Genomic DNA, 133,867 nt, shown 5'->3' on the forward strand with positions numbered 1-133,867 from the left:
CTCTGGTTTGTGTTTGGACTGCTTTAATGAGTGAAGGAATGGAGCCGGTTGTGAACATCCCCAACAATAATTCAACAGCGCCTCCCTGTGGTTATTATGTGATATTGCAATAATGGAAAAGTAGAAGGAGAAAAAAGGAGCTTGGTGCAGACTGGGTGCGTTCCAAATCACATACTTTTTCTTTTTACTTTTAATATATAGCCTACTTCAGCTGCCCTTACAAGGTATATACTGTTGCATTCAGTATGCATACAATTTGATCAAGCTACTTCATTATGCTCCTTGAACTTTGACCCTCTTGCTCATATAAAGTGCTACAGGAATGAGTCTTAAAACCCTGAAATGAGGTAGCATTTTGGTTACCTCATCTGGAAGTCAATGGGTTTTTTGAATAGGTTCTTAGTTAGATGCCTGAAATAAGGTCTGTGCATAACACAAGCTGAAGAGATTTTAACGTTTTGTTCTACGACATAAAATATGTCAATAAATACCCCTCTCGTTAATTTTGAAGCCATTATGTGTCTTAAAAAAAGTAGCTAAATGAGACTAGTAAACGTCATCACGCTGACTTGTCCTCCTTTACAGTCTTGTTGTGTATACTCACGCTCATGTGACCGTGGTGCAGTTTGTTTATAACCTAACTTTAGCTTTTTACTTCTGACGATTGCATTCACACTTCAAAAATCATAATAACGGTGTTTATCTGTTAAGATTATCTTGCTGAACAAAACTTGGAAGTATCATAAACGTTTGTTTGCCACACAATTATTTTTGTGCAATAATCCAAAATCCAATGGAAAAATCACATTGGCTTTTAGGGGAAGGAACCCAGGGCGATGCTCACTTCCTGGTTGGCCTACCAAAATACGTCATCCCTGGAGCACTCTATATCTGCTGCACAGAGGATTGTGGGTCAGAATAGCCAGAAAAGCATGCTGGCTTGCATATTGCAAAATGCGGCGGATGCAGAAGGACATCCTGCTACAGTATTTTTGGCATACTGTAGTTGACATACTATGTATTGGGACATACTAAATCTGTTTCTGGCATACTAAGTAGTATGGTAGTATGGGTATTGGAATGCACAGAGAGGTGATCTATCAATATATCTAACAGGGTGACAACATTTCTATATGACATGTGCTTTTACCTGATTGTCTCTAGTTTAACGGAAACTAGGGCTGTCAATCGATTAAAATAGTTAATCGCAATTAATCGCAAATTAATCACATATTTGTCATCTGTTGAAAATGTACCTTGAAGGGAGACTTGTCGAGTATTTAATACTCTTATCAACATGGGAGTGGGCAAAAATACTTGCTTTATGCAAATGTATGTATATATTTATTATTGGAAATGACAAATATTGTCCAGAAACCCTCACAGGTACTGCATTTAGTATAAAAAATATGCTCAAATCATAACATGGCAAACTCAAGCCCAACAGGCAACAACAGCTGTCAGTGTGTCAGTGTGCTGACTTGACTATGATTTGCCCCAAACTGCATATGATTATCATAAAGTGGGCATGTCTGTAAAGAGGAGACTTGTGGGTACCCATAGAACCCATTTTCATTCACATATCTTGAGGTCAGAGGTCAAGGGACCCCTTTGAAAATGGCCATGCCAGTTTATGTTCGCCAAAATTTAGCATATGTGTGGAGCGTTATTTAACCTCCTTTGCAACAAGCTAGTATGACATGGTTGGTACCAATAGATTCCTTAGCTTTTCTAGTTTCATCTGATCTCATATCTCATTTCATATATCTTTAAAATTGAGCCCGACCTGAAAAATCGTAAGTTGCATTAATGTCCTAAAGAAATTAGCGACAGCACTTGTTTCTAGTTTTTCAGAAACATAACGATGGACGATAAAAAAAAATGACATGTTGGGTTAGAAAGCATTCGATCACATTTGACTCTCACTGAATGTTGCATCATTTTGTTGAGGTTTCAGTGCTGAGTAAAAGTAATTACACCTAGCACGAAGGACAAGAAGAACCAGGTACTTTCCCTCTGGGTGTGTTCATCCATCATGAGCTCAGTTTATATAAGACACTCCTTAATGTTGTTGTAACCAAAAATAATTACTCAAACTCCCCTTAAACCCACAGGATTGCTCCACACCCTAATGCAAGGCACTATGATTTATAGACGTGTGTCCTGGTAATTGTACCTTTCATGTTCTTGGTAAAAACTGGGAGGGTTAAACCGTACACTGGTAAGAGGTGGTGCCAGTTATGCAACCTGAACAGGTAGATCATAAACCTTCACTGTCCTGATGCCATAACTGGTGGACAAATGTTCATTAGCATCTTCTTTTTTTCGGTTTGACTATTCAAAATGAACTTTACTCTAATCAAAAATTGAATCAATCAGCTTTATTTATACAGCCTACAAATAGACTACCTGTATATTTAATGATTTAATTCCTTTCTACCTCAAGGTCAATCACACAATTACAAAATAAATATGCAGCAGTATCACATGTTCTGTTGTTTTAATGCAAATCCAACTACTTTTGATGTGGTGAAAGTTGCTATTGATAGTTCAGTTCTGCATTTCTCATCTCCAGGGTCTTTCACACATTATAAAAACCAGCAGAAGTGATAGGATAATGAAATTTAAGCTAAGGAACTACGTGTACTGTACATCTTACTGATAGATAAAACATGTAAAACATATATAGGGATATATTATGTAGGAATGCAATTTCACACTATAGTATAGTCACTACTGCAGGGGTCTCCACCTCTCAGATGCTAATTTGACAAAATGAAAGTGTCCGAGAGTTACTCATAGCACTAACTCGCCTAATGTTATTGCGTCACTGATGGAATCAAACTTGAAAGCAGCGTTACTCGTTTAATTGATTGGAAAATAATCATTTTGTGCCAGAAGGGGGCGGGATGTCTGTGAATTTGAATGAATAGAAATTCTATTTTTTTTTTATTTTGGAAAGAAATTTACACAGTTTTACAAAGTGACTTTGTGTTAACAAATGTATTCTTTGAACCTTTAGCGAGCCACTAAGAAACGGGTAACAAGCTACTGGTATACTTGTTGGAGACCCCTGCGCTACTGTATTGATATTGTAATGAGTATGAATTATTAGGCTTAAATCAGTGTGATATCAACTCAGTACATCCAATACGAGTACTGTTAACAGAGACCACACAAGCTACACCACAGCAGGAATGCAATAATATGAAATAACAGTAAACCACATATGAAGAGCATGAAATGGAGTGCATCCAGGTGGTTGGGACTGATCTATGTTTTGTGCAGAAAAACAAAATCTCAAAGTGCCATTCAAACACTAGTTGATATCACACATGGAGTGCAGTAGCAATAGCTATTTCTAGCTTAAAAATACAGATTCCCATAAACTAAGGAGTTACGGGTTTGCTGGTGCTGTCGAAATACACTCTTCCTGCTCCCTGCTCAGCACCTAAAGGACAGAAAGAACGGGTGAATGTATTGTAATGAAGTAAAATACGTGCAGGATGTGACCGTGAGGTGTAACCCCACCTACCTGACTGGCAGATGAAGTTTAGGGACTCCTCACAAGGCTGGTCCTCCCACAGGGAGAGCCCTCCTTTGGCCATGCCGCCACAGGGGTTGGAGTAATGGTGGGGGGCGAAGTCTCGTGGCCATTTGGTGAATTCCATGGAATCGCCGGACATCCAGAACCAACTTTCGCCCATTAAGGATCTGCCAAATAGAGTTATTATCTGTAATCCTCCCTACAGTAGCACAGCAGAAATATATATTTAAAACATTTAATTATACAGTTATATCTTCATGATGTTAAGTAGGGCTACAATTATTCAAATTATTATTAGCCGTGACAGCTGGTATTGTTCATCATGGCGAAATTTCCTGAAGACGCCTACTGTTGCGGGAACTACCACAGGAGTGCTTTTGAATACTTTGCCAGGTGTTTCTATTTCTGTCTGTGGACGTATTGTACCACTCCGATAGCGTGACAACTGCACCAGACGCAGTCACGAAACTTTCCAGGTAGTTGAGATCAGAATGAAGGCAGAGTTTGAAAATAGTCGTGGTCTGAGCAAGGGTGGCAGAAGTAGGGCCCGTTGGTGTCTCCGCTGATGTGATCCCATCCCAAGATGGTCTCTAGTTCAGAATTCTTTTGATTAATCGTTTTGTCAATGCAACGTACAGTGATGAAAGCCCTTCACAAGTTCCTGAAAGCTCAAGGTGACAGCTCCAAATGCTTTGTTTTGTCCGACCAACTGTCTAAAACCCTAAGATATTCAATTGATTGCTGCACAGTGGAGCAGTGGTTAGCAGCTAGAGGGTCGCAGGTTCAAATCTGGCTTGGGGCCCTTCTGTGTGGAGTTTGCAAGTTCTCCTTGTGTTAGCATGGGTTTTCCCTCCACAGTCCAAAGCAAAGGTTAATTGATGACTCTAAATTGCCCGTAGGTGTGAATGTGAGTGTGAATGTTTGTCTGTCTCTATGTGTCAGTCCTGTGATAGTCTGGCAACCTGTCCAGATAATGGATGGATAAGCAGCAAATCCTCACACTTGAGAGGACAGAACCAGAAAATGCTTTCACTCGATTGCACAACTGAAACAATTAATCATGCAATTAAGTTCCTGTCAATCAACAAATAGATTAATTGACTGCCTCTTTCAGCTCTAATGTTGCGTTACGTTTGTCACAGGGTGCGGCTGCAGTGAAAGCTGTTAGCAAAGCACTGTCTGCTTTGGAATGGCTGCAATTCAAATGAGCATAAGGGCACACCATATTTGACTAAAAGATGTGTCTTTTGAGTATGTATAAATTTGCAATAATCAAATCCTTAAGAATTTGGAATGCATGGAAAGAGAACAGGGCAGGGCACCTGCTTGGACCTTCATCACAAGGCCAACTTGTCACCTTCTTGGAACATTATAATCTTTTAAAGGGACTGTAATTTAAAAAAAGTGTCAGAAAAGAAATGTCAATAAAAACACCTCTAGGAAACATACTAGACATAGATAATGACATCACACTGTACAATATAAAAAAAGTGTAACTTTTTACTCATAGGCAGCTCCTCCCGGCAGCTGAGTGAAGTGACAGGGGTTAACTCAGGAGCCAGTAACGTTATCGACCCCGACCAAAACTACGGTTTCTCCCCTGTGCCCTCTGACCACGGTCGGAAGGCTGAAGCAGGAAAAATTAACACTAGGATCAAAATCGGCCTACGATTCATGGAGACACCTTTGTTTTGTTTACTTACTGCCAAGCATGCGAAATATACAGTATAGTGATATTGTGGTTTTAGCTGTCAATCACGTTCAGTCTCGTGTGTGTCGCCTCATTGTGTGACCGATGCTCTCTCGCGTCTTCGTAGTGCGAGCACAAGCGCGAGCAACAGGACGCTGACTGTAGTTGACTTAATGGCCACAGGTGTCGCTGTTAACAAGCCATTTCTGATTCTTCCATAGAGTCCCTTTTTAAATTTTGAGCTTTAGAACTTTTAAGGTGATTATCAGAGAGGTCATAATGTAAATAAAAAATCACACCAGCTAATTTATAATGTTATGTTGAGTTGTGCTTGAGTGGGACACTGAACATACTGTATACCCGTCCATGCATACAGCTTGCCCTGAATCAGAGCATTAACTAAATCTCTAAAGCGTCAGTGTCATGGTGGAGTACCTGCGTAACCCCAGCCAGACGTAGTCTGTGAGGGGGAAAGGACTGCCGCTCAGCAGCTGCTCCACCTCGCTCTGCTCTTCCTGGCTGCGGAGGCTGAGCAGGTCCCAGTAGTGACGTCTACAGAAGAACAAAGCGTCGGACCAGCAAAGCCTCTCTCCCACCACCGTCACATTCCTGCCACCCAGCAGCACGCTCACGGCAGGAGGAAGAGGAGCAGGAGGAGGAGGAGGAGCGGTAGGTGGAGAAAAAGGAGTGAGAGCTTCTGGGTCTGGAGAAAAAGAATGTCGTTAGCTTTCAGTTGGCCCAATTCATGTTGGATACAGATACAGATTCCAAAATGAATGAACCAGCACCCAGCCTTGTAGCCAAAGAGTCACTGGAATCAATCCACATCTTATCAAGCTATTGTATCATCATTTTGTCTGATGTAATGACTATATAAAAAGATGGACGACAGGTCTCCACTTCCTCCCACTGCGCAGAAGTGAAGCCAAAATATCCCGGATATGAGAGCTGCTATTTTGAGATTTAGAAACCATCTTTGGGAAAATGTATTTGAAGTGTACTTTGACTTTATTTATTTTGGCCCATGTCCCATCCGCTAACATTGAGCGGGCGTGATTTATGACCTATACTGCAGCCAGCCACCAGGGAGCGATCCAGATGTTTTGGCTTCACTTTTGGGGAGCTGCCATGTCATCCATCTTTGTAGAGTGCTCCAGGGATGACGTATTTTTGTAGGCCAACCAGGAAGTTAGCATCATCCTGGTTTCCTCAACAAAAAGCCAATGGGATTTTTCCATCGGGTTTTGGATTATTGCAGACAATAAGCTCTGTGGCAAAGAAATGTGTATGACACGTTTTGTTCAGCAAGATAATCTTCACAACTGAACACCACTTTTTGATTTTTGAAGTACGAATGCAGTCGCCAGCAGTAAAAAGCTAACGTTAGGCTCTAAACGAACTACACCACGGTATTAACGCGAGTATACACAACGAGGCTGTAAAGTGGGACGAGTCGGCGTGATTACGTTTAGTAGTCTCATTGAGCCACTTGTTAGCAACCACCTTTTTTAAGGCACATAAAGGCTTCAAAATTCACTAGTGGGATATTTAGTGGCGTATTTTATAGCGTAGAACAAAACGTTAAAATCTTTTAAGCTTGCGTTAACCACAGACCTTATTTCAGGCATTTAAATAAAAACCCAGTCAAAAACCCATTGACTTCCAGGCGAGGGAACCGGCTAACTCATGTTCATGTTTTAGGACTCATTCCTGTAGTACTCTATACACAGTCTATGGTCTAATGGAGTAAAGTTGAAGTGAAAGAAAAAAATATATATTAGTTGCTCATCAGCTGAACAATAACGTGCATATACTGTATAACACTTAGCTTCAGAAACGTAAAACGGTGTTTCTCTGTTTTTTGTTTGATTTCCATTTACTGCTCAAGGACCATGCTGTACCTGCCAGAGAAGCAAATACTTCCACCCCACACAGAACCACATTTGAATATCTTGGGATGATCACTTTGACGTAGCGACCTTCCATGCCTGCACAGTCAAAGGTGTGCGCTGATGGACCCACTGGTGGTGAGATCACACCACATCTGATGGCGAAAGAGAAACATAATGAATGGCCAGTGGTGGCAATTTCTCCAAAATGTAAATGGCTTAATTTTGTTGTGCAGCTAAATCAAAAGATATTTTGTAATTATTTACTGACACATATTCTAAGTGTAGATACTGTAGTATGCCTCACTTAGGGTTTTTGAAGTCATATTCCGTTCGTAAGTTCCCAATCCGGATCTGTGCGTCCGTAAGCGTTGTAGCACAACAGTCTCGTCTGCCCGTGATGGAGACAGCACTAACCTTGTACACAGCTAACAAGTCTACTCTCCACCAGGGATTGTACCATAGGTCAGTTTGGCTACAGCATCCTTCAAGAAAGTCTCCACTTTTACACCCACTGACAGCATTAGAGGCCACCCCATTGGAATAAAATGAAAATGACTGTTGTGCTGGTTTCTTAAAGGCCACGTCTACTAGAGGTTCCACTAAAGTGAAAGAAAAAAGAAATGAATCAATATCAGAGTGCTGTGTTTCAACAAATCAAAGCCAGTCAGTCACAGTTGTACCTGCATACACCTCCACTTCGCACAGGGTGAGAATCTTGTCCTTTCCGGGGATAATCACGTTCACAAAGCGACCCTCCATGCTGCCTCCATCACAGTGGTATGTGTTAGTTTTACCTGCTCTGATGTTGGAGATGGTAGCACACCTAATAGTGGAGGCAGTGGGGGGAATAGTTATCTTGGTTATCTTGTGGGCTTCTTGTTAAAAGAGAACAACAGAAAGTCTTGAATTCTGGAAATGAGTCCACTTTTTTAAGCCTTCTCTCATTAGATTCAAAATGCTTTTTTTATAAAGAGCTTGGCAGCATCTAGTGGTGTGGTTGCAGATTGCAACCAACTGAGTTACCCTCCGCTCACTCCTCCCTTTCCAAGGCTGTGGTAACGCGAGCCACCAAGTGCAAAACCGTGGTAATGCCGTTCGCCTCGCTCAGAGGCCATCCTTACCATAATAACACTACTTTAGGAGCAATGGAGGTCAGACGGCTGGCTGTATCATGGTTTTGCGCTCACGTTACTGCAGTTTCAGAAGCGTCTCTACGGTGGCCTTCGGGTAACGTAAAAGCGCAAAAGGTCCTCTGGAGCCAGTGTATGGTTTGTCGGTTCTGGGCAAGCTCCCTGGAAGAGTGCCGAGCTTTGAAGCAAATTTTTGTCGTGGCCAAACAGAGGTAATGTAACTTCCGTGTTGTTCACCTGATGCCATTGGGGCCAAAAATACTTTTCCCCATAGTCTTACATTGGGAATTGGAATCATTTTTTTTTTTTAGATAGATCAAGTTCACAGTACGAACAATAACCCTTATTTAAATCATTAGGTCCTAAAAGTTGTAAAATGCACTAATAGCCGAATACAGAGTTGTTTCCCTTCCTCCAATCATGTGAATGAGACCCAGACCGAGGGCTGGGAGGCGGAGTTAAAGGAAACGGTACTGCAACTGCTCAATGGGCCCAATGGAAGTTTGCCGGATGATCCAGCTATTTTATCAATCTACAGTCGAGCCATTTTGGCTTCATGTGCCACTGAGCAACTCTCATAGTAATGAACCGGCGCTCGCCTACAACGCTGTATCCAGTTCTCTTTATGCATCCATGGTTCTGAGCTACTGTAGAAACATGGTGGACTCCATGAAGAGGACTCGCTCCCTATGTCAATATGAAGGACTCATTAAGCTAAGCTAAAAACAAAACAATTCTTAGTTTCAGGTAATTATACACTATTGAAAACAGAATATTATATTCCATTTCAGCTAATACAGTAGATCCCCCGAAATGTTACACACTGGTCCTTTAACAGAAGTCAGCAAGAAGAGTGTTTCACTTTTTTTTGCTGACATTAAGTAAATTGTTAAGAAGTTGCTACAGAAATTAGAATAATTATGCGCCATGCCAGGCTGTTTTGTTGTTTAGCAATATGTGGATTGTCACGTTTTATAATGTCTTTGTATAAAGGGAATATATAACTTTTTTACTTTTAATAAATGCTCGAATGATGCAATTTACTGTCATGCAAAACCCAATAAACACAATTTGAAAAAAATGGAGTAATTGCTAAGTACGGACTTTTTTTGGCCTCTTTATTCAAATGCCAATGCATTTTGCAATTGTCAATTCAATGTGCAATAGTAATGCAATTTGAAAATGGATATTGCAATTGTTAATTCAATATGCAAAGTGGCAATGCAATCCTCAATACAGTTTGAATTATTTTGATGAAAAATTAAAATGAAAGCTCAATCAATTGCATTTCTAATTGCTATGTTTGTTTGTTTTTATTCAAATGGCAATGCATTGGCAATTAAATGTGCCCATGAAACAGCGCCCCCTGTCTATTGCATTTACATTTACATGTCACCATGATCTTTTGGTGTCAAAATTCAAATGGAAATGCAATCTGTCAGTCCTCTCATCAAGGCAGGTCTTCAGTTAGACGTCACTCCTCGCTCATTGACAGCCCAGCCAGAGTACTAGCCAATCAGCGGCTGAAGTAACGGCAGGTGATCATGACCAGTTAGATTAGAAAATATGTTTTTGGGGAACTCATATTTTTACGAAATGGTTTTATTGAATTCTCTAGTGGCAGCTAATAGGCTGGCTGATGTCCCTGTTTATGGGTAGCTATTATGTTGTATCAGGATAAGTTGCATCATGTCAATACTGAAATATTACTGCTCTAATAATTGTAATATAAAATGTATATTGGATGCTGCATGTTCTGAAATTACCTGGAGTTGTCATTTCCGTTGTTCTCCAGAGAGTTCCCGATTCGGATCTCAGCTCCATTCAGCCTCTCGGCACAGCAGTCTCCTCGATTGGTGACTTTGACGGATGAGACTATATGTGTTCGTCGCAGGTCCACCCTCCACCAGGGGTTGGCCTCAGTAACTGAGTGGGTACAAGACCCATCACGGTAGAATGAGTTCTGTCTCCCGTCGATGGCTCTGGAGGCAGCAACGAAAGAGTGATGTGTGCTGGACTGGGTGGCAATTCCTTTCAGTGCCACGTTGGGTAAAGCATGTACTTGAAACAAAAATAGACGGATGGTTAGATTTATAGTTCCTTGTGGCTGGACTGTCATGTCATAACAACGATGCATCGCGAGGTACCTAGAAAAACACAATATACTCCTGGGAACACATCCCAAAAGCCTACAAAAGGAGGAATTACATATTTTTTGGATGCTGAGAATTACAGCACTCAAACAAATAAGACATTGGAAAAAATTGGATTTCAACGTAGATGACATACAGTATATAGAATGGAAAAGGAAATTTATAAAATTAATAAGAGTGAAAAGTTGTTGGAAACAAAGATGGGCTAATTGACTAGAAACATATTATATTAAATATTAAATGGATCATGTTTTGTGAAGGTGGTAGGGCTGTCAATCGATTAAAATATTTAATCGCGATTAATCACATGATTGTCCGTAGTTAATCGTGATTAATTGCAAACTAAACAATTTATTATCTGTTCAAATTGTACCTTAAAGGGAGATTTGTCAAGTATTTAATTCTCTTATCAACATGGGAGTGGGCAAATATGCTTGTTTTGTGCAAATGTATGTATATATTTATTATTGGAAATCCATTAACTACACAAAACAATGACAAAGCATACAAAATATGCTCAAATCATAACATGGCAAACTCAAGTCCAACAGGCAACAACAGCTGTCAGTGTGCTGACATGACTATTTCTTGCCCCAAACTGCATGTGATTATCATAAAGTGGGGATGTCTGTAAAGGGGAGACTCGTGGGTACCCATAGAACCCATTTTCATTCACATATCTTGAGGTCAGAGGTCAAGGGACCCCTTTGAAAATGCCCATGCCAGTTTTTCCTCGCCAAAATTTAGCATAAGTTTTGGGCGTTATTTAGCCTATTTCTTGACAAGCTATTATGAAAATGGATTCCTAGTTTTTCTAGTTTCATATGATACCAGTACCTTCACTCTAGCTTTAAAACTGAGCCCGCTACAACCTAAAAATCACAAGTTGCGTTAAGGCATTAGAGAAATAACAATGATGCATCAAGTGCATGGAAATTGATCAGCCGTTTTGTTCCTGGTTGGAGAGACAGTTGACCAATCATTAAAAATTGGGATGTTATGTTCCTGTGCCAGAGCTAGAGACATAACTACATCCATAAAAAATAGCAGCATAAAAATGGGCATAAAAATGTATACTAGACTTATCTACATTACATGTCATGTATCATTACCATGGCTTGTGGGGAACACCTCAACTTCGCAGACACTTAGAATCTTCTTGCTTCCCGGGAGAAGCACAGTGACGTAGCGTCCCTCTGCACCGCTGCATGGGAAGTAGAATGTGCGTCCAGCCGGGATGTGAGAGATGACTGCACACCTGTGTATGGAGAAGAAAAGTGAGAAAAGTGAGAAGAGCATTTCATATCCAAATGGGAGATGTATTATACGGGTCTGTACAGTATCAAGTTGGTTCACCTGATGTTTTTGGTGTCATTGGTCTTTACTGAGTTTCCAATCCAGATTTCGGCACCATTCAGCCTGTTTTCCTGGATATTTGTGTTGGTTATCGTCACAGCATTGATGTTGTACACATTTGCCAAGTCGACCCTCCACCAGGGATCGGACTCTTCACTGGTGACGATACAGGATCCCTTTTCAATTCTCAGGTCTTTGTTCCCATCAACTGCTACGCCAGCAGCACCCGAGACGGAGCTTTGTGAAGACTGGAAAGCTTTTTTATACATTGCCACATTTTGGAGAACAGTACCTTATTGGCAAACAAAATAATTATTAGACAAGAAAACAGCAGAATGTATTGAGGGAAAAAAAAACTGTTTACCTGCCAGCACTCGAAATGTCAGCATGAGGGAAATGCCTGTTAAATAATTAGACAACATGGTTAGAGATGTGCTTGATTTTCTGTCAGTTATAAAATGATGTAAACAATAATGATGTGTACATTTTCATATACAGTATATGTTAGTTATATTTTGAACTAATCAGCTTAAACAGAAACAGTCAAATGAAAGAAGGGGCGTCCTGATTTCAGAGGATCAACATCACAGCTGATATGTCAGTGAAATACTGATATTCAAATGTAAGCAAAATATATCAAAAGGAAACATGACACCAAGAACGAGTTGTGTCAACCTGTTTGCTCTAAAAGCTTCTCATATTCGACCATATGTTTGATTAACGCTAATTCAAATTGCTCTATAATGGATGGCAAAAATGAACTCTCTCTGCAGCTCTATGGAGCTTTTTAGCTAATTGTTTTGGTTTTAAGACTCACAAAGGTGCTGTCTGGTTAGGTCTTATCCACTTACATCATAAAAAGCTCTGATAAACCCATAATATGCATGCTGATATGCGTTTCTCAGGGGTGGAGACGAAAATATAGCTATAAAGAGTGAATATTCAACTTTTTGAGTGGACAGACACAATTCTCAATTTAAATGATAATGTTGCTTTGTCCGTTGGGTGACAAAGTGGGCAATTAAATGCTAACACACAAGCAATTTTAATTTTAAGAGCTGCGGATTTGGGGGGATTTGGGAGTGGCTGTGTATCTGTCACCTTGTTTTTATGTATTTCCACCCCCATTGGCAAAAACATGTATAAATATTGCAGTTTTAAATCATCTGGCATTGGAAACTATCTTTATAAAGTATTTAGGTTAAATTTAAAAAAAATTAAATTGCAAATAAAAATAATAAAATATAAAACCAAATTAAATAATACATAATCATACACAAATACATGCATAAATATATAAACATAAATATATAGTTTACAATACTGTGACTTACCATTGAGGATCCAGATGTACTGACTTCCACTCATGGCTTTGGAGGTAATCCCTTAACGATCTAAATGAAAATACAATTAAGACTGATACACTCCAACCAGTACACAGACTTACAGTACTTAATGTCTTTGTAGTTTTCTTCTGAGCGTTACCAGTCACATACTGCACGGGATCATTTGTTCTGGCACTTGAGAACATGTAAATTTGCATTCAGTGAAGTTTGCATGAAGGACAACACACCCAGATTGACATCTGCTTACTGCAAACAACTCTTGAAAATACTGTTTATTTAGTAACCTCCCATCATTTTGTAATGGCACAAAAATATGCTTTGAAAGTTTAATGATTCCAAGAGTGTATCTAATCTCCCATTATTCCCATGTAAAGTATAGCGTTTATCAGATTAACATTATTAATTTTGGGTATGAAGGGAAAGGCTGAAAATGTCAGAAAACTATTATATGTAAGTCTGACTGACAGAAGTTAATACAACACATATCAACTCTCGTACTGATCCGTGTAAAATATTATGATAACATAGCCTCTTTGGCAGCTGTCTCATTTGACACTGGTTTACAGACACTACTCCTGAATTTTTCTTTCTTTTGTAGCGGTGGTTGTAAAAAAAAATCAGCTTTTGCAAATGTTTTTCTGCCCTAAAAGCACTTACTGCTCACCAGGTCTGTAACGCCACTATTTGTTTTAGCAAGGTCAGTGGTGCATATGATGACGTTAAGGAACCAAGAACTGGTATGACTGCCGGTTTGAAGGGTTTTACTTTGTTTACCCTCATGAACCATCAAAACTTGCTAGGAAATCCATTTTGAACTCCGAATCTAACAAGCAGTCTTATTAAAATAGATATATGGGTTTGATTTATGCTACTGTAATTTCCCAGTATGTTTTTGTCCAAGAGTAATTTGAAAGACACAATATATTTTTGACAATTAGTATCCAAAATCCACAACAAAATAATTGCCACCTTTTGAAAGGAATCATCCAAAAATAACTAATAAAAATGAAAATAGATTAGTTGCTAACCTACACACTTTTTCCCTAGTACTGCCTTTTGCTGTACAGTATGAAGATACCCTAATATAAATGCCTCTACATTGTATGTAAAGAACATTTTCTAAATGAAAAATATATGTGAAAATGTAAAATTTATATAAAAAGGATTGATCTAAAGATGAACCTGAAAACTAAAACTTAGCAAGATGATATCATATTATAAATATCATATTTGTAAGTGCAGTAGCCTATTCTCTCTTTCACTATGCTCATGTATGATTTTGCCAACTAATTTAAGTCGCTCAAATTGATGTAAAAAATAATCAGAAAGGCTAAAAAGACTATACATCTTTATTTCAATCCTTGCTTTTTTCATGTCTCTTACCTTGCTCTTTTGTGCTTCTTTTCTGTTGACCGTTTCTCTCTTTTTTTGTGGCTTAATTTTATTTTTTTTTACTCTCTTGATTTTCAGTATAATGGTACTTCTATTATTTGCATCTGGTTATGTTGCATATCATCTTTGTAAACTAATTTCCTTTCTTGTTTTGTATATTTTTACTTTTGCTAATAAAAAAAAAAAAGGAAGAAGAAAAAAAAAAAAGATACCGGTATGTCACTTCCGGCGTCCATCTTTGTTTGGCTGTAATAGTAGTAGCAGCTTCGGAAACGGTCTGAAAACGTGTGCAGCAAAAAAAATACGTTTTCTTCCAGTTGCATAGTCTTTGGGGTATCCCGAAAATACTTTTAAAACGGCGGTAAGTGTTGTCAGATGTTTGGTTTGTTAGAAAAATAGCTGTTTAACACGTTTTAAAAACGGTGAAAGGCACGCACATATGCTAACGTTCGTAACTTCCGTTCACGTTACTATGGTTACCTAGCTGGAATGTATGGCCTTGACTTGTAAACACTTTTATTTTTCAACCAAACTCAGCCCAGTTTTACACGAGAAGTCTTTGAGACACCTTCAAATGACCAAACGTGATTACTTGGTTTTGTTTACTTGCCTGCCCTGTAGCTGCTTGAGCAACTGAGTTAGCTAAAGTAGCTTTTATACATGTACAACATGTAATCTCTTAATTAATGTATCTCTGTAAGATATTTGTGTTACTAAGATAAGATAAGATAAGATAAGATGAACCTTTATTTAACCCCGGAGGGAAATTCAGGTGTCAAAGCAGCAACATCAACAAACAGAGTGAAACACAGGAGAGGTAAAGGTATACAAAAAATATAAAAACAATAATAGAGATATAAAAGATACAGAGTGAATGGGTGAACATAGTGTGTGCAGTCCGTCAATAAATAAATGTAGTATGTGCAATAAATAAATGTAATATGTGCAGTCTATAAAGTTGTATATAGGATGTATAGTGTAAGTAAGTGTAAAGTGCGTCAGTGGTTAGAGTCCAAGATGGTTGCAGATAGTGCATGTTTAAAGGTAGATAGTGCATGTTTAAAGGTACTGTAGATAGTGCATGTTTAAACTTCTTAAAGTCCTAATACTACCATCACTAATGCTTTCATTACACTATTGCATCTCTTGTATGATTAAAGGGACTATTTGTAACTTTCAGAAATGCTTGTTAACAGCGACACCCTTGGCCGTTAAGTCAACAAAAGTCAGCGTACTGTTGCTCGCGCTTGTGCTCGCTCTACAAAGACATGAACGATCATCGCTCAAAACAGTGAGGCGACACACGTCAGCTAAAACCATAATATCATATATATTTCACCTGCTTGGCAGTAATGTTAGCTGACCAGACGGAGGTCTTTTCTCAAAAAACTATTGGTCCAAAAGACATCAATCGAAATGTAGACTGTCTAATGGGTATTGCCCCAGATAATGAGAACACAAACATGCTTGTCAGGCTCTTAACAACAGAAAAATGCTCCCTGGCGTGGCGCTGAAGGGCGAAAGGTCTACAGAACACCGTTACGTACCGTTACAGTCTACGTTATTACTATTTGCATCTCCTCATTGCACTTCTGTATTAATGTCAGTAGATTTTATATACAATATGTAATCTCTTAATTAATCTATCTCTGCAAGATATTTGTGTTATTACCACCATTAATGCTTTCATTACACTATTGCATCTCTTGTATGATACTTGTATCTCTGCCTGTTAATAGTCTAAATTCTCCCTGATTATTGATCATACAGTACGTTGGCATCTTGTTGGTATATTACAATGAATGAACTGTGCTGATGCTGAAAACTAATTTCAGGGGGATGCCTTCAAATGGGGTCGTGTTTACCGTGTTCACGAGAAGAGTCTATATCAACGCTCCCCTCTTGTGGTATTCATGACCTCGTAAGTGGAACGTTTCTGAAAGCTCAGAGTTCACGAGTTGTGACATGTTTGTTGACGTCAGAAATGGCAGAGGCCATGGAAACATGGTGCATAATAAGTGAATATATATTGTAATTTTAGTTGTATTTTGTTTTCTTCGTAATTTTATAATAGGTCTAAGGAAAATGTTGATATTCCCAACGACCTCATCTTTTTCCTCTGTCATTATGCCTTTGCATTTACTGCACTATGTTACCCACTTGTTAGCTTGCTAAATTGTTAGTCTCTGTGGCTTCTAGATGCCGACAGTAATGTTGATATTGTCGTTGCTTAGCAGCGGTGTTCTCACGACTTAACCACTTTAACGACAAGCATATTGTGTACACGACTTCCCATGTTGTTAATAAGAGCTCACGAGATTCATTTAAAGGCACTATAATCCACAAAGTTGCACAACACAAAACATTTTGATAATGCTAAAGGTTCAGATTTAGATCTTCGGATCTGCTTGTTGGTGATACAGTCTAGCTTTTTGTCAACAATACCTGACAGTGTATTAATGCCACCAAGATAATCAGTTTTCATAAAATATTTATTTCAAAAATATATAATAGTCACTCAAGTTACATAATGCAATGTGCAAAATCTGTTTCACCAATATTTGGTATCATATATAGCATTCTGAGCCAATGCTTGTTTGCATGTGTACTTGCACATACACTCTAACATACACACACACACACACACACACACACATATATCAGCCAATGAAGGCTTCATTTTAAAATTGTTGTTGAATCAACAACAATATGTACATTCACGCAAAAGAGAGTAGCATTATAATAATAATAATAATAATAATGATAATAATAACAGTGCAAACACACATTTCTGCATTTTGCTGAAAAGAAAAAACACAAAGCAAAAATAATTATGGTTCTTCATAAGCGCACATCTGCCTATTCTGAGGGTAAACAAAATAATATCATGGTTAACAAACAGTTCGTCATTAGCTTTTTGACAACGTTTTGACACTTATGCACTGTTGAAATTTACCAACAGATGTTTTCCTGGCATCACAGTTTCATAATTTGATGGCTCTAGACGTTGCTGTGTCACGAGTCATGAGCTTTTTGCCACACTATAGCAATGTAGGCTTAAAAAGTAACCAGACCCCAAACCCCAAATTTGTGTAAAGCATGCCATCTACTGGTGAAAGCCAGGTAGTGGTTCAATTGATTATGATTTGATGTTTGATTAATTGTAATAGTGCTTCTCATTTTTACCCCATTCTAACCATTTAAAGATTGATTTTCACCTTGGGAAGAGAGTGTTTGCCTGCAATTAAGTAACTTGCAGGACAGAAATCCAGCAGTCCTGTGGTTACAAAACTAAACAAAAATGGACTCTTAAAATTAATTCACTTCTTTGTTTCAGAGCCTTCGCAGATGTGAAAGCAGTCAGAAGGCTGCAGAAGAGTGACCACCCTCCACCACTCCTACTTTCACCTGCTGTAAATTGATTTAATAATGATCTTAATAATCTGAGATGCACTGTGGATAGTAAACCTCCTGTGAGATGTTTATATTCAGTAGCACACTAGGGAAGTTTTTTTTTTTTTGTCTTGACTCATGGGGGTTTCCTCATAGCCTGGTCAGACTTAGCACACCCACAGCGATCAGCAGAGCTATAAGGGAAAAAAAACATTTATTAGGCATTGTTCAAACACACATTTTGGACAACTTTGCTCCCTTAATGAAAACAACCCTGTCTCTTATGCTTACCTTGCGTCAGAGATTGCTGGAGTGTAATACCGTGGCTAGGGGTCACCAGGTTCGTGAAGTTGCTGCTAGGATTCGCCAGGTCTATAACGCCGGTCTGTATTTGGGACACGGCTCGTCCTAAAGCACCTGTAGCTGAGAGTGCAAGCAAAAGACAAAAAGTTCATTGATATTTTTTTTTTAAACACTAGGGAATATATTAATATGTTATCTGTGATAGCCTCTAGAGATGTTTTCCTTAACAATACCGATTTCGATACCTTAACTTGCAGTATTGCCCGATACCAAGAACCGATCTGATACCAGCATGATAAAAAAATATAGTTATTATTATTATTATTATTATTATTATTATTATTATTATTTAACAGTTTGTTGGATCTTCCACTATAAATTATGGTATCGGATTGGTGCATAGACTGGCATACTCACCGATACCCCGAATTTTGGGCAGTATCGGACGCATTTCCTTTACTGGTATCGGTATCGTCAAAACTCTAAATGTTCTTAGTTGACTGTTGAAAGTGCATATGATGTAAATGTGCATATATATATAGAAATATGTTGGCTTACTGCTGTTGAAAGTTCCGCTGACGACTGCCGCAGAGAGACTTGCTGCTCTGTTACTGCTGTCTGGTAGAGTGACGGCAAATATACACTGGATATTTCTTCCATTGACTCTGCCCCTCACAGAGTTCACGTTCAGCTGCAGAGCAAAGACAATTAGTTTTCAGTGGTGTATTAATATAAAACAATATTTTTATACCATGCAGATGGTGATGTTTCAATTAACGTTTGCCTTGAAATTGCTTAAGCTGCAGGTTAAATTGTAAGTATCTGTTCAGTATTTGACACGTAGAACAAAAAGAAATTAAATGGAGGTATAGACATACAAATTAGGAGTGCTGGGACGATACACCTATGTCCCGATTCGATACTATCACGATACTTAGGTGCATATTCGATATGTATTGCGATTTTTTTAGTAATGTATTGCGATTCGATATTATGATTTATTGTGATTTTTGTTAACTTTTTTAACACTAGACCGTGGAAAAGGATAATCCTACACTTTTAGGGACTTTTACTTTGGAAAATATTAAAATTAATACAGTAAAAATGTTTGATTTTCAGCGTGTATGTAGTGAGAGATGTCCTGAAGACAAATATATTAGTCATTGTCAGGCATTATTTATTAAATTTTTTCCAGCAACCCAAAAATCAAAGAATAAAAACATTTCCCAATTCATATCAATTATTTACACAGATTTGTGTATTGTAGTACATTGTTAGATGGCCGGCCGTTCATGAGTGTGTCATGCAGCTGCTATGAAGTCTAATTCATACTCATTGAGTTTAATCAAACAAAAGAATCAAACATGGGCTCCAACAGACTAATAACCATATCCTCACCCAGCTCTTTTCCCACCACTACTCACCACTGTCTCAGTCAGCACGCCGTTGTTGAGGAAAGTGCTAAAGAATCTAACAACACCGTTGCCGTTTGCGCAGACGTAGGTTTGGGCATTTCCTCCCTGTGGTGCAAAACCAGAAACGTTAAATAACCTGTTTACACAGATGACTTCAAACTAACTATATGATTGGCTGTGCGTTAGACTTCATGGTACTTTCATCTGTGATTGAGTGACAGATCTTGACATACCTGTGTGGCGCCGAATGACACGGAGAGAGCAATGTAGCCTGACTCTCCTGAGAGCTCAACTACAAAGTTTTGACCGCTCGTCTGTCTTAGAGAACAAAAGCTACATCCTGCTGCTGCGCCGGGTGTGCACCCCAAGGGCTGATCCAAACATAACTTGGTGTTCCCACACCCTGCCCTAGTAATGAATTCCTGCAAGGGAAATGAGAAACTTTTAAGTTAATAGGAAATGTGCATTTTGATGGTTTTCAACACCATCAATAAATGTGAATTCTGTTCTATTCTCTTCCACTATGCTGTAGTTTTTTGGCATCACTCACCACAAGATTGTCCACTGTGGTGTTAGGTATCAGTGGAGGAGCCAGTGTGGTTATTGTTGCTACTGTTGTGGCCGGTGTGGTTGTTGCTGCTGTTGTGGCCGGTGTGGTTGTTGGTACTGTTGTGGCTGTTGTCATGTTTGGTGCTGCTGTTGTCATGTTTGGTGCTGCTGTTGTCATGTTTGGTGCTGCTGTTGTCATGTTTGATGCTGCTGTTGTCATGGTTGGTGCTGCTGTTGTCATGTTTGATGCTGCTGTTGTCATGTTTGGTGCTGCTGTTGTCATGGTTGGTGCTGCTGTTGTCATGTTTCCTGCTGCTGTTGTCATGTTTCCTGCTGCTGTTGTCATGGTTGGTGCTGCTGTTGTCATGTTTCCTGCTGCTGTTGTCATGTTTCCTGCTGCTGTTGTCATGTTTCCTGCTGCTGTTGTCATGGTTGGTGCTGCTGTTGTCATGGTTGGTGCTGCTGTTGTCATGTTTCCTGCTGCTGTTGTCATGTTTCCTGCTGCTGTTGTCATGTTTCCTGCTGCTGTTGTCATGTTTCCTGCTACTGTTGTCACGTTTGGTGCTGCTGTAGCGTTTTGGGCGTAGGTGCCCACAGAAATCCAAGACAGCATCACAAAGAGGACAGTGAGGACCAGTCTGTTGTCCATGCCTAGAGTAGGTGGGATAAGATTATTCAGTTAATGATATGATGAAACACTTTATCTACAGTTAGTTGTGTCGTTACAGAGATTGTATCAGGTGAGCTCAGAGAATATAATTAAAGGCGAAATGTTTTATTAAACATAAGACTAGGGCTGCAGCTATCGATTATTTTAGTAATCAAGTATTCTACCAAGTAGTCCATTGATTAATCAAATAATCAGATTAAAAATACATTTGCATTATTAAGGAGCAATAGTAAATATACATAAGAGAAAATAAGACAGGTCTCTTAAATGAACAACTAATTGGTTTCCTTTTTAGAAACAATATTATCTTTCAAAACTAAACCCATTTAGTGCATTTAAGTGCCATGTTACATTCTGCGTGCTGTCCAGTGAAAATACGCAATTACAACTAGGCAAACCAATAATTATTTTGTGATTGCTTGTGACAGCCCTAGTGTCCACCTTCAGTCGCACTCGCAAAATCAATCTGCGCACTGTTGATAGCGCCACTGCAAACCTGCGCCCCGGTGTGTTTGTGGATGGGGACGGAAAGGGGGAGGGCGGATTAAACAAAGCTTCAATGCAAAGAATTTGCAGTGATGATTTTTAGTAATCAAATTTCTTAAGGAATCATTTCAGCCCTACATAAAACCCAATAGACATAATCTATAAGTGACGGTCTGTCACAGCACTGCATTCACAAACATTTTCCAAACATACAGTGGTAAGCTACGCTCTTTTGGGTTTGTGGAGGAGAACATATAGTAGATGATATACTAAAGAAGAACCATATTTAATGATAACACCCTTAAAAACAAAATCCAGGTTTATAAAATTAGGAACTAAAAATATTAGGTATGCACCGATCCAGCTTTTTCAGTCTTGATACCGATAGCGATACCTGGGCTTTGGATATCGGTATAATTAATAAGCTGTATGCCTCATTGTATGGAAGTGACAGGGACCATTCTTTTATGTGTAAGGCAACATCAGGCTTGACTTAAACATTGCTTTCTCAACTTTGTAAAACAAAATGCAACAAATAAATACATTGATAACGTAACATAAATGTAGTGAATTGTTATTATTAAAATAATAAATCGTACACCAACAACTTGGCAAAAAAATCTTCAAAATTAACAGGAATTAGAATTCAGGTGTAAACTGTTTTAATGCAGCAACAAATTGGTCAAAACTTAAACAGGAATTGAGATTTCAGTATATAATGAACATAGTATATAAACATAGAATTGAATTGAATAGATCGGCCCCATTTCCGCCGATATCCTATCCAGCTATTTGAGTCAATATTGGCCCGACAGCCGATCTGGTATCGGTATCGGTGCATCCCTAATGACTGTATCATTACGGTGAAGATTTACTGGAATAGAAATGTCAATAAATATGTTAACCAATGATTTAACGATATTTAATGTGAATGTATTTCCAATAACACAGGAAAGAACACCTTGAACCTGTCATTTAGCTTACTTGTGAATTATTTTAACTGAAATCAATTCAAATTATAATTTAGGATATAAAATATAAATGTAACATTAGATTTATAATACATTTCACTTGATATTACTAAAATGCTCATAAGAATTAGCAATTACGTATAATATTCTAGGTATTGATTGCTCTTAATCACTTAATTGCTCATAATTTCTCTTGATAATTCAAAAAACGGAAACTGTCATCAACATTTTATATATATTTTTGATTATTGACTTTGCAAAAGAAACCTCCAGAAGTAATACATATCAATGTGTTGCATCGTTTGAACCTACCTGTAGCTCTTGTCTCCAGTTCCAGTGATGGGTGAAATTGGGATAAGAAGCAAAAAGATGCGCAGTTCCTTGAAATGAAGATCTTGTGTAAATTTAGTTTCAGGTGTGGCTGACAGATAGACTGCTTGCACCTCCGATGTCCTTAGCGGGATGCCAGGTAAAGATGTGACACCTGTGCTCACTGTGTCACTATTTAAACTAAAGGGGTTGGGAAGAGTTTAGAGATCAGAGCCCAAAAAAAATAAACCTTCTCTGACATCATGGATTTCTAGAGGGTGGGGCTGGGATAAGGGCTTATGGGCGTGCGTGATGGAAGCCACACATGAATGCACTTTGCCATGTCATTGTACCTTTAACGCTCTTTGTGTTTGTCTTTGTTAGAGTTTAGTTTGGCAATGAATTACTTCCTTGACTCACAATGCTTGTAAACTGCATGATTGACATGATGAAGACAAGGAAACAAACACTATTGTTAAGGTATACTGTGTCTTCCGGGATGGTTCTTTTATCAAGCTGTAACACTAGTGTCATGTTAAACAACATTTAATTTTTTTATAATGAAATTTAAAATATTACACATAATACTGAGGCAGAGCTCTAGACTAACTTTATATCTCAGCATTTCATTCATTGCTGTGACGAAAACTAAAAGAAATTTATTTTTAAATTTGGAATTATTATTTAACATATGAATTTAAAAATTAGAAAAGTACGCAGTTAAAACAACCGAAGAGCTAGAACACTGGCCAAGCGTCAGGGAGAAGAAAACACAGAATTTTTCAAAAAAGAAGCCTATTAAGTATTTATGATTGTTTACAATTAAAAGTATATATAATACAGACAAAGAATTGTATTAAACGTTACTAAAAATAACAGGAAAACTCATCTCTGATGCAATATTCACAAGAAATAATCTGCTCAAAATTCATCCAAATTGCTCGTTTTGCCCAAACTTCCTGCAGTTATTGCGCTCACTATTTGGGTTAATTGTACAGTTTATCAGTTGTTCTGTACTGTTATTGTCATGCATTGAATATAATGTGAAATATCCATAAAATATGTCACTTATTCAGGGGTCGTCAGTTTACTTAATGATAGAAAAGGGGTCCCTTCAGAAAAAACACTGGAATAGACAGTGGCTGATATCTCCATCTCATGCACTTGCATGAAAGAGAGAACCACCTTTTAGAGATTTGACTGCAAAACACCTGTTATTGTGCCGACCACTACCGCCACTCACATCCCTTTAATGAGCTCTCCACACAAACCTCCAATAGTGTCTTTCAGACAACAAACGATTGTATGTCAGTGGGTGCATGTGTAAAGGGACACGGATTGGTATATAAAACCAGTCATAAGACTGATGACACATTGCCAAGAACTGGTTTGTCAGTGGCAGCGCAACCTCTCGTGTTTGCTTCAATATGGCCATTGTATTCTGTTGTTTCTTATGAACATTCACCCTCCTTATCTATTGAGCAGGCAAGTACCGGCAAGTCTGAACTGTCAGTCTAAAACAATGGGATCACAGGACTAGGCTTTTTAAAAGCAAATGGGCATGATAAGAATGTGACAAAGGATTACCATGAAAGTGGGATGTAATAGGAAATTATCCTCTCTACACTGATCAATCTTTAGTAGGCTAGCTCAAGTAGCTGTTGGGCATGTATTGTACCGGCAGTTAAAGAATCGGAGAGTTTATAAATCAATATGTGCAGGTATAGGACCTATTACAATCCAGTAATGTTGAAAAAAGAGCCCCTAGTGTCACAAACTAATTAATAGCAAAAATCATTAATAAATAACATATTATTTGACTTTTTAAAGTTGAATAGATGAGATAACTTATTGATTTTCAAAATAACTCATTTACGGTCCGGATCCAAAGTTGAGTAATGTTTTGTTTCCCCAGAAAATATTCACTTCAAATATGCATACATGTATCAATGTTACTGTATGTCTTCATACAGGCTATTTATGTAATTTCTATAATTAATATAATTGCTCAGTGCTAGTTAAATTCCCAGCAAAAGTCATGATGCTGTTAATTGTGTAGTCCTGCCCATGGAAAAGGGACCTTTTAATTACCAGCCGCTACAGTGACGTTGGTCTTATTTTTAACTTGTGTGTGCGTGTGTGTGTGTCATCATGGCAAAAATGTTGTCCGCTTCCTGTAGCGGGAACTACCACAGAAGCGGTTCTGATTAAAGTTTCGTGACTGCAAGGTGCAGTCATGAAACTTTACTGATGTTTAGTCGAGATCAAAATGAAGGTTTAGTTTGAGTAGATGGCCGTGGTCCGAGTAGGGATGTCACGGTGAAGAGAATTTTCCCACTGCGTTTATTAACCGGTGACACCGGTGTCAAATCTTTACAGGTGTGTCAATGTGACCCACCAAAATAGTGGTGTATGCAATCATTTTTTGTGAGTGTGTGTGCGAGTAAAAATTTCAAAATTCATACGAGTGCATAATGATCATTGTGATCCATCGCAAGATGATGAAGAGAGCATGTGTGAGACAATGAGTATGAAGTTATCAGTGATGTTATAGCTGTGAACGTAGCAGTGCAATGTGTGTACAGTTTATTTGTTGGTGAAAAAATGCCGAAATGCTCCTGAACCCCCCTAGAGGGTCTGAGGCCCCCCCCCCTCCGTCTCACAAAATCCTGTGGGAAACACTGCTTAAGGTGGGCTGACCTTTAAGGTGGACAAGCCGCTCCTCTGCGTTTTGCTAAGCTTTTCTTTTTTTTTATATTTCTTTTAACTGCTGAACTGAGCGTTAATCGGTCAACATTCTTATTGTCGGTTAAGGTTAAATGGTTGATTATTAACATCCCTAATAGACAGTGATTGTAGTCAAATTACATGGCTTACTGGTTATGAATATATAGTTTGTGCTTCATTGCAGAATCTTACAGACAAACAATTCAAAGAGAATAGAGTCATGTCATGCAGTGAAAGTCTTAGTCACGCCCTCGATGTGTTAAACCTGTTTGGTTGGCATGGTAGAGAAAGATTCCCGTTCTTATGAAACCGGTCATTTGTTTCAGCGTATAATCACGCGGTCAATCACGCACACATTTGTGGATGTCGATGTTAGATTTAAGTAACAATAGAAAACTTCAGCAGTGTGTCACATCACACACAGTACAACCTTGAGGCATGCAGTGTGTCATAAAAAGTGGTGTAAATGCTGCAAGGTAATAATGCAGTTATCACACATGTTATGTTACGCCGGGCTGAGAGAGTAGCCAGGCAGACACACAGCTGACAACCTCGCAGCTCCACTAAATGATGCAGGAGACTAAGTGGCTGCATGTGTCCACGACAATGCACTCCAGCATCATGGCTGACAACTCTCCCAGACAAGTGAACTGGGGACTGTTGTCTTTTCAGCTGGTGATAAATGATGAACAATCAGTGTCACTCGCATTTCTCCACCTGCAATTAATGAATTTCCAGAAAAGCTTGTTCAAGTTTCAAGTTAGAGATCCTTTTATGATCACACTGCTATGCCGTGTCAGATTTAATAGGTATTAGGGCTGGCCTTAATAGACTTCTCAAGGTATATCGATTAGGGATTCTAATTTTGTATTTTTTAACTGACAGATAGCGGACACTCATGAACCGATCATTAAGCGTTAACCGACAAGATAAGTGCTTTGCATTCAGGGCTGCTTTGATTGAAGTGCCTAACAAGTCTAGCAGCTGCAACGATAAGCCGATGCACAAACAAGTTAAAACCACCATTTATCACCAGCTGCAGTATATGAGCAAAGCAGACAACTGAGTCCCCAGTTTACCCGACCGGGAGAGTTAGCAGCCACGATGCTGCGTGTATTGTCGTGGACGCATGCAGCCACTTTCCCAGTAAAAGTCTCCACTGGATCATTTGCCTTTGTGCCTGCCTGATGTACTCTGTCAGGGTGTCCGCCAGTGTATTGCAAGCCCGGCGTAATGTTAGCGATTGTCCGGTGGAGAGACAGAGCGTGTGGGTGACGACGATGAGTATGAAGTTATCAGTAACATAGCTGGGAACGTAGCAGTGCACTGTTTGTAGGACTAGGGGTGTCCCAAATACCATTTTTCGCTGTTTCGGTGTACACACGGACCTGTACACACAACGAACAGCGATATCCTTCTGAGAATAACTAATAATAATAATTAATGTTGAATGTGAATAATGTCCGTGTGGCTGACCCTGCGCTATGACCCCTCTGAAATGCATGTGTGCGGTGTGTGTAGGAGGGATTTCCGAAGAATACATTTCAACTTCCTTGGGTGAGTAACCTCGTGCAAATCTCCTAGTGATGACAAATATAGCTTCTTATCTTAATTATTTTTATCCCATCTACTGACTGATTGCAATCAATCAGTCTAGTTTGGCAAATCTTTATTTTGTGTTGTTGAGAGTTCTTGTAAATTGTCTTCGCTGCCATCTTGATGTTCTTCAATGTTAACACTTCTGCTAAAAACATAAAACACGTCATGCTGTGTACCAAAGATTAGTAAATGAAAGCTTTCATGATCTACATTGGCAGAATGGCTGAGGAGTTATATAAACCAGTGAAAAAACATTGTTATACTCTGACTTTAACTTTGCTTGTTCATTTGAGCCTTAAAAATTGAAATGTGCTTATCTTATAGCCCAACCTTGCATGTAACCAACCACTGGTAGAAGGTTCTGCAACCATTAAAATGTCAGTGTATTGATGAAATTGTGTTAGGGCCTGTTGGATTTGTATTACTCCAGCCTCTGTGTACGGGTAGGTTAATACTCGGCGTGGGATTTGTGTCTGTGATATGTAACAGATCGCTTTTCAACAGAATACTTCTTGACCTTGCAGAAATGTGAGATCTGAGGTTAGTATTGCCTTGTTTGCTCAGGGTTGGCTTGTAAGCCACAAAAATCCAGCTCTGCCAGTTGATCTGCGTCCCTGCCACCTTGTTTTCAGTTTCCCCGTTGAGATATTATAGCATCTTCTTGCATCTTGGCCACCTGTCAACATCCACTAATCGCCCTAATTCATCAGGCGTTCACGAAACCAGGCAGACACGTTGGACAGGAATTCATACATTGTCACAAACAAAAACAAGTCTGTTTCTGTTTAGAGTATACTGCCAAGCATTAGTTCATCGTTGCAGAAAAAAAAATCATGCGTCCATAAATCTGCATATTTGCGCACACGTTGTAGACAAATGGCCTAGAAAAAACAATATTCTAAAACCCACATCACTGAACACTTATTTACTTTTGTGGAGAGTAAATAACTTACTTTACCACATCCGTGTTGCCAAGGACAAAAGAGGCGTTTACTTATGCACAGCGTGGCTCAACAAAGGTTTTGCAGCTGTCACCATCAAATTTGGACCTTGGAAAGAGAATAAAGTGCAGGCTGATAGTCCGTTTAGTTAACATACTTGACTAAAATGCATTTACTGAGCTTTTTAAAGTTTTCTAAAAAAAGTTTTTTTTAAATTATTGTATGAAAGCATAATACTCAAAGAATAAGACCATTTGTTTAACCCTATCGGGGTTGTATGTTAACTTTTTTTGCACATAGCACTGGTGCTACAGAGGTTGAAAGTAGTAGTTGCTATGATGAATATGGCTGCCACTATAATGGTTACCATTGGCACCACTGTGGATGCTGTTTGTAGAATTGTTGCTAAAGACTAATACTTCCACCGTCACTAATATACTTTACTGCCTCTGTAATGTGATGTAATGTTTATTTGTAGAACAGTTTTCATAAATTAACATAGAAAAACAGATAAAAAAAAACAGTACAACAGATCGAAAACCACAAAAAAACAGATTGAAAACCACAATAACAAAAACAAATTGGGTAAGAAGTAAATGAAAGAATCAAAATATGCTGTCTTAAAGTGTGTTTTTAAGAAGACTTCTTTGTTTACTTCATGAAGAAAGGCTAATCAAATGGAAAAAAAAGTCAGGTGATAAGTAAATACTTTTTTGTCAGCGCCATAAACAGGCTGGGCCAGATTCTTTCTGCATCACACAAGAAGTATCAAGGAAATCTTTTTATGATCGGAAAACGCAGACGTGACCCACTATCATGATGCTAAGTTTCCAGAAAACTCTCTTGTGTTTCCTTCGAGTACATAGCCTACGTTAGTGGTGACTAATTGTATCAGTCAAATGAGAGTTTTCAGTATGTCACCACTGAAGATCAAAGTTTCCTCATAGCTGCATTCTTAGTGCTACCGTTACTGTAAACACTTTATGCATGTTCTTCTGCCCTGGAGTTTAGTTGTAAAAGGAATAGGGCTGTCAAAGTTAACACGATAATGCGTTGACGCCAATTCGTTTTAACGCCACTAATTTCTTCAATGCATTAACGAAACTTGCGATTTTTGGGTTGTGGCGGGCTCAGTTTTAAAACTACTGTCAAAGATACTGGCATCATATGAAACTAAAAAACCTAAAGAATCCATTGGTACCAACCATATCATACTACCTAGTCATGCTAAATGCAGTACCTGAGAGGGTTTCTGGACAATATTTGTCATTGTTTTGTGCTGTTAATTGATATCAATAATAGATATATACGTACATTTGCATAAAGCAGCATATTTGGCCACTCCCATATTAATAAGAGTATTAAATCCTTGACAATTCTCCCTTTAAGGTAAAAAAAATTTGCGATTAGTTTGATTAGATTGACAGCCCTAACACCTTCACAAAACATGATCCATTTAATATTTAATATAAAATGTTACTAGTCAATTAGCCCATCTTTCTTTCCAACAACTTTTCATTCTTATTCATTTTTATAAATTACCTTTTCCATTCTATATATGTCATCTACGTTGGAATCCAATTTTTTTCCAATGTCTTATTTGTTTGAGTGCTGTAATTCTCAGGATCCAAAAAAGATGTAATTCCTCCTTTTGTAGGCTTTTGGGACGTGTTCCCAGGAGTATATTGTGTTTTTCTAGGTACCTCGCAATGCATCATTGGAACTATAAATCTAACAATCTGTCTATTTTTGTTTCAAGTACATCCTTCAACCAACGTATTGAACAGATAAAAAAAATTGTGTTTTATTTGCGATTAATCACGATTAAATATGGACAATTATGTGATTAAATATTTTAATCGATTGACAGCCCTAAAAAGGAAACGCCAGGGGTACAAACATAAAGAGCTGGACCCCAGATATTACATACACATGGATGGCGCATATATGCTGCGTCACATTAAAATAAACTTTTAGAAATACTACAACTGATATGGGTACTTTGAATTTGACCTATTTTAGCGATTGTGCAGATTATATAGTTATGGGTTGAAAGCCAGTACAAGTACACGGTGTAGAACTCTCATGTTATTTTTAATTAATACGTTTTTCATTAAGATGAATAGCAGAAGCCAAATAATGGAACTTCTATGACATCAACCCCATGGTCATTAGCAGGCATATGGACAAAATGTCTTATTCAGAGATGGATTTACATGATGATGAATATTTAGCTCTAATATGTCAAGACATTCAGAATGAATTAGTTTGCTCAGTGATTCCATGGTCTCATATTAATTAATTGAACCAACTCCAAATGACAGTGGTGCCCAAACTAGGGGAATAATCTGAGGGGTTACTATAATTATAGGGATAAGAAAGAAAAACTTTTTTCAGATTTTTGTCAAAATGTACTCTTACCTCCTCAACATCCCAAAACTCCTTCAAATGAAACAAAAGGGTTGAACAAAACATAACATATTTGATCAGCGCTGCCTAGTTTGATCAGAGTTCGCGAGTTTGGCGAACAGTGATTGACGGCCGCTGCAGAGATTTGCTCGGCTCTGATTGGTTGTTTTACTTTGTGTGCGGTGAAATCTTGCAAATGCCATTAGGAGCATTAGGAGGACACCAATAATTCATTTGTTGACCCACATATTCTTGTTCAGGTTGTTATTTGTAAGGTTTAGGTCAGAAACTAGCTTGACGAGCCAGACCCATTCCATCTTTTGTTCTTTTGTTGAGTTGTTCAACTTTTTTCCTTTTAACCCTTGTTGAAAGGAAAGTACGCATGCTTGACGTGGAATGAGTTCATCGAGTTCTTATCAGATTCTTCCTCATTCAAAAGAAAGTATTTTGGTTGTTTTTCCATTATCCTTTCATAAAGGTACCGGATGCCTTTTACTTTTAGCTCCCTGCCGCGGGCCTTCATGCTGTGTAGCCCATACATTGTGTAAATGATTTACCTGACAGAAGTTGTAAACAACATCTGAAATGGTGGATGGCCAAGATGCGATTAACACGGAAGAAGTGATGAAAAGGCGCATTGTAAGCCAGACTGGCCGGGTTGCATTTTTCTGTCCTTCATGCACGTACAAGTGCGTCACTCTCTGAGCACGAGGTGATCACGTCTCATCCAGCCCGGAATCCGGTTAAAAAAAAACAACAACTAAATAATCCTCTCTCACCGGTCTGTTTGGTTTTGACCTCCTACCTTTCACAACCGAGTCAAGTAAGGTGATAAAAAAAAGAGCTAGACAAATAAGCAGGAAACAACTTTTAATGCAAAGAAAGTGACATTAGTTCGATACGGCACAAACATATAATTAAAATTACAAGTTTCTTCATCCTCTTCCTCCTCCTCCTACCTCAGACATTGTTTCACTGTGACAGTTTACAAGTTGTAACGAGTGATGAAGAATCGATGTATTTGTGTGATGCTAAACATGCCTTAAACACTGAATCAAAAGAGTCAGTGTGTCAGAATAGCTGTTATCTCACGTTTTTCCTTTTTTCCAGCCTGTATATCGACTGTATAATGAAGTCAAACCACTCTTATTATTCCTTAGATGGCCGGAGATACAACTCCAAATGGTAGCTGACGTTGCTGTGGTTCTGCTGAAAGTGTAAGTAGACGACTGCTTATTTCATTTACACAATATGGAAACTTTATTCCAACTTTATTGAAGGTAACACATTATTCACGACATACTAATACTTAAAAAAAAGTCCAATCAAGTCGATTCACATTTCCCTTTTTTGTGTTGCGTTTAGTGAAGCGGAATCTGCATAGACGGCACACAGTTTAAATCACACAAATATCCCACCCTATACGTGTTTTGAACTTATTAACCGTATTGATCAAGGCTCCCAGTCTTGTCTGTGAGCTCGCCTGTTTCACTACAGACCAGCCATGAGGTCACCAAGGTGCATCTGAATGAGGCGAAACCGCTTGAAGTGGCGATGTCAATAAGACAGGTAGTGTCTCTGTGTGACAGCCCCGGTGTCTGCAGTGAGTTATGTGCATCTGACTGCACGGTCATGTTCACGGCAGCGATTTTACACACAAACTGTATGAAAACTACAATCGTACTTTGTGATTATATACACAGTATTAGAAGACAAAGTTTAGGGACGTGTCTGCAGGCTAGATCCACTTCATCATTAACATTCATACCAGTGTTATTTGTGATTGTGCCAGTGAGCCATAAGCACCGCTCAGTTGTAAAAGAAAATTCTGCTCGATAAGCTATTTCATCAGTGCCGTCACACCATCAAATTCCGGCACCCCCGGAGCACAGAGGAGGACCGGACTGTATGCTACCTACACTCGCGGCTGTGGAAATTATCATCTGATGTAGAAATCCACAACATCGAATAGCATTAAAGAATTGCAGAACAGAGCGTCAATAGTTTTGAATAATGTCTTCTGATATTTCACACAGGCTTAGTTTCTGTGTCTGAAATCGCGCAGTGAACATGACTGAGCAGTCAAACTCATAATTGAGACACCGTGGCTGCCACAAAACATTCTGTTCCAAACAGTTTCACATCATTCAGATGCCGAGAGACAAAGGGCTTTTAAGGAAAAAACTTACCAGACAGACAGGGTTATCTACATTTTTGTCCTTCATGCACAAATCATTGCATCACTCTCTGAGCACGAGGTGATCACGCCTCATCTAGCCCGGAATCCAGTTTAAAAAAAAAAAAAAAGAGCTAGACAATTAAGCAGGAAACCATTTTTTATTGCAAAGAAAGTGACACTAGTTCAACATGGCACAAACACAGTGAGCATACATATAATTAAAATTACTACAAATTATATAACAAATAAAAATATGAAATATATTACTACAAAACAGATCTTGAGACAAACAGAGTAATAACTGAGTGATTGTTTTTGTCTAACTGCCAGGCTTTGCTTTGGTTTTTGGTATTAGGATTAAGACAAGCTTTGGTTTTCTAATCACTATCCTTCATTCACTTGACAAGTCTCTTGTGTGTGTCAGAATAGCTTTTATCGCACGTTTTTCTTTTTCCAGCCTGTATATCGACTGTATAATGAAGTCAAACCACTCTTATTATTCCTTAGATGGCCGGAGATACAACTCCAATGGGTGCTGACGTTGCTGTGGTTCTACTGAAAGTGTAAGTAGACGTCTGCTTATTTCATTTACACCATATGGAAACTTCATTCCAACTATTGAAGGTAACACATTATTAATTACTACTAATATTTACAAGAAAGAACTTTATTTTGTAAGAAACAATATATTTAGTCTGACACACAGAGAACCTGGAATGTAACTGTCCATTTAAAAAATGTATCACACCGAGACGCATCGTCAGCAATACCATTGTTTTTCTATGGTACAGCGCGCCTGCCGTACACTCCTCTCTTGCGCTGCGTTTTTTTAGACACACATAAAAGTTAAGATTTGCAATTTTTCAATGACCATACAAAGTGCTACTAATAATATAAATATAATTAATATAAATATCTAAAATATAATACTACAAAATAGCTCTTGTTAGAAACAATTACAGTAATAATTGAGTGATTGACAGCCATGGTGCTTTGGTTTTTGGTTTTGGGAGTAAGACAGGTTTTGGCTGAAAAGGGTCAAACGAATGCAAAAGCCACAATGCGAATGCAAAACTGGAAGTGAGCAACAACGGATGGTGATAATGAAACGGGCCGACTATTGTCGCTGGCGGATTCCAGCCGATCCATATAGAAAACGTTTTTGACGTCCGTCACTCGTGCGTCTCACAGAACAGATACGCTTCCATTTTATCAAATGTATCAATCCACACTTCTGTTTTTCTAATCACGTTTAGTGAAGCGTAATCTACACACAAATATCCCGCTGTATATGTGTTATGAACTTATTAACCGTATTGATAAAGGCTCCCAGTCTGTCTGTGAGCTCGCCTGTTTCACTACAAACAGATTTCCTTCATTAGCTACGGTGGGCGAGGAAAAAAAAAAAATCAATACATACAAACGCTGTTTATTTCTTCTCATTGAGCCATGGCCGTAGCCAGCTATGAGGTCACCGAGGTGCTGATTGAGGTGTAACCGCCTGAATGTTTCAAACAGTTTCATGTCATTCAGATGCAGACACACAGTGGGCTTCTTAGAAAATAACGAGTGAGGTCCGGACCTCGGTGACCTCATAGCTGGCTACGACCATAGCTCCATGGGAAGAAATCAACAGTGTTTGTATGTATTGATTCATTGATTTTTATTCCCCTGCCCATCGTAGCGAGTGAGAGGAATCTGTCTGTTCGTTCGTAGACTGGGAGCCTTGATCAATTAATAAGTTCAAAACATCAATATAGTGGGATATTTGTGATTTAAACAACTGTCTGTGCAGCTTATGCTTCTGAATGGAAGTGCATCTGTTCCGTGAGACGTGCGAGTGACAGATTTTTGCATTGTGGCTTTTGCGCTGCAGCTCTTGGATTTGTGTTTGCATTGCGGCTTTTGCAGTCGTGTAGCAGCTTTGCATTCGCATTGCGCCTTTTGCATACGCATTCATATTGCGGCTAACCACTATTTGTCATTCACTCGACAAGTTTCTTCAGCTCAGACTTCAACATCTCTTCATCCTCTTCCTCCTCGTCTACCTCCACCTCTATCCCGTCTATGGTTTTCTGCAGCTGTTCCTTGATGCGGTTCAGCTCCAGCAGTCCGTCCTGCAGGTCCTTGCAAACTTCTCGAATCTTATCGGCAAACTCTGTCTTGGCTCCCGCTTTGAGCTCCTTGGCATCCTTCGCCAGGAAAAAGAGATCGAGAGCCAGGAAGAGACCCGACATGACTCCAGTGGTAATGCTCATCACCTGGACGGCTTTAGCGGCACCCCCCGCAACACTGAGGACCTGAACGGTACTAATCAGGCTCTCGGTATTGATCACTAAAGCCTTGCCGGCCCGGCCGCCCTCCTTCATCACATGTTTGATGTTCTGGTTGAGGTACTTCTTTGAGATGCTCTCGGCGTACTTCTCGAAGTTCCACTCCTCAAGCGCCACCATGCCTTCCTGTCGGGTAGATAAGGAAAAGGAGATTTTACATTAGGATTAAACCGCACAGGTTGTTGAAATCCAATATAAAGAAAACATTTAGTTCTGCGGTTGTCAATTATTTTTTCCAGATTATTATTATGCAAATTATCAAATCAAAATGTTGCTCTAGATTTTGGTTAGCATAAAAAAGACATTTATTAATCAGGACTGGAAAACCAAGATTCCAGTGTACACTTTAGAAGGAAATGCCAAAATACAATTAGTTAATTGCAGACTTTGATTACTATGAAAAAAAAAGGAGTCACAAAAGTAAATAATTTAGACTTTTGTTTCGAGATGTTAGTGGAACAAAAATTGCAGAGCTCCGTCATGTTTAAAAAAGGGGGCGTTATTATCTATGCTAGGGATGTCATGATACCATAAATTTAGTAATTGATACCAATACCAGCGAAATTTTACAATTCTCGATACCACTTCAATACCACAGTAAAAAACAAAAGTAAAACAATAAATCCCACGTACTTCAACATACACTCCTTTATTACCGTTTGCATACTAATTTTTGTTAGGAAGTTAAACAGATCATGATTCCCTCTTTTATATTGTTGTGAAAATATCTCCCTCAATTAAATGTAATTATTAAATTTTCTCTGCAAAAACTACATTTTGCAAGATTACATTGAACACACCATGATAACGTTTAGAACTACCTTAGCCCAATACTTTTTTTTTTTTACTTAATACTTTATTTTTTTACTAGAGCCTGAACGCAACATAATGTAATCAGTGGTACCTCCGGTGTTGAAATCGACAGGATGAGAGCTAGTTAACGTTGGCTGTAAGCAGCACAGTCCTACGCGGAGCTAACAGCTAACATTAACTAGCGCTCGTGCTGCTGATTTCAACACAAATATGTTCAAAGCTATTAGAACATGAGTAAAATGATCACGAGGTTACGTTTTAGCACTATGTATTCAAGCTTTGCATGCAACTGACAAACTGTCTGAAAAGCTGTCCTATCTCCTCACCTGCACAAACTCCAGGCACTCCTTGATGTCCTTCATCGCCTCCTCGTAGTCTTGGATAATCTTCTCCACCTTCTTGCGGTCGGTCTTTGAATGGACCGTGTCTGTGATGTTGGCCGAAGCGGATGCCACCCCACCTGCCGTAGCTATGCCGATGCCTACAGCCGTGACGATGAGCGACGCTCCTGCTGTGAAGGGCGCCAAAATGAGGCCGGTGATGGTTGTGACAGACCCCGCAACGCTGGCCACCCCTCCGCCCAAACTGGCCTTGACGGTTTTCTTATGGAAAAGGTCCGCCGAATCAGCCAAAGCGAGCAGCTCTAGGATTCGCTGCTGGAGCGAGGCGCCACGCTGGTTGAAAAAGCGAACGAAAAGACGAGCCGCCATGAAGACACGATCGGCTGCTTCTTCCACAACTCTGCGACAAGGAAACAAGGAAAATGTGTTATGGGAGAAACACAGGATTGTAATGCAACTTTCAGTATAAAAAGAAAGGACCAGAATAAAGTCATTTCAACCAAGAAACATCTATGTATTGTGTACAAGAGTGCAGCATTATGTGGGCACACTTTTGGTAAAGGTTAGTTCTGTGGACAATTGTTAAGGATAGGCAGAAAATAACTAATTTGTAAGGTAGAAAAACAGTTAAAACCGCTTACAGTGATCACAGTTACAGTGGCCGTGTTTTCCATTCAATTGTCAAGCGAATTTTAAGCAAACTTTTGAAATGTCACAAAAAAAGAAATGCAAATTAGGCGTGTTTCAATCAACTGGTTTGGATATACTCGGCTACAGCGTCGTTTGGTCAGAAGTTGGTGCTACAGGTAGTAATCTGCCACTAAACAGAGTAAAAGAAGTAGAGGTTGTGAACTGGAAACAAAACAAGTTGTCTTGGCCATCTATGATAGAAAATAGAAGAGAGGTTTTCAGGAATTTCTTTCAACTGGGCAACTTTTAATTGTTCTTTCATGTCATCTAGTATTGGCCATGTTAAATCCTGTCCGGAGACGGAGACAAGCATTTGCACGTTACGGGGATATCTGAGAAGACACCGACAGCGGAAACGGCTCATCAGTCATGTGAGATAAATGTTTGCTACGTCAGAATTTATTCGGCAAAGGCGTTTCCATTTAGCGCATTAACTCTTTTTCGCAAAAACCAACTCAAGCAAGTGTAAAAACTTTTTTGAGATTTATCGAATTTTGACGTTTCCATAAAGCTTTTCTAATGACATGCTTCAAAATGCAAATAAATATATGTTAATGGTAACACAGCTAGTGATCAACCGCTTATATGGATCAAAAACTTGGGACATAATCATTCCTATACAAATGCTATTCAAATAATTTGCTTGATTGCTAAAAACCTATGAGCATGTAATTAAACTAAACTATGCGGTCCAGTAAAAAGTGAAGCGTTTCATTATTTTGTATTCATGTAATAAATATTAGATGGTAATCTGCATGAGAAATAAATACAAAACTAAAAGAAATCAGTTATAATCATCACACTTATAATGATCAGTTTGACCTGGACAGACGACTATAAGCGGTTTCCGCTGTATCAATATAGAAAATATATTGTGATATCAAACTAGATTGTCTGGAATTTCAAGCATAGTACGGTGATACAGCTTTAACTTTTAGTTTTTAAAAAGGCATTCGATTTTTTTCTCTTAATATAGAAAAATAAATGCAATAAATTCACTTACTCTTCAGGTTCCTCCTCCTGGTTAGACTCATTCCACTCATCCCAGCCTAACACACAGGAGAGAAACGATTACAACTGCAAGTTATAGTGTATGTATAGTTAAGCAATAAGCAGGATCACCAATTAATCAACAAAACAATGTCAATATCAAGCATACCGTCTACTGTTTTCCACCACGCTAAAAGGCCTTCCTCATCCTGAAAGTGAAACAATATGAAATTCATTGTACAGGGAAATTAAATACACATAATGTACTATTATAAGACATAAAAAAATAAGCTTACGTCTAGAGGATCCAGGACCGTTCCTTCACTGGGCAGTGGTACTTTAGCCATCTCTAGTGTCTGAACTTCTACTACTTCCTATAACAGAAAAATACAGTATGCTGAATAAATTATGTCCAAAGAGCTGTTAGATAGTACCAAATACACACCATCGTAAAATCCTGTTCTGCTGCCATACAGTGGCTGAAAATGTTCAACTTGCTGCATCATTTGTTACCATTTGGCATGTGCCAATATAAAAACATTTCACTGTTCTATTAATGATTATCTTGGCCGATGGTCAATAGATTAACTATTAAAAGTAGCAATATCGCAATTTAAAAGTACTCCAAAAAAAAAGTCCTGCATTCAAAATCTTAAGTAAAAGTATGCAAGTACTATCAAGAAAATGTACTAAAAGTATAAGAGTAGTCATTATACCGTTGTTGTTACATTATTATTAATGCAGTAGCATAGATGCATTTTAATATAGTAGCTGGCTGCAGTAGAGCTATATTTCCATGTTGTTGGGTGGTTTAATTTACAGTCTAACAATGCATTGAATTGCATGCTCATAGGTTTTTAAAAATCATCGAGAAAGTAACTTGAGTAAATGTACTTAGTTACTTTCCACCACTGGTCCACACCAGGCTCCCAATTGTCTTATTATAGGCCAATTGCAGTAATGTTGGTAGTAATAACTAAACAATTAACAATTTGAGATGTTAAAAGAAAAAAATGTGTCTTCGTCCATTGCGTGGCATACAAAATGTAGTTCAAGGGAAAAGGACTTTCGAGGTTACCGACACAGAGACAATAGGTGTTTATATCAGGTGGTAAAAAAAAAGCTGCGCCTAAAGCAAAGGGAAGCCTCAAACTAATGAGCTATTCAAGCCTGAATGAGGAATTAGGCCTAACCCCTTTTCAATAGAAGATATTAAAATGTGGTTTATTTATACCTGTCCAATCACTATTAGATGGACCATATCGTGAAGTGTTGGATTACTTGTTATTTACTAGCTGTGGCCTACTTTTTTTAAATCACCTCTAATGAAGGCATCTGGGGAATTGATTAATTATTTTTTGAATCATACATGTTTTGGTGAAGTCATGTTAGGAGCTATGGTTCCATGTTTTGTACTCTGAATCACTTACATTTTGCCCCAATGGTTAATGATGTTTCCATTTCCACTTTTAAAACGTACGTCTTCGTGGGTTTAGTTAATCAGATATGGCTTTTGAGTTTGTAGTTACCGCAATGCTGCTGTATGTGCAACACATTTGATGCCGTGATCAAATAACAGTTTTTTCGACATACTACCATGACTTTTTTTTTTTCTTTTTTTCGACATAGTATACTATGACTTTTGTTTTTTCGACATACTACTTTTACTTTTTAATTTTTTCAACCTACTCTATGACTTTTTTCCGACATACTATACTATGACTTTTTTTTTCGACATACTATACTATGACGTTGCAAAAAAGTCATAGAATAGTATGTCATAAAAGTAATTAAAAAGCCATTGTATATGGTATGTCATAAAAAGTAAAAAAATAAAGGTCATATTATGGTATGCCAAAAAAGTCATAGTAAATAGTCACAGTGTACTAGACTAGTATGAGTATGAGCTCAGCCAAGTGTGCCAATACTTGTTATATTTTATAATGTATTTGGCCAATATCTTCACAAAATGTTGATTCTTAACCATCCACTTGTTTGCTTGGAGTTTGAATGTGCATGCCTGACACTTCTAATTGATGTAGGTATATTTCTTTCAGTCTTACAAGTCGCTTGTTTTTTTGTACCATCAGGAGCACCATTGAGTGCAGCGCAGCTATTACCACTAACAAATTATATTTTTCAAAAAACAAGATGCACAGTTTTCATTCGCACAGAGTGTTCTTATGCTCTTGCCAACAGGAAATGAAGAGAGGCATGGGAAAAAAGTGCAAAGGAATTCCCCTGAGAAATGCTATGTAATGGTGGGGTTAAAAGAGGACAAATGATTATGTGAGAGAAATCGTAGGACAATTTTTTTATTTTAAAAGACGTTTTAATCAAACTATAACCAAAGAAAAGGGACAAAGGGCCCTATTGCATGTGCAAATAAAGGCTATCCTTTAACCACACGCCCTTTATCAAAATATTGCCCTGCCTGGTTTATTGAAGGCGCCATACTGTAAGTTGAGCTGTGTATGGTTCTATTTACATAGTTTCATAATGCCACTGTGCAAACGGATTTGCATGCGAGTATGTCTGTGCTTGACAAGCACCAACTGTAATTTGCACTGTGGAAAAAACAGGTACACAGCAGCTCAGCTCATCGTTAGATTGAGGTTCATTTTCTATACTGCACTTTGATTCGATTTGGGTCTATTTATGACTGCACTGAAATTGTATTGTGTATATTTCTGGGGTTTTTTCATTTTATTCTATTAAAATTGTTCCTATTTTTATGACTGCACTGAAATTGTATTGTGTTTATTTGTTTTTTTTTTATTTAATTTTATTCTATTAAAATTTTTCCTATTTTTATGACTGCACTGAAATTGTATTGAGTCGATTTTGTTTTTTTTATTTAATTTTATTCTATTAAAATTGTTCCTATTTTTTATGACTGCGCTGGAATTGTATTGTGTCTTTTTTGGGGGGTTTTATTTAATTTTATTCTAATAAAATTGTTATTTTCATACTTTATGTAAAGCATTAAACTGTGTGTTTGAAAGGTGTGTTAAAACTGAAGCTGCATTGCCTACTCACCTGGGGAAGTGCCTCAGCGTCAGATGAGGAGTCCTGAGGAGCAAAAAAAACAAATAAATACTATTATTAAAAAATTGTAAACAGAAAAAAACTGCACTATGACATTACGATGGAGAAAACCTGTCCATTTAAATACATAAACAGCTAAATGTTTTTTTTACTTTAGAAAAAATATCAATTGTGTAAAAGAAAAAAATATATATAAATATTTGGATTGGACCCGTTCATTTAGCAGTATAATATGTTTACTAGCACCTTTGTTCCAGACCCAAACAATGCAGCAGGCAGAATCCTCTTTATTTTGAAAGTCTAGAGAAGAAAGAGCACAAATATAGGGACATCTTTACAGCCTCCAACAGTAAAAGAGCTGTAAATGCATCAGTAATAATACAAAAAAGGACAAATAGGATTCACCTTGACACAAGTCAAGTGAATTAAGTGGTCATAGAATAGTGTTCATATAGATAGATTTTAGTAGCAGCTTACGTCACATGTTAAACTGACTTAATTTGAATGTAACCTGATCTTAATCCCTGTTTTACATACCATAGTTCTTTTCTTTGGTGCCTCCGTAGGCTGGCTTTTCACCTCATAGCTGGTGTCAGCATCAGCATACCAAATAGTCTGTGGAGAAGTTGAAGGATTAGTTATTTTAACTACAGTTTGACGTAGGAGTTTATAACACATTATGGCTTCAAAAATGCCTCACATTGAATACTGCACATAAATAAGATCACAATCAAGCTTTCACATCGCTGCAAACTGACGCTTTATGCAGGGCTCCTGTGATAACAGCTTTGCTAACAGCTAGATTGTGTAGATTTTAGGGCCGTCAATCGATTTAAATATTTAATCGTGATTAATTATATGATTGACTATAGTTAATTGCGATTAATCGTAAATTAATCAAACATTATTTTTTTTTATCTGTTCAAAATGTACCGTAAAGGGAGATCTGTCAAGTATTTAATACTCTTTTCAACATGGGAGTGGGTAAATATGCTGCTTTATGCAAATGTATGTATATATTTATTATTGGAAAACAATTAACAGAAAACAATGACAAATATTGTCCAGAAACCCTCACAGGTACTGCATTTAACAAAAAACTATGGTACCCATAGAAACCATTGTCATTCACACACCTTGATGTCAAAGGTCAAGGGACCCCTTTGAAAATGGCCATGCCAGTTTTTCCTCGCCAAAATTTAGCGCAAGTTTGGAGCGTTATTTACTCTCCTTTTCGACAAGCTAGTATGACACGGTTGGTACCAATGGATTCTTTCTAGTTTGATACCAGTCTCTTCACTCTAGCTTTAAAACTGAGCCCGCTACAACCTAAAAATCACAAGTTGCGTTAATTAAGAAATTAGCGTCGTTTTTTTTACAGCGTTAAATTTACAACGAACACGTTATTATCGCGTTAACTTTGACAGCCCTAGTTTTTTTTTAATAGTGGTATAACATTTAGTGCTTGTTTGATTCACTGTTGTGATGATTTCCTGATAAAAGATCACCACAACAAAATCAGACTGACTTGGCGATCCTGTTGGAACAATGACGCAAATCATTCTCGTACATTTTGTAATTACCTCTCTGTGGAATTCAAGGCATCCTGGAAACTGTCCAACCAAAACCACTTTAGTTTTATCTTGAGCTGATGTACCTGATTAGACTCAACGAACTGGAATGGAGGACGAAGGATAAATAGAATAGAAGTGGGGGATACTATGGGTAGCCTGTAAGAAATCCCTAGAAATGGCTGAAAAAAGACATACCTAGTGTTGATGAATGGATTGATTTGGTCTACAATATTTATGTAATGAAGAGAATAACTTTTAACTCGAGAACCCAGAAGGATATCTTTATTGAATGTTGGGCAACTTTTGACCTGGTTTTGTGTAAACAAGCATCAGAAACATACTAGTGTAATCATTTCCCAATTGTCTATGATGTATACTATACATATACTTGTATAAATTTATATACTATACTTGTATACTGATCAAATTTGATTTATTTATGTACGTATTTATTTATTTCTATTTTATCATTACCATCATCATCATTTCTATTATCAGTTTTTTTGTTTTTATTATCATCATCATTTTCATGCTCGAAAGGTCTTTGTGTTCTGTGGTGTCAATTTTTGTTCATGTAGTTTCTGTTCATTTTGCATCTCTAAAAATCAATAAAAAAAAAAGAGAATTATAAAATAAAAAGATCTCCAAAATGAGCCTTTTATCATTCATTTTGTCATTATGAAACTTCATCATCAGTCCAGGAAGGAGGACATTAGACATTAATTAGGTTTCGTTCCTCTAGAACTGTAAGCGGTCTGGGATCGGTTGTTTTGGTCCGCACCAGAGTTTGATTAAAACAGACCAAACGTTGGCTTGTAAAAGCGCCCTTTAGAGAGTCAGCCACTGTTAAAAGCTGACTGTAAGATGCACCAGTTAGAGATAATGTTTGGTTTATTAGATTTAAGGCAAAATAAATTAATCTAGACCCTGTTCATTTAATAAATTGGTGGTGGGGGTTGGTCAATAAACAGCATTTTCAAAATGAATTCAAGACAATGAGATGGGCTTAAAAGTCTTACATGTCTCTCTATGGTGCTGTCATCCACACTGTCAGAGCTGGAGGAGTGCTCACTGTGAATAGCTTGGGTTTTCTGATGAGAAATAAGAAATAGATGGAAGAAAAACAAAAGTTTTTTTTAAAAGAAAGAGTGAGATAAGTATCAACGTCAAAAGAGCAAATTAATCGTGATCCAAGAATTGTTGCTGGCATCTTCTAGCTATGATAAACTGTCTACATGAGGAGTTAGGCGTACAAAAGCTGAAAGTGACACATCAAAAATGGATTCAAGCATCTTCATCAACATGGTCTGTGATGACAGTGCATCTGGGTCACCTCGGAACTCATTTGACCTTCTGCATTCCTTCCAAACAACACTGTAACCGTAACCCGTACCTGCGTCCTGAATGAGGAAGCTGCGTTGGGAACCGCGTCGTCTGTCTGACATTCTTCATTTGGCGTCTGCATCACAACAAAAAAGGGGGGTCAAACAAAACCGACAAGCAAAACAAAATCTTAAACTGACAAAGTTAAGAGGTTAATCTTGTGTACAGTACCTGAGCGTTGGACTTAAAGGGGTTTACTTTCTGCATCATCCCTTTGAACACCCCAGGGTTCTGAAATCAAAACAATAAATACACAAATACAGAAAGAAAAAAGGAAGTGAAATAAATATTATTCATCACATTCAGTTATATATGATAAAGCAGAAGCTGTAAAAAAAATAATCTCACTATATCTGTGTAGGTAATATTCAGGAAGTGGAGAAAAAGTAAAAGACAAAGAAAAGCTCAAAGTTATAATCACTAAATTATGTTCTTTGGCACCACCTGGTGGTCAGCGGTGGAGGAAGTATTCAGATCCTTTACTTAAAGTTGCAGACAGTAACTTTGAGCAAATATGATAAGAAGTTATTTTTTATAAAACTGTCACAAAATCATGTTCCTCTGTGTCCGCCTAATGGTATTTGTAAGATTTCACTGGCAGGAGGAAAACAACCAATCAGAGGAGACAGATCCTTTAAAGACTCCTCGGCTCTGACTGGTTGTTTTTGTTCAGGGGAAATCTTGCAAATGGCATTAGGAGCACTAGGAGAACACAGAGGAACATGATTTTTTTTTTCACAGATTATTTGTTTCATGCACTACTGTCAGGATATAGGGACCGTTTCCTGAAAATAACAAGTAAAAGTCCTGCATTGAAAAGGTTACTGAAATGAAAGTATGTAAGTATAAATTAGGAAAACATACTTTAAGTATTCAGAGTAAAAGTAGCCTACTCGGCAGAAATATGGCCACTGTGACTTTTGTATATTTATTAGATTATTATTACTCCTGCATCAAGGACTGCAACTAACAATTATTTTCATGATGTAAAAATTCGGAAAATAGTGAGAAATGCCATCACAATTACCCAAAGTGACACCTTCACAATGCTTGTTTTGTAGTACAAAATTCCAAATTATTAAAATAATTAAAAAGAAAAAACAGCAAATTTGTGAATCTGGAACCATGAAATGTTTTTCCATGAAGAATTACTTCTAAAATTACTATAAAATAATTGCCAATTAATTGGCTAAACATACTATTTTATAAGCTCTTATATGTTGTGTATGCAAAAAATTTAATTTGTAAAGTTACTTGAAGCTGTCAAATGATTGTAGCGAAGTAAAAAGTACAATAGTTCCCTCTGACATTAGTGGAGTAGAAATAGAAAGGCTGTTTTCTCTATGTGCCATTATAAAATATGATTGATTATTTATAGAAGCAAGCACAGATAAATGGAGCTCACACTCTCTCTCACACTCTCAGACTCCAATTTAGGTCATCGATGTGCATAAAATGTTAACATGTTGATGTACCTGCTTCTCTGGCACTTTGTTATTGTCTGATAAGCTGCCACTGCTGGAGGAGAGGTCACCGTGTAGAGGCTGGTTATCCTGGTACGACCAGACACAAACATAACGATAACAAACTGAGCATGTGAAGCAGGTAGTATACAGCGAGCACAGCTGATAAGAACTTTCTCTCTCCCACACATCCATTTAAGCGTCACTATCAGTATTATAACTGGTACCTTCGGCTGGGAGGATTTGAATGGGTTGACTTTCTGCATCATTCCTGTGATCATCCATGGATTCTAAATGATAAATATGTTAAACGGACAATTTTAGTCTATTTCCAATTCAGTAGATGCATGGACTATGTAGAGCAAAGCAGCAGATCATGTTTACCTGTTTGCCTGGAAGTTCCTCTCCTGTCTCTGGTGGATCTGCAGCATCGTTTTGAGGATCGCTCTTTGGCACCTGCAGCCAAGAGGAGACAGTCGGGAGAAATAAAACCTCATTTTTTTGCACTACTTTGTGACCTGATATTGCATATGAATATAAAAGGATTTGCAGGTGATCTCATGTTAAAATGGACAGGTACCTGTGTGGAAGACTTGAATGGGTTGACTTTCTGCATCACCCCTTTCAACCCACCAGGGTTCTGAAACACAACCACACCTGTCATCCTGTACTCCAGCAAGTAAAATATACATTGGCATATACAGACAGAAAATTTAAATATGTTATTACTGGGGACATTTTTTACTACTCCATCTTTTTATTTATTTTATTTACATTCAGTGTTTAGGAGGAGTTAAATCTGACTTCATCCCTATTTCGTAAATGTCCACGTAAATATAAAACAAGAGTTTGTGTTTCAAATTAAAGGGCCCATATTATGCTGATTTTCAGGTTCATACTTGTATTTTATGTTTCTACTAGAATATGTTTCCTAAAAAACTTATTATTGGCCATGTGTACTGGGGTTTATATTTAAAGATTTTTTAGTGAGTCTAACAACATGAAGAAGACTCTGGATAAGGGATAATAATCATCTTAAATTATCATGTTCCACCCACCTGAGTAGAGTCTGCAACCCCTCCCTTTTCCAGAGACTCTGAGGACGCCGCTTTAGAGACCTGCGTGAGAAAACCAGCCGGGTGGACGCCTTATTGTCCAACACATAATCATCATTACCATCGTTTCCATTATCACTGTCACACGCACACAACGCGGTGGTTACCTGGGAGGTAGACTTGAATGGGTTGACCTTCTGCATGACCCCTCGCAGCACGCCAGGGTTCTGAAATACAAGTTTCAAATACTTCAGAAAGTGATGCACTCAACTTATGATATCTTATAGTTGTATAAAAGGAATTTACAGCTGGGACACTGACTGAAGGCAGGTAATCGCTTAGTGTGAATAAAATAACAGTTAGAACCACTAAAGCCCCATTTACACTTGTCATTTCTAGTGTCTTAAATCCAGGTGAGATTTAAGACACTTTCATTCATACTTAGTAGGCCTGTCACAGGAACTACTTTGTCGGACGATATAAAATCCAAGAAATAATTGCGATAAACAACATTATTGTCATTTTATTTTTAGTATTTTATGCCACTTATATAACTATAATGGCATATTAATGCAAGTACAGCCTTTCAAAGAGCAATGAGCTTTTAATTATTTAATTATTTATTTCATATTTAATTTTTTCTTTAAAAATTATTGAAACCGATTAATCTATTATCAAAATAGCTGATGATTAATTTAATAGACAATTAATTGATTAATTGATTAATTAATTAATCGTTGCAGCTCTGGTCTGGGCAATGTCCAAGTCTTATAATGGTAGGGAAAACCCTGCTGTTTATTCCGGCATCATGTTGGTGACAATCATATGTACACAAAAACGCATGTGAACAGAACGGGCAATATCGAGGTCAGCAAAAAAAGGTTATGTCCATATATCGTAAGATAAGTCGATGAAGTAATTATCGTGACGGGCCTAATATTTAGCCACATAAATGCGTCTCTATTGGCCAGAACTCAGATCTGATTGCAATGAGTCTTTGTTTTCTCAGGGTGCATTTGGGCTGAACGATTTTGAAAATATATCTAGTTGCAATTATTTTGACTGATATTGTAATTGCGATATGATTTGCAATATTAGAGGGAATGATCATTTTTACATCATTATTCTCATTTTCATTGAAAAACATTAAAATAATTATGGTGTGATTTTTTTTGCGGGGATCTGTACCAAATAAATATGTTTTATTTAGTCTGTAAAATATGATGTGTCCCCCTTTTTTATTTTCTATTAATTTATTTGTTGATTTAATTTATTATAACTCTCGCATTTTTGTATTATTGTTCTTTTTTGTTATGTATGTTTTTTTAACTCTATTCTTTCTTTTTATCATTATTATTATTATTATTATTTATTTTCTAAATTTTATTTCAATTTTGTATGTTGAAGTTGTTTTCTCTAATGTACTTAATGAGTTTGTCTATAAGCTCATCTACTTAAAAATTGGTTTATAAACTATTGTAATTACGAACTGTAAATTTCATATATGGAAACAACCTTGAAAAAAGGGAAAAAATAAAGTATAAAAAAAAGAATATGATGTGTAGGCCAGGACATCTCTGCAGCACCACAATATTTAATTTAAAATGGTATTTTGACATATTTAACAAATATTGCGCCTCCTGCAATTTAAAAACTGCAGGAGGCGCGGAGAGGCTGTTGCAATAAGTGGCTAAATGACAATTATACCCGATATAAGAAGGAAAAGAATAATTTTCCCTGAGCATGCAGGTCACCCAATGTGTACCATACAGTGATGGATATGATACATGATATTTGACTTCTTCTCACCTGTGTGGAGTCTGTTCCCTGTTCTAGTGACTCTGAGGAAGCAGCTTTGCTGACTGCGGAGGGGGCCTGAATAAAGAACGGAAAGATTAAATCATATTTTACATTAAAGTACTCAAAGTTAATAACTAATGTTGTCATGTTTTACCTGTGAGGTAGACTTGAACGGGTTGACCTTGTTCATAACTCCCATCACCCCCGTTCTCTGATGTTTATACAAAACACACACATTAATTATGACAACATCAATGAACCAGGAAAGAAAAAAATAGGTCACGTGTGTCATAAGGGAAGAAGAAGAGAAGATATTACAAATGTTTGTCTCACCTTGGTTTTTGGGTTAAGCTCGCTTGTGACCTCACTGTTGGCGGTCATTCCTGCATCCGGCCGATTCAGGCTGTGCTGGATGGGGTTGTCTATATCCTGGTGATGAATGAAGGCCTCAATTAATGCAACCAACACATGTAAACAAACAAAATATACTCTCCATACCTCCTTGCTGGGTCTGGGTGGAACCACTGGAGTTGGGGCTGTTGAGCCTTTATCCCTTCTGAACACATTCATGCTGTAATACATGATGTATAAATATTAGGAGGCAAAAAAAAACATGGCCCCAAATAAATAGAAACTCTGACAGCTACATAGGCCATGCTATTGTGCTTTTATTTTCAGCACAATAGTACTATTGTGCTGGAAAAGACACGTGTTTTAAAGCCTTCATCAGCTGCCAAGGTCTTTGCTGTCCATTAACTCCATTCAAATATTTAACAATTTAAGGTATTATGTATAACTGGTAGACTTGCAAAACTCTTTAAGTAGGAGTTGAATGCTTTTATGAAAACTTAAGTTTTACTGACAAAATCGGCTAAATAATAACCATCATACAGAGCATTTTTTCAGTAGTATTTCAACTTTATTTATGTCACATGACGCGTCTGCTAGCGCACCGCCCACACATTGAAAACGCCTGAAATCTGAGCAAGCCAGTTAGAAAAGTTACGATATATTGGTACAAGAGATGCTTTTGGTGAACAAAAACTCAGCCGAATTGACCAATATGTCCAACTTTGTGTTAATATGTCTTTAAATCGAGTTTATACAACGTATGAGTTAGCAATAAGAAAGCAAACTCTTAAATTGGCTGAAATTTGAACGCAGTTTTGCCTGGTGGCGTTCTCACACAAAAGAAGGTCACATGCAGTTTCCAACAGAAATGTTTGACAACACAAAACAATGAAACGAGTAGGTTGCCTACCTCGATGTTGCGACAGAAACACAAAACAAAAAATGACAATAAAAATCGCTGAGTTGCAAAGCAACAGAAAGCTAAAGGAGTTTTAAAAGTTACAGCAACAAACAGTCCTTCACTTCCCCTTCATTCAGGAGAGAAGTCAAACCGGTTTTACACAAACACTGAGGCGGATCTCAGGAGAGTTAAGTTACCTGGAAGATATGTTCCTGCTCTGATTTCATGGAAAAGATAAGAGTTTAAAAGGTGAACAATGAATAGTTACAGGAGTGACAATGCTCCCTCCACCCAGCCTCAAAGTTGTGGATAGTTTAGTGAAAAGAGCGCATGTCCATGAGACTCATTCAAATCACCTGTGTTACCTGGACAGGAGGCGTGATGTCACTCCTCCAGGACCCACATTTTTTTATTTACATAATATTAATATGTAAATATGGAGAAATAATAATAATAATAATAATAATAATAATAATAATAATAATAATAATAAAACTAGTTAATCATATTTAATAAGTAATTAATTAATAATTGTATGTAGACAATATTTATATGTAAATATGTAAAAAATATGAATACAATAAAAATAATAATAATAATATAAAATAATAATAATAATAATAATAATAGTAATTAATAATAATTAATTCATAATTTTATGTAGACACTATTTATATGTAAATATGTATAAATATGAATACAATAAAAATAATAATAATAATAATATTAATTAATAATAATAAATAATATTTAATTAATAATTTTATGTAGACAATATTTATATGTTAATATGTAGAAATATGAATACAATAAAATAATAATAATAATAACAATTAATAATTACTAATAATAATTCATTCATAATTTTATGTAGACAATATTTATATGTAAATATGTAGAAATATGAATACAATAATAATAATAATAATAATAATAATAATAACACACCCACAGAGCTTTTAGAAAGGTGCCAAATAAAAGTTTGGCTTTGTTGTGAATTAATCATTTTAAAAATGTTGGAGGAAGATATTTGACGTTGTTAATGCTACTTAATATTTAATCATGAAATTTAATTACTGCTGAATACAAAATATTGAAATTTAAATACAATTTTCAAATTTTACTTTGAAAATCATTTATATATATATATATATATATATATATATATATATAAAATTAGGTTTTAAAGTTATATTGATAACATTTTATGTAGACAATATTAATACATAAATAAGTAAAAATATTAATAATAATAAAAAATAATAACACAAGGCTTATGAGCTTGCAAAATAACTTTTACTCCACGAAAGATTCATCACTTGACATGAATGTCTGAGTCTGTAATAATGCTAATAATAATAATAATAATAATGCAAATCATATATGCTACTTAATATTGAATCATGAAATTGAATTACTGCTCAATACAAAATATTGAAATTTAAATACAATTTTAAAATTTTACTTTGAAAATCTGTCTGTCTATGTGGTAACATTGATAACATTCAACCACTAGATGTCACATTCTCCCTCCCTCCCCGTTCCATTGCATTTAGTTCACAACAAATGGTTGCTGGTTCGTTGCATATTTGTGGAGTGGGGTGAGACTTATAGGGGGGAGGGGGGGTGGAAGTAACAAAAATGAATTGATAAAAATGGAGCGGTAAAAATGGATGTGAAATGAAAAATGTGAGTGATAAATTATCAAGTGATTTGATTAATTTAAAGGCGATTTGACTAGAAAAAATGTGATATAATGAAATAATAAAATCATATATGCTACTTAAAATGTATTCAGTAGCTGATTCACATTATTACAGCTTGTATTTGCTTTCACAAAAGAGCCTTCAACATTACTTAATGTATTTAGATCTGGGAATAGTTTGAATTACAGGGTAAACAATACAATAGCAATGTATGTATGCGACATAAACTGTCATTTCTCCTCTTTCTACACATACAGGAAGGCTGGGAGCTTCACCCAAGGTCAAAATAAGCAAACAGGGCATGTTGGCAAACAGTCTTTATTCAAAGATCCAGTGTTACACTAAAATATCCGGATACATTAAAATAACAAATTTTACAGATTCATTCCATTCAGGTTAAAATAATGCATGAAGATGCACTGACAAAATAAAGGCAGCTTTATCCAGTAAGACCAAAAGTGGACACTAAAAAGTTGTCAATTAAAACATACAGTAATAAAAGTCCTCCTGTAATTACAACATATTAACGGGCTGGCTTAAGGTAAAGACCATGTAGTCGGTCGCCCAGGGCGCCACCTTCTGGGAAGCTCGGGTCGTCTTCTTAAAAAAAAAAAAATGCTGGTGGGCGCCCTTCCTCATTTTCTGTATTGAGGTTAACAAATGAATAAATAAAGAACAAATAGAAAGAATACACTTTTCACCCCTGTAGCTGTCGTTGTAGTGAAACTGACTAATCACTTTTATGCCAACAATATCAGGGACCAATTGCTTATTTCTATTGTAATAAATAGTTATTTATGAAAATAAAAATCTTAATTCTTGTAGATTTTTATTTTCATAAATAAAAAAATAAAATAAAAAATTAAATATATATATTTTTGTCTTAAAACCATTGTTCATCCAATTGGATTCTGTATGAAGCTCAAATACATGTTTTGTGAAATCATTTTACATGGTAACACAATTTAAATGCAGAAATAACTTACACATAGACCTGTAACAAAAAGCTGTGACTCAACTGTGACTGTAACTGGTGCACCAGCAACCTACAGCTTCAAAAGCACATGACTTTTGTTATTTTTGTCTGCACGGTTTCGTCTTTTTTGAGTCTCATAGATTCTCAACTACTAACATTTGTTTGATTATACTGATATCTGATACAGGGATTGGACAAAATAATAGGAACTTAATAAAATTCAATACAATAGCCCTTTACTTTATGTTGAAACTGTGTCAGAGAGGCGTTATTGAACTCAAATGTTGAAATAAAGCCATCTGTGACCACAAAGCTACATTATATACAACATACAGTGCTCAAAGAAGTGTGCCAGTTTCCCTGTTATTTTGACCAGTTCCTGTGTGTACAGTAAATATTTTACGATATAATACAAATAGCTCGTTGCAGGAATGAGTCCTGAAACCGGGAAATGAGTTAGCATTTTAGCACTTCCTTTTTACTTCTGGTGATTGCAGTCACATTTCAAAAAAATCATAAAAGCGGTGTTCATTTGCTGAGATTATCTTGCTGAACAAAACATTTAAGTATCATAAAAGTCTGTTTTCCACGGAGCTTATTTTCTGCAATAATCCAAAACCCAATGGAAAAATCCCATTGGCTTTTTGGCGAGGGAACGAGTGGCGATGCTAACTTCCTGGTTTTGCCTACACAAATGCATCATCCGTGCACCAATCTATAGAACAAGAGTAATCTACAGCTTCGAGAGTTACCAGAGTTGGATTAAAACACCTACCATTATTAGCTTCGAAGTGGTTTTATCTGTTGCAGCACTACAGCAATTTATTGGAATATACTGTCAATTGTCTAAACTTCTTATAACTTCCGGAGTCTGCTGTTTTAAGCTAATTGATTTTAAAAAATTTGGCCTTAACCACCATTTTAATGTGTGAAACTGTCTAGTTAACAGCAGATACTGACCTACTGTGCCCAACAGTTCCCTCGTGTAGCCAGGAGAGGGGGCTGGTGGTGCTTTAAGGTAACAACTATGGTCAAAGTGGCATCCTGCAGGACATTGCTCACAGGTTTCCAGTGGCGTCCTGCAGCTCCTCTCTGATGGCATTGAGCTCCACTATCCCGTCGTTGAGCACATTCGCCACCTCCTTTATTTCACCCACCACCTCTTTCTTGCAGCCTTTCTTCAGCTCTCGGGAGTCCTTGATGAAGTACTTGTCTATGCCCCTGAAGAGTCCTTGCACCGAGGCGAGCGACTCGTCCGTTATCTCTGTGCCTCGCAACACGGGCGTGTCCACCAAGCTGATCATCTGGACGGTCCTGCGGGTCTCCCAGTCCTTAGAGTAGTGCTGGGTGCCAGACCTGAGGAAGGGATGGCCGCGGAGTTTGTACACGCCCTGATTGACGAAGTGGAGGATCTTTCCGATGGCCTTCAGGTGACCCTCGTACTGCTGCAGGACTATCTCGACCTAGGGAGGAAGAGGGAAAGACCACAGTTTTCGGTTAACCCCAAGAGACCCACATAGATCCGTTTTTGTCTTGTACATCATCTGAAAGCTGGGAACCTGAAGATTAATTTGAGATGTAGCTCAGCACTGTGTGTCAAGTTGTTCTAGTTATTAATCAGAAAAAAAATCATTAAAATAAATTGTATAAGTGTTTAAGGGTTTAGAACATTATGATAGAAGTATATGATGGTCATAATTTGTTGCTGCAATTTTTGGGTTGATACAATTTGTTACAGAGATTTTATGCTAAATTTAACAATTTTTTACCACTCGCGACTTGATAAAAATTATCAATAATCCTTCTAAAATACCACATTAAGACACCAAGACCTTGAGAAACACCGCGGGAAAAGCCAAAACTTTTCACATTTGAAGATTCTTGCAAGAATTGCATTTTTCACAATTGGATGGCGAGCACTTCTGTTCTCGAAACTGCTCAGAACCCCCCTTTTTGTCAATCTACCTTGGAAAGCCATCCATCCTCTGAATGCTCTTGGTCTCTAGTTTGTGGCTGCAAAATTTCATGAGGCTGTGATTATCCTAGAGGTCACCAGAGGTAATTGTATCCAGTGAGGTCAAGTTTCAAAAAATGGTCTTACTACAATAAATGGCTACTATGGGGACTAACATCATCACACATGAATACAATTGGGCTCATTGGATCCACAAGAGTCTCAGCTTTACAGTGATACCCAATTTATGTAATTCAAGACTGTTTAGGGACCCGAATATGCAGAAATATTCAACACACTATTTTAGAATAGGCAAAAATAACACATTTGTACTGCATGCAAAAAATGGCATGTTTTTCGCCCAAAACTGCATGTGATTATCATAAACTGGGCATGTCTGTAAAGGGCATTTTTATCATATATCTTGAGGTCAGAGGTTAAGGGACACAGTTGAAAATGGCCATGAGTTTTTGGAGCTTTGGAGCATTGATTAACCTCCTTGCTGACAAGCTAGCATGACATGGTACCAATGGATTCCTTCGATTTTCTACTTCCATATGATATCTGTACGTTCACTCCAGCTCTAAAACTAAGCCTGCTACAGCCTCTGAAAGACAGTAAAGTCAATCAGAATCGCCGCACACTACTTCCTGAATTAAAATGAAAGGGAAAACACACACCTATTCTAGTGAGGTGCTGGCTTGCAGGCAAACATATAGCTGCACACGTTGCCATCGGAGACATCGCGTCCATTGTAAAATGACAGCTTACCTTCTTCCGGTCGTGCATATTGTTAACGTTATCCGAGATGGCCGCAGAGGCTGAAGCGATTCCTCCAGCCGTCGCCACACCCACGCCAACAGCGGTGATAACGAGAGAGACGCCCAAGGTAAACGGTGCCAGAGCCAAACCGGCGATGGCCGTCACGCCACCCACAGCTGTGGTGGTGCCACCGGTGATGCCGGCGATCTTGGCCTTGTGGTGGAAGTTGTTGATGTTGTCGGCGATTGCGTGGAGCGATATGACGGACTGCCAGAGGTCCTCAGCTCGCTCTGTGAAGACCTTGTTGAAGAGACGCATGCCACGATAGACCTTCTCCGCCAAGATGGAGAATGACCTGGGATTTATTTGGGAGCAAAGTTATTATGCTTGGTGAGTTCAGTAAGGAGTGAGGAAGCAGCACCTTCAAATGTGGTTCATGATACAAAAGGCCAGTTATAAATTTCCCAGAGTCCAAGGTCAAATCGCTTCTTTTCTGGAACTAATGGTCCAAAACCAAAAGGTAGTCAGTTCAGTATATGACAAAGAAAACATCAAATCCTCACATTTGGGAAGCTAGAACCAGGAAATGTTTGGCATTTATGCTTGATTAGATTGACTAATTGTTTCAGCACAACTTGTCCTGCTGCAATCAGTGATCTGATTCACTTTGAAAGTAGCTAGGAACAGATCACTACTCTGTTACTTCCTCCAAATTCATAAAGAGACATACTTGGACTCGTCCTCTCTCATGACTTGGTCCTCATTGTCAGATGGCACCTCATCCCATTCTGAAATACAATCAAGCAACAGGCGTTAATGACGTTTAAAAAAAAAAAAAAAAAAAAAAAAAAGACATTCAAGTTTATTTTCAAAGCAAAGTTTCTTCAATCTGTTACTTAAAATAAAAATACTACGAGGAACTTTGATTTTGTGTTGAGAAAAACGGTAGTGTTTCCGAGCACCAGAGTCCTTTTAGAAAACCTCATTTTACTGCAGCAGGGTCTGATAGTCTGCCGCGCTCAGTCCTGGTTCTGGTTCTCTGGTCGAAGGCGACAGCGAAACCGGATCCCTCTGTGGCGGGCTGGTCGCTGCTGGAGTCTGAGCTGAAGGAGTTTTGTGAGGAACTTGCATGATTTCATCTGATTTTGCGCAGAATCCGACCCGGTGGCATCGATGACGAGCATTAAGAATAACTATATAGAAACAGCCAATATTCTGGCTGATGGTCTTGTTTACTTATGTAGGTCATATAGAGGCATCAGTATTAAACGGTGCTATTGATAACATTCAGCCACTAGATGTCGCGTTCTCCCTCCCCGTTCCATTGCATTTACTTCACAACAAGTCGTTGCCAGACACTTACCATCAATCTCAGCCATTTATCCGTTTTTTTTCCACACTAACCGACGACTCAGAGATACCACGTGATACCAACGTCTTTTCACTATTGGCTCACAAGCCTTGTTAGATATGGAAACCAAACGTCAGATATCTTCCACAGCGATACACGAAACATTCATTTTTTACCCGCCAACATTTTTAAAGTGATTAATTCACAATAATAAAAAAAAGGAAAAGCCATACTTTTATTCAGCACCTTTCTAAAGGCTCTGTGGATGTATTATCCGTTTGTTTTTTTATATTCGTCTACATAAATATGTCATCAATAAGACCTTTAAGTTGAGGCTGTTTCATAACCAGTTAAAGGTTCCTCATAGTAACTTTAAAATAAGTGTGATTGTGACTCACTTTCCACAGTGTGCCACCACTCCATCAAACTGTCAGTGTCCTGTGACAGAAAACAAAAAGCATGATGGTTCACACCTGAGCAATACACAACTAGAAAAGCTTATTCACTTGCATACAGAGGAAATGCATGGTGTTGAAGTTGGAATATTTCTGTTTAAAGAGAAACTGACCCCGTCCTCATCCTCATCCTCCATTCCTGCCATGGCGCGCTCATCCTTCTGAGCAGCCAGCCACTCCGCCTGAATGAAAAGGGGAGGATGTGACAAAAACAAGCTAGTGAATACGAGTCTTCGATACATATTCTAACATATTCACATGGATTAGTCTTCAAAAACGTGGCTTTATGTAAGACTAAGTCCTACACTCTGATTGGTGTGTCAGCTAGCGTGTAATGTTGCTGAACCGGCCCAGTCACATGTCAAAGGAATGTGTCCCATCAGGAACAGAAACATGGAGATAACTAAGCCAACGGCGGAAAACAACATTTAATAGTTCCTCCATTGTCAGTTGGAATAAACAAGGTGCACCTTGTATAAATAATGCCAAATGGTCTTTTGTGCTCAATCATTGTTCAGACAAAAGAGTTTCCTTTTATTTCCTCCTATTTAATCCTGGCTGTACACAACACTACAATCATTATTTAGTTAATTATCTTCCGTGTACAATAAAAAAAATTATAATTTGGTTTTCTCAGGTGCATCGAAAAGCTTTGGGACACAGTGGGTTTGTTTGAAAAAATGCCACACAAAGCTCAGATTTATCTCAAAAACTCACAGACATCAGTGCTGGGCAGGCAGAATTAATACAGAACAGTATAATGCTGTAAATCTGATCGATTTTCCATAAAGCTAGTCAGGTCTGACTCACTGAACAAAACAAAATGTGATATCAGATTAGGCATGGGACGATATGACAATTTCATGTCACGATTATCCTGGCCAAAATAATTGAGATTCCTGATAATCATCAAAATATGCTTAAAACTTAAAGAGGACTTATTATGCTTCTGTGCTTTTTCCCCTTTCCTGTAGTGTGTTATATATTTTTTTTTGTTCATGTAAAGGGTCTGCAAAGTTACAAAGCCCAAAGTCTACGCCAAAGGGAGTTACTCTTCCCCACAGACACACTGCCTGAAACGACTTAGTCGTAGTCCCACCTTTTCTTCCGTAATGTAGTGATGTCACCAAGTAACACATTTGCACAATAACTACCTTGCGGTTACTTTGGCACGCAATCAAAGAAAGCTAGTTAGAGCGGAGCTGGAGCGGAGTCTGAAGGTTTGGTTTGGTTGACCAATCACAACAGAGAGGGTCAGCTGACCAATCAGAGCAGACCGGGCTGTTCGGGAGGGGTGGGGCTGAACTCAAACAGAGCGTTTCAGTTGGAGGGTGAAAAGAGGTGCTGCAGCACGGCCGGTATGAGAAAATTAGTGGCTTTTTTTTAACATTAAAGCATGTAAATATGTAGTAGAAACCCAAAATACAAGTAAGAACCTGAAAATAAATACATTAGATCCTCTTTAAAATGTCACTAAAACATACTGGAATCACTTTACCTTACATTTTATTAAGAAACAAATATTTGATTGCGTCACAGATAGGACACATCTTTTTTAGTGAAAAACAAACAATCTTAAATAAAGTAATCACAAAGTCCCCCTGCATAAATAAAAAAAAAAAAAATAAAATAAAAAGCAACATTCTGCAAGGATGTTCTTTCTTACATAATTCCTGTATTTTTTTTTTTTAAATCAAGCTCTATTTTTCTCTTCTCTACCATGATAGCGAGCTAAACGGCTTTTTCAAGGTCACTCGTGACGATATCCAAGATTATCCCGATAATGGAAATTCACCACGATCAACTTATTGTGAGTGTTTTTAGCGTGATCCGCGATAAAAATCCTATTTTGTCCCATCACTAATCAGAATAAACAAACGGTGTGTTTACAACACGAGTTACAGTTGCATAATGGTTTTAGGTGAAGGAAGTAAAGCTGTGGGTTTTATAAATACTGAACACTAGGTCATTATTAGGGCAATAATGCTAACCGGTTTGATGAAAATAAAAAAAAGTTTATCTACTGTAAGGATGAAAGACATATATTTTCAAGTTTTGGCTCAGTAAGCCAAACATCGATCATTTCCACTTTGCAAACGTACCTGAGCGGCCTCTGACATGAAGTCACTTGACGTAGCTCCTGGTGGATCCTCCCATTCTGGCTGCATGGCTTTGCTCTGGCACGAAGAGACAATCAAGAGTGAGCATGTTTTTAAAGATCTGACAGCAACAAGAGCAAAATCCTTCGTTCCTCGTGTGATTAGAAATACGTTAGACCACACTGATTCACCTCCTTAGCCTTGTGTTTTTTGAAGCCTTTAAATTTAGATGACTTCTTCTGTTGAAAAGAAACAAAAAAAGTTTGAGAATCATACATTAAATAGCCCCATAGTAAAACAGTAAAAGTGAACATGCGAGTGACAAAAATACCGGTTCGCAGGTTTCCTCTTCATCTTCTTCGCTGTCATACATCTCCTCGGGACTCGTGAAATGTTTTCCTTTTTCAGTAAAGTCATCCTCAGCAAAGGGATCCTGCAAAAGAAGGTGACAGAAATAAAGTAAATACCACAGAAAACAATTAAACTGAAGTATTGTATTATGTTTTTATATATGTTGTGCATTAAACCAACATTGAACACATTGGCTGCGTGCTGAGGAGTCTGGTGGCTGAATCCAACCGGTTCACTCTGTCCATTGGCGGTCTTTGATTTGCGTGGCATGGGAGTAGGGCCTTTCTGTTTGGAAGTTTTCTAACACAAGAAATTAGAAACATTGTATGTGTTAAACAAAGCTTAAGAACCCCATATGCATTCAGGAGGAATAAAATATCTTCCGCATAAAATCTGAATTAACTAAACAGTCTGAGGCAGCACAAGCGTTTAGCGACGGATTTACACTTTCTGTTCGCGGAGACTTTCAAGGGATCGTCCACAGTGAAATTAAACATGCACTGTAGCACAGTGACGCATTTGATCGCCCAAGCACTTCTGATTATTTTCTCTATTGTTGCTAATCCAGTCGGTCAAAATGATTGGTTCAAGGCTCTTTATTTGCCATATGTCAATTCCAGAAAAGTAGTCAATGGTAATGAAAATCTTTGGTCTCAGGTTCCTTCAACAATGCTCATAAAATATGTATATATAAAAAAGGGAAATCACACAAGTAATTTTAAATTAAGAGCCATAAAACCCCTCTATTATATCTTTTTTAGGATGCGGCAGGGGAACAAATCAGAGATCAGCGTTTTTGGATTTATTTATTTATCCTTTAAGTTCCTTGGAACACGCATTAGCAATAAGTGGAAGACTAACACTGAACATTGTCAACAATGACTATACTTTCTTAGACAGCTTAAAAAATATCAGATCGAGCAACAACTTTACTACCATGATTGTCTGATGTTGCCCATTTATGTATTTGTATTTATTTATGCGTCTGCAGAGAATAACATACTGTATCGAAAACAAATTCCACCGGCCCCGGTCATGTGGCTGATAAACAATCTAATCTAACTGTTACAAAGATGCTGGTTTCAGATAGAAAAATACCGGTTTGCAGTCGTCCATCCAGTCTTCATCATATAACTCCTCTGCTGAGAAACTGCTCTTCTTTTTCTGATAATCGGTGTCATCCAGCAAGTCCTCCTAATTAAAACAAAAAATCAGAATTAAGTAAAACTATTTATTTCATCTCTCACCCCCGTGCAACCAAACATTTTTTACCTTAGAGCTTCGATGACCCATGGGCAGCGGTTTCTTGGTTGGTTTCCTCTATGGATGGAGGGAAAAAAGCCCAATTAAGTGAAAACAGATGACAAAATATTCAATGAAAAAACAAGAGTATTAAAAGAAAATAATTACAAGTTCGCCGTCTTCAATTGCATGTAAATCTTCGTGTCTATTCAATCCAACAGACCTGTGGTGTGTTTTCTGGAAGGGCTCATCGTCCATGAAAGCAGCCTAAGTACCAGATTCAAAACAACTGTTATTCTGTGTAAGTCAGGAACAAAATGATACAGGTTACAATGAAAACAATGCTGCATAAAGGAGTTATTTATCATTACTAAATCATTCAGCATAAAAAAGCATAAACAAATGACTAATCGACTAAAGAAATCTTAGTCTACTAAGACTAAATTGACCTATTAGTCGACTAATCGACTAAGAGGGGGCAGCACGAGAGAAAAGATAGATGTAATCATTTCCAAAATTCGCAACATGTTTTTATCCAACGAAATATTCTGCTTCGATTCATATTTGTTGGCGTTTAGCCTTTCAAAAAAAACATTTTCAATGTGGTCAAAAAACTGTTTGCACTAGCTAACAAATGGAGGCACGTACCTGTATTAACGGGGCGGACTAAGAGCAATCAAACCGCCTCACAAATTACATTTATATAAAAACTCATATCTTAAAATAAAATATGATGACAGACATTCGAAGCTTCATTCAAGAACCCCAATATAAGCTATGAATTTAAAAGTAATCGCAATTTACTGTGGACTATCATGCGGTTAATCGCAATTAAATATTTAAATCGATTGACAGCCCTAATAAATACATATATTTTTGCAATGTCAAACAACACATCATATAATGGTAACAATAAGAAAGACTGTACCTTGCTAGTTGGACTAGCAGGACTGTGGCCTTTCTCCTTTTCATCCTCAAAAACATCATCCTAAGAGTGAAATTAAGTTATTATAACTTACATGTTGAACAAGTTGTGTCAGAACAAAACAAGTGTTGGAGTCATTTCATGTTATGGAAGTGGATTTTCTTTCAAATAAAAAAAAAATAATTTAAAAATAGCTGTCATATGCAAGCAATTAGCCCATTCACCCTCATATACAATAGATTGTATGTTGTGAACTGAACTGTAGGTGACTTTTACCTGGTATTTCTTACTAGGTGTGTAGCCATGCGCACCCAAAAATTCATCTGGGGATTTCTCCTGAGGGGGGAAAAAAATTAGACGTCCTCCTACCTCAAATACAATGTACCACAAAAGCAAGAACCCACTGTATTCAATATGTATATGGTCATACCTTTGTGCTTTTGCGAGGTGTGTATCCGTGTGCTCCCTTCTGTTCAGAGAAAAAGTTTCACAACACATTCATTAAGATGTAAACAGATATGCTGTGAAATAGTGAAATATTAAGTACAATAGACGTGTGATACCTTTTCTACAGTGATGGCAAATCCTCTTTGTGGCACAAACCTGATTTTCACCTTCTTCTTTCTTTTCTTCTGGAGAGAGAAAACATTAGATTTCCCATCAAAGCGTGCCAGAATGTTCACAGTTAAAATGTCACTCAAAATTAGCATCTAGATACTACAACTACTTTAGGCTGACTGGTCATGAATTTTGCGCCTGCCCTCTACCATGAAAACATTCTGGCATTAATGTGCTTATTGCTATGTATCATTATTCTAAGTAGAACAAAAGCATACAAATCCATCTTCGTGCTGGGCTTCCCCTCCCTCCTCTTCCTCCTCATCCTCACCAGTGCTGACATTCACTGCTGCCCCCTGTAGACAACGAAACACTGCATCAAAAACTGTAACATGTTTACTATTAAAAGGATCTCTATACTATATCCAGAGCATTAATACAGCAGCAAACAACTATTTGCTATGTAAAGATAAAGTGGAGTAAAGTCTACCTGAGTAGAGAATGAAGCCACTCTCCCTTGTCTCTGCGCTTTTGTTTACATCGCCGGGCTGGCCGCACATGCCTTTTAGCGCATATTTGTGCATGTGAAGACTTATCCTTCAACAGTTTGACAACAAACTGTGACTTTCTTGACTTGCAAAATTATGTTTTAAATTGATAAACATCATATGTGTGATTCATGGCACAATTCAAACGGGATCAAAAAGTATTGATGTCTCGCCATTGACAACTGCTCAAATTTTTCCGATATAAGGTCGTGCCATCGTGGTCCACTAGAAGGGGTGGGACTTCCCCTCTATATAATGAGAAAAAAATCTATTACTTATCGTCAGAGAGTTGACTTTACGGATATGAATTAATGCTCCATGTGCAAAAAGCATTTTGGGGAGGATTTGAGCTGCTAATGCTCAAGATCATCTCTGGAGCTTGAATTGACGGTTCAAAGAAGAAGAGCTCTTTGAAACCTTTCTCTTGCACCTTGTCTGCAGGTACTTTACCTCTGAAAATTGGCGCATCATGGAGTTTTTGTTGCCGACACCTTTCTTATTGATGTCGTCACCCTGTTGTGGAATAACAAAGAAAAAATTATCACTACTGCGGTAAAGATATAAGCTTTACAGACACACTATAGGAATGGATGAAACTTCATATTCAGAAGATTTGAAGGCAATTAATGTCCTACTGCAAAACCACACACTTGTACTTCAGTACTCACCTTTGATTCTTCTCCGTTCGAGTACTTTCCCACTGGCAATGCGGAAAAAGTGGACGCTCTGCTAAGCTGACCGACTCTGGTCTTCAAATGATTTTTCTGTTGACAAACGAAGGTGTGATTAAACCGCCACCGCTTTATTAACACCGTTCGTTCATAAGTACAGAAACAAGATAACATACATAGTTGTCCGTCCCGTTCTGCTCCCAATCCTCATTCTTTTCTTCAGACACTTCTGAAAACTGCTCCTGAGAAACAAAAGCACTCATTTTTAAACTGAGAAAGTGTCATTATGAAACCATTGGTGTGTTCAGATTAGGGCTGTCAATTGATTAAAATATTTAATCGTGATTATTCATTCACATGATTGTCCACAGTTAATCGCGATTAATCGCACAGTTTTTATCTGTTCAAAATGTACCTTAAAGGGAAATTTATCAAGTATTTAATACTCTTATCAACATGGGAATGGACAAATATGCTTGCTTTATGCAAATGTATGTATGGATTCCTTAGGTTCTTTAGTTTCATATGATACCAGTATCTTTACTCTAGCTTTACAACTGAGCCCGCTACAATCTAAAAATCGCAAGTTGTGTTATTTCATTATTATCGCTTTAACGCTGACAGCCCTAGATCAGATATAATGCAACAATAGTTTTTGGTCTTCAATCAACTTACAGTATAGCAAGCAGCCGGTGTTCAGTACATTGAATGAAACGTTAAGGTTTTAAATCACAGATATGAATATAAATGTAGGATAATGTTAAGACTAGGTTTACTGGTACATGCCTAAACAATTATGTGATTTCCGGACACCCTGATTGTTACCTTTGATGATCTACGAGAGTTGGGTAGTGTGCTGCTCCTCCTTCTGTCATCAGGAAACTTCTCCTATAAACAGAAAATCATCACCATAATAAAAACGAACATGCAAACACAATCAGAACAGTGAAACTGTGATTTTGCATTGCTTCAATTACCTTTGAGTCTCTTCTGGAAAGCAGGGACAATCTGAACTTTCTATCCTTTTTCTGTTAAAAAAACCACAACAATGTTGAACTTTATACTTGATATCAACCACAGAATGTCTGACTGTCAGGTTATACTCACAGCGTCACTCTGGTCCTCGCCACTTCCTCCATCAGAGTCCAGCTTCAACTAAGAGAAAAGTTTTTAGTGTCTACTGTATTTTCTGCTTACAAACAAAACAATGCTAACTAGAGAAATCACTTGTCTCTTACTTTAAATGATTCTCGCCGTAGTCTTAATGTTCCAGCCTTGTAGAAAAAAGAAAGAAACAATTCAGCAGCTGAAATCTATGCATTTCACAGAGAGAAGGTTGCTGAGAGTTTGAGGTCGTTGTGCCAGCATATTTACAGAAAATGTGATGAAAATGTTTTCTTACTGGTTTGAAGTCAGGGTTAAGCTCAGGGCTGTCTTCAGGCCAGTCTTCAACACACCTTTCCTGTTTGGGGATTTTAGTAAAGCAAACATTTATATAAGACAATTCTACTTTTCCTATAAACTAGAATTACCGACTCGCGGTTGTATGCAGCCGCCAACTACTCAAGTTGCAGTTTACATCCATGTCTGTCCAAAATTTCATCACTTCATCATTTTATCCTGTAAGACATTTGTGTGGAATTGTAATTAGCATATGAATTCTTGAATTATGGCCAAAAACATGTTTTGTGAGGTCACAGTGACCTTTGAGCACCAAAATCTAATCACTTCATCTTTGACTCCAAGTGGACGTTTGTGCCAAATTTGATGAAATCCCCTCATGGTGTTCCTGAGATATCGCGTTCACGAGAATGGGACGAACATGAGGTCACAGTGACCTTTGAGCACCAAAATCTAATCACTTCATCTTTGACTCCAAGTGGACGTTTGTGCCAAATTTGATGAAATCCCCTCATGGTGTTCCTGAGATATCGCGTTCACGAGAATGGGACGAACATGAGGTCACAGTGACCTTTGAGCACCAAAATCTAATCACTTCATCTTTGACTCCAAGTTGACATTTGTGCCAAATTTGATGAAATTACCTCAAGGCCTTCCCGAGATATCGAGTTCACGAGAATCGGACGGACGGACAACCTGAATAATCCAATTTACCATATGTACATTTTTACATCCATAGCAGCAGGGTCCAATGGTGGTCGGTTTATCAATATGTCCATCCATCCAAATTTTTTTTCCAGAGGAGATGTATTGCATTGCCATTTTTTGTCTAGATATTTCCTCTAATATCACCATCAAGCCAAAATTTCCTCTTGTATGACATATATGTCAAAACCAGATTGAGTTTATTAATCCCCACTAATGCGTGAGGACAACTTATATCCAATTTGGAATCTCTTTGTCTTGCACCAACGTCAGGTCAGGGTGTCAATTCTGCATAAACAACTTGTTATTATCTGACAGGCAGATTGCGTCACATTTGCTGAGGACATTCATACATCCTAGTGGATTAACCCATTTGATTTCAATTAATCCATTGCCTTTCTCTCATCATTACCCTCAAGCCAAACTTCACATTTGAAGCCCTACAACTACTAAAGCTTGGAGATTAACAAAAAATGTTAAAGGGTAACTTCGGTATTTTTCAACATGGACCCTATTTTGCCATAATTTTGAGTCTAAGTGACTATGGGGGACAACTATTTTTGAAATTGGTCCATGTAACGAGCAACTGGACCAATTTCATAATTTGTTGTCGCTATTAAATCAGACACAGAAAAATGGGAAAATAGAGTCAAATACCAAAGTTAACCTTTAATTTGTTAATAATTTTTACACATTTCATTTATGCATATAGCAATTCACATTGAAAAATCACTTTCACGTAAAACTCACCTGTCCAATAAGCAGCACGTTCTCAAAGACAGGTGATTTCTCCGCTTCCAGCAATTTACCTTCCTGTGAACAAAATAAATATTTGAAACATGCCCACAAAAGGATGATGTTCCATCCTCAAACTACCCTTGCATGACCTCTGACCTTGTTCCTCATCCTAGAACATCTTGTTGCCCAAGCTAATTGGGGCAGCTAATTACGTGAAATTGCAACAGCATGCGTACCGTAGGTTCTGGATTGTGATGAAGAACTGGTTTTGAGAGCGTTCTCAAGGGTGGTTTAGGAGAGTGTTTTGCTACAGTTGCTTCTGGTTCAATCTAAACACAGTCCAAAAGAGAGAATAAAGAAGGTAATTAACAGCACAGTAGTTACAGTAGCAGAGAAATAATAGAATTATGCTAAACGGTGTTCTTTGCATAGGCCTACAGGGCTTGCTGGTTTTGGGAGCGGTCTCAAAGGTGGTTTAGGATAGGTTTTTGGTGCAGTTGCTTCTGGTTCAGTCTAAACACAGTCCAAAAGAGAGAATAAAGAAGGTAATTAACAGCACAGTAGTTACAGTAGCAGAGAAATAATAGCATTATGTCGAACGGTGTTCTTTGCATACAGGGCTTGCTGGTTTTGGGAGCGGTCTCAAAGGTGGTTTAGGATAGGTTTTTGGTACAGTTGCTTCTGGTTCAGTCTAAACACAGTCCAAAAGAGAGAATAAAGAAGGTAATTAACAGCACAGTAGTTACAGTAGCAGAGAAATAATAGCATTATGTCGAACGGTGTTCTTTGCATACAGGGCTTGCTGGTTTTGGGAGCGGTCTCAAAGGTGGTTTAGGATAGGTTTTTGGTACAGTTGCTTCTGGTTCAGTCTAAACACAGTCCAAAAGAGAGAATAAAGAAGGTAATTAACAGCACAGTAGTTACAGTAGCAGAGAAATAATAGCATTATGTCGAACGGTGTTCTTTGCATACAGGGCTTGCTGGTTTTGGGAGCGGTCTCAAAGGTGGTTTAGGATAGGTTTTTGGTACAGTTGCTTCTGGTTCAGTCTAAACACAGTCCAAAAGAGAGAATAAAGAAGGTAATTAACAGCACAGTAGTTACAGTAGCAGAGAAATAATAGCATTATGTCGAACGGTGTTCTTTGCATACAGGGCTTGCTGGTTTTGGGAGCGGTCTCAAAGGTGGTTTAGGATAGGTTTTTGGTACAGTTGCTTCTGGTTCAGTCTAAACACAGTCCAAAAGAGAGAATAAAGAAGATAATTAACAGCACAGTAGTTACAGTAGCAGAGAAATAATAGCATTATGTCGAACGGTGTTCTTTGCATACAGGGCTTGCTGGTTTTGGGAGCGGTCTCAAAGGTGGTTTAGGATAGGTTTTTGGTACAGTTGCTTCTGGTTCAGTCTAAACACAGTCCAAAAGAAAGAATAAAGAAGGAAATTAACAGCACAGTAGTTACAGTAGCAGAGACATAATAGCATTATGCTAAACGGTGTTCTTTGCATACAGGGCTTGCTGGTTTTGCTGGCTTTTCTGGCCTTGGTGGTCTACTTCGAGGACGTGGCTTTGGCGGACGTTTGAAAGTCGGCCCCCCCTGCAAGTTTGATTATAAAAGAATGTATAAAATGCATATCATAAATCAGATTGGTCCTACAGTACAGTTGGACCCTAGACAACGCACAATTTCCAACACTTTTTCTTTAAAAGTACAATGTATTAGCATTAATTATCAATTTTATGGTTGTCAAATATCAAATGGCACTTGTTACATACATGAATCCTATCAGCTTGAGATTGGCCGTGCATCATGGACAGATTCCTGGCCCGACTGAAGGGACTCGGCTGAGGAATATCGGGTTTGGTTCCCTGAGGAGTCGGCAGGAAAAGATCATCCGGACTTTCAGATTCTGATGGCGTTGCCTTGAAGAGATCTGTTGGCTCCAATGGTGCGTCCAACTTCATTTCTGACGGGCTGTTGAGTGACGGTGTAAAGTACGTGGCCTTAGGAGTATCGCTGGAGGTTATCCCAAATACATCCGTGCCGTTAGTCTTTGGGGGAAGTGGTTTGAAGATGTCTGTAGTCCCTGGTGAAAAATCATGGAAGGGGTTGTAATGTCTTGTTGGTGTAGTGCCAAACGGGTCATCCAAACTGGAAACGTCTTGGAATAAATCCCTTGTGATTGGGCTCGGGAATGGGTCGACTGCATTTGTGGATGAGGATGAAAATGCGTCCTGAAAAGAAGACATGCCAAAAAGGTCCTCTTGTTTGTGGAAGAGATCCTCACTTTTAGTCGGATCTGCCCGAGGCAAATCTGCTTCTTTGGTCGTGGTGGTATACAATGGGTTCGCCATTACCGGCTGTGTAGACCGGAACAGATCGTCCTCCTTGTTTGAAGAAGAGTTGAGCGGGTCTACGAAAATACTGGAAGATCTAACAAAGGGGTTTCCCACCATAGTGTTTTCAGCGTGGAGTAAATCCTCTCCTTCAGTAGCCTGGAAAAGATCGACCCCATCATCTTTAAACATGGGCTGGAATAAGTCTGTTGAGTTCTGGTTGGGGGTAAGGGTCTTCATCTCAGGCTGAAGGTCCAGAGAACTTGGAAATTCAGGTGGAGGGACAGCGATGGTATCAAGGTTTACTGCCTCTGGAGTTCTCCTCCCTACGTCCTCTATTACATGACCTCTGCTGCTAGATTCCTGATAACAGAACACAAGTTCATTAGGGACGTGCTCAATGAAAATTACATGGTAATGTTGCAATCTGGTTTAAAAAAGTCCTTGCATTTACCAAATTATTTGTATAAAAAGGGTTCATTCTGGCCAAATCCCCGTTGACTCCACTCTGATAAACCAGGAAAGGGAAATGAGAAAGTGGTGTTAGATTTCACTTGGACTGTTGACAAAGAGCTCAAACTGAGATAAACGGGTATATGAAAACATACCTGAGGATTTAAATGGAGCACTTCCTGCCCTCCATTCTGAAAGAATAAGACAGTGACACAGCAGAAATGTTACATGCTGAATGTAGGGCTACAACCAACGATTATTTTGCTGACTGTTTACTAGATTAATCGTCCGGTCTACAAAATGTGAGAAAATAGTGAAAAATGTCCATCCAAGTTTCTCCAAGGTGATGTCTTGTTTTGTCCAAAACCCAAATGTGTTCGGTAATATTATATAAAGCAGAGAAAAACAGGAAATCTTATGCCTTTTTTGCATGACACACTACTGTCAACGATTAATGAATTATCAACATAGTTGCCGATTTTTTTTTTCATTTTAATTCTGCTGTTTTGATCACCCAATAATACAAATTTGTAGCACGTCTTGTTTGTACGTACTGCTTTTGCCATATACATAATGTCTATATGCTATTATTTTTATATGTAACACATTAAAAAACATGTAGAAATTTGAGTATAATCTGTTTGCAATGGAAAAACACCAATAACAAGAGTAGTTTGCGATTATTTTTCTGTCCATCGACTGATCAATTAGTCAACTAATCGTTGCAGCTCTAGTTGAATGATTGTTGGGAGGAGGTATGAGCAATTTACTGCTCAATAGGGCTGCACAATTAATCAAAATTATATTGAAATTGCAATATGGCCTACAGCAATTTTCAAATCAGACATTGTAATAATATTAAAAATAAATAAAACATAAAATGCTCAAGACTAAGACTAAGGATGAAAATGAGCATTCTTGCTAACTCCTGCATGTTTACATCCTGTATTTTATACTGATGTTCATTAACGTTCACTGTAAAAAATAAAAAATTAGTGAAGACAAAATTGTGTACCTTCCAAAAATAAGGGCAGGCACACACCAAAACCAACTCTCAGATAGTGTCTTTTCAAAGAGTTCCCAGCTAATGTGGCAGATCAGGCTGCTTCCAGTGCCCCATTTGTTAAAATTTCAAACTCAACATGACTCAGCAGACTCGCATGAGAACGCATACTGAACTCACTCCACCACTTTTAATAGACCGTGTATGAGCAAATTGTCTTGACTAGTCTTTTCTATTAATAAGACAAACATGCCTACTAACACACATCATAAGAACAGTTCATCAGATTGTACTTCAAAGAACAAAACAAGAGACAGGGTGTGGATTCAAGCATCTTTAAGTTATTGTGAAAGTCAACTATGGCGTTACGACATGCTGAACACACACTTAAAGATGATCCAATTCATTTGGCAAATGTCCTAAACAAATATCCTGTCAAGTCATGTTAGGTGTGCCCCAGCGCTATCGTCCTTTAAAACTACACCTTTCAGCAGTCTTGTTGCTGGTCTTTATTATTATTTTATTCTTTATTGAAATATGCTATATAAATACAGGTTGCTTGCTTGAGTTGTCATCGTGTATGCTGTGCAGAGTCTCACCTGTCTGCCTGTGTGTAGCTGGTGGTTGTCCATCACATCTGTAGCAGCAGCAGCAGCATCATCAGCAGCAGCAGCTGAGAGACCAGGAAGGAACGCACCATCCTGCGGACCGAACAAATGTTACACTAAATTAACAACAACAAGGTATTTAAGGAGGGAAGCGTGGGAAGTCACGCAGCATGCTTTTCGTGCATTCCGATTCGCCGTGACATGAAAGTAATGCGTCACTTGTCAGATATGTAAACAAAAATTTGGACTGTTGAAACGATACCACAGGCATTTCTACACCTGTTTTCCAACAACCAAGATGCTGTTTCCTCAATCTTAAAAACACGCAGGTGAAGTATTGTTTTCAACAAGGATCCCAAACCTGCACTTTTGTGTATACGCAGAGCTGTAAGCCACCGTTACCAGTGGCCTGTTTCAAGACTGGTTCATAAATTATCCACTGGAGTCAGAGGAAGAAGCTAATTCATATGTTCCTTATTTAAAAAAAAGTCATCCTGGATGGTAGGAAGGGAAGAAGTCAAACCGCTCCTTACTACTACTGTATTCGAGCTGAGTTGGTGAAGGGTGTGTTTGAGATGTAAAAACAGAGTGGATGTATGTGTCATTTTGTGCAGCAAGTGTGTGTGTGTCGCCACTCAACTGGGTTTGATTGTGGAAAGGACTTTAGGAGACTTTCTTTAGCATATTTTGTAGCGTCACAATACTCTAAAGAAAAGACAAAAAAAAATCTGTGTTGTTCAAGTCGTAACTTAGTGAAAGGAATATCAAATATATGCTGATGACACATTGTGCTCCACTCACCATGAGTTAAATATGGTTGGATACTTGAAATATCAACCAGACTGGCTGAATGCGACGCTAAAAAGGCTAAACGGAGCTTTAATTCTAGTGTGCAGATACTTTTCTATTGTATTATAATAAAGTTTAATTAGACGTAGATGAGTTTAAACAACTATAACGCAATACGCGTATAATAATGCTGCGGTAAATCTCCTGTATAGAAAGTATGCTATTTTGAGATATTGGTTGTATTCCATTTTGAGAGACTTTACTGCAAAGAGTCCCTGTTGTACATTTTTTCCTTTTTAACATTTATTGTTATCAGTATCATACAGAGTATTTGCATAATTGTTCCAAGAAACCACACGCTGCATTCATCTGGGGTTGTACATGATCAAAACCATCCCTCAGTTCAGTTATATATATATATATATATATATATATATATATATCTCAGTTAGATATAGCATCACGAACACTGAAAAGCACGGTTCTTCAGAATGAGCACTTTTGATGCTTTTCTATCAAATAAAAATGTTAAATTATTTAAAATGTAGTTATTATTTGTAACATAACATACATTTTTGTACAATCTGCAGTCTGGTAAGAAAGCACAGAAAAGCTATACGCAATTAAGTCAAACCACAGTGTGAAGAGAGCTGATTCTTCTTGTCCTGTACTTGTGTAATGTTTCTTGTTTACTTGTGTAAAAAAACAGCCATTAGTCACAGCCATGCAGACATTGAGAACAGCTGACATCATGGCACTCTGGGTTTGGCTCTCCAGTGTTTGCCTCATGTCCTAAACTGATTAAGGTTGTTTACCTGATAAAATCTTAAATATGAACCATGTGGAAGAAGAGGATGGCATTTAGTTTGCTGACATATTTATGAATCAAACATTCCCAACCACCGTTAAAAACTGCATTTCCACCACAGATCCAATTTAAAAGTACTCACAGGTCTTCTTTCTCCAGATGCAGTTTCTGTTGCTGCTGCTTCACTCCCTCCATGATCATCCTCCTCCACCTCATTCTCCTGATAAACATTTATATTAATTAAATAAATAAAAAAACAACCACTATTTTAAACCAATTCTTCTTCGAGATTTAATTTGAAAAAACAGACTTACTGTAGTTGTATCTCCCCTCATGATCAAGTTTCTTTTGCATGAAAACGTGTCACTGTGTGATCAGGATTGACAGGACTCTCACCTGGATAATTATCTCCTAGTTGGACGCACCTGTCAAGGAATTCCTAAACATCCGGGACTAAAAGTTTCAAAATAAAGGCTTTTTTTTGCGCACGCTCAGTCTCTCTCCGACCAGATATCCCTGCAAGCCAATCTATGATCGGTGCATGCAATCAGCACATTATTTTTTGCATTTTATAATTTATTTGATTCCATTGTGAAATAAAAAATAAGTATCACTGTAAACAATCAGCACTTTTAAAAATATATATATTTATTTGATGCTAATGTGAAATACCAAATAATAATAGCTGCATACAATCAGCACTTTAAAAAAAAATATATATATATATATATATATATATATATATATATATATATATATATGTATTTGATGCTAATGTGAAATACAAAATAATGATAGCTGCATACAATCAGCACTTTTTAAAATAAATATATATATATTTATTTGATGCTAATGTGAAATCCAAAATAATGATAGCTGCATACAATCAGCACTTTAAAATATATATTTACATATTTATTTGATACAAAATATTAATAGCATACAGTCAGAACCTTTTTTTTTAATTTTTGATTTATTTGATTCCATTGTGAGGGCGACATGGTGGTGCAGGTTAGCACTGATGCCTCTCAGCAAGAGGGTCATAGGCCCTTCTGCAAGGAGTGTTCTCCCCGTGTTAGCGTGGGTTTTCTCCGGGTGCTTCGGTTTCCCCCTACAGTCCAAAGACATGCCGGAAAGGTTCATTGTTGACTCTAAAATGTGAGCATGAATGGGTGTCTGTCTCTTTGTGTCAGCCCTGTGATAGTCTGGAGACCTGTCCAGGGTGTAATGGATGGATGGATGATTCCAATGTGCTAGACAATATAACTAATACAGAATTAACAATATCACCAAAGCCAGGATGTAGAGGTCACTCTAGTAGGCTACTCTGAGAACTGCACCACTTGTCAACTTGAACTAGAACTTGACAAACCAAAGCAGCAGTAGATCATAAAGATTTGGAAAAGATTTGGGAAGTTTAAAAGGGGTAGCCTAATTTCCAAGAAGCACTTTATTGTGGAACCAGTTAAATTTGAAATCATTAGAGAGGGTTATTTGGTTGGTATTGTTTGACGTAGAGGATTTTCAGCCACCATGAGCCCAAATTTGGGAACTGGAGGGGAGAAAATTCCATTATTTTAGAACCATACTTCAAATAACCCATTTCAAAATTTGTTTAAAATGATAGTTATTATGGTTATATACTGAAGTTATTTTGAAGGCAAATCCACATTACTTCCGGTGTCTTTCTGTCGTTACCTTTCCACCTGCTGTGTTCATCTCAATGCAGACAGACCGGTTGTCCTCGCCCAGCTCAACTGGTGTCCAGGTGTGTTGACATGCTGAAGCTCAGTGCTGACAGATGAGGAAACTCTTCACAATGGTTGACACCTACACACAAAGTGTAACAAATAACATGAAAACACAAACAGATTCACATAATAATCCTTAATCAATTCCAGCAATGTAGTCTTAAAACATTTTTGTATGTTAAAAAAAAGCAATAATTATGTCTCCTTTTACCAGGTCACATCCAACCATAAACCTTTCTACTTTGTCTCTAGAATGATATTTTCCTAATAGGTCTTTACTGAAAAATTCAAAATGCATTTTTTTGAATCAGTGCGATAGCTCTGAACTTAAAATTTAAATAAACATAAACTGCCTAAATCATCAGCCTGACCCAGTTTTCAGGCCAGCAACAGTAGTCTAAATAGTCCTAATGACTCTCTGCAGAAATACAAATAAAATGAAATAAAATAAAATAAAATAAAATAAAATAAAATAAAATAAAATAAAATAAAATAAAATAAAATAAATACAAATAAATAAAATAAAATAAAATCATTAATTCCATCAACTGAGTTTTTCAAGATTTTCTCATAAGATTGAATTGCATAAAAAACAAAATGATGGTTGTTCAAGTGGGGATATAATAAGGCGATGCAAACAATACTAGTATACTGTATATGGCTGAAACAACAAAGTAGGAAAGCTTTTATTCCAAAATCAGGTTTGTCCTGGTCACACCAGAGGTGTGGCCTCATGGCGGATTAAAAGAATCTGATGTACTGTAGAGCATTTTTAAAACCAGGCTGTGATATATCTGCTAGGAATGAAGGCAAATCAATCATATAGTTAGCACAAAACATTCTCTCATGTTAACTGTAGATGGACAGCAGCTGGACAGGCAGTGGGGATTTTTTTTTTTTTTTGATTTTAGTATATGTTGTGACGGTATTTGTCCAACAGATGGCAGAAGCTCTGTAAATCAGACTTTAAATCAGCTAGATCAGTAGCAGGTTTGGTAGTTACATTTATAATATATTCTATTACAGTTACCGGTTACAATACCTCATTAAAACTGTAAGCACCAATGTAATTCAAGGCTCAAATTCATTATCATAGTCTGAATTCTATAAGTTATTGCTTTGTGAAGTATAATGATACTGTAAGACTTTTAAAAAACACAAGATACATTTAACTAAAGGCACCTTTACCACAGTTAGAGACCGTTCAAATAATGTTATACGTAATATATTATCAATTTTAATACTAAAGGACTAAGGGCAACCTCTTAAATTAAAACAGAGGCATGTTGATTGTTTTGTCATATATTATGCCATAGCCCCTATAAAACAAGGCTGGATAGAAATTACTTTTATTTACATGTAAATATCAAATGTATGATGATTTGTTGTCATAACACGTTTGCACATAGTGCTGATTTATTTCATCAGAATAAGTTGTTTCAGGTGTCACAAGTCACCGCCACTTGAGCACTCATATGCTACCAAGAAGTCATGTGATTGCCAGAAAGTGAAAGAAAAACCGTCGGTAAATTTAGGGGAATTCTGTGTTTGCTGAAAACAAAGACGTTAACCAAAACATAAAACATGGCGTGACTTTTTTATGGCTATCATGTGTACCGTTCTCACCCTGCTAAGGAGAAGTTAAAGAAAAGTTTTAGGTTGTAAAGCTTCGATTTTATTCTTTCAGGTTGATTATTTTATGGTTTAAACCTGCTCTATATGAAAAGTATCTAGAAATTAACTTATGTTATGATTTGACACTATATAAATAAATTGAAATTGAAAAAAAAAAAAATTGAAATTGAAATAGATACTGACTATCTTCAAAGAATACAAAGGGTTAACGCTGTATCTACAAACACATTCGTTTTAGTCATCATCACTTGTTTGTTTTAAGGAAATAATCTTTATTTGTAATATTTTAATTATATAAGTCATGGTGATAAAATATATCTCTTTTTTTTGGTATGTGTCTGTGTGTCAACATTTATATTGAAATTGATCAATTAAATTTATCTTACATTTAAAATTGTGATTTGAGGGTAGTTTAACTTCGCCAAGTTGGATAAATCCCACTAGTCCGTGTGCAAAGCTAGATTTGCTGTTACAGGTAAATCTAAGGTGATAAGCATAAGGTGTTTTTTAATTCGGCTAAGGTTTTATGCATTGATACCACTATTGGACCGCCTTTTGCATAAAAAACTGAAATTTACTTTTTGTGACAGATGTACAAAAAAGGGTTAACTCAAGGGAAATTGAAGGAGAAATAATCCTTTTTGGGGGGGAACAGTTGCTGTGGAGCTGCTCTTGAGATTAATATTTGATTGCTATCTGCAAGTACAGTAACAACGTGGTTTACAATAAATGCAAAACAGAAATCGAAAGGATGGCAGGAAATTCCACCGGGGCGGTGCCCAGTCAAGGTTGGCGAAAAAGAAACAAAAACAAAAGATAAAAGAAAATCAAATGCTCAGGCTGCAGATCATCTCAGGTGTCCCAAAGACACACATCCATTCTTCATCTTCTTCTTCTTAACAGGTGAGTGTCAGACTACTACCACAATACTAGAGCTGCAACAATTAATTGATTAGTTGTCAAATATTAAATGAATCGCCAACTATTTTGGTAGTCAATTATTCATTTGAGTAATTTTTTAGAAAAATTAAAAAAATTCTCTGATTCAAGCTTCTTAAATGTGAATATTTTCTGGTTTCTTTTCGCAGTAAACTAAATATCTTTGAGTCGTGGACAAAACAAGACATTTGAGGATGCCATCTTGGGCTTTGGGAAACACTGTTTGACATTTTTCAAAATTTTCTGACATTTATAGACCAAACAACTAATCGATTAATCGAGAAAATAATCAACAGATTGATCAACAATGAAAATAATCATTTGTTGCAGCCCTACACAATACATTAAATGTGTTAATAACAAAAACAATTAAGTGTTTTGATGCATATTTGCTCATATTTGATTGTCTGAGGAATAATACTATGCAGAGAATGACAACTGCTAAATATAAATTGTGAGTGAAATTTTAATTCTGTAGCAAGTAAACAAATCATGTAAGTGTAAATCATTATCACAATATTACTGAATAGCAACTATTAAACAGTATGTGGAAATTGTGTATTGTTTTAAAGAAAATGTCTTTTTCTTCTCCAAATTCCTTTTTTTTTCTGTTTTGACCAGATTTTAGCTTGTCCACAAAATGGCTGAATCTGACACTGTTAGCAGGCTTGGAGACCTTCTTAACACATTCAGAACTTTACTCCACGGTCGCAGTTTATTGTCTCCAAAAGAACTTCTCAACAAGCTGCAAGGACTTGTTACAAATATCAAATGGAGCCCGGCGGATGCCACTCACTTGTTCGATGATCTTCTGAAGCGATTTGAGTCAACAACAACTAATGACAGATCCGATCTCCTCTCATGGATGATTAAAATGTTGCACTGTATAGAGATTAATTACATCACTCCCAGTTGGAAGAGTCAAAGAGGAAAGACACTTATCGATCTGGTCCGAGACGAGACTGTAACAGATGAAGCCCTCAAGGAATGTTTAGCTTATGACACAGAAAAGCAACTGGAGGAAATTCTTGAGGAAATCCGCCAACAAGAGTTAAACCAAATTGACGAGAAGCTTTTAGGTGACGTGAAAGACATTGTGTCATCAGTTGATAAAGATCTTAAAGATCACAATGATGGATCACAGCGGAGTGGCTTAAAAAAAGTCTTGCTGAAGCTCTGTCGGGCGGTGGAAGAAATTCAGAAGTACAGACCACGACTGACACAGATGGTGAGCTGGTGCATTATGGCTCTTTCCAAAACAGGACGGTTAATTCAGGTTGGCACCGGAGAGGGGAAGTCGTGTATCGTGGCGATGTTTGCAGCTTTTCGAGCTATGAGAGGAGAACAAGTAGACATCTTCACGAGTTCGTCAGTTCTTGCAGAAAGAGATTTGGTTGAATGGAGAAACTTTTATAAAGTTTTGAAAATCAGTGTAGACTGCAACACCAACAAACATGGCAAAGACGAGTTAAAAAAGTGCTATGACTGTCAGGTTGTTTATGGCACTGCTCATGAGTTTGCTGGGCACTGGCTAAACCAGCACTTTGAAAGAATGGACATATTTGGAAAAATAAGATTCCAGTGTGCAATTGTGGATGAAGTGGATTCCCTGATGCTGGATAAGGGCCATGACTTGGTCTATATAGGTAGTGATATGCCTGCTTTGCAACATCTCAATCCACTCTTGGCATTCATATGGAACACTGCTAATCAATACAGAAAGATTGGCACAGAGGCATTTGTGGGGCAAAAATACCCCTTCCATCAAGTTGTGCTTGAGAAAATATCAAAGGACAAAAATGTCGAGGAGTTAACCATCCTTAAAATGGCTGAGGACACAGGTATACTGACAAAAGGTTCAGTCAAGGACCTTCAAAAGGACCCGGGCCTTTTAACTGAAAAAACTGCAAGTGTTACTGCTAACCAGTTGGCGAAGTTCTTTGAGACAGTAGAGAGGAGATTCCCATCTTGCCTGTTTGATCTGCATTACATCAATAATGATGGAGCAATAGAGGGCCTGAATGAGGGTCCACAAAAAGAGGCACAACAACAGAGAGTGCCACTGCTTTTACTCAATGGAGGCTTCTGTCAGTACATGTATTCTGATACAGAGAGTATACTGAGTGCTGCAGAAGCAAAAATAAAATGCGCTCTGCATTTTACACCTTGTGAGCTCAGTAAAGATGGAATGACCTTCTACGTCCCGGGCTTTCTCTCAGATCTGGTTGATTCCAAACTAAAGGTTTGGATTAAAAATGCATTCGAAGCACGAACCATGACAATGGGTCATGAATATATCATCGAGGAACATGGGGTAGTGCCCGTTGACTACAGCTCCACAGGTGTTGTTGAAAACTTCAGGACATGGTCAGATGGACTACATCAGTTTCTTGAAATGAAACATATGTCCAAGCTGAGTGACATGACAGCCATCACAAACTATATGTCCACTGTGGGTTTGTTTCTAAAGTATGGAGATCAGATCTTTGGAATATCTGGGACTCTTGGCCAAAAAACAGATACTGAGATTTTGCAGAAAATCTATGAAGGTATAAAGACCTGTCAGATACCTTCATTCAAACGCAGAAAGCTGTTCGAGGTTGAAGGAGTGATCGTAAGTGATGAAGAAGAATGGATTGAGAAAACCTGCGATGTTGTCTCTGCAAAAACCAACCCTACTCCATACAGGGCTCAAAGAGCTGTGTTGGTGATCTGTGAGACCATCAATCGAGCAAAGGTTCTCTACCGTGCTCTAGGATACAAAGTCCAGAAAGAAAAGCTTTACATAAGCAACAACATGGACAATTCTGAAGTCTTTCAAGGGCTGCAGCCTGGAGACATCATCGTAGCAACAAACCTTGCAGGTCGTGGGATGGACCTTAAGGTTTCTAACGATGTAAATACAGCTGGAGGTTTGTTTGTCGTGCAGACCTTCCTGCCTGAGAATGCTCGTGTGGAGGCACAGGCCTTTGGACGCACTGCTAGACAAGGATCTCCTGGGTCTGCTCAACTCATCGTCTGCTCCAGCCATTTGCAAGAACCGCTCAAATTGCTGGCTTTATTGGGCAAGCTTCAATCTTCCTTGGAGAACATGACCAATGTCCTGCCACATCTTTTTGTGATGCAATTTAGGTCTTATCAAAAAAGGCACAGCAACGAGCAATCCAACGGTATGTCTTCAACGCTGTCACGTATTTTGACTAAAAACTCCAATTCAGGGATAAAGAGCATTAAACAGGTCAGAGATGACTTGGCGACAAAAAGACTAGCTACCTTCTTGGAGTGTGTCATCCCAAACATAAAGAAGAAGGAAGAGCTCTTCAGTCTCTATCTTGACACACTAGATGAAGTGTACGAAAGCAGCAACAACAAGCCAGCAGATTCAGATTTGTCTGCACTGAATGAATTCTGGGGTATGTGGCTACTCACCAACCTCAATGAGAACAAGTCTATCTCGGACTTAAAAGACAAACTATCTGAGGACCTGAAAACAGCCAGGCAAAAACTCAGACGGAGAGACTCCCCCTCATCAAACCTGCACCACTACACTGCATTTGGCAATGATCTGCGCAAAAAGGGCAATCTTGCAGACAGTATCGAGATGTACACTAAGGCCATTCAGGAGGACCACTGTTGGGCAGCAATTGCATACTACAACCGTGCTTTTGCATCTTTAACCAGAGACAGGCATCAGGATCGAAACTGCATCGATCAAGCTCTGGAGGACTTGCAAAATGCACTCAAGTCTGTTGAGCTCTACCTTGAACAAATTGAGGTCACTCTTAGATACTCCACACAGGTCAAGGAACTCTGCAGCGATTCAGTCACCCGATTTGACCATCACATGATAACCAGACACAAAGTGTTGCTGTGTTTCAAAGGGAACATTACAGACGCCATCAGGAAGGTAGACAGGGCCAGAGACATAGGTGGGAATGTAAAAGTGGAGGAGAGTCCAGTCCACTTTATGGTTCCAGCAGTGTATTTTCTGCCCTCGGCAGTCCTTTCGATCGCATCACTGAATCTAATCCGCTCCAGAGACCCTCTGAAGTTGCTCCACATCATCAGACATCCGCACTTTGACATTATCAATGAACTTAGGTGTCTTAAATCTCTGGGCCTGACTCATGTCTATACCTTAGATACACTGTTCTCTCTGGGTGGCTTTTTCTCAAAGATACATAAGACCATCTTCTCTTGATTGAAGATCGAGGCAGGCGTTCAGCACATGAGCAAAACAATCAAGCAAGTAGTAGAGCTTGTTGTGGGTTTTAAAGTTCCTCTTTTGGTTTTGAAATGATGTCAACACTGCAAGTTTTGGGGAGATTCCTTGTGAACCATGTGATCCTAACTGGACCAAAACCATTAAAGTCAGAAGAAGAAGAAGTTTCAGGTGTTAATGCATTTTTGATATGTTAATCAGTACTGGTTTCCTACCATTGTTACAGTACATATAATATGGTATATTTTTCTATTAATTGTTGTCAGTTCAATTGAACAATTGCTAATCACAGAAGTCTTAATATGAATGTACTTTATTGTACTTTTTGCATATATATTGTGCAATGGTAAAGGGTTTCTGCTCCATTTTGTTGGAATTATTGTCTATTATCACTATTGTGCATCTTGTATTATAAAGATCATATATATATATACTTGATCCAAAATGACAATGAGAAAGTAATGTTGTGATACTGGCATTTTGCTTTTTGAAACATATACCTAAAAACACAGTGTAAAATGTGTTTACAAAGTTAATATGATACTAAATCACTGAATTAATTAGGTTTCTATTCACTGAAGGCTTATATTTTTGGAGAGCTATAAAATTACATTTGTATTACATTTTGATTCTGTATATAATAAAAAGCTATCATTTGAAACCTGATGGTTATTGGCCAATCATTTGAAATACATATTACTACACTGTATTTACATATGTTTGTAGTAACAATAATAATCAAATTGTAAGAAACAATGCATGTGACTAGAACTGTTTCCACAGTATTTGAGGTGTAATGAAACTTTTATGCATGTTGTTTTTCAGAACTGTTCATTCTTTACATGAACAGAACATCAAATAGACACTGAAGCATAAAGACTGAACAGGGACTCAATATAATCACTTCATTACTGCCACTGTGTGGTATAATGTGGTACTGAAGTTTGCTTGCATTGGAGACTGGAGTCATGTAGGCTTGTTACAGTCATTTGTTTAGCACAGTATCATAGCATTTTGTGAGATACATAAATATTAGAATACGGTAGTTGTCACAATGTTAATTTAATTTCAAGTAAAACAATTGGTTACGGTTAGGGTATTTGGTGTATGCTAGGTACAGTAAAATGGATAAAGATTTAGGGGATTTAGTCGAGATTAAATATAAGTCTTTAGTTCAACACAGGCTGATTTAAAGGTAAAAGTATCATTCAGCTCATCCAAGGGAAAAACAGTGGTATATATGCATTTACATTGTTAAATGCTGAGCTCATTTGATAAAGCTTGGCCAATTGTGAGCCCCAGGGACATTTAAAAGTTAAACTAATTCCATTTTTTTGTCTGTTTGAGTTCATAAATTGATGAATTTACAGAGGAATTGTGGGACAAAATGAAAGTTTGTATATTAAACAGTAGGTTTTCTAAATGTTAAGTAAGTAATGAAAATAAATATAGCTAATTAGCAACCCAGTAGCTACTGTAGCCTCAAGGTCAGCTAGCCATATCAAGGTCATGTTCTGCTCACCAAGTGAACCCACCGGTTTTGTCCACACAGTGTGCACTAATGGCATATTGTTGAACATTTTTTAATCCTATCAGGTGTAATATAGGCGATATAAATACATACATTTACTTTCACAGATGCATGTGGCATTTTACAATTTTTATATTTTTTTTACTATATACATATTTATTATCTATCAATTGTGTATCTATTTTTATTTATTATACTGTGCACATTTCTATATTTTGACAGAGATCCACACAAGAGTTCCAATTCCCTTCAACACTTTCCCTTGCAAATGGCAAATAAAAGTCTTGAACCTTTTTTTCTTTACATCGACCCTTCTTGAAAAATGCAAGACAGGAGACAGGATATTTCTCTTAAGCTTTTATTAATATTTAAGTTTGCTTTTTTTAGGATGTTCATTGTGTTACACAGAGAAATTAGCCAGACAAGTAGAATTGATTGTATTCTCTTTACCTTTAATCTTTTTTTTATTGTTAATTATATTATTCTCCCTTATCAGCGCTAAAGCTAAAAAAGTTACACAAGAACTATCACACGGTTAACTAACTTGTGAGCACATCGGGACGGTAAACTAACACTTCACAGAGATAAAACAAACAAAAAAATTAAATCCCAAAACATAGAGGGGATAGAAAAATATGATCGAAGTAAAAATTAAGAGACAAACAAAAGACAAAATGGACGAGCATTTACAATCACACAGCCTTGCTCAACTCCCCACAGATAAGTGCCACTCCCTTTCCTTTTTTGGCAATTTCAATTTCTAGGCTCCACCTGTTATCCCTTATTTGGTAGACGCTTCCATGCCCGATTGCTTGAGTTTTAATTTAAGTCTGGGAGGAGCATTTACATTCTACACTTCAGCCCTCTGGACAGCGACAAAAGTGCCTAAACATGGCAGCATCCTGGTTTGACGTCACATTTTGCATTTACACCCTATAGCACAACAGGCTGGTTGTGAATTGCACTGATGTGATGGGCCAGAGTGATTTAAAACAGATTATTGTCGTCACTCCCATCATTAATATCTCCCAAGTACCAGTCTATTCAAAGCTCAAAATCTGAGGCCCTCCACTGACTTTCTTATCTCTGTCGTCATCATCCATGTCTACTTCATCAAACATGTTGGGACAGGAGCACTAGACAGCATGTGAAAGAAACAGGCAACCTCCAACTGACTCATAAAAATCATACTGCTATTAAGTAAAAATAAAAAAAGAATCGGATGCAACTCTGCATCTGGCAAGTGGCACGCTTACAAATACACATGCGCTCCAAGGATTGGGTCCAAATATGGGTCCTTTTAAAAGTACGTTCAGTCCAATGGCTACATGTTGTTGGGCAGTGATAAGCTTTGTGTTTAGATTAAGTAGGCACCGGATTAGACTGTTATCAGCTCATTAAATGTGCGTTATCAGTTGTTATAAACCTCATAGATGTGGGTCAGAAGGGGCCTGCTACACCTACTATATTGTGAAACGTAAAAACTAGTTGAAAGCGACACTTTCTAACACGTTGTAAACCTGAATGAAACGTTACATTTTGAACACAAACAAAACAGTTTATTTAGGTTTAGGCAACAAAATCACTTGGTTCCGTTTACGGAAACACATTGTGTTTTGGCTTAAAATAACTACATTTGAAAAGTGAAAGTGAAACTTAAGGTTGTGAACACAAAGACAACTACACGTCGTCAAATTTACGCAAAATTTTGGCAAGGAAAAACTGGCATGGCTGGTAATTTTTTCACTCTCAAAAAGGCTATTATATTTTTTGCCTCTTAGGACTGAGGTTGTACCAAAAGGTTCAGCCCCCGGTGGCAACATTTATATACCTCGAGTGTGTGGCAGTGAAGGGGCTGGTACATTGTCATTGAGAAGTCACAGGGGGTTTTGTTGGTCTCAAATCTAAATTACTAAACTTTTCCATAGGACCCTGGCCCTCTTTGCTGCATTAATTGTGCTTACAGGCGCTTCCTCACATTCACTTTCCTTGAACACACACACACACACATCGCAACAATCACAACACAATTCTCTTGCTTGAATAAAGCCGCTTGCTTCACAGCGCACAGAAACTCAAGTATGCTATCTGGGTTTGTTAGGAGGTATCCGTGCACGGGCAAGGCTAAGAGATTACAACCCAGGTGATAAACACAGTGATCCCTTCTGGGTACGTCTAACACTTGAAATGCAATATCCATACGAGCATGCTACTTAGCGACGTAACGCACTCCTGTTAAGTAGTACACAAGCGTGGATATTAGCACACGCAGTGCTGGACTGCCAGCTGTATTGGAAGCACTTTTTAGTGTGCGACTCGTGTTAACGATAGCTAAAGCTAACACCCTCAGTCTCACCTATGCTTACCGCCATGTTCGCTACACACTCCACGGAAACGAAACAGCACACGCACCCAAATCCACACAACTCATTAGAAGAATATAAAAAGAAAAATATTACCCAGTCAATATTCACATGGGCTGATTCCAACTTCTAAGTCAAAAGGAAAACAAAGCTTCCTGCCCACCTCATCAAATCCAATGGGAAAACAAATACTAATAGACAGGGCAAATGGAAGACATGAACAACCTGTCAACATCAAGGAGGAAGTAGTCACTATAATGGCTCTCATTGGCTGTTGCCACACGACGGGTCAACCGATCGGGAGCTTCAGCCGTTTCGCTGAGGCAAAATGAGAAATCCGATTAAAGAAATTAAAATAACACAATAAAAACTAGCTTAAAAAGTAGTAGACACACATTGTTATAAGTATCTCTGCTATAGTACGTTTTTTTTTTTTTTTATCTATTAAACTTAATAAAAGAGAAAAGTTTTTTTTTTTTCTATTACATTATCATCATCATTAGCTTCATCAACAACATCAGCATCAACAACATTTTCAGAATTATTACTATTGGTTAACGCAAGGTGTGTGGTCTCTATAGGCCTCCTCGTCTAAATTAAAGGGCTCTATTGGCTGACAATAGAGGGAGGGAGAGAGGACTGTGGCCATTCTTTCTCCACCTATTAATCTCTTCTTGTCTATACTTCTCATATTCATTGTAGACCAGCCCAATCCACCTTTGTTTGGAGCTGGAAAGGGGGGTGTGAGGAGAAGGACTGGTGCAACATGTGGTGCAAAATGTGAGGATTCTTCCTCTGAAATCCCTCCATCTCTCTTCCTCCCTCCCTCTCTAGTCCTACCCTGCTCTTGTGGGGAATGATGGGAGTTGTTTAGTGACAAATAAGTAACCCATTTGTCTCCTTCCTACATTATCATCGCGATTCATCTTTCCCTTTCCTTTCGCCTTCGCCCTCTTCTCACTCTCACTCACTCTCTCTCTCGCTATCATTATTTTGTTTTTTTCTTCAGCAAGACACCTCCATCGTTTGGGAGGGGCTTGGCGGCATCTGACCGCCCTGCGAGCCCTGCGACAGGGTGCGGGAGCGAGAGCGGGACCCATCCATGGAGTAGGAGGAGGAGAGGGAGGTGGTGCGAGAGCGGGACAGGCGGGTCATGCAAGATGACGCCACTGTAGGAAGAGACGGATGGAAAAGTTAGGAATTAGAAATCAACGTAAACACTACGCAGCATCTTAAGGCGTTATTCTATATTTTTGACAAATCCTATGAAAAGACCAAGTGAGTGAACTTACTGTAGCCCATTCCCTGGATGAAATACTTGAAAGCCTCAGTCAGTTTAGCAGGCTGCAAACAAAGAAAAGAAATGGTTCCATCAGTGCAATCACTAATTATTATCTGAACTAGGTCATAATAAGTGCAATTTGGCGACCCCAAGTGGCAGCCGAGGGTAAGAGTTCAGAGTAGTTTGTTTTCTTTTTTGTGGATTTTGGAGATAGAGAGCCTAAGTCCCGCCCCTTCCAGTGGACCCCATGGGACCTTATTTCGGAAAAAATATGAACGGTAGTCAACGGAGAGAGACGTATTTTCACAGTCTGATTTTTTTACAACAAACTGTGACTTTCTTTACTTGCAAAATTATGTTTTAAATTGACAAACATCATACTGTACGTGTGATTCATGGCGCAATTCAAACGGGATCAACAAATATTTATCTCTCTCCGTTGACTACCATTCATATTTTTTCTGAAATAAGGCCCCATGGCGTCCACCGGAAGGGGCGGGACTTAGGCTTTCTATTGTGTCCTGCTCAAGGAGAAGTCTCGTTGTGAAATCTGAGTATCTGTATTCTGGCTCAAACAAATATGGGCGGCCATCGAATTCAAAGACCTCATCCACATTGTCGAAATCATCTAAATATTCAGCCATGACATTGAAAATCTTTTAGTTCACACTAAGCTACGCTTTCTGTTCTCCAGTACAACAAACTCTGCCCGGCTGGCACTCACTCCACAATGTCAGACACTTATAATAACAATCAGAGCCTGTCATGGCAAAAACAAGCACTTTTTGTGGATGGCAATGACGGTGCCAACTTGCCCCAATAGCACCATATTGCAGCCCGTGAGTAGCTGCCGACTACAGCGCTCTCCCTCAATACTGGACCAATTTAAGAAATTGTTGTCGCTATTAGTCAGTTAGACACAAAAACATGGGGGAACTTGCTTGTTGCAGCTTTTAAATCCACGTTTTGTGTATCAGAAAGAGGTTGTTAGTTTGTTGTTACCTGGGTCAGCTGAGGGAGACCACCAGCATCAGCCATCTGTGGAGGACGGGAGAGAAGAAGTGTGTTAGAATGAACGACAGAATAAAGTGTTAGTAAGAAGAGTGAAAAATAAAAAACAGATTAAAAAAAGAAAGACTTGAGGGTTAGTTACCTTTAGGAATGAAGTTGTTGTTGGGTCCATTTTGCTGTTGCACTCCACCTAGTGGTCACAGAAGGAAACAGAGTAAACATGCAAAGTCGTTAAAGCTCCCATTAGGAGACATTTTAGACTGAAACACTTACGGCAGCGTCCTCATATGGAGCCTGATCGCCCACCACCAACATTACTGGACACCTGAGGATGACAGAAATAGAGATTGGAAGGGTGGCATTTAGAGATTTTAGAGGTTTTTTATTTTAAAACAAGAAATAAAGTATAAAGATGAAAGTTTAGAGGGAATTTACTTGAAGGTGCTGTTGCGGTCAATGTTCAAGTCTCTGCGACTGGAGGGAAATGAAAAGAGAAGATTATGTTGGCCATTGTGTGATGTGTGGAGTGTATTTGTGTTTATGAAATGATCTCTGTGGGCGTGTTTACCTGTTGTAAGTCTTCCAGAGGAGCTCTATGTTCACCAGATTAGACGCTTTGGAGATGCGCTCTCTGTGAGACTGCACTAGATCTGTGTTTGCTGACATCTCCTCCTGCAAGAAAATAAGACTTTTTGTTCGCCTGCTAGGGTTGTGTATCGGCAAGAATCAGGCTATACGATACGTATCACGATACAGGAGTAACGATTTAATATATTGCGATACTGTAGGCTGGCGATATATTGAGATTTAAAAACCCCCAACTATATTTAGGAAAACTGTGTCATAGTAAAAAGAACACACCATCATCTGCATAAAATAGAAGTAAAAAAGTTTACTCTTTTATGCAATAAGAACAGTGGGATCTGCGAGGGAGCATGTATCTTTGCAAATAAAATTGAGTACTGACTGAGTTATTCTTTGCATTTTAACTATTAAATAAAAAGTGTTTTTGAGAATCGATACAGTATCACAAAACATAATATCGCGATACTCGATATTTTCTTACACCACTATCGCCTGCAACCCAAAACACTCACAAAATGATACAAAGCACTTTAAAAACACATTATTGTACCTGACTGAAAAGGTGGCACAGGATCTGCTCCGTGAGGGAGGACGTCACAGAGCTGAGCTAGAGAGGGACAGGAAGAGGAATCAATAGGATCGTTCATCACTTAGTCAGTTTAATATGATAAACAATGACATAATTGATACTACTCTGGGACACAGAGCATACACGCAGTCGCATAATTTCATATCCACAGCTAAACTTAAATTGATGGAGAAGTCGCATTAGGACTAACTAGATTTAAATACCACATGTTTCTGTGTACAAGACAATGCAGTCCTGAAAGAAAGAAAGAAAGAAAGAAAGGTACCTTCTGAGCAGCCCAGTCTATCCATCCTCTAGCGTTAGTGTCGATGTTGACCAGAACCAGACCTTCCACTGAATCTGGGTTTGCAAGCTGATGAGAGAAAGGACGCAGCAGAGAGACAATATGGTGAGATGACAAGAAAAACATCACAAGACAGAATGTTTTCAGATTATTTCAGCAGTAAACATTATCAATGTACATGAATAACACTATATAGAAAGATATGATTTAATCAAATCAGTACACAACACTTAAAGTCCAGCATACTAGACATTAGTAAATTATTAAAGCAATACTATTATCACATTATTTTGCATCCTATTCACTGTAAGTTTTTGCTCATTTTTAATTAGTAATAATAGCAACTCAAAATGACCACAGGGAAACATAAAACAACTACAAAAAGACCAAAACAACCACAAAGAGATGCAAAACAGCTGCTAAGACACACAAAGAAACCACAAAGAGACACAAAACAACAACAGAGACACAAAATAACTACAAAGAGATACAAAATGATGACAAAGACAACAAAAAAAACACAAAAAGACACACAACAACCACAAAGAGACACAAAATGACTACTATGAGACAAAGCAACTACAAAGAGACTCAAAATAACTAACAAGAGATGCAAAACAACCACAAAGAGACACAAAGTAACCACAAAGAGACACAAAGTAACCACAAAGAGACACAAACAAACTACAAAGAGACACAAAGCAACTACAAAAAGACACAAAGAGACACATAATGACTACCAAGAGAGAAAACAACCACAAAGCGACACAAAATGACTACAGAGACACTAAATAACAACAAAATACCAAAACTAGTAAACACACTCTGAACACTGCCTAAAACTAAACTAAAATGAAATCTAAAAGTCAAAACTAAAATAAAATAAATTGAATTGAAGATTCAAAACTATTCTAACCTTGATTAAATACATTTCACACATCTAAAAATGCCTGTGAGTGTTACTGCCGTGTTTTACTGCCGTGTGACGAACAACACCAGGCGCAGTATAATTAGCTGCTGTCAGAACACGAGAGCTTGAAACAAAAGATGACACTCACTGCGAACTTGGAGAGGACGTACGCTCCCACTCCCACACCCACTCCGATTACAGTACGGAAGCTGACAGACGGACAGAACAAGTTATTAACACATACAGAAAATCTCTACATATGCATTCAAACAATACAGCACATAAATCACTCGTACATTTGAAGGAAAATGTTATTTTACTTCTAAAAGAACTTTTTTGAGGCAGGGGTGTAGAGATAAATAAATAAAAAGTTTATGCAAAAACAGTTCTGAAATCAGAATTATATCAGTATTGGCAGATGTCCAAATTCAGGTATCAGATCGTAACTGAAAAACGTGGATCGGTGCATCTCTAAAACGAAGCGTTTCAGACTGAGGGTGAATACAGGTATATTCAGACAGACAGTATGAGGAAAATAATGTGTTTTTTGAACCGTAAAGCATGTAAACATGTTCTAGTAGAAACCCCAAATACAAGTATGAATCTGAAAATGAGCATGATATGTCCCCTTTAAAATTCATGTATGTGCACATCACACACAATCCCCTTCTGTTTCTTGCGAGCCAAATGAAATTCTGCTTCTTATTACGTCAAAATAAATACTGTTAACTCACTTGAAAAACTGCAGGACGGAGGGGATCATCTCTGCTACGGTGTCCATGGAGGGATACTGGTAACTGTAACGGGAAACACAAACAACCTCCATCATAATAAGAAAACATCCATTTTTTAGTATTATTAGTGCAACAACGTAACCTATTTGTAATTATTGGAAATTACTCACAATACAAGATGACGCAATATTTTACTTATTATTTCATCTTAAGCACATACAGTGACTTTTATCCACGGGGATTTAAAACAAGATCAAAAAGAGAATAAGCTTTAATTTCTAGAACCAGCGGCAGGGGTTAAAGGTCACAGCCAAGATGCCGCCCGTGACACTACGCGACACGAAATCCTCCTGAGCCCGTGGAATAATCACGCGAGGAAGAGAAGTGATAGAGAAGTGCAGGCGGAGGAAATAAGAAGAGCGTAAAGAGAGATTTTCTTTAAACCTCTGACAAGAGCGTACTAGAGACGACAGAGGAGGGAGATGGTGAGTATTTTTGGAAGAGATTAGGTTTAAGCCTGCCACAGAAGATTGTTTCAGAGAATTTTTACTTTTAAAAAAGCAAGTTCACTGCAGGACGATGACGGAACACCAGCATGTCAATACACATATAGCGATATGGTGAAGGTCGTACCCTGTGGGGTAGGCGGCGGCCCCCTCCTCCTGCCCCGGAGCGTCAACATGAATCAGGGTGAAGTTCTTGACGATCTCCTGCATCTCCTCGAACTTGAACAGAGGGGAGAAGCAGCTCTTACCTGCCAGAGAGGAAAAACAAAAAGTGACTCAGAATTGACAAAGAGTTGAGAAACGAAAACAGGCTGAGACAAAGAGAGTTACTCACTGTCCAGACCCGCGTCGTGGAAGGTGAGGATAGCAGGCCTGCGGGTGGTTCGTGTGCCGTGGAGGGTCACGTGCAGAACACCGTGGGGCGTCTCGATACTGTGCTCCTGAAGAGACAAAGACAAAACAACAAAGTGTGATATTGACATTTCTGGACTGAGCTTGCAGATATTTTCAGCCCATATCAAGCAAACTACTAACTTTTCATAACCACATTTTATGCCTACCACGGAATTTATTTTATTTTAATTATTGGAAATCAATTAACAACACAAAACAATGACAAATATTGTCCAGAAACCCTCACAGGTACTGCATTTAGCATAAAAGAATATGCTCAAATCATAACATGGCAAACTGCACCCCAACAGGCAACAACAGCTGTCAGTGTGTCAGTGTGCTGACTTGACTATGACTTGCCCCAAACTGCATGTTATTATCATAAAGTGGGCTTGTCTGTAAAGGGGAGACTCGTGGGTACCCATAGAACCCATTTTCATTTACATATCTTGAGGTCAGAGGTCAAGGGACCCCTTTGAAAATGGCCTTGGCCAGTTTTTCTTCGCTAAAATTTTGCAAAACTTCGTCTCAGCCTCACCTGTCCTTGGTCCAGGAGTATCCTAGCAGCCAGTTCAGCATCCTGTGAGAGAAGAAGGGATGAAGTCTTGTTAGAACAAGGTGTGCATGTGATTGTTGGATATATATGCTTCTTTAAATGCCACATCACTTTTTTGTTTGTTTATCAGATGGGAAAAGTCAGAGATGACAGCTGCAACTAACAATTATTTTCATTACTGATTAATCGGACGATTATTTTCTTGATTGAGTCAACGGAAACGCCTTCAAATTTCTTGTTTTGTCCGACCAACAGCCCAAAGATAATCACTTTACTATAACGGAAGACAAGGACAAGCAGCAACTCCTTAGTTCTTTATTTCTGCATATGATAAAATAAAACAAAAGAGAAGAGATATACAATAACAAAAATAAATGCACAGGTGGGTTAAAAACAGCCGTACTACAATTTACAAACAGGCATGAATATTTTTTAAATATCAAAAAGACAGAAAAGACTACTATTTCCAAGCAAGAAATGCTAGAGATAAAAAAAAAGGCAGGAAAGAAAAACAAAAAAAATAATTATCACATTTGTGAACCTGAAACTGAATCAAATGTGAGGATTATTGTTTTGTTTTTCCTTCCTGTCTTTTTTTTTTTTATCTCTAGCATCGCTCTAGTTCCCTCAGAGGACTATTAAAGGACTAAAATCAACAACTATCTTAATGTAACAAAAGTTTTCAATTTTGATAAAAATTCTAATTTTGTGTTTTCAAGAATCTGTGGATAAAAATGTATTTTTCTTATTTTCGTCTTTTTTGTCTTTTTATTGCATATAAATAAAAAGCATATACGAGAGAAAATTCTCAGCTTTTTGTTCTTTCACAGTCCTTTAATGTTAAATGAGGTCTTGCTCCCTAGTTAGGGCGGCATTACACTCCAGATACAGCAGCAGAGCACCTCTTCAGAGGAGCATGTGGTTGTGGGATACCGACGATTATATGGTGGAAGTCTTTAAATGGGATGTTAATTTGCAACCTTGGATCCATTCACCCCACTAATGAATTACTAGCATCACAAGCTCTGAGGAAATTAGCAGTTTGGGAGGTTGAAGTGGAGGTGGGCGTGCGCAGATGGGCGTCCCAGAGGTTTGGTGAATGGAGAGAGTGCACATGGCTGCGTTATAAAGGTCACTGGATTAATCAATATAGAGCATATTCTCCATCAGAGCATGGGGGCAGAGGCTGGATGTTAAATACATGAGGGTGGAGGCGGAATGTCGCAGTGAACGATGGATGTTGGGATGTAACCTCCCAAGCTTCATTACATTTCCTGCTCAGAATCACCCTTCATGCCCCCATGAGTCACGTTGTAGCCAACGCTGCAGGCAACAGTAATGACTCAGACATGAGCATTTTAGATTCATCGCTAAAAAAACAAGCTCTTTCCCATTCTTTATTTACGGGGACGGACCTCGTTCGTTTCATTCATCCACAACTCATGAACAAATCTTTTAGTCAGGGAAAGTCATAATTACAAATCCGCCTGCTACTTCAGCACCGCGGACAGCGCCATGGATTTATCTACAGAGTGCTCCAGGGATGACGTATTTTTGTAGGCTAACCAGGAAGTTAGCATCGCTCTAGTTCCCTCAACAAAAAGCCAGTGGGATTTTTCCATTGGATTTTGGATTATTGCAGAAAATAAGCTCTGTGGCAAACAAACGTTTATGATACTTTAGCAAAATAATCCCCACAAATGAACACCACTTTTATGATTTTTGAAGCCTAACGTTAGGCTATAAACAAATTACGCCTCGGTCGCATGAACGCAACGTGGCTGTAAAGGCGGACGAGTCGGCATGATGACGTTTAGTAGTCTCATTTTGCCACTTGTTAGCAACCGCCTCCTTTAAGACACATAAAGGCTTCAAAATTGTGGGATATTTATTGACGTATTTTATATTGTAGAACAAAATGTTAAAATCTCTTAAGCTTGTGTTAACCACGGACCTTATTTTGGGCATCTAACTAAAAACCCATTGAAAAAACCCATTGACTTCCAGACAAGGGAACCAGAAGTGGCAAAATACTAACTCATTTCCAGGTTTTAAGACTCATTCCTTGGTGAAAGCTCTGTGTTTTGTTTCCCATCCCCTGCCTCCATCTTCCACCCCATTAGTTTCACGTCATCTACACTACAGCGCCTGACTTCCGCTTTTTGCTCCTGTCATAACTACTACGATTACTAGAGGATGCTGTCGTCTTCTTTTACACCTTATTTCACTGATTGACCATGTGAAATCAATGATAAAACCTACTAGTAGTTGTAGCAGGCCCCTACTCACCCACATCTATGAGGCTTCTAACCACTGATGACGCCCATTTAATGGCCTGATAACAGTCTCAGTTTTAGTCTTTTCATGGGATTTCTTGTTCTATAAAGCTCTGTTACAGTCATTCTACTTGTTTGGTCATCATATTCACCATATTCTTTGGAGACAAAAGGGATTTCAACAACCAGCTTTTGAGTTAAAGGTACTATATGTAACTTTCAGAAGATCTTTGTTATTAATGACCCCGGTGGCCATTAATTGAACTACAGACAGCATCCTGTTGCTCTGTAGGGGCAAGCCAAAATTGGCCAAAAGAGTGACGTGACATCACATTACAATCATATATCACCATTAGTATCTGCAATGTCCAATCTCCATGATACTTAACAGCTTGCCGTGTGCAAATTACTTCATCAGCTCATGTTATGAAGCAAAACCGTCCCGAGTACTTTACATAGAAATCAGTCCACAGGCTGTTATAGATAGCCGAGAAAATGGTGGAAGGTCTCAATTTTTAAGTTACATTACCATATGTTCACACGATAGCAATACAAAGCAATTAATACATGTAAATTGTTACATATAGTACCTTTAAATGAATATAGAATAGTAATAATAATGAGTTCCCTACTTCCTGTTCTGATATTAATATACATTTCTTGTTAACAATGTCACTACACTTATACTTCTTCTTCTGTCCCTTTGTTAAACTGTGTTGTTTGTGCTTTAGTGTTGTATTTCCCTGTTTGCCCTCCAGGTGTCAGCAGCGAGAGACAAACGGCTCTGCTCTGCTCTGCAGCCGCGTCCACACGGGCAACATCAGCGCAGCAGAGCAGAGGAGCTGCTCTCGCTCCTTCGGGGCTTTGACGTCAGCCCCGGCAGATCTGAGCCAGAGCTTTAGCTGTGCACAAACACACATACACACACACACACAGTCATGCACACATGTGTTTGAAACACACCTTGCAACATGTTGGCTTTGCTCAGACTCAAAAGCGCACACGCTCGAATTCACGCACAGCGAGGACAGACACACACAAAGCAACCCTTGTTTTTCTGTCTCCTGGGACACAGACACATCCCGCCATTCATCGATCTAGATTATGTACGTTACACACTGGCGACCATGCAATTAATGCAGCTCATGCTTGGATAACATTAAAGTCAATCTGCATGCATCCATTGTGGAAACTAGTACAATATTTTGTATGCATGTGTTTGTGTGTGGTATCATCTCTGACCTTGGCCTCAGCCTGACCCGTGAGTAAAGGCTTCTCCTCCGTGATGGCGATCTCCTGCATTTCTGTTGTCATGGCGTCACCTCCTGTACAGGTGAAGAAGAGACCAGAGCATGAAAATCTGCATCTGTTCCCTGCAACCGTGACAATGAATACATCTTTATTCTCGCTGGCATCCTTACACAAACACTTGACAGCGTCATATGGGAACAGGTGTGCCAAACACACACACACACACACACACACAGAGGTTGACACACGTTGCATGTATATGCACCTACACACCACCAAGTGATTAAATTCTGCATGTCGCCGTTTTCCTCTGGGACTTTGTTAGAGCTTTGGGACCTTCTGAAAGTTAATTAGTTATTAGTGCCGGCAGAGATGAGCAGAAAAGGATTGTGGAAGAGAAAAGGAGGGATGGACACGTTTTTTTGGGATGGGTAAAAACAGGTGTGATGACATAACTACGAGGAATAAAAGCATGGAGAGATGAAGGTGGGTGAAACATGGAAGTGAGACGTGAGAAACGCCTGAGGGCAGGAGTGACTGATAAGGATGAAGTGAAGGAAAAAAACTATTTGTATTGCATTACTTTTATCTGAGGAAGGTTAGTCGAGCATGTCCCTCATGTTTACCCCTTTGCAGCCACAGTGTGTGTGTGTTACTGTGTGTCCACCGGAGCGCTCCAGGAGTTAAAAGCTGCACCCGAGGGCATCGCAAAAGGTGGTCATTCAGAGAGAGTAGAGGCAAGTTCATTTCATTGACATTGCCACATTGATCTCTCCACAGGTCTAGGCAATTCAAACTGAAGCCTTGACAATTGTAACCGCAGACACGCCGGTCTTTACATGTTAAAGTGCAGCTTCGTGGCTGTTGCTTCTGCTGCAGGTTTAAAGGGATAGTTTGGATGTTTTTGAAGTGGTACTTTTCTATAGTCAGTGTGTTATCTACAGTAGATGACGTTCAGCACGCCCCCAGTTTGGAGAAACAGACAAGAGTACCGACACTGGAGCAAAGCAATGTACTGCTGTGGACGGGGCCGGCAGCAAAAATGTGTTTTAGACACCTAAAAGAAAGGCCCATCTAAAAAAAACAGCTATATTTAGAATATTTTCACGACTTTACCTTGCTATCAGACATCCCTTTATAATAGGGAACTGAAGCCGTTATCTATGCTCTCGCCAAAGCCACCAGACTCCATTGAAAAAAACAGTAATTTTACCTCACAGAACACGAGAGTTGCTGGTCTACCGCTGCCTTGATTGATTATTGGCTTGTTTGTGTTATTGTGTGACTTTGGTTAGTTCAGATTCACCAAAGTGACACAATAGCGAGGTCAAATTACTGTTTTTTTTCAATGGAGTTTGGTTGCTTTGGAGAGCATAGATAAGACTTCAGTCCCACTTCGGAAACATAGACTGTATAGCTGTCTCACAGCAAGATAAGCCGGCGAAAATATTCTAAATATATCGTACACTGATATTAATTCTTTTAGGTGGTTAAAATACGTTTTGCTGTCAGCCCCGTCCACAGCAGTACATTGCTTTGGTTCAGTGCAGTAACTCCTCCGACCGTCATCTACTGTAGGTAATACACCGACTATGGATAAGTACCTCATACAACGCCACTTCAAAACGATTTTAACAGACATGGTGGCCAAAGAATTAGCGTAGCTTCACACCGACTGTATTATTTTTTTGTCATAACAATTTTTGCAGTCATTTATTAGACATAAACGGATGGATAAAATGTCAAAGTAAAAGCTGAGCTGACAGACAACCACTAATTAGTCGTGTAGTTTTAGAATGCCTTCAAGCTAAAAGGGAATATTAACAGTAAGTGAGCGAACAGGTTGTTATTGTGTCTGTTTGACAGCATCTTGACATTTAAAGCTGAAATATGGGCCCTGCTGACATCACTTGTTGTGTGTGTGTGTGTGTGTGCCGGCACAATTCAAGCCCTCATAAACTGACTGTATTATATCTGCAGATTTGGCGTTACGTCAGCCGAGTTGGTGCGTGTGTGTTTACATGCGTGTGTGCACTCATCAGAAAATGAACTGTGGCCTCGGAAGGCCTGTGTCTCTCTGGGCCGCAAACGGAAATGACTAGTCACCAAAGCAAACCCCCCCACCACCACCATCAAAACACACACACATTGCTCCCATTGTTTACCACCCATCTCTCATCCCCTCCCTCTACATACATCTATTTATTAGTCTGCACATATTGTATTTGTCAGTTTCTCACACCGTCATTTGCAAAGCTGCTGCTGCATCCTCTGGAATTACTCCAGTTTGTCTGAGTCATCTTCAGGGTTCAGCTTTCAGAGATGTGCATGCCATGTTGTTGGTCCTGGATGTTTCCCACCAGCACAGGACAGAGATTAATAGTTTGAGCAAAAAAATAAATAAAAATAAACGCAAAATTAATCATCAAGTGGAGGAAATTCCTACAGCCAGATTACACCAATCAACTGATGTTTGGACCAACATCCACCAAATTTCATCCAAGTGCTGCAACTAACTATTATTTTCATTATTAATTAATCCATTAAATAGAGCCTCAAACAGGCACGGAAGTCCTTTCTTGGTCACATATTCCAATATACTGTGCCATTATGCAAAATACATATAAAATAATGACAAATATTGTCCAGAAACCCTCACAGGTACTGCATTTAGCATAAAAAATATGCTCAAATCATAACATTGCTATATGTGACACTAGGCGGTGCATATAAATATGTAGCGCTCATTCAATCTGCATACACAAACGCAAAGCGCTGCCTCCTCGCTGTTACACCACTGCCTGCTTTCAGTAATATAACTCCCACCACCTCCCCATTTCACTCCCTTAGCATTAGGTTAAGGGATGTGATTGGCTCTGTAAATATTACATGTTCATGTTTATCAATGTGAATCTCAGGGAAAGTCTATGTCAAGTTTGCTCAGATTTGTTTTAAAGCATCACATTACTGCAATAAAAGGCTAAAACCCGACTAAGTTATTTTGAGATTCAACAATTGTTTGTCTGCAAAATATAAAAAAGTCAAACATGCCAATCACAATATCCTAAAGCCCAAAATTGATGGCTTCAGATTGCTTTTTTTGTCTCAATATGACTTTTAAATGACTCGCTTCGCTACCATTTGCGATCATTTGCCCAGAAACACACAAGTGAGGCTAAATGGGCTTGAATACCTTTGTGACAAAACAGGCAATTTGAATACGAACTTACGAAACTTACACTGAAAATAATCTGTTCACGACCCCTGAGCCTGTTTCTGGACTGTGGCTTTTCAAAAGGACTTTGGCGGCTCCACTGCAGTTAAAATGCCTTCAGCCTCTAACACATGCAGTGTTAGAGTGGGGACTGAAATGAATGATGGAGGAGGAAAATGTGTTTGTGGGTCACATGTGAATAAGCCGAAATCAATCTATATTCAAATGGCTGGCATTCCTGAAGCGCACCATAGAATGTACCGTATATAAGTTAAAGGGCTTTGCAAATACAGAGCTGAAACTACAGTATGTGATTCATTTTGATCTGATTTCTACCAGACAAGTCACTTCCCCATCACTCTAATATTGCTTATTAGACACAGTATATTTACATTGTCTCCTAACAATCTGATACTTCTTTTGTTTTCCCGCCTTGACACCAAGGCTGGTAGTCAAGTTCAGGAGCAACAATAGCACATCAATAAGACGCTTCAGCGGGCCTTGCAGCTGCTTACTGACACATATCCTTGAACCTGGCCAGTCAGTCTCTCTCTGACACAGTAGATTGCTTTTCCACAGCCCATCCCCCCTATTTTTATAGGTCTGGCATGTCCTGACATGACTGCAAAGTAAGTTTGTTTACATGCTCCTCTGTGTATATTAATAGGTCTCCGGTATGAAACCATTTGCATTTTTGGAAGGGAAAGTTATGCTGCAACAGGATCTCTGTAGCGTTTCTGTTTATAGCATGTGATCCCCACAATGAAATTATTTTAACGAGGGACTCTCAGCTTCAATAACGAAAGAAAGAAAGTTAGCATTCATATGGCATCTTGTGTCTAATCACTCAGCGAATATAGGTCCTATAATCACTCTTTTTTAGCTCATTTTTTGGTCTCCACCAACTCCTGAGGGAAATATCTGGCTCTATAGCTGTTAAATGCTCCACTACGTTTGCTGCTAGCTAGTTGCTCACTTTGTCTGACTGCTGTTTAGCTCTGGGCAAGTAACGTAAGTCAAATACAATCCAAAACAATTAGCTTAAAGATGCTAAAATGCTGAGCGGAACTGCAGAGTCAGGTGATAATTGACTTTCACATTAAATATGGTCATTTTTTTCCCCATTGTAATAAAAAAGCGTTTAAAGAGTCACTTTAAATCATTAATTATGTATCACAACCTTTGCCAATTAATTATCTGTTGAGAAACTAATCAATCAATTGACTATTTGATTCTGCACTAGTATAGTTATCATGTGACCAAGAGATGAGATGGTTGAAAGTGGAAAAAGCTAGATAGTTTCATGCAAGCTCAAGTATTTATAAGTGTTTTTTTAGTAGCTTGAATTGAAAAAAGTGTTGTGGGAACACTTAACGAGAATTTATTCAACGTTATAGACATAAACGCCATTTGGCCTGAATATTGGTGAGACATCACAGAGTGGTCAAAGATATGAGCAGTGATATTATGTGTTACCAAAAGCCTGCAAACAGACAAGGTGGTAGAAAAAAGGCAGTCACAAAGACAAAGACAGCCCATTAAACAGCATTGATACGGGTCTCATGTAACTCGCCCATTGTACTTAACCTACTCTCTCTCCTCCACATACAGTTTCCTGATGCTGCAACATTTTAAGCGGCCTAACTCCCTCCCATCATCCATCTTTCTTCATCTCTGCCTTCCGCCTCTCTCTGAGTCAGTGTGTTTTAGAGCGTGTAATAACTGTTAAACTGCACAGGAGGCACCGTCTGTCAGCATGGAAAGAGAAACACAGAGATGGAGAGAATAAGGCATTAAGGGCAAGAAGGGAAGAAGACTGAAAAAAAACAAGGAGGAGACTGTTGCTGGTTGAGAAAAGGGGAAAAAAATTAGCCTCTACTCTACTTCCACATTTCAGCTGTCAGAAAAACAGCTGTTCGGCTCATCTGTTGCACCGAACAGGTTCCACGTCTCAGATATCAGGCCCCGTCGCATAATTGCTCCCGCTAAATTAATCCACGCTTGTTTCACGCGCATTCATAATCATGCAGAGAAAATGGCATTTCAGTCGACGTCTCGTTCTAACGTGTCACAATCTGTTTTCGTCAATTCTTCCCATCATCCTCATCTCCCTTTTTCTGTCCCGCTGACTCCATCTCCTCATTCTTTGATGCAACGCGATGTGACCACATAGTAACTCTGAACTGAAGCTGATTTGAGCTACGTCAGACTGCGAGGTCTGCAAGGTCTGGTGATTTTTCAGTGAGAAGCTGCTGGATGATGATGCTCAAATCGGACTCAAAATGATGTTTTCGTGCTGATAAACATAGAAAGTTGAGGTTGCAGTTACATGGTGAGGGTGTGCTGTAACTAATGGCTTTTTGATGGTTAATAATTTATTTATTTATGCTTCATAGATCAGTAACAGACCACTGATAAGGACAACTTTTAGTAAAACCATAGACCGTATACAAGAAGTGGATCTAGTCACCCGGACGTCACCCATTGGTTTGTGGACTACAGTTTTGAAGCCGCAAGTTTGGTATTTTGGCTGTCGCCATCTTTTTTTTTTGCAACCAGAAGTGACACGAGAGGGTGGAGCTAAGTACGTCGGAACGCGGAACGCTTAACTTTCATGAACGGAAAACGGGGGTTAAAGTTCTAAGACGAAAACACGGACAACTCCCAGACCGGACAACGCCGTGGTAGCGACCTGTCAATCACAAGGTAGCTACGCCCTAAAGCATACCCTGCTTTATGGTCTATTTGACTCTAAATGGGACCATAATTTACTAAATGAACATCATGCTGTATTGAAGAAGACTTGAAACTAGCGATTGAGACCATAAACTCATGTTTACAATGTTTAATCAGGTAATAAATCAAGTGAGAAGTAGGCTCATTTTCTCAAAGACTTCTATACAATCTGACTTCTTTTTGCAACCAGAGGAGTCACTGTCTTCTGAGAGTTTAAGGGACTTCAACATTGAGGTTGCCCACTGAGTAAAACATATAAAATGCCTTACTTCTTGGAAAAAAAGTGGTACTAGACTGGTATTAGATATATTATAAGACTTATTAAAGTTCTATATGTAGTGGGTCTGCACTAGTGCCTACAACTTCCAGGAAATAGCCACAGCCTCCCTCTCTGAGTTCAACACCAACCAAAGCTTTCTTCTCCCACCAAAACAAACTCATTTGAATACTGTGTGGAGTTCAGCTTAGTGCAGGTGGTGACTGACTGATGCATGCTTTCCTGCCAAGCCCTTACCATAGCCGTGCTCTGCTGCTGAGATCATTCTGTGCTGCAAATATGTGCAGCAGATACAAACTCCAATACATTAGTAGCTGCAGTCGACACTCCCTGCACATACCAAACTGCTACCCGTATGCCAAGAATACCAAAGATGCCACATCAATGTGACAAACTTTCCTCCAGAAAACTTATTATATCACCTCCGGTTCTGAAAAACTAAGCCAATGCAAAAGTTCCTTAAATTATATAGGTCTATGAGAAAATGAGCCTACTTCTCACTTGATTTATTACCTCAGTAAACATTGTAAAAATGTGTTTATGGTCTCAATCGCTAGTTTCAAGTCTCCTTCAATACAGCATGATGTTCATTTAGTAAATTATGGTCCCATTTAGAGTCAAATAGACCATTTAGAGCATGGCTACCTTGTGATTGTCTGTGTTTTTGTCTTACAACTTTAACCCTTTCACAGTGTGTTTTCAGTTCTTTAAAGTTAAAGGTTCCATATTGTAAAAAGTGAGATTTTCATCACTTGTTTTATTATAAAGGAGGTCGGGGTGCTATTTAAATACTGTGATAGTATCGAAACGCTCAATCCACAAAGAAATACACACAGCCGGTATTCAGAAACATTTGAAACAAGCCGTCAGGATTTCTGTAATTTTGTGATGTCACAACTGTACAATATTTGTACCACCTCACAGTTTTAAACGTTAACATTCTAAATGTGTCCCAGTTTATTTCTGGTTGCAGTGTATGTAAATGACATCAGCTGACAGGAAGTAAACATGGGCCCAAGCTGTTCCCTAGCAACGCAATTCCATTGAAATGTGCTAAAACAGAGTGTTTCAGACAGAGGGTAAATACAGGTATATTCAGGCAGATAGTATGAGGCAAATAAAGGTTTTTTTGAACATCACAGCATGTAAACACGTTCTAGTAGAAACATAAAATACAAGTATGAACCTGAAGATGTGCATGACACGATATGTCCCCTTTAATTGTAACATTTTGGTCGCCTAAAAACGTCTTATTCAGCGTTCAGTTGTACTTAGCTCCACCCTATCGTGTCACTTCTGGTTGCAAAAAAAACAATATTGCGACGGCCAAAATGCCGAACTCGCATCAGCAACAGAACAGCAGTCCACAAACCGATGGGTGATATCACAGTGATTACGTCAACTTTAATCCACATTGCCAACTTTCCCTATAGCTGCTTTCTGTCAGCACATTTCCTCACTTTCCATCCCTGCTGCTTTTGATATGTAACATACCAGAATGCATGATCCAACAGGGCCAGAATGCTCAAATCTGAAATGGCTGTTACGGGGGAGGAAGTCTGCCAACAGTAAAGCATTTCTATATGAAACTGTCCAATACTGCAAGAGGAAGAAGCATCTTTAACTTGTGCCAGCAGACTCTGTTGCCAGCAAAGTTTGATATATCAGAGCTTGAATTCTTGCCATCAGAAAGAGACATTTGTTGCATTTTTATCTTAGGAAGAAAAATTGCTCTCACAGACATAAATGAAAAGGCCTTCAACTTCAAATTGCACCTGTATTTTTCTGTAATCAACCACTAGATTGCTGCTTGAGGATCTGATATAACAAGCGGCCGTCAAACAGGAAAACTTTCTCTCTCTCCGTCTCCATCTGCCCTCTTCCTCTTTATTTTAATCTTTCTCACAGCTCTGCACTCGTCCCCGTCTCCCTCCATCCATCTTTTGTCACGCTGCTGACTTTTCATTCGCGTCTCTCTCTCAGTTTCCGCCAGTCATCATCGCTCCTCATTCTCTGTCTGACTGCAGGTCTTTGTCTCATTCCTGCCATCCTCTTTCTGTCTCTCCCTCTTTCTTTTTCTCTACCCAACAGCAAGTGAAAAGGAAAAAAATGGGCAAACAGTTCTGCTGGCAGACTCTTTGCTCTCTTTCTCTCTATGCTGCCACCAGTGTTTGCAGCTCTGAACAAAGAGGCGCACCCAGACACTCCGAGACACACACCCAGACACATCAACAGTGTGCTAAAGTAGGACACTGAACACTAAGGTCACCTATATTGAGAATGTAGGCTGAAAGCCGAAATGCTTAAAGGTTAAACCCGCAGCATTCGGGGGACACGCGCGGCTGCTTCAGTATGTGGAAGCTTTGATGTCGAGATGTTCGAGGCTGCACAACATGATAGGGTGGTGGACCCCTGGCAGTCTGACATCATTTCGTTTCAACAGTTGTTTGTTTGGGGTTCAGTGTGTCATGTAGATGTCATAACTAGGGGTGGGGGAAAAAAATCGATAGAGCATTGTATCGCAATATTTTGCGTGGCAATATTTTATCGATACAAGGACGTCAAGTATCAATCTTTTATTATACAAACCATTAACCTCTTAACAATCCAACGGCCCGCCGGTGGGCCTGCCCGCTATTCTGTCTCTCAGAGGTTTTTATATCATTCTGTAGCTACACTGTTGTTCCTTATGTATTCAAATCACAACATTCAAATTTTTTTTTTTTCACAGTTTTAGCATCAAAATGCTATTTTCTCAAAACCTTTTCCAACGTGACCTGAGGTAGGTTTCTGCATGATGACGCTGCTACATTTACAGTATTTATACACCCTTATGGTCAGTGTATTACATACAGTAACTTAGGTAGTGGCATGCTCCCAGTTTGGAGAAGAATACAGGTGTACCGGCACGGAAGCTAAGCAATGTACTGCTGTGGACGCCACCTTGGTTCGGATCCAAAAGTCACACAACATTGATGCCGGGGCAGATCAAAAAACTCCCATGTTCTGCAAGGTAAAATCACTGCTTTTGTGAATGTAGTCTGGTGGCTTTGAAGAGAGCGATATAACAGCTTCAGTTTCCTGTCGGAAAGGGCTGTCTGATGGCAACGTAAAGCGGTGAAACTACGTACACTTTTTGATTGTTTGAGGTGGCTAAAATACGTTTACGTAATACGTTTCTGCTGCTCCTGTCCACAGCCGTTTTACTTAGTATGATATAGACAAATTATTGGATATGTAAACATATTAATTGCAGACACAAAGTGTTGTGCATTTAAACAGAGTAGATGGTATTAGCATGCGGTGGAAAGCTAGACTGGAAATGAAAAAATTCAGCCTCAGCAGACAGTGTGCATGCCGACCTCAGGCAGAGCTGCACATCACTGTGCTGTGCATATAAAACTGACATAGTGGTACCCAGGTGTGACAGCGGTGTAGCACTGCAGACTAATACGATTTAGTGCAGGACAGAGAACAGATTCGGTCCTCAGAGTGTTTATGTCCGCAACACCTGGGTCTCTCGACTGTTTATTTGTGTGTCAGCAGGGCGATACATTTGTGTGACAGAGGCGACTGCATGTTTCACTTGAGCCAAGTGAAAACCGTAAATCTCCAGTGACTTTAGTTTGGAAATACAAAAGAACTACCACACGTTTCGCCTTAAGCTTTTATGTGTTTTTTCCTCAAGATTGCTTTTTTTACTCTTTTCTACTTTATTAGACGTTTCAGAGCAGAGTCCAGTGAGCAGGAATGAGTATCGAACCTCATTACTCATTACCGAAATGTGCCTATTGCCTCAAGTATCAAAAACTTTAAAGAATCGAAAGTTGCCATTGAACGCTTGCTTACACAACTTTACCGCAACTTTACTTAGCTACAGCAGACAGCTGTTTTTCGCTAAAAAGCCGTGATAAACCATCTGTACACTATAGCACCACCACTACTACTAGCCCCAAACAGCAGACAGACAAAGGTAGCAATTAGCAGGTGAACATAGTGGAGTATTGAGCAGCTAAAGAGCCAGATATTTCCCTCAGGAGTTGGTGGAGACCAAAAACAGAGCTAAAAGAGTGTGAATACTGGACTTGCATTCATCAGGTGGCCAGAAACAAGACTCCAAATAAATGCTAATGTTGCTCTGTGTCTGCTGGGTGTAAAATAGGTAACTGTGTGCTCATATCAATGTTATTATAGCACGACCAAAACTGGATTTTTGAGGCTAATATTGGTATTTTCTTTTATTGTAACCAAGATACGTACTAGGCATGAGCTAACTATGTAATGGTGCAATGTATGATTTTTTGTGCATTTTCATAGGAATGTCCAGCAACATGTGCGATCATTGCACCGGCGTAAGCCCCTACAGTGTTTTGGCAAAAAAACTACTATAAGATCTTATTGTTATTTTAAACATTTTGCGATACGCTGAGTATTGCAATAAGATATTTTGTGATGTTACCTTTTTTCAACTGCAAATTACACAGTTTGTCAACATGTGTTTTATCTAATAAGATACAGTTTTCACTCTGTTCATTTCAGAGTTATCATTCACACATCTTGAGGTCAGATGTCAAGGGACCCCTTTGAAAATGGCCATGACAGTTTTTCCTCGCCTACCTGAGGTCACGTTGGAAAAAGTTTTGAGAAAATAGCATTTTGATGCTAAAACTTACATACTTCAACCAAAATTTGAATGTTGGGATTTGAATACATAAGGAACACCACTATGAAGCTACAGAATGATATAAAAACCTAAAAAAAACTAAATAATGGACACCCCCTTTAAGTGTTTGGAAGCAAATTAAATTTGTGGTTTGATATGCCAACAAGAAACAAACCTCACTTTAACACTCAGGGAGCAGTGGTTTATAAAAGCTCACATCAACAATCGTTACTGTGCATTTTAAAGTACATCCACGCTCCTGCAGTCAGTTTGAACATCAGGATTTTTGGAGGGGTGTCTGTTGTTAGGTCTAATGGACAAAACACAGTCAGAGAGAGAAAAATGAGCGACAAATGCCTGGAGAGAAAAAAGGCACAACATCAGCCACCATGGAGACCCAGAGAGGAGCCAAAGCTCCCCTCGTCTCCTCTCTGAGACAAGCCTTTGCTCTCCACCCCCATTTTAAATTTCCTGTGCTGCTTCCCACGGCGTTGGATGGGCATACGTGGATCACCTTGGCTCTCCAAAACAAGACACAAATGAAAGAGAAGCTTGTTTTCTCTCTCCATCTCTCAACAGATCACTTTGGTCTCTTGTCTCCTAAAAACCCTCTGTCGCCCATCAGCTCAGTTCTTCTTTTCATTTTCAGGTCATCTATTATTCCCTCCATCATGATCTCACCTCCACTCAGACATCCAGTCTCTCTGTCTGCCTTGAAAGGTGAGTGTGACAAAGGTTAAAAGAGCAGGTGATCCATTGCACCCTCATAAATGTCATTGTGACTGTAGCTATATTAGAATCTGAGTTTTAGTCATTATCAGGTATGATTACTCAGCCCGTTTGCATGAAAAGCCTTATGAATGACACGATAATGCACAAGGCATTTAGCATACTATAAGAACGCCTTTCTTGCTTTTTGCAATTTTTGTAATTCTGTCATTTGCACGCCAGGTAGTCTGCATTGACAGCCGTGTCAATGCCTCCGCGTAAAAATGCTACGCTCAGAGGTAGTGACATAGAATACAAAGTGAAAAGAATGCTTATTTCGAAGGGGAGGTGGACGGGTCCAACACGCCTTTTAACACGGGTGTTTGAAAGTTTGTGTTTTGTTTTGTAAGTTACGTTTGTCACGTGTTTTTTTAGTGACGTGTTTTCCATACTTATGTTGCATTGTTTCCGTATGTTTTTTACTTAGTTTATGTACTTATTTAAAGCCCAACCATGACGTTTTTCCTAAACCTAAGTGGTTTTGTTGCCTAAACCTAACTGTGGACGTTACCATAGTTTTGTTGCGTGACGTATAAATGACATGCGAAAAGCCTAAAATGCGTCCTCATGACACGCGGAATGTTCGTGTAATGTCGTGGACTACTAATTCATCATTCAAGCCATTTATTAAAGTTGAACAGAAATTAAAATACAAAAAATGCCAACCGTTGCCATGGGAACCAAGCAACCAGAGGCCTGAAGTTAAGCCATTTCAATATTTCCAAAAATGGGTTCATTCTCTTTTGAAAAATGTGCACAATAGCTGCAGTATCATCATAATTATATATTTCCTCACACAAAAAATTAGAAGACTTTAAAATTTAGTTGAATTTAAAGCAAAAATACCAAACATTTTCTGTTTAAAGCTTTTTAAACGTGATGATTTGCACATTTTCTCTGTTTTATGTCGTTGTAAATGGAGTTTTGGACTGTTGGTCTGACAAAACAAGCAGTTTGAAGACATTACCTTGTGAAGGGCATTTTTAAAGACGATTAAGAAGTCATAAAATAATCAAACTTTAATAACATTCAATAATGGCAATCATTTCTTAATGGGGACCATGTGCAGTGCAAACGTGAACTTCCAGGAAATCTAATACACAGACCAGAAGAACACATAGTCTGGATGATAACGAACAAGCATGTGCTCCTTGTTTCCTGCCCTGTTCTCTCTGTTTATCTATGAAATTCAAATTCTCTCTCCTTCAGCGACATTCGTCCCTTAACGTCTCATGACAGCCAGCAGATAAGCTTTCAGTTTGTTCGCTCGATAACTGCGAGAGTGCATCAGAGTGAAGCATGAAGCGAAACCAGTAATTACCTTGACTAATTATGTGAATGTATAAAAGACAGCGGTTCATTTTGGTCAAATCTGAGAGAGTTAAGACAGCTACAAAAAAAACAAAGACTTGAAAAGAGGCTCAGACGGTTGAATCGATTGTTTCGATTCAGACCATAGGCCAACGGACGAGCACATGATCACAGACACACCGAGACCCATGCAATCATGCACACACACATACACTAATTGACCTTCAAGCTTGGGTAAATTTATATGTTGGAGCCTATTGGCTAAGAGCTGATAGAGATAAATGGCTCAAGCCAAACATGAAGCAGCTTTTCTTCAGGCTGTAACACTCAGCTTTAATAAAAACCTTCTTGTGCTATTTTCTAGTGTATAATTAGAGCATAAAGTTACATTCAGCAAACGTTATGTGCACGTTCTTAACCGTATTCACCCAAGAAAGGCTTCTGTGACACAAATACTGTTATCAGTGGCTCAATCACTTAATCTTGGCCGCAGAGCAGGTCTGCTGGAGCAGCTGGCAGTCTAGTGCCTTGCTCAAGGGCTCATTCAAGGGTATTAACCTGTTTAAATGTGTAATTTTGTTTTACTGTTTGGTCTGTAAAATGCATAGACTGTATATAAGAAGTGGACGTAGTCACCGTGACGTCACCCATTGGTTTGTTGTCTGCCGTTTTGAAGCTGCGAGTTCAACAAACATCCTACAGTCCTACAAACATACAAAACTGCTCCAAGCATCTGTAAATTATCCACTATCTATGAGTTAAATGGACCACATAAAGATGGCCACTTGCTGCTGCATCATCCAGTATCACTGGTCCACCCTAAAATGTAATATACACCCTCTGTTTACACTTCTGATAAGGGTGGATGGTTATGAGAGGAACATGTTATCATAGTTCATTAAAACATGATTAGAAGAGTTGCTCCATTATTGCCGAAACATTACGAAATGATGTCAAAGTGTTGCTGTTACGGGCGCAAATGTGAACAGCTAATGAGAGGATTATAGTGTCGGTGGTCGGTTATGCACATAAATTAAATATGTATAAATGAAATAATAGATTAGATGTCCAGACTCAAAGGCTAAAAGGACACTTACTATCTCCTCCTCAGTGCTACAATGTCTTGATTGTGACAGAGCTTAGAGCAGATACAAATGAAGCCATGTGGGGTGAATGATTATGAGCCATTGTTACTACAGGCGCCTAATTGCTTTGATTACTGTTGAGTTATTAAACGGCTAATTGCTTATGTGTCAGAAAACATGGTTCCTCTGGGTGCTTATATATCCAGGTTCAAAATAGACTATATTGTGGCTGCATTGATACTGGCTTCATGTTGGTTTGCAGTACAACCAACACAGGAAATATATCGTTAATCTACTTAAAGTTGTGTCAATATCCTGAGCTCCACTCTTCCTGATTAGTATTCAAATGTTCCGTTTTGAGATCAATCATTGATTTAGTTTCCAACCAGTCTGGTGACAAGTGTTGTAGTGTGTTTACATATTGATATCGCTACAGTATTACGGCTCCAACAGACATTTTTTTTTTTTTTTTTTTAAATCTATCTTGATTAAAGGTGCAGTGTGTAGGATTTGGCGACATCTAACTGAAACTTCTCCCGTGTGCCAAGCGTGTAGGAGAACTACGACGACTGACATGGAAATGTGAATGGCCCTATCTAGAGCCAAAGTTTGTTTTTTTCCATTCTGGGCTACTGTAGAAACATGGCGGTCGGCTCCATGTAGAGAACCCGCTCCCTATGTAGATATAAAGTATACACTAAAGAAAACATACATACTGCCAATAGATCCCCCTAAATGCTACACACTGTTCCTTTAATTAATCATTTTGTCTATAAAATGTCAGAAATATGTATAACAATTTCTCAGAATCCAAGGCGATGTTTTCAAATTGCTTGTTTTGTCGGACCAAACAGTCAAAACAAGATTTTGTAGTAACAAAATTATGATCAATTATGTCAAAAGTTGCACAGAAGTCCAATAGTACAGCTTCTACCAAGCTCTTGTTGTCAATTTCTCTACGCCTGGTAATCCGTAATCTGATGTTTTGTTGTCCCATCCATCCACCGCGATCTCCTCTCTACACCGCTACACTTTGTCACTTTATAATAAAGTCACACCACTTCCGTACTACGTCATAATTCCTTACGTCACTTGAACATAAATGTGTAGTTTTTTGGGGCATTTGCGGCAACGGCTGAAGTTTTTCTCGGAAGGACGGGCTTGGTTTCAGGTAGCTGTTTTTCCTCTTGTTCCATATTTATCCATTGCTTAGCCTACAGCCGTTTTTTAAATGGCGGCAGATCTATGACACGACTGCAGACGACCTCCTCTGTATAAATACACTTCGCATGGATATTGTGCGTACCAGTGTGGGGCGAAAGTTACCCCTGCGAACTGTTTATTTTCTGCCCCGCTCAGCTCTTCTTCTGCCTGCGGATCTATTGACAAACACTCCTGATTATGTAACTGTGCACCGTGGAATGCCAATAACACACACACATTGTGAACCGTCGCCTCTGACAGCACCAGACTGGCTGCACATTTGGATGCATTTGGGGTCGCATCATTTAAAAAAAAAATCACAGTCACAGAGTGTACAATTTGCATCACATGGTTCACTTTTTAGTAAAAAAAAAACAACATCTGCACACACTACTCCACACATCCAATCTGAGAAATATGAATGGAGTTTGGACAGGGCGTTTTGTCTATAAATAGGGTGTTGTGAAGGCCTATTTGGACTTGTGGGAACAGACAGGGCATTGTGGTGCCTGGCCCTATCTGTATCTGGCCTCTAGCCATCGGGTAAAGGACTGAGTCGTCCCCCTGCCAACACACACACACACACACACACTTCCACACACTGGGCTAGATGCTAGAAGACTGCTGTAATCTCATACACCTACACAGTATAAAATCCATACGCTCTGAACCCAGATGCTGTTACGCTCTCGTACACCTACACAGAATACAAAAAATATATATTTTTATTAACACCCAGACTAATATGCACTAGACACTACAGCTGGCAAAGACTCTGATGTTAACAATTTGGATGAAAAAAACACATAAAAACGCACATGGTTAGGATTTATTCAGACTAGACTGATCTCAGACACCTACGCAGTGTTGTTCCACACTGTCTCAGCTAATGGGCTCCTCTTCACTGTACAGACAGTAAAAATACGTCTGAGCTCACAGTACGCTGCAAAACAGAGTCATATCAAAATAACTGACCTATGTTCAGTTACACAGGCAACGTTTAAACAAAAGTGCTTTCATAACCCCCTGTGTTTTTAATATTAAAACTGACAATTTCTAGGAATCAGTCTGATTTAGAGGATTTCTGGGCTGTAAAAAAAAACAAATTTCTGAACAATTAATGACAAAAAATTGTGGTTATGGCTGCCCAAAATTCTGTGTGTATGTACTTGTGGACATTTAATGACTCAGCACCAGATTTGACTCATTTATCTTCTTTATAAGCTACAAAACGGAGTAAAATCCCCTCAACACAGCCAGAAATGCAGGTCTGAGTGCATTTCAGCTGTACTCGGTGTGCTTTGGTTTCCATCCAAATGATTCATTTTTTCAGTAGCCCCTGAGCACACATTTCAATGTTTGTTTTGCATTCTCGATGGTCTCTCGTGTCACGTTGGTCGGGTTTTAAACACACTGAGCTGTATCTACTGTCAACAGAGAAGAATCAATGTTTCTGTTGGTGCCAACAGAGGGAAGTGCAACATTAGACAATGTTAGTTACAGTAGCTACATGGACTGTACTGGATACAACTGAAGCATGTAAATAAAGGACAGGATGGATCTTTCTTCATATGTACAACTCATCAATGTATTTTCATGTAAATAATCATTTGGTCTATAAAATGCCAGAAAATTGTATAAAATCACAGTTTCTCAAAATCCAAGCAACAGTCTGAAACTCACATTAAAACAAAAATATTCAGTTATTGCAAAGAAATGCAGCAAATAATCATATTTGAGAAGCTTGAACCAGCGGATATATGTCAAAAGTACGTCTGATCTAATAATTGGCTGATTGGCAATCATGGGATGCTTGGCTCCACTCCAAAGTTGAGGTTGTACAAGTTTATAATTCAGACAGATGGTATGCAGAAACAGCAATATGTTTGTATAACTATGGAGTTATAAAAGACTGAATAAAATAATAAAACAGACGCTTTAAAGCAGTATCCATAGATCTTTTTAGCCACTTGGTGGCATCGCAACAGGCTGAGAACACAATAATGTAAAAGTGGTTATGGCGACTGTGTTAGTAAAACGGTTGACTATTTACACATCTAGCAAATACGTAGCAACATAAGCATTTATTTGGAGTCGTGTTTTTGGTCACGTGATGATTGGAAGTCCAATATTCACTCCTTTCTTTTAGCTCTGTTTTTGGTCTCCACCAACTCCTGAGAAGAATATCTAGCTCTTTAGCTGCTAAATGCTCCACTATGTTCACCAGCTAGTCACTAACTTTGTTTGATGCCGGAAAAACAGGGAACGTACAGTTTGTTTATCTGAGACTTTTTCAAGGTTGATTGGGACGAAGTTTGCGGGCCAGAAGACGTAACAAAACAACAAGCTAAAAGACGTTAGAGTGCCTCACTAAGCTGAAGAGAATTACAAAGTTTTAGTAGTTTGTCATCCACATTCAACGTATCCATGGTTTGCAGAAACGTACAATGCCAACATTATTTTCTGGCAACAGGGCTTTTACACATGGTCATTTGATCCATATTTAATGTAACAATCTAGACTATCGCAGCTTTAACAATGTAATTTATCCTCTCATTTGTTTCAAAATCATCAATGTTTATGTTTGTTCCAACGGCGAATGGTTTAAAGTGGCTATCAGCTCTCCTCTGCTACAAAAGTACAGCGATACTCAAACTGAGCAGTAAACAAAACTCTACCTCTGAAGAGGCAATTACACCCACAGACATGAACATCAGCTCCGCAGCACCATCAGCACTGAAACACCATCAAACACCGTAACGGAGTCCACTTACTACAACAGTACTTCACATTTAATCAGTGGCTCGGCGCCGCAGCTGCACTGAGATGCATCGCTCAACACTGACAGGTCCGTATAAACCCAACAGCTGGCGTGTACTTTGACAGGAGATCATTTCAGCGTCAACACCTCAACATAAGGACAAAGACTATTTCTGAGCAGTCGGGACGACAACACCATTTGATTCCCTGATATTCCAGGACCTGAATCCACCTCCAAATATAGATGTTTACTGGCCTAGTTTGCTGCATATCCACACATTCATCAAACCAAGTGTTATCAGTGTCTCCTATTTCTAAGCCGCTATCAGACCCCAGAGCCATGCAATCTAAGTTGACATCTAAGTAGAATATTTGGTCAATTTGTCCTTGTAGCTTATTTAAAGTCAGGAAATTATCTCCATCGGCCAATATTGTCCTATAATAAACTGTGTTATTGTCAAAACATGAATTGTTTTATAAGTAATGACCTGTATATAAGAAGTGAACGTAGTCACTGTGAAGTCTCCCATTGGTTTGTGGACTACGGTTTTGAAGCCTTGAATTAGGCATTTTGGCCATCGCCATCTTGTTTTTTTGCAACCAGAAGTGACACGAGAGGGTGGAGCTAAGTACAACGGAACGCTGAATAAGACATTTTTAGGCGACCAAAGTGTTACAATTAACTTTCATGAACAGAAAACACATTGTGAAAGGGTTAAAGTTCTAAGATGAAAGCATGGACAACACCCAGATCGGACAACGCCGTGGTAGCGACCTGTCAATCACAAGGTAGCCATGCCCTAAAGCATACCCTGCTTTATGGTCTATTTGACTCTAAATGGGACCATAATTTATTAAATGAACATCATGCTGTATTGAAGAAGACTTGAAACTAGCGATTGAGACCATAAAATCATGTTTACAATGTTTACTGAGGTAATAAATAAAGTGAGAAGTAGGGTAGTTTTCTCATAGACTTCTATACAATCTGACTTCTTTTTACAACCAGAGGAGTCGCCCCCTGCTGGCTATTAGAAAGAATACAAGTTTCAGGCACTTCAGCATTGGCTTCACTTTTTAGAACTGGAGGTCGCCACCTGGTAATGACTCGTAATTTGAAAAATAAATCAAAATAGGCTTTTATTTTATGTCAATCTGTAGGTAAGTGGTGTCAAACTCTCCAGATGCGAATCCACTACCTCCAACATTGAAGGTCAGAAATAACCTATGATTTGAATGTTAATACCTCAACACTGTACAAACCTTGCAACCCTAACAGGTCAAGCATATCGTCTTTCCCTGCAGTCAACACTGATGGATTAGCAAACACTGCGGGAGTAAATGTTAATATTGGTAGAGTCAACAGGCAAGGTGACAGACTGAATATGCTCGAGTAAATTCCCCCTCCCCCCCTCACCAACAGCAGAGGAAGTGCATTTGTGCTTTGGCAGATGGAGCAAATATCCAATTGCAATGTTTAATATTTACAGCACCTCTGGTATAGTTTCTCTTATTTTTAACCAGCTACATTGCCATTTTCTCCAGTCTTTATATCACAGATAAAACACGTGTCGGGAACCTTGTGGACCTTTAAGTCGAGTCTGCCTGGAGTGCAAAAGGTCAAACTGTCACTGACAATCCAAATGCACACAGGCGATGTCTAATGATGGTACAAGTAGTATGTAATGAGGTCAGGTTGGTCAATAGACGCCATAGCAACAAGTTCAGTGATGCAGAGACAATGAAACATGGGGCTAACAAGCATGGCCATCACCATCTTTTACAATGACAAACCCTCCTTTTGTCAAAAGAAGTCAAATGCACCATCGAGTCCTCATTTGCGGATGTTTCTGTTTTGCCAGTGGGTTCAGAAATGTCTGCAAGCTCCATCCCAGGAGACTGAACCGCCACAGTTTAATGATGTCAACAAGTTGATCTTGGATTATTAGTCTGGCCAGAACACAAACACTCGGGGGATGTAGCATCAGACCACAGGGCAACTGTTCCAGCAGAAGAGTTTATTTTGATCCTGACAGATGCATACGACACGACTCCAGAAAAAAACCCTCTACAAATCACCGCTGTGAAATGTCAACAGGACCAGCTCATTCAAAGTAACAGTGTCCTCACTACAACCTGGGTCTGCGTGCTGGAATATCAGTAACAACCTTTGGCGGTAACACAGTTGATGCAGATGTCATCCATCAGTCCCAAAAGTTATGCTAGAAACTATTTGGATATTGTGCAGTCTTTTCCTTGAGTTGCTCAACGTATCCTCATACAATGGTTCGTATGAATTCTTACAAAAAATCATTCCTCATTTGCAAAAGATTGGCGCAAACATGATTAAAAAAAGCTATTTTTATAAAACGGTCGATATATCGTGACAGTAGTACATGAGACAGATAGCCTGAAAAAAATCATGTGCCTCTGTGTCCTCCGGTGCTCCTAACGGCATCTGCAAGATTTCACAGACCGGAGGAAAACAAGCAGTAAAAGCTGATCTGAGGTCTGCTGTCCAGCTGCTGTCTATGAGAGCCGGCTGTCAATCACTCGCAAACTCCGACCAAACGGTCAAACTAGGCAGCGCTGATCAAATATGAATCAATATTCTGTTACTGTAATGCCTATTTCTCACCTCAAATGTTTTCAGAATCATCTTGTAATGCACGGTTTAGCTGTAAAATTAGAAAGTTTGTGACACTGCTTACGTGATTATCAAATATCATTCCATCAAGCAGCACAAATTAAATTCCATTCATCCCGATTGAAAGGCATAAATGTCAAACCAAAACTATGTGCATGTGTGAACTGAAATTGGATGAACTGACCCTTTAATATCCGACTGAAAAACTGTATTTCTCAGGAGCCAAGTGGTATGATGCTGAATTTTTTAAATAATCAGCCACAAAATGATGGACGCAGGGCTGTTGGTCACACCACACCCACCAGTATTCCCAACAAAGAAAGACAAACATGCAGTACACTATCTATGTGTGTGTGTGTGTGTGTGTGTGTGTCCACGTGTGTGTGGCTGCATTTCTATATCAACACAGTCCGTCATTTCTGACATAGCTCGTGGAGAGTCTGTGCGTGCTTGCGTCCTCGTGCATTTGCACATCTATAAATGCACAATCCCGCTGGAGCAATGTGTGATGTGTGTGTGCGCGCGTTATCAGCAGGGGCTCCACTTCACTCCGAGAGCAGCGAGGCCGCGAGTCTCCAAATGCGGTATGACTCACAGAATCTGCGCGTGAGCTTCGCTCGAGTGCGTGCGTGCAGCTTGCAGCATAGTGAGAACCTGGATGTCTGTGTGTAGACAGAGGAGAGTTGTGTGTGTGTGTGTATGTATTACCCACGTTGTGGGGACATAAACCTGTTTACACAGTCACATTGTGGGGACTCGGCTTCCAAATGGGGATAAAATGAACGTCCCCGTAACAAGGCTTGGTTTAAGGTTAGGTTTAGGTTAAGGTTAGGGTAAGGGTTAGGATTAGGCAAGTAGCAGTTAGGGTTAGGGTAAGTCCCCAGAAAATGAATATAAGTTAATGTAATGTCCTTAAAAGCCATGAAAACACGACTGTGTGTGCGTGTGTGTGCGTGTGTCCTTGGTCTGGCACGACACACTGAAGCAAAACACTTCCCCTCCTCGCGCGCCAGGCTATAAGATATTCCATAAGGGAGACTCTTACGAAACGGATCTTTTCAGGGCTTTTGCTGCATGATTTTTTTTTTTATTTTCTCTCTGATTTTCTTTTTTTTTTTTGTTATTGGAGCCAGTACAGGGCCAGTGAACAGCACACACACAGGGGACACACCTCCATTTGACATTGACACACTTTATATCCTCCTCTGGCACACCAAGAACCACAACAACCCCCTGAACAGCCCCAACTAACTCCTCTTAGAAAGAGACAAAAACAACCTTTTTTATCGCGATAACAAAAAAAGTATTTAACCGTGAAATCGCAAACCTCTGTAGCTCTGTAGGGGACACCCAGTTATGAACACCACAAAGGAAGAGCAATGATGATGATGCTGTTGGCTGACTGGGACGGATGGAGGAGGAGGTCAGGTTCATATGTATGACTCAAGTTCATGCGACACTATAGCATGTCAATACTGTCCTATATTCTATCTGCAGAGACATTGAGCTGTCATGCCCTGGGTTGGTTATTATAGGGGGGGGAGGTGGGAGGGAGGGAAGAGGAACAAAGAGCCGCTGGCTGTGCCACATGTGCACGTCAATAACAATGCACTCATGCATGCAACATGTAATTCAAATTGCATTTTTTTCAATTGGTGCTTGCAAAACACAGATGAAATATGAATGTGTTGCAGAGTGGACTGTTTTGGTGTTGATGGTAGCTGGAGAGCAGCGTGTTTCTGGGTTCAATCAAGCAGGAAAAAGGGGGGCGCTGATTACTTTGACATCGGTTTGCATATAATGCAATATTAAACAGGAGGGTTTGCATCTCTGTGCATATTACCAACACAAAATTCCCTGCAGAAAAACACATTTTTTTCTCGTTTTCTTGCATGAATGACAAAAATCTGCACAGGCTACTCCCTCACTTTCTCACAACAAAGAGCTCAAACACATAGAAAAATAAATTAATCACATCCCAGTTGTGCTACTAGAATAAAAACAGCATAAACTCACCTTTTAATCAGCAGATTGGAAACAAAAGAAATCTTCACACAAAAGCAAAAAAAATGTATAAATGGCAAGTCTCGTTCTCCACTTGCACTTTCTTCCCAAACTGTTCTCCACCAATGCTCCTGTTATTTCACTTCTTTTCCTCCACCTCCTTTATTTTCCAGTGTGCCTTCTTCCTCTGTTGTTTTCTTTTTGTATCCTTTCTCCAGCAGGCAGGAGGAACATTCAGCAGCAACACAGGAGAAGAAAAAATATGGAGCGGTCAATCAAAAGGCAAAGATGTAGCGATGGAGGTTTTTTTTTAGGGGTGTTGAGAAAGTTACCCCTAAATAAATCAACAATAAATATTTTATTTTAATGCAAATAAGTGATTTATATTTGAGGCAGCGTGTGGCAGCTCCTGGTTTGGACCAGACTAAAAATGCAGACACGATATCGGGAGTAAAATAGCTTGTGTATCTTCCAGGCTCCACCCCTCCACTTAGAAATCATAATGGTACAGTCCACTCCTTGTTGAGCTTATTGAACGAAGCCGAGCATTCCACGCCTGGGCACGAGCCAGCCAGCAGGTAAATAAACACACCTGGAGTCAAAGTGTGATCACAAAGAGAGGGACAGCAGTGTGACCTCCATCCTGGAGAGGTCTAGGGGGGTCCAAACCTTAGCTGAGTCTCCTCCAGAGGGTCACCGAAGGGGGGGTTGGGTTGGAGATCTCCATGCCCCCCCCCCCCCCCCCTGGAGGAAGAAGTTTTATTTCACTATCAGTCACTTTTCTAACTGAAAAATGATTATGACAACAAATGGAATAAAATTCATATAATAAGAATAATAATAAAAAAAGAAATCTACTATTTTAACACATAACTGAAATTAACTACAGTGTGTCAAAAGAGTATTTCATTAATCTACGTAAGGGGTAAAGTACAGGTCTTTCTTTCTAATAGCCAGCATTCAAACATGAAAAAAATAGTTCTACTTGGTTTTTTTTTGTTGCTTTCATGCACCCAGTGCAACCTCTGGTTCTGAAAAGTGAAGCCAATGCGGAAGTGCCTTAAACTTGCATTCTTTCTAACAGCCAGCAGGGGGCGACTCCTCTGGTTGCAAAAATAAGTCTGATTGTATAGAAGTCTATGAGAAAATGAGCCTACTTCTCACTTGATTTATTACCTCAGTAAACATTGTAAACATGAGTTTATGGTCTCAATCGCTAGCTAAGTCTTCTTTAATACAGCATGATGTTCATTTAGTAAATTATGGTCCAATTTAGAGTCAAATTGATGCTTTAAGGTGTGGCTACCTTGTGATTGACAGGTCGCTACCACAGCGTTGTCCGGTCTGGGTGTTGTACACGTTTTCGTCTTACAACTTTAACCCTTTCACAGTGTGTTTTCAGTTCATGAAAGTTAATTGTAACATTTTGGTCGCCTAAAAATGTCTTAGCTCCACCGTCTCGTTTCACTTCTGGTTGCAAATAACCAAGATGGCGACGGACAAAAACCAAAATGGCGATGGCCAAAATGCCGAACTTGAGGCTTCAAAACGTACGTCCACAAACCAATGACGTCTCGGTGACTACGTCCACTTCTGATAAACAGTCTATGATAACAAATAATAATTTGAGCTGTTGCCCCCTTTGCCCAGATTGGTTGGAACATTTGATTTAAAGTTGAATGCATACCAAAATATGAATTGATTGACAAGTAAATAGATAGAATTCAGCAAAAGTGTGACATCATATAGGCACAAACTTGGTCATTCTCTTGCATATGTATATCAAAATTGCTATTACTTAATATTTGGTCCAATTTTCAGGTGAAATTTAATTATTATTTAAGCGTAATCAGACAGCCCGCAATATCAGTGAAGTTCAAACAAGTGAATAAATATCTCTCTACTCATAAATAACCATTGAATAAATTCTATTTAAGTTGTGGATATGTGTTTGATGTCCGCCGTTCTCTCCCATTTTGGCAAAAGTTGAAAGACATTTGAGCTTGAGCCTGGATACTTAATATGGATTAACAGGTATGATATAATATTTATGTGAGACACTGTTTATATACAGGGACTTTAAGGTAACTAATGTTGTATAATGAGACTTAAAAAGTTAAATATAAGAATTTAGGTATGCTACATTTTCTATAAACATGTAAGAGTTTCTTCTCCTCTCTTTCTCTTCTTCGGTCCACTTAGCCTTTGATGACACCACTTCCTCCACTTTAACCATAAAGTAGTGAACTTGCATAATGCTGTTTTCCATGCTGGGATACATAATGAGCTCTTTTATACGGGAGCAGAGGGGGAAATTAACATGGCACATATAATCCCGGCTGAAACTGTACTGCACTGTGCTCCCAAACCCAGAGCAGAGCTGCTGAGAAGCAGAACATCACTCATCAGCTCTGTGGTTATGTAAGTCAGGTCATAGTTTCCCCAAGTGACACACAGACTCTCATTTGTATCGCCACTGGATGACCACACCGTTTCCTGCATCTGCTTCTCGGCTGCATTTCGAATGGAGTTGTAATGAAGCAGTTAATCCTACCAAACATTATTATACTATTGGAACTATCAGGATTTTTGCAGTAAAGTGTAAATGCTACAACTAATAATGGCTTTCCAATTTTTCCAGCCAGCAAACTTTTGTGTGGAATCCAGTTTTTGCAGCGGTCGGATTTGGAATAAAACTCCCTTAATATGTTATCTGCATCATAGTTGGCGGTTTATAAATCATAATGATCCTCCAGCCCTTGCTTCTGTCGTGAGCCAGATATTTGTTCCACCCGAGCACATTGACGCGCATTTCAACTGTGTCACCGTGAATTCAGTCCAAATCACAACACATACAGTACGAACGCCCTCACACTTTGCTGGATTAGAAACTGACGACATACGCTCAAACTCTTCAGAAGAATGCACAAGGGCCAATGGCTAAGAAAGCATCTCTTTCCATTCATCTGCCTCCAGTTAAAGTGATTTGTTTCATTACTCGCTCCATTAAAAGCAGAAACGGTATGCACTGAAGCAGCTGCTTCGACAGTTGCAGTTATACATCAGTGGTCATTCCTTATCTTGGCCCACCAGCCGTGCAGCCCGGCTGGATTAAAGGGCTTTCAGGTGACGTAACGCACCCTCTGGCGGCCACGCTGGAGGTCTAGCATAAGCTGTGAATGTCTGATTGCTGACAAGACATGACTCATCATCCTCAACTGTTAATGTAGGCGAAGATGATTTTAAACTGGAATGCAATCACTTCACTCAACGCGGATATTAAATCAGTTTGTTAGCTACATGTAGCTCCTCCCGTAATCATAGCAACAGTTAATGTTAATACATCTTATTTACACACTATTTTATGTATAGGAATTTCCTAAATACTTCTATTATTAACTTTAGAACGATGTTAATATTTTTCTTTATGAAAATTAGGGCTTCATAAATCAATTTTATCAAAATCGCAATATTGAGAACTGCAAATTTCAAATCGCAGGAGACGCAATATTTGTTAGAGGTGAAATGTGTGTCAAAATACCATTTTAAATTACATATTGTTGTGCTGCAGAGATGTCCTACACATCATATTCTACAGACTAAAGAAAACGTATTTGTTTGTTACAGATCCCTGCAAAAAATCACACCGTAATCATTAATATGTTTTTGAAAATGATCATTCCCCCTAATATCGCAAATCACACCGCAATTACAATATCAGTCAAAATAATCGCAATTACTGTACATATGTTTTTCAAAATTGTGCAGCCCTAATAAAAATAACTCTTATATAGTTACCTATCTATATATCTTTAGCTTTATTAAAACAGCAAACTATGTCCAAGTTGTGCAAACATTTAAATTTAAACAGAAATTTAGGAGCATTCATCAAGACTGGAAAAAAAAATGACAAAATCAGATAAAGTAAAGATTTATTTAGTAAATTATGGTCCCATTTAGAGTCAAATAGACTATAAAGTAAGGTATGCTTTAGGGTGTGGCTACCTTGTGATTGACAGGTTGCTAACGCGGCGTTGTCCAGTCTGGGAGTTGTCCGTGTTTTCGTCTTAGAACTTTAACCCTTTCACAGTGTGTTTCAGTTCAGTTAATTATAATTTTTTTTTTGGTTGCCTAAAAATGTCTTATTCAGCGTTCGGTTGTATTTAGCTCCACCCTCTCATGTCACTTCTGGTTGCAAAAAACCAAGATGGCGACGGTGGAAATGCCGAACTCGAGGCTTCAAAACGGCAGTCTCTAAATAAACAAATACTGGGGATGTGTTGTGACATGAAAAGTTAAATTTAGACATGCTAAGCTCTGCCTCCTAATGTGTATCTTCAGGTCCATCAACAGCTTCTCAAAAAACCACAAGAGCCGTGCTATCAGCTATCGCTGGACAGCTGAGATTTATTTAAGCTATGTGAGAGTTTACCTCCTTCATCTGGCCTGAACTCTGTGTGACCCGAAACAACCTCAAACTTTAAATCAGTCCTGAGGCCAAGGCTACTGTGTGAGAAATCATTGTGACACAGCCAGAAGGCAGTGATGGAGAACCTGTACTCTACCAAACAATACGTCTTCCTCTGAGGTCATGGCAGGTTGAATGATTGATGAAAAGTCTCCTTCTCTATTATATCTGCCAGTCCTGAACATAAAATGTGTGTGTGGTCTGTGTGGATTTTTGGCACGGCTCAAGTCAGCCAGCGCTGGAACAAACGTTCAAGTGTAAACATGTCATTTAGTGGTATACCGAGGACTTTGTTGTGTACTGCTGCCAATAAAAAAGGTTAGCAAGAGGAATAAATTATAGCCCCGTACTGTAATACTATACAAAAACAAAATGAACACACAATGAATCACATGACAAACAATCAGCCTGGAAATGATTTTGTTTGTTTTCTGATAAAATACTGGCTACTGAGCTGCAAAGACAAGCCAACTGCTATGAGCGTTTCACTGGCACTGCATTGCAATATCATACAAAACATTTAATAAACCACAAACAGAGGATACAGCTGCACCTGAGCTATCTAACATTATCAGTTTGTATTCCGAGTAGGTTTTGGAAAAACAGTTTACATCTCATTTGGGCTTTTGATTGCGCAGGATGCTGCTATACCGCCCACCCTTCCATTATAATCACCCACTGTGTCAATCAAATACCAGCCTGCGAGGTGTAATTCACTATAGTGCTATTAAAATGATGAGATTTGAGCTTAATCATAATTGAACCTCGGGGACCCAGACATGGGTGGTTCAGATAGCCGCTGATGTAATCAACCACGGGGCAGGGAAAAAGGATCCGTCACATCTTTAATATCAGCACAAATCCAAGCAGTGGGTTTATTGAATGAAGTCCAAGTTTGAACACTTTTATCACCTCATTTAACTGCTGAGTCACTCTCATGAGATCCTCTTTGCTTCCAGCTCAGGATTTTAGAAATACTCGGGTCAGACGGATACACCCCCTAAAACACTTTTTACTTTCTTTTTGCCACTTGGTGGCCATATAAAACAAGCAATAAATGGCTATGTCAACAAAGCACGGAGAAGCTCTGATTACAACACACACTGAGGGAGAGTGACTTCATTCTCTGCTCAGGTAGACATTACGCCACTATATCCTTACATAGTTGTTTGCTGCTATATTAATGCTCTGAATATCGAATAGAGCACCTTTAATAATTACTGACGTCAGGAATGTTAGACCCCGCCAGTAACAATAAAAACTGCTGTATAAAGAGGTAGTTATTGAATGTATATACACTTAATGCCTATTGCAAAAAAAAAATAAATACCAAGCATAAATAGTATCAAAAATGGGATTTGAAATAGTGTAAATCTTACGGTTTATAACTTGTATATTCTGTAAATCTTATCTCCCGTCATGCCAGTTTAAATGCTTTTTCAGAGCCGTGACGGTGTTATCAGCTGTAACCGCTGTATGAGCGCAGTTCAGAGCGTGAGCTAGCGGGGCACCCTCACATGCACAATCATGCACTAAAAGCATGCGCGGCCAGCCCGGCAAAGTGAACAAATCACGGAGAAACTCAAATTACAACACACACAGAGGGAGAGCAACTTCATTCTCTGCTCAGGTAGACATTACTGCTCTATATATTTACATAGACAACAGTTGTTTGCTGCTATATTAATGCTCTGGATATCATATAGAGACCCTTTAAAACCCCCAAATTCTCTGAAACATTCCTGATTACATGACCTCCAAGTCTGCATACGTTCAAGTATCAACCATGTCTTTCATTCAGGATGCAGCTGTTGCAAAGATGTTTCTTCCTCCATCCTGAGATGGATGGACGAGATTAATCCTGCATGTGCTACTAAGCTTCCATCTTCTTCCAAAGCAAGGAATTCTCCAAATATCTGAAGCAGTCGTTTCCAAAACATGTACATGTTTTACCTGAATAATCCACTCAGTTTAAGTTGTTGTCTCTTGTTTAAAAGTCTTCTTCACACGATCACTGCTAATTCAAAATCGGTGAACTCTGTGCTCCTGTTCCACACCACAATCAGCAGCACCCTCGGCCTGAGGGCGACGATTACCTTCATCATCATCATCATCAGCTCCTCTGCATCCTGTTGTCCAGCGTCGCTTTTTTCAGGTTACAGACTCAAAGGTGAAAGATTTCCGATTGGTTCAATGACTTTGAAATCGGTCATATTCCTATATGAGCGACGTTGAGGCTTTTGATCGTCTGGATTTTCAGCTTTTAGCAGTCTGATCAAACGTCTGCATCATTCCTTGTTAAGTGCCAAAATTCAGCAGGCTGTAAGTCTTTGTCTCCTACTGGGCCCAGACCTCTGGGGCTTGGAGTTTTAGACTTTCATATCCTCCATGTCAGCTCCTCTTCAGCATTTTTGTTTTGTCCTCATTCTGCTGTTGTTTTGCAAAAAGCTCTTTGTGAATAAAGATGCTTTGATCTGCTGCCGGCTGTCTCCTCCTCCTCTTCTCTCCACGACTTCAAGTCAGACTGGATAATGTGCCGCAGCTCCAGTTGGTCACTGGTGGCCTTTCGTCGGCTAAACCAGGCTCCTTTTAATCACTGCCGTTGACCTCGTGACCCCATCTGCCCTCTGCACTCCCACATCCTTATACCCTCCACAGCCGCCCCTCCTGCTGGCAGCAGTCCACCGGGGTTAATGCTGACTGAAGGAGAAGAAAATAAGAGTGGAAAAAAAAACCTTGATGCTAATGAGCCAAAGCCAGTCTGCATGGCTTTCTTTCTATTTTCCAAATTAGGACTCCCTTGCTAAATGCATATAACAGCTTACACATGGCTGGGCGATGCAACGCTCTGCAGAGAGGACAGAAATAGATTTCACGAGAATTTTTCTCTAAACGTGAGCTTTCTCTTAACATGTTTCTTGTGCATTCTTGACAACGTTTTGCTGAAAGTCTTCTCTTCAAAGTAAAAAAATACCTTGAACTTGGCTAAAAGACACTTTATTAAAAGATTTTTAAGCGACCTAATACATTCATGACAATGAGTTATAAAGATGCACTAACATTTTGAATAATTTAATTTAGGGCTGTCAATAATATCAAATAATCAATCCATGATTATTGTGGCCAAAAGAATTCACGGTAACGATATTATCGCAATATCTAGGGAACATTTTTATAAATAAATAAATAAGGCTATCAGTCAAATTTATCTTTAACGTTGTACATTTTTTGGCAACTTAATTACTTTCAAAATACGAATATAGGTAGGTGGAGAGATAATGATTTAAGAGGCGCTGGATGATTTGCACAACATTATCATATGTGTACTATTAACATGATATTAATGTTCTGAAATATCAAGGTTATCGTCATTACTGGTATATTGCAGCACTCCTCATTTCATTCATCTGTAGAGCTTTATGTGCACTAGATTCTGCTTATGAAGTTCTCATATCTGTCCTCATAAAACATCACTCCATAATCCTGTCATACAGACACATTACAACACAAACATTTACTTTTCAGGCGCTGAGCTGACACACTTATCCAGAGTGATTAACGGCGTCCACAACAGACCCATATTTAAGCGGAAACCACACCCGCACATACTCACACCATACTCTGGTGAGATTATGCTCTCAGCCAGATGGAGTGGGTGTAATCACAGTAACATACTGTCGCTGTCAGGCGATTTGCAACCTTTTATCTTAAACTGAAGGATTGAAAATGAAAAGGAATGCAAAACTCTTTGGTGCATGCATAGACTGTATATAAGAAGTGGACGTAGTCACCGTGACGTCAACCATTGGTTTGTGGACTGTGGTTTTGACGCCTCGAGTTCTGGTTCTTTTGCAACCAGAAGTGACACGAGAGGATGGAGCTAAGTACAACCGAAAGCTGAATAAGATATGTTTAGGTGACCAAAAAGGTTTATAATTAACTTTCATGAACTGAAAACACACTGTGAAAGGGTTGTAAGACGAAAACACGGACAACTCCCAGACTGGACAACGCCGTGGAAACAACCCGTCAATCACAAGGTAGCCACGCCCTGAAGCATCCCCTGCTTTTTGGTTTATTTGACTCTAAATGGGACCATAATTTACTAAATGAACATCATGCTGTATTGAAGAAGACTTGAAACTAGCAACTGAGACCATAAACTCATGTTAACAATGTTTACTGATGTAATAAATCAAGTGAGAAGTAGGCTCATTTTCTCACTTCTATACAATATGACTTCTTTTTGCAACCAGAGGAGTCGCCCCCTGCTGGCTGTTAGAAAGAATGCAAGTTTAAGGCACTTCAGCATTGGCTTCACTTTTCAGAACCAGAGGTTGCATTGAGTGCATGAAAGCTGTTTAAAACTCCACAGAAAAAGCAAAAAAAAAAAATAAGTAGAACTATATTTTTCATGTTTTAATGGACCAATCACAGCTTGTACTGTATATTCTTATCTATATTCTTATTGATATTATTAGGGGAGATGTAATTGAAGTGGAAATAGACACAGAGAAGAAAGATAATCAGCATGTTGCTCAAGGACACTTTCACCTGGCACATCCTCCTCTAATGGACACCTTGTTCTGTTCTCTGACTGATCTTGTGACCTGATAGTAATGAGATGGGGACACTGTGTGCAACCGCTGATATCGGCAGAGGCTACAGACTTCTCTCACTGCATCATTACCCTAGAATGTTAAACACACTTCAAGTCTCTCCGCTAAACTTTATCAGATGCAAAAGTAATTAAATAGTGCAACAGAAACAAATAAAGATGCAGTAGTGGATTCCATTAATGCCAAAGGAAATTAATAGTAAGGAATGCTACGAATGTTTTAACTGCTTCCTTATGCAGCAGGGTGAATTTACACATGTGACTGCACACACGTCCAGACATTTTATACAACATGTGTAATGTTTCAGTTCACGTCTTTGTGCACATTTGATCCTACTTGTTACAAATGCCTCATTTCATTTGATTATCATGATTGCCAAATATAAATAAGAAACCTGATACATGATCATGATCATTGGTTTGCACTTTGGGATCCAACTTGAGAACATTTCCACCAGATCCGGTGACGGAGGGCGTCTCAATGCTTTCCATTCATTTCCTCTGGTGAGCAGAAGAAGAAGCAGTCGCCAAGTGATCTTGGTGATTTGGAGAGGGGAGGGTCTATATTTGCATAAAGTTGAAAAACCTCAGCTTTATGCAACTTAGTCTGTCCAGCGCAACGCGTCCGGCTCACTAAACCTTGACCAAGCTGTCAAACTAGGCGATCTACTAGTTCTAACATGAAACAAGAATCAGCAGTGGCATCGCCTATTTCTCACCTAAAATGTTTCCAGAAGTGGATTTTGGTGAATTCTTTAGACGGAATAACAGAACGTTTACGAGCCATGTTGTTTCCTGTTTGAAATGGCGAGCAGAAAATCAGGGACCAATCAGGTGCATTCCACGATATGGTACGTCACCGCTTGAGCGTCCAGTTGAGTGGAGCAGCGCGTCCCCTAGCGCGTTTGCCGGACCTGGTGGACATGTAGCGTAATGCCTGGATTCCACCGGGCGTAGTTAGGTTGAGGCAACAAAAGCACTTAAAGACGCATAAATAGCACAACATTTCCGCGTGTCATGATGATGCATTTCGGCTTTTTGCGTGTCATTTATACAACACAAGTGTTAACGTTGTGAAACGGCTTTTTCCCATGTCATTTAACTCCATGTCGTTACCGTGAAACGGTCGCTGTTGGCCGGTTAGGGTCTTAAAACCACTTAGTTAGGTTTAGGAAAAACATCATGGTTGGGATTAAAATAAGTACGTAAACAAAGTAAAATACGTACGGAAGCAACGTAACATAAGTACGGAAAACACGTCAGAAGCGTCACTAACGTAATTCTGAAAACAAAACATCGGTCTCTTCTACGTGACTAGCCCTGAGCATAGCATATTTATGCAGATGCGTTTACATTGCAGACAATACAGACTAAATGGCGTACAAATGGTACGCCAAAAGCAAGAAAGGCGTTTGTATTGCATGCTTAATGCCTTGTCCATTATCTTGGCGAACGGGTTGGTTATATCTTGTGTATTTTTTTGGGAAACTAAATGAAAAGTCCCACTTTTAGACAGCCAAGTAAAATATCCGTACGCGAGACTACAGTACAGTAGTACAGTAGATACTGTGTGTGTTCTTTGAAACTGGAAACACCAGGGTTTGTGGGAAATGGGGTGTTAATTTTCAGGCTGGCGATCAATCCACTCGACCATTATCTCATTTATTTACAGTACGCATTCCAAGGTGGTGCAATTAGGTAAGACAATAACACTAATTATTACACCTTTACAAATCCCATGATTGTTCATTACTCTGATTCATTGGGGTGAAATTGTGGACACGCTCAGCTCTCTGTAAACTAAACACATCAACTCAGCTGTGCATTTAGAGCGATAATGAAGTTCACAGTTAGTGTCAGTGTCTCATTATTTACTCTTTCAACAGAGAATACTGAAGATACTAACGGCACTCTAGTTAATATTTTGTTTTTTTCTTCTTTTTTAAATCTTTTTGCTCCTTTTTCTGTACTTTAAAGTGGCAGTAGGCAGGATGGTTTTGGCATCATTGGGTAAAAAATTCCATAATAACCTTTCAGCATATTGTAATTCAAGTGTTCTGAGAGATAACTAGACTTCTGCACCTCCTCATGGGTCAGTTTTCAGGCTTTAAAAACATCTAGCCCGTGACGGGAGTCTTTGGCCAATAGCAGGTCATTTTAGAGAGAGAGAGCGTTCCTATTGGCTGTTCATTCAATGGAGGCAGCTGATCAAATATGAATCAATAACATTCAAATGTTTTCAGAAACATCTTGTAGTGTACTGTTTAGCTGTAAAATGAGAAGGTTTGCTCCGGCTGGTGGGCGGTGCGTGGTATTTACTCAACTGATCTAGCGGCCAGTGTCACAAACTTTCTCATTCAGCTAAACAGTACACTACAAGATGTTTCTGAAAACATTTAAGGTGAGAAATAGGCATTACAGTAACAGAATATAGATTCATATTTGATCAGCGCTGCCTAGTTTGACCGTTTGATCTGAGTTGGTGAGTGATTGACAGCTGCTCAGAGACGGCAAGGCTCCAGCTCGGCTCTGATTGGTTGTTTTCCTCCGGTCTGTGGAATCTTGCAGATGCCATTAGGAGCACCGGAGGACACAGAGGCACATGATTTTTTTCAGATTACCTGTCTCATGCACTGTTAGGATATAGCGACCATAAAAATAACGTTTTTTTAATCATATTTGCTCCATTTCTACCCACTGCAGCTTTAACAGTGTAAAACTGATTTGGCTACACAAGGCTTTTGTCAAGTTCTCACCTTCCACATTGTGCTCATGTTAACGCCCCGTCGCCTCAGAGCCTCAGAATAAATGTGCCTAACACTGCTGAGACTCACACACACACACTCACTACACACAATCTTGAACGCATCCCAACAAGCCTCGATGAAGGACAAGTGGATTTGTTTGATGCTGGGAATCAAAAGCACATAAGAAATAGCTCCGCCGTAGTGAGCGGTGCTGCAGACGTCCTCTTTAGCAGCATCTGAAGAGGCTTTGGTGAGAGCTGATGTTTGTGAGAGGAAGCAGAGGGAAGAGATGAAGAAGAGAGAGAAGGGGAAACAAGTGAAAGTCATCTCCTCGGGGATTATAGTAGTCTACTGTTACTGTCGATGTCGGCCTTTATAGCAGCAGGAATGTGTTTGTGTGTCTGCGATTTGAGACAGCTGCAGAAAAAGGGAGGGTTGCAGTTTTTTATTTTCCAGTGGAAAAAGGGGGGTGTCCCTGCACGCGATTGGCCCAGTGGGCCGATTCAAGTGTATGTGACATCACAACTTCGTACCTGACCTACTTACAGTGGCCGTGACGTCACCGCTGTCTCTTTCACTCTCTGTCCCCTTCCTCCCTCTCTTATACAACTCCTTTCTCTCGGCCTCTTTTTTCGTCTTAGCTCTTTTTCTCCCCTCTTTCCAATTTTTTTTTTTGGTATTTATCTTCACCTTTTCTTTCCCCATCATACAGAGGCACAGGAATAGAGTTAAATAGGAGAGAGAGAGAGAGAGAGAGAGAGAGAGAGACAGAGAGAGCAGAGAGGCAGAGTCATCAGCCGTTGCCAGTAACCCAATTTCTACAGATTAAAGCTATATCGATGAATATTAATGTGTTGGAAAGCAGCGCTGGCCCCGATGACATGACAAAATGGGAAGACATGCTTCCACCATATGGACAGAAAAGGCTCTGTGGGACCAAAAAGACAGTGTTTAGTGCTGATCTCGGTGTTTTTTTAAAAGCATATACAGTATCTAGATGTACAGTGGTGATTTCACACAAGTAAGCAAAAAAATACCAACACATTGCTGGGGTGTAAACAATCCTGGGATGTACTTCAAATTTCAGTAACTAATATAATCTGGTGCATTGATTTCATGTGCAATCTATTAGAATTACATCATGAGTATAATAAATAAATTGTGAGTATGCAACTATAGGGTGTGATCTTGTAAGCAAAGATCATATACTGACTGTATAAAGTAGGATTTTACTGTAGGACATTTCATCAGATCATGAAAATATGGAAGGGATGCCCAATATTGGCCCCAGTAAGCACTGATTTGGTTGCTTGCAGGTCAAAGGTCTGGGTTAAAACTGGGATAAACATGGTTGAATGTTTTTTAATGTATGTTTTAGATGTGAAAAGGTGGTTGATTCACCAAATTAACAACATGCAAGCTGCAGTTTGCAACATGAGATAATTTCATGTTAAATTTGACACTCACTAATCCAAACAAATACCGTGCTTGTAGCATGTGCATGTGCATACAAGAGCTCTGTAGGACTCACAAATCCAGCTGCACTTTGTCAGCGATAATGATTTGTGAAACGTAATTTTCGGCGGACGTGGCGCAATTTGCTTTTTGTGAGATGAGCCCCAACAGCCTGTTGCACCAGCTTTCTGTCATTTCTCTCTTAAAAAGGTCTGTATGAAATTCACCCATTATGTTTAACATCATCGATGGAGCGACATCTGACTACCGGGGCACACAAATAGCCATGATACATACACAGCATGGTCACAATAACAGAGTACAAGTGTGCGCTCATGCAGTGAGTAAACAGCATAGCCCGGAACTTTTTTTTTTATACAGGGACCACACCATGAAAATATGAAAACGTGAACATCCCTCTCTAGAAGCAGTGTTTGGTTTGTCCGTTCTGGGCTGCTGTAGAAACATGGCTGCCAGCTCCGTGAAGAGGACCCGCTCCATATGTAGATATAAACGGCTCATTTTCAGGTGATCATACACTAAAGAAAACATTCTTATTAATATTTGATTCTATTTCTGCCAATAGATCCCCCTAAATTGTTACGCACTGTTCCTTTAAATGTTGTTGAATTAGTGGTTATATTTAGTAACTCTATTTAATCAGGTAATAAAGATCTCTTTTTCAAGCGAGGCCAAAGAACTAAAAGCAATTACAGTCAGACAACCACACAACCAGCAACAAATAATTAAAGCAAATGGAACTAATTACAACAATTACAAGTCCCAAGTCAATTACAGATTAACATCTGTAGGGGGAATGAAGGCTATTTGCAGTTTCTTCCATTTCAAAGATGCACAGCACCCAAATCCAGTCCTCTTCAGGTTAAAGGCTAGAATTGGTGTTCTGTATATGCAGCCCAAATACCGAGGCTTTGTCACGGCTGTCGGCTTTCCGTTTCCGTTTTCAAAATGTTCAGTGTCATTTTCACTGTACAAACGTAGTAGTTTTAAGCCCAACCATGTAGTTATTTCCTAAACATAACTATAGTGTTTTTGTTGCCTGAACCTAAAGTGACGCCAAGGGTGACTATAGTAGTCGTAGTATGTATGTTTAACTCTTCCTTTAAGTGAGATTTTGAATGCAGGATTAGCACTTCTCATCCAGTATTTTCACATTATGATATACTAGTACAACTGATGTTTTTTATCCCCACACAGCGCTCTCAGTCAGCAGCAGCAGCAGCAGCAGCATCAGTGTGATGTACATGTATAAGTGCATTACGGTGGAAAACAGATGTACCGGCAGATTTTTTTGTGTTCCTGAACACAAACAGATTATCTGCGAGAAGCAGGGCCGCTGAGGGCTGATTACAGCCGCGGGGTCGCATCTAATCTGAGGCCACCGTCGCATCAGACAACAATCGCTCTGCAGCGAGAGGGGCGGGAGGCGAGGACGGAGGGAAAGTGATAGAGTTTAATGGAAAAGGAAAGAGTCGCGAGAAGGAAGTAGATAGAGCGACAGAGATATAGGGACAAACAGAGGGAGGGGAGTAAATAGAGAAGAGATGTTTAAAGGTTGCACAGATTAAAAAAAGATAAAGGAAGACTGAGAGAGAAAAGGGAGGGAGGGAGATAATCCAACTTTTCCTCCCTTTGGTGAACATGGCCAAAGGGAGAAGAAGAGACAGGAGGCAAAACAGCCTGAAGCAACAATTCCTCCTCTCGTCCTCCTCCTCCTCCTCTTCTTCTTTTCCTCTTCCCCCTTTGTGTTCGGTGGAAACCCTCTCTCTCTCTCATTTATATTCACACCGGCAATGGGGCTAGTCACAGGGCAACCACTGCACAACACACATTGTTACAGTCGGGCTCGTCTTCTTTGTGAGGCTAAATTAAGTGCAATCGAGTGCAGCCACAACAGACTCAACCCGAAGAAGAGGAACGTTCCTTTCATCACAAACATGCTCTTGTTAAATGGTTTGACAGCAGGGTGGTATTTTTTTCAGGTCCTACAGCTCTCACGTACAGTATGCACTGCCAAAAGAAGAAGAAAACATTATTTAATATATCTAAATGAGCAACAGGGATGGGTTTTCACAGGTATCCAAAATAGGCCCAAAAGCTGCCAAAATCTGGCACTATAGCTGGAATGATTAGTCGGCTGTATATATATATGTAGAGGCTGTTCTCATACATTGTTCGTAGCTATATCTACGAAAAGTAATACACTGTAAATCGTAAATATAGGAGGTCGGGGTGGATCAAAAAACACCAGACTTTCACCCAGGAGACCGGCGTTCCTACTTCAGTAACATCCGTGCTTAAGTTACACCACTTCCGGAGTTATTTCAACCCAAACCACGATCTTTTCCTAAACCTAACTAATTTGTTTTGGTGCCTAAACCTAACTAAGTTATTTCTTGCGAAGAAAAGAAGTTTATTTGGATTTCGGAGGTTGTAGCGGGTACAGTTTTAAAGCAAAGCGAGTGATGATACTGGTATCATATGAATCTAGAACAAACCAAAGGAATCCATTGGTACCAACCATGTCATACTAGCTTCTCGCAAAAGAGCCTAAATGATGCTCCAAATTTTGGCGAGGAAAAACGGTCACGGCCATTTTCAAAGGGGTCCCTTGACCTCTGACCTCAAGCTATGTGAATGTAAATGGGTTCTATGGGTACCCACAAGTCTCCCCTTTACAGACATGCCCACTTTATGATAATCACATGCAGTTTGGGGCAAGTCATAGTTAAGTCAGTACACTGACACACTGACAGCTGTTGTTGCCTGTTGGGCTGCAGTTTGCCATGTTATGATTTGAGCATATTTTCTATGCTAAATGCAGAACCTGTGAGGGTTTCTGGACAATATTTGTCATTGTTTTGTGTTGTAAATTGATTTCCAATAATAAATATATACATACATTTGCATAAAGCAAGCATATTTGCGCACTCCCATGTTGATAAGAGGATTAAATACTTGACAAATCTCCCTTTAAGGTACATTTTGAACAGATACAAAATGTGCAATTAATCATGAATCAATTGACAGGCCTAATAAAAAACAATAACTATATCGTAGTGAAGGTTAGTGTTACTAGTCACTGCATCTATTTACTATAACGTCATAACAGGCAAACTGCATCCGAATTAATATCAATAATATTCAGTTTAACCTTGAGAGTAAAACAAAGAAACGCCTGAAATACAAGCATTTCCAAACCCAAACAAAGTTGTTATAAGGACTGATAGTTTTACCCTCCATGACTGTGTGTTAGCAGTCAGTCCATCACTAATTACCAGAGTTAATGGGCAGGGAATTAGGTGCAAATTGACATTAAAACAGGTATAAATGTCCTTCTTGCTATTGTTGCTTCTTTTATGCTGGCATCCACACACATTCTACTTGAAACCAAAATAAAATGCATCCGCAGGCAGCTAACTTTTCTCCTCCTATTTT

The 133,867-nt window shown here is 38.8% G+C and overlaps 6 protein-coding genes and 1 long non-coding RNA gene across 18 annotated transcripts; 2 read left to right on the top strand and 5 right to left on the bottom strand.

Annotated features, from left to right (window-relative positions):
- Window positions 1-2,366: 2,366 nt before the first annotated feature.
- On the bottom strand, window positions 2,367-13,220 carry LOC119481352. The gene is made up of 11 exons (XM_037758188.1): window positions 13,103-13,220; window positions 12,133-12,168; window positions 11,769-12,060; window positions 11,525-11,670; window positions 10,026-10,320; window positions 7,810-7,952; window positions 7,434-7,728; window positions 7,139-7,281; window positions 5,673-5,940; window positions 3,536-3,714; window positions 2,367-3,451 (listed from the first exon to the last, which is right to left on the bottom strand). The coding sequence occupies exons 1-11, from the start codon at window positions 13,134-13,136 to the stop codon at window positions 3,390-3,392; spliced, it is 1,893 nt and encodes a 630-aa protein (XP_037614116.1). The 5' UTR covers window positions 13,137-13,220; the 3' UTR covers window positions 2,367-3,389.
- Window positions 13,221-16,980: 3,760 nt separating this feature from the next.
- si:cabz01007794.1 (cell wall protein DAN4) lies at window positions 16,981-22,784 on the bottom strand. Of its 8 annotated transcripts, XM_037758214.1 has the most exons (9): window positions 22,606-22,782; window positions 20,576-20,817; window positions 20,492-20,536; window positions 20,168-20,344; window positions 19,851-20,039; window positions 19,627-19,722; window positions 18,761-18,893; window positions 18,191-18,322; window positions 16,981-18,093 (listed from the first exon to the last, which is right to left on the bottom strand). In XM_037758214.1, exons 2-9 carry the CDS (start codon window positions 20,813-20,815, stop codon window positions 18,050-18,052), a joined length of 1,056 nt encoding a protein of 351 aa, XP_037614142.1. In that variant the 5' UTR covers window positions 20,816-20,817; window positions 22,606-22,782; the 3' UTR covers window positions 16,981-18,049. The 8 variants fall into 8 exon arrangements, with proteins under 8 accessions (XP_037614142.1, XP_037614138.1, XP_037614139.1 ...); XM_037758210.1 differs by having other exon boundaries at window positions 16,981-18,007; window positions 18,042-18,093; window positions 20,168-20,817; window positions 22,606-22,784; XM_037758211.1 differs by having other exon boundaries at window positions 20,168-20,536; window positions 22,606-22,783.
- A 9,184-nt stretch (window positions 22,785-31,968) lies between these two features.
- LOC119481397 lies at window positions 31,969-52,320 on the top strand. The gene is made up of 3 exons (XR_005205175.1): window positions 31,969-31,980; window positions 50,389-50,408; window positions 52,195-52,320. It is a non-coding gene; the product is annotated as an uncharacterized LOC119481397 (long non-coding RNA).
- si:cabz01007802.1 lies at window positions 33,759-49,554 on the bottom strand. Of its 2 annotated transcripts, none has more exons than XM_037758183.1 (22): window positions 49,397-49,554; window positions 48,446-48,518; window positions 48,281-48,376; window positions 48,102-48,158; window positions 47,957-48,022; window positions 46,315-46,374; window positions 46,151-46,210; window positions 45,673-45,732; window positions 45,477-45,548; window positions 45,320-45,382; window positions 45,105-45,182; window positions 43,801-43,860; window positions 43,640-43,705; window positions 43,266-43,337; window positions 41,210-41,287; window positions 40,919-40,972; window positions 40,664-40,696; window positions 37,921-37,998; window positions 37,794-37,833; window positions 37,638-37,683; window positions 35,930-36,344; window positions 33,759-34,916 (listed from the first exon to the last, which is right to left on the bottom strand). In XM_037758183.1, exons 2-22 carry the CDS (start codon window positions 48,515-48,517, stop codon window positions 34,443-34,445), a joined length of 2,100 nt encoding a protein of 699 aa, XP_037614111.1. In that variant the 5' UTR covers window position 48,518; window positions 49,397-49,554; the 3' UTR covers window positions 33,759-34,442. The 2 variants fall into 2 exon arrangements, with proteins under 2 accessions (XP_037614111.1, XP_037614112.1); XM_037758184.1 differs by lacking the exon at window positions 49,397-49,554 and adding an exon at window positions 49,209-49,373.
- Window positions 52,321-52,522: 202 nt separating the features above from the next.
- Window positions 52,523-72,161, bottom strand: si:cabz01007807.1. 4 transcript variants are annotated; one of them, XM_037758165.1, is made up of 40 exons: window positions 71,950-72,158; window positions 71,778-71,855; window positions 70,030-70,131; window positions 68,583-68,618; window positions 68,429-68,482; window positions 67,414-68,337; window positions 67,148-67,234; window positions 66,970-67,044; window positions 66,792-66,866; window positions 66,614-66,688; window positions 66,436-66,510; window positions 66,258-66,332; window positions 66,080-66,154; window positions 65,878-65,970; window positions 65,654-65,716; window positions 64,200-64,259; window positions 64,036-64,071; window positions 63,905-63,952; window positions 63,775-63,825; window positions 63,623-63,685; window positions 62,974-63,039; window positions 62,795-62,890; window positions 62,577-62,639; window positions 61,857-61,934; window positions 61,584-61,652; window positions 61,451-61,489; window positions 61,297-61,356; window positions 61,024-61,083; window positions 60,264-60,362; window positions 60,126-60,173; window positions 59,952-60,047; window positions 59,034-59,153; window positions 58,834-58,935; window positions 58,694-58,741; window positions 58,506-58,580; window positions 56,517-56,585; window positions 56,347-56,386; window positions 55,328-55,385; window positions 54,607-54,952; window positions 52,523-53,344 (listed from the first exon to the last, which is right to left on the bottom strand). In XM_037758165.1, the coding sequence occupies exons 1-40, from the start codon at window positions 71,968-71,970 to the stop codon at window positions 52,940-52,942; spliced, it is 4,203 nt and encodes a 1,400-aa protein (XP_037614093.1). In that variant the 5' UTR covers window positions 71,971-72,158; the 3' UTR covers window positions 52,523-52,939. The 4 variants fall into 4 exon arrangements, with proteins under 4 accessions (XP_037614093.1, XP_037614094.1, XP_037614095.1 ...); XM_037758166.1 differs by lacking the exon at window positions 66,080-66,154 and having other exon boundaries at window positions 71,950-72,157; XM_037758167.1 differs by lacking the exons at window positions 66,080-66,154; window positions 66,436-66,510; window positions 66,614-66,688; window positions 66,792-66,866; window positions 66,970-67,044 and having other exon boundaries at window positions 71,950-72,161.
- Window positions 72,162-75,527: 3,366 nt separating this feature from the next.
- Window positions 75,528-81,461, top strand: LOC119481343 (protein translocase subunit SecA-like). Its single transcript, XM_037758173.1, has 2 exons — window positions 75,528-75,924; window positions 76,582-81,461. Exon 2 carries the CDS (start codon window positions 76,601-76,603, stop codon window positions 80,159-80,161), a length of 3,561 nt encoding a protein of 1,186 aa, XP_037614101.1. The 5' UTR covers window positions 75,528-75,924; window positions 76,582-76,600; the 3' UTR covers window positions 80,162-81,461.
- A 594-nt stretch (window positions 81,462-82,055) lies between these two features.
- ndrg2 (NDRG family member 2) lies at window positions 82,056-117,528 on the bottom strand. Its single transcript, XM_037758220.1, has 16 exons — window positions 117,133-117,528; window positions 94,444-94,526; window positions 90,908-90,949; window positions 90,311-90,416; window positions 90,104-90,224; window positions 89,471-89,533; window positions 88,885-88,945; window positions 87,809-87,895; window positions 87,505-87,561; window positions 86,938-87,041; window positions 86,805-86,843; window positions 86,643-86,694; window positions 86,512-86,559; window positions 86,361-86,396; window positions 85,369-85,420; window positions 82,056-85,245 (listed from the first exon to the last, which is right to left on the bottom strand). The coding sequence occupies exons 2-16, from the start codon at window positions 94,513-94,515 to the stop codon at window positions 85,082-85,084; spliced, it is 1,104 nt and encodes a 367-aa protein (XP_037614148.1). The 5' UTR covers window positions 94,516-94,526; window positions 117,133-117,528; the 3' UTR covers window positions 82,056-85,081.
- Between the last annotated feature and the right edge of the window lie 16,339 nt (window positions 117,529-133,867).

Source organism: Sebastes umbrosus, chromosome 22 (assembly GCF_015220745.1).
Source record: "Sebastes umbrosus isolate fSebUmb1 chromosome 22, fSebUmb1.pri, whole genome shotgun sequence".
In the NCBI taxonomy this organism is placed as follows: Eukaryota; Metazoa; Chordata; class Actinopteri; order Perciformes; family Sebastidae; genus Sebastes; species Sebastes umbrosus.

Excerpts from the sequence above, each read along its gene's own strand:
- LOC119481352 (XM_037758188.1), bottom strand. The coding sequence starts at position 13,136 with ATGAGTGGAAGTCAGTACATCTGGATCCTCAATG. Across the intron at positions 12,169-13,102 it reads GTACATCTGGATCCTCAATG|GCATTTCCCTCATGCTGACA; the intron begins GTAAGTCACAGT and ends ATTATTTAACAG. Across the intron at positions 5,941-7,138 it reads AGTATTTGCTTCTCTGGCAG|ACCCAGAAGCTCTCACTCCT; the intron begins GTACAGCATGGT and ends CTTTTTCTCCAG.
- si:cabz01007794.1 (XM_037758210.1), bottom strand. The coding sequence starts at position 20,815 with ATGGACAACAGACTGGTCCTCACTGTCCTCTTTGTGATGCTGTCTTGG. Across the intron at positions 19,723-19,850 it reads TGTCATTCGGCGCCACACAG|GGAGGAAATGCCCAAACCTA; the intron begins GTATGTCAAGAT and ends TTTGCACCACAG. Across the intron at positions 18,094-18,190 it reads CCAGCAATCTCTGACGCAAG|CTCTGCTGATCGCTGTGGGT; the intron begins GTAAGCATAAGA and ends TTTCCCTTATAG.
- si:cabz01007802.1 (XM_037758183.1), bottom strand. The coding sequence starts at position 48,517 with ATGAATGTGTTCAGAAGGGATAAAGGCTCAACAGCCCCAACTCCAGTG. Across the intron at positions 37,999-40,663 it reads ACGCTGAGGCACTTCCCCAG|GAAGTAGTAGAAGTTCAGAC; the intron begins GTGAGTAGGCAA and ends TTTCTGTTATAG. Across the intron at positions 34,917-35,929 it reads AGTGCCTGGAGTTTGTGCAG|GAAGGCATGGTGGCGCTTGA; the intron begins GTGAGGAGATAG and ends TCTACCCGACAG.
- si:cabz01007807.1 (XM_037758165.1), bottom strand. The coding sequence starts at position 71,970 with ATGAGGGGAGATACAACTACA. Across the intron at positions 66,689-66,791 it reads TCCCAAAACCAGCAAGCCCT|ACTGAACCAGAAGCAACTGT; the intron begins GTATGCAAAGAA and ends GACTGTGTTTAG. Across the intron at positions 65,971-66,079 it reads TCCCAAAACCAGCAAGCCCT|ATTGAACCAGAAGCAACTGT; the intron begins GTAGGCCTATGC and ends GACTGTGTTTAG.
- LOC119481343 (XM_037758173.1), top strand. The coding sequence starts at position 76,601 with ATGGCTGAATCTGACACTGTTAGCAGGCTTGGAGACCTTCTTAACACA.
- ndrg2 (XM_037758220.1), bottom strand. The coding sequence starts at position 94,515 with ATGACAACAGAAATGCAGGAGATCGCCATCACGGAGGAGAAGCCTTTA. Across the intron at positions 90,417-90,907 it reads TACTCCTGGACCAAGGACAG|GAGCACAGTATCGAGACGCC; the intron begins GTGAGGCTGAGA and ends TTGTCTCTTCAG. Across the intron at positions 87,042-87,504 it reads TGTGCCACCTTTTCAGTCAG|GAGGAGATGTCAGCAAACAC; the intron begins GTACAATAATGT and ends ATTTTCTTGCAG.